Source organism: Crinia signifera, chromosome 2, assembly GCF_055691185.1.
Source record: "Crinia signifera chromosome 2, ASM5569118v1, whole genome shotgun sequence".
In the NCBI taxonomy this organism is placed as follows: domain Eukaryota; kingdom Metazoa; phylum Chordata; class Amphibia; order Anura; family Myobatrachidae; genus Crinia; species Crinia signifera.
The window spans coordinates 192,609,118-192,753,296 of NC_139218.1; the positions used below are offsets into that span (position 1 = coordinate 192,609,118).

Consider the following 144,179-nt stretch of genomic DNA (forward strand, 5'->3'; position numbering starts at 1 on the left):
GAATCTACTCTGCCTGTATGATATAAACAGGCTGATCGAGGTTGGAGCTCATGTCACAGACCCTCCCTGAAAACACCCGGGCACGCCTGTATTTTCCCTCACACACCCAGAAAACGGCCGAGTTAAACCCACAAACGCCGGCATCCTGTCAATCAACTTGCATATTGCTAGGGTTCAAAAAATATGAGGGACTTTATCGCTATTTAACCTCGCGCGTGCGTACTGCGATCCAGGTGCTTGCGCAGCTATTGGATAATCGTCTACTGTGGGAATTTGAAAAATCGCACAGTGTATGGGGGCTTTAAATAAATCACGCAAATCGCAGGTCTGTGGTGAGGGGACGGGGGCCAATATGACAAGAATACATGACAAGTGTGTCACTTAGGCTCCAACCCCTCACCGTTGACCCGCGAATCACGGCAAACAGCCGCGAGGGGGCGGGGCTACGGAAGCCAGCACTGCAGACTGACAAGATGTCAGTGTAAAAAGAAAACAATTGTTTGCCTAGGCAGTGCGGGGGAGATGAGTGGTCGGGCAGCAGAGACTGCGAGGAAGCTGAGCGGCCAGACAACAGAGCTGGGGGGCTGAGCGACCGGGCAGCAGAGGCAGCGGGGATGCTGAGCGGCCAGGCAGCAGAGCTGGGGGGCTGAGCGGCTGGGTTTGAGGCCCCTGAGATCATCGAGGCCCAGGACAACTGTCCCCCTTGACCCCCTCCTGTTGCCGGCCCTAATGGCAATAACCCGGTTCAAGACTCTGTTGTAAAAGGGGTATTATATATACTGTATTGTGTAGTGTGCCTGTTACTTGTCAGATTAGTCATTTTGTAAATTATCTGAATCATCTGGGCTGTTATCTGCACTTGTGATTGATGACTTGCAAAGTATCTATATCTGTTTACTCTGCATCAACGTTGTCTGTCTGCATCAACCAGCTCATCTTGTACGTTACGATTGGTTATTTAACTGCTTATGCTTACATTCTAGACTTAAACCCTTCAGTGATGTTTTTTTTTTTAAAGGTAACGCTCCCCACTGGGCTAGTTTTTTAGGGGGAGCGCTCCCTAAAAAAAACCACCACACTGTGTCCCGGGGCCGGGCAGTGCCGCTGAGGACTATGGCAGCCGCTGCCCAGCCCTTCCCTGTGGCAACCCGGCCTGCTGGTAACCCAGCATGACATCGCATGTCACACATTGTCACACAGCCGGTGGGAGGGGGGAAGGGGACGTGCCACAGAGAAGCCAGAGCCGGGCAACGCTGAAGCTGAGTTTAGCGATCAGCTCAGTAGCACTGCCCGGCACTAAGCAGTGGCAATCCTGAGAATTTTCCGGCCTTGCCAGTCTGGGCACTGAAGCATAGCCCGGAAAACTATCGGAATTACCATATTTAGTAGGTGAATATTCAGTTTACCCATATTCCCTCCTTTCGTAATATGTACCATTTTTGTGCAGGCTATTGCCTCAGTGTTCCAATTATTGTGTTTAACTAAAACTCTAGAGATTAATACATAACCCTGTTTTGTTTGCCTTTCCTTTAAATTACCATCAGATCATCAGCTAGACAAGCAGTTACAGTACTATCCTTGTGGTTTTTGTTGTTTTACATAGAGCAAAAGCATCATCCATCTTCTAATGAAATCTTCAGATTTTAATTCTCTGACAGATTACCTGAGCCTCTAGAGTGTTCTCGGTACAATATACAATTTTCTTCTTTCATGGCATGTGCTTCTGTTTGTAACATATGCTACATATTCTCTCTAGTGTCACCTTTTCTGTGAAGCTAGTATAGCTATGGTGATCCTACTGTATATGTACATTGCCAAGAGCAAAAATGAGATCAAAATCTTTAACAATTCAGCAAATGGGGGGTATTCAATCCCGGATGATCTTACCTTCAGGCGAAATATCGGACAATTCTGTCAAGATTAGGTAAAATTGACATTCAAACTATTCAATGTTGAGTCCGTTATTTCGACTGTCTGAATAAATACCAACATTCGGAAACTCCTTGGATTGGTGAAAACCCCCAACTATAGTTGAAAGTGGATGCAGATTCATCAATCCAGCAATCGTTTCTGACAATGCAGACTTGACTTTAAACAAAATCAAATTTGCATGAGGGGCATGCCCGAAAAAAAAGTCTGAGTTTGAATACTGATGGCTAATATTTCCTCTTGTTGGAAATATCGTTCAACATTGAATACCTCCCTATGAATTTTTCCTTCAGAGTTTCTCCATTATTGGGGCTCTGAAAGTAAATGTGGTACTACTTTGTCCAAGTTCATATAAACTCTGCTTCCATCCTGGAGTCTGCATGTTCATTGGTCCACATATGATCCATTCCAGTCAGGATTTAATAGAAGGCATAGCACTCAAACTGCCCTGGTGTGTGTGATTAATAATCTTCAGATACATTAGCAAAAGACATAGGTATCTGTTCAGTCTTAATTCTTCTATATCTCTGCAGCATTTTATGCCATGGGCCAGGCTCCCACTTGAGTGCCTGACTGATTTACATCAGTTCTCAGTGGCAGGTCACAGAGATTTTCTCCTGGTAAATACTCAACATCACAAGTGCTACTGCCATGTGGTGTTCCACAGGGTTCTTTACTATCTCCCATGCTTTTTCATGCTACCATTGGATGAAATAATCAGACATATTGGCCTGGTCTAAGACTACTATGCAGATTATAAACAACTGTATCTGTCCTTTGCTCTGGGTACTGAAAACCCAATAACCACCCTACATAGATGAGCAAAAAAAAACAAGAAAAGTGATTGACAGTACAAATAAAAATGAGGACAAGTACATGGTAAATAAAACAGTTGCAGTAGCGGACACTGAAGCTATTTTAACAATTGCAAAGATATACAGTATTCTTAGGGAAGCACATGAGGAGAGAGGGCCCTGCTTGGGAAATATTACAATCTAAAGGGGAGGGGCAGACAGACAGGAGTGAAACAGAAGGGGCCAAAGTGAGCATAAACAGAAGGTTAGTATGGGAGATATCTGAGTTTAATGAAGAAGCGGGTCTTGAGAGCCCGTTTAAAGTTTTATAGGGAGGTGGATTGTCTGATAGGAAGGGGTAGAAAATTCCAGAGTAAAGGAGCGTAACAGCAAAAATCTTGGAGGCAGGAATGGAAGGAAGTAAACCGTTGGCAGGAACGGCAGTGTGGATTTGAGGAGCAGAGAGGGCGGGTGGGAGTGTAAAGAGAAATCAGATATGTAGGTGAGAGGAATTAGTGATGGCTTTGTAAGTGAGTGTGAGGAGTTTGAATTGTATTTTGAAGGGAAAGGGGAGCCAGCGAGAGAGGGGAGGTGGACATAGTACGTTTGGAGAGAAAGATGAGCTGGGTAGCAGCATTGAGGGTAGATTGGAGTGGAGAGAGGTGATTGTCAGGCAGGCCAGAAAGGAGATGATTACAGTAGTCCAGACTGGAGATGACTGGTGAGTGGATGAGGGTCTTTGTATCATCCTGGTCTGATCAAGGGTCTGATTCTGGAAATATTTTTGAGGTGGAAATGACAGGACTATCAGAGGTTTTGAATGTTTGGTTTTAAGTTCAGGGGGCACCTAAGAGGGAATAAATTATCCCAATCTTGTTTACATGAGAGCACGGAAAATACTTTGTCACTTAAATTCTGTAGACCTACAGTATATCCCTTATATTGGTTTAGGATTCAATATCAATATACACATTATAAATACATATAAAACACTAGTTTTTCTCAGGGTGTAGAACGTGCCACAGCTATAAAAATTCCAAACATTCCAGAAGAGCGGATTCCAGATGGACTTCCTCGGGGGGTGTCTATCAAAAGTAAAAATCATATACAAATTATATAAAATACATAAAAGCCAATATGAGCATGAACATACTGTACATAAAAATATAGTAATACAATATAAAATATAGAATAAAAGCGAGGATGAGGACTGAAGTTATTCCTAATTTTGTATAAAAAAAAAAAACAGGGAATATTTAACTAGCATTGTGTATTTTTAAGTGAAGCCAAAACATTGGAGTTACAATAAATCTAGTAGTCAATAATCCCAAATAAATAATCAATGGGTACATATTTTGTGTAGAGTGCACAGGAACAGTTTCTTACAGCTACAGGTTTTCTATAAATACTTTTTTTCAAATACATATTGGTCATAATGCTGATCAAATATAGGAGTACATTTTAACTTACAGTACTTAAAAGGTGTTTCCCGTGTCTGAGTTCACTAACTGGATAATGAGAGAGCAGTTTGCAATTACCAAGGATACACAAAAAGGGCTGGCATATGAAAAGGTACGTATAAGTTTGCATATGGATAAATATACATATTTTTTACGTTTTTGGAAGCATCGGGTCTAAGGATTGCCAAGGTTTATAAGATGATAATGATATAAATAAGGACTCTTGTTTATTTCAACTGTGTCTACATGATCACTGGCAACATGGTTGACTTTATGATCATGTTGACATGTCAAACCTATCATACAACACCCTGCAAACAAGTGTTACTACAGTCTTTTTTACATAATTGTTTCCCATATATTCACTATTCACACAGGCTTATATAATGTGTCTCTATGCCAATGCTTAGCGCCAACATACAGTAGGAGCAAATCAGCAAGAGGTCCCGTGTCAGGTCTTAATCACACTTGCTATCAATTTCAGATCTCCACCATAGATCATTATACATTTTCCTTTGAGCCATGAAACATTACTTTGAAATTATGAAGGCAAAATAGTATCACATTTTAACTAGTTTCATCACATTGGTACTCGTTTGCCTATAAGGTTTTTAAGGCCCAATACGAGCCCGAAACGTGGCGAGTGCAGCGAGCCCCGCGTGGGGAGGCAGAATACATGTAAAGTAATCCGGGTCCCCTCGCCACACTATCTAAAATCAACTCCACGCCATCGTGGATAGTGGGGGTATGAAAAGGTCAGAGGACGCGTACCGCTGCGCTCGTCACGCTTCAAGTTAGCGTTGATAGTGGGTGTGGCGTTGACAATGGGGGTGCATTTAACATTGTAAGCACCCATTAGGGTGCTTGTACAATTAAAAATCGCATTGCATCACATCGCATTGCATGCATCGTATGCGGCTATATTGCATGCGATGCGATTGCATAAGATGCACTTCGATCAAAATCGGGGGCGCTGTGCTAGGAAACAAGTACCCAAACATTTTTTAGATGATATAAAATTTGCTTTATGTAGTGTAATACAGTATACAGTACTCGGTTGTAGCAAGAATAAATAAAAGAAGCCAGTGACACTGTTATGGACTAAACAGCAGAGGGCGCTCTGTATATAGCAAGAAGACCTGTGCCAAGTTGTGTTTTCTGTGCATGTAAAATGCTTCAGTTCATTACAAGGCTTCAGTTTATTGTGCAGAACCTTTATGCTACTATACTACAAAATGTAACAACTGTGATACTGTAAATGATATGATGTGTTAACTGGTAATTAACCTATGTGGTGCACAATACTGTATATACACATTTTGCAATTTTAATTATCATCTAGTAGTATTGTTATAGATACTGTAGCTAGGGAATGGAGAGATCTAGAAGCAATGATGGCTGTTGTACTGTAGATATAACATTGGTATATATGAGCAAGAAAGATTGAAATGTATAAAAATAAAAATATACTGTAGAAATAAGATGATATTGGATAGATATAGAAACATAGAATTTGACGGCAGTTAAGAACCACTTGGCCCATCTAGTCTGCCCCTTTTTTTAAACATATTACCTCAAACCATATTTGATCCTTATTTTTTTGTAAGGATATCAATATGCTTATCCCAAGCATGTTTAAATTGTACTACTGTATTTGCGTCTACCACCTCTGATGGTGGGCTATTCCACTTATCTACTACTCTTTCTGTGAAGTAATTCTTCCTCACATTTCCCCTGAATCTTCCTCCCTCTAGTTTCAGTGCATGTCCTCGTGTTCTGCTGCTCCTCTTCCTGTGAAGAATGTCTCCCACCTGTACCTTGTTAAAGCCCTTTCCCTTCTCTGCTCTAAAGTATACATATTAAGATCTTTTAGTCTTTCCTGGTACGTTTTGTGATGTAGGCCATGCACCATTTTAGTTGCTCTTCTTTGTACAGTCTCTAATGTATTTATATCCTTCTGGAGATATGGCCTCCAGAACTGAACACAATACTCTAGGTGAGGTCGTCCCAATGACCTATACAGTGGCATTATTACTTCTTTCTTTCTACTGCTGATACCTCTCCCTATGCAACCAAGCATCTGACTTGCCTTCTTCATTGCTTTGTTACCTTGCCTACCTGCTTTTAAGTCCCCTGAAATAGTGACACCTAGATCCCTCTCTTCCTCAGTAGTTTCCATTATAGTGCCATTTATACTATATTTAGTCTTTGGATTTCTGAGACCCAAGTGCATGATTTTGCATTTTTTGGCATTAAACTGTAGTTGCCATTCTCTTGACACGGCTGTCCTCCATGGGAAGGGATCCTCCAGCAGATCAATGTACAATTTTATAATAAGTAACCCCTACATAGGTCAGAAACACCAGGGATTGAGTGGAGGAATATGGGAGCAGTCCTCCACTGAACTCCCAGGAATGCAGCGATGCAGCAATGCAAGATGATGTTATGCAAATAAGTAATTCCTCACACCCACAGCTGTAACTACAGAAACACAGCAGGATGCAAACACAGTATGTCCTGGCTAATGGCATAAATGTAACAATGCATGAAGATGTTAATAATACACAATATAACCCGTGTGGAGCTGGATGGCAAAACCCTTATTAAGAGGGAACATATAGCTCCACACAGACAAACTCTAACAGGGATCAGCAGAAATACTGTAGATGGAAAAACCAGCACTTAGCTTAATCCTCTGCAGAATGGAAAGCACCAGGAACATCGGACCAAGGCAGGGTCAGGAGGGCTGAGGAATATGGCTGATGAACAGAGAACAGATTCAGACAGACTGCACCAAGACAGAATCACCAGCACTGTGGTGAAAGGCAGCATGGGAGATAAAGGAAACACTCCCAATCAGAATAGCTAAGGCTGACAAGCTCCCTTAATGACTTACTACAGGTGAACAGCCTCACACACAAGGCCCATAGCTAATGGTTCAATTACACAACAGCTGCACTGCACCTGGAGGACACAGGAGTCAGGATGCAGCTCCACAGTGCAAAAACCCTACACCAGAAAACATTGTATGCAAACAGACTGTCATGAACCTGACTTAGTTCAGTCAGTTTCTGAGGTTTCTATGCCTGTTTGCTCCTAGCTGCTGCTGTTGCAGCTGCCCTGCATTCCCAGTGATTAAATCTCCAGTGAACTTCCCTGAGTTCTGCAGCCTGATCCCTGACCCACACACACCTGTGCAGTAATCAGGTGTGTCTGTCTTTCCCCAGTGTTGATTAGTGCTGCGGCTGGCAGCCAATCACAGAAAGGCAAGGGGGATATAACTCTGGCCCTGGGCCTTCATTCCTTGCCTTGAACAATTGCTTACCTGTTCCCAGAATCTCCTGTGTCAGAGAAGTTTCCAAGGCTCCGAGATCTCCAGCGTACCCCTGCGATACTACCTGGTTCTTTCCATCTCCAGAAGACTCCTGCGATTCCATCCCTGCAGTTGAGTAGCCGGTGTTCCGCTACAAACATCATTTGGCTTTTCAGCCCATCAGTGACTTTCCCACCTGGTCCTGAAAACTGCCGACAGACTCTGTCGACTCCGGGGTTGACTACTCCCTGCTGCTCTCATAGTGACTACATCATCTGTCCTATACTCCCAGCAAGTACCCCGGGGCCTTCCCTCATCTGTCGACACCACGGTCGACATCTCACGTCGACATCCCCAGCAATTCCCAGATTGCACTTCCCTCATTGAGCTCTCCAAGTTCAAGTGTCATCACCCCAGCCTGCATCCAGAGGGCCAGGGCAGGGGGCCGCGACCTGCCTGTCAGACGCAGCTAATTCCAAAGCTCCTTGCGGGGCTCCCTGGTGAATACCGCTGGCAGGTTAGACTCCGCGCCCCTGTTCCTGGTCTCCGCCAACACTCTGGTTCACAGTGCCCTGATCCTCCTGTGTATTTCTCATATCAAACCTCCTGCGTTCAACTATCCAGCGCCCTCCACTGGTCCACCACGGTCACAGCCGGGAACACAAAATATCCCTGCGCTGACACAGACAGAATTACGTTACAGGAATGAGCCACTGCTGGCTCATAACATAGATGATATTTACACTTTACAGCATTTTTCCACACCAGCCTTAAGCTTTTTCACAGTATAAATATATATATATTTAATTGTTTATTTTTATTAACAATATACAAAGTGAATGAACAACAGAGAAGTCTAAAGGTGTGCACACATGTTCGACATGCCGTGCGATGCGAGTCCCGATGCGATCTGATCTGATCTGACACCCATCAGGCTATCTGATTCCCTTACCTCCTTCAAGCGCTCCCTCAAAACCCACTTTTTTCGACTAGCCTATCCCTCCTCCTAACTTCTTTTGATCCTCCTATCCTGCCTCCGTTCCCCTCCGTTCCTACTTATCCTATTGTATTTCGTTCGTCCACCCACCTATTTTTAGTATGTTAACTCTTATGAGTAGGGTCCTCCTTCCTCACGTACTCACCCTACCTCTTTACCTCACCTGTGCTCCTGTCCTGTTCTTCCCTTCCTCTACTTCATCTTCAGTCTCCTCGACAATTTCCACACCTACTTCTAAACTGATGCTGATTTTAGTTCTAGTTCCAGCTATACCCCTATTTATACTTTATTTTTCAACACACCCTGTACGTTACCTTGTAATTTGTTTTTTTTGCTATGTACGGCGCTGCGGACAATTTGCGGCACCTTATAAATAAACGTACTACTACTACTACATTTATTCTACAGAAGACAGGCACCAACCCCAAACATACAACCAATGTCATTAAGAACCATCTTCAGTATGACGAAGAACAAGAAGAAGAAGAAGAAGAAGTCTTCTAAGTGATTATATGGCCCCACAGAGCCCCACCATTGAGTCTGTCTGGGATTACATGAAGAGACAGGAGGATTTGAGCAAGCCTACATACTGTACATAGAAGATCTGTAGTTAGTTCTTCAAGGTGTTTGGAACAATCTCCCAACCGAGTTATTTCAAAAACTGTGTACAGCTATACCTAGAAGAACTGATGTTGTTTTGAAGGCAAAAGGTGGTCACCAAATATTGGGGGTTATTCAGATCTGATCGCTGGGTTATTTCACAGGCCGCCCTACTATCAAATGATTGCCATTGATAAAATCCAGCATCTTTTCTGATTGCAAGCTGTTCACAAGTTGACTGACAGGAAGTCGTCCTTTGTAGATGGACACCTGCTGTTTTCTTGGAGGGTCAGGAAAAACTCAGAGTGCCCAGGTGTTTTCAGAAAGGGTGTGTGACATCAGCTCCAGCCTCGAACAGTCTTCTTACAGTATATCTCACTGACTGAGTAGGTCCTGGTTTACACATAGACTGCACACACTGGGAAAGATCATTCGATGGTAAGTTGCCAATGAATTTGCAGCCATTCACCAATCTATGATACTTATCAGGGTGGGATTTCACTCTGGCAGGGTTGCAGCTACTGTATCTGCTCGCATGGCTCTGCAAATTCAAGTCTGAATAACCCCCATTTATTTGATTTAGATTTCTCTTTGATTTGATTTAGATTTCTCTTCTGTTCATTTACTTTGCATTTTGTTCATTTATAAAAAATTACACTTTTTTATTTTTGAAAGCATTCTTACTTTGCAGCATTTTATCTATACCTGTCTAAAACCTTTGCACAGTATTGTATATACATACAATACTGTGCAAAGGTTTTAGACAGGTATGTAGATAGATAGATAGATAGATAGATAGATAGATAGATAGATAGATAGATAGATAGATAGGTTTGATACGAAATACCGGCGGTCGGAATCCCGGCGTTCAAAATCCCGACGCCGGAATCCAGACCGGCGAAATCCTGACAATGGTGGGACGTGGATGCCCCCCCCCTCCCTTGCGGGCTCGCTGCGCTCGCCACGCAGCGGGCCCAGTGCCTCGCTGCGCTCGGCGGTCGGTATTCCGGCATCGGGATTTTGAACGCCAGGATTCCGACCGCCGGGATTATCACTGCATCCCAGATAGCTAGATAGACACCAATGAACTAGACACCAATGATGTGTCCAATGAAAAAGCATAAAAAAAGTAAACTAAGTTATACTTCCTCAAAGGGCCAGCATGACATACATATAACTATTGAAATATATTCTTACAGTAACGGTAAATATCTGGGCATTAGTATCTGCTCATTAGTAAGGAGTATTTCCTGCAATGTAATGATATACAGGGACTTTAAAATTATAGTGTCTATGTTGCAGACAATTGAAACTATCTATACTGATACCGAATAAGGTTTATTTTCTTTCCAACAAGTCTTGTGGTAATTTTCCAAACCAGTTAATTAGACCCTGGCAGGCTGACATGCCACTAATTGCATAAGCTGTTAATTAGCTCTCAGCCTTGTTTCCCAGTAAACGTTACTGTGTTTCCTGTAAGAGAAGTAAGGGATGATGTACATTTCTTGCATTATTCTCTTTTGCGCTATTTTATTGCATACTTTATTGCATAAAAGCCTTGACAAAAAATAACTATACTACCTAATATATAAAATTACTCTGTTCTCCACCAAATATACAGACGTCTTAACACCTTACCTTCTCCTAATACACAGAAGTTGCAACACATGCCTCCATATAGACATCTCATCGCATTCTCTCCACTCCTCCTAATACACAAGCTTCACAGAACTGTCTAGTCACAGAGGTGGGCAGAGCACAATGATGCAAACCCATGGCATTGCAGCAGATCCACACCCATCTTGAAGGCAGGTATATCATTTTCTGTGAGCATCTGTTAGTACAGGAGGTCCCATCCTTAACCAGGAGTCTCCCTCACACCCAGGGAGGCAGATGTATCAAAGGTTAGGGAGTACCAACTAATCAGTTCCTGTCACCAGGGCAGGCAACAGAAATTTTGGGGCCCCATACATTGATATTTCTGAGGGCCCCCTAAAACACGATCACCCCCTTTGCTGGGGCATAAACTGGAAGCGCATGCCCATTACTGGAGTGGTGCGCTCACATAGATGTACTCCCTCACCCCACGGTCTGCGCTTTAGCACACTGACACACTCCCTCACCCTGCACTCTATCAATTGATATGCTCCCTCACAACGCGGTCTGCATACTGACTCACTCCCTCGCCCATGGCCTGTGTTCTATTACACTGACGCACTCTCTCACCCCGTGCTCTACGCTTTAGCAAACTGGCGCACTTCCTCACCCTGCCTCCTGCTCTCTATCACTCTGACACTCCCCTTATCCTGCAGCCTGCGCTCTATCACACTAACCCACTCCCTCACTCTGCGTCCTGTGTTCTATCACTCTGAAATGCTCCCTCACCCTGCAGCCTGCCCTCTATCACACTGACACGCTCCCTTACCCTGCAGCCTGCGCTCTATCACACTGATGCACTCCTTCACCCTGCAGCCTGTGCTCTATCACACTGATGCACTCTCTCACCTCGCGCTCTGCTTTTTAGCAAACTGGCGCACTCCCTCACCCAGCATCCTGCGTTCTATTACTCTGACACGCCCCCTTACCCCGCAGCATGCACGCTATAACACTGACGCACTCCCTCACCCCGCATCCTGCACTCTATCACTCTGACACGCTCCCTTACCCTGCAGCCTGCGCTCATCACACTGACACACTCCTTCAACCCGCAGCCTGTGCTCTATCACACTAATGCGCTCCCTCCACGCAGCTCTTGCTCTCATACTTACGCAATCCCACCTGCCCCAGGCTGTGCTCTATTACACAACATGCTCCATACCCCCCCCCCCTGACCCCCCTGTAGCCTGACTCTCCTCACTAGTGCCAATCCTGGTATGCTGTAACCTAACCCTTACCTCCCCCCACCCCCTAACCATAACCCACCCCACATGTATGCACACACATCACTTACTCTTACCTCAAAAACACCAGCAGGGTGCAGTCTTGCTGCTGGGCATCCCTGCCTGAAACTTCCTGGAACTGCAGCAGCCTCTCTTCCTGCTCAGGCAGCAGCATCGATCTGTGTGAGTGGCGTGCCATGTAGCCCCGCCCCCATTGAGCCCCGTGTAGCTCTGCCCACATTGAGCCCTGTGTAGCTTCTCCCACATACCTCCGGGTTGGGGGGGGGGGGGAGCCACACACAGCAGTGTGGCTATCTGAGCAGCTGATTGAGCTTTGCCCCCCCCCTGTCGCCGGGCCTGCCTCTCACTTTTCAAACACAGCCTGTAAAAGGAAAGCTAGGAGCTGATGGTTGGTACCGCATACAATCCACAATCCCTCCCGTCCTCTTCGCTCCATCGCTGACCGCCAACTGACCTCTCACCTAATCACCTACTCCCACCTTCTCTCGCGCTGCCCCCCTGCACTGGAACAACCTCCCGCCACCCATCAGGCTTTCTGATTCCCTTACCTCCTTCAAGCGCTCCCTTAAAACCCACTTTTTTCGACTAGCCTATCCCTCCTCCTAACCTCTTTTGATCCTCCTATCCTGCCTCCGTTCCCCTCCGTTCCTACTTGTTTTTCGTTCGTCCACCCACCTATTTTTAGTATGTTAACTCTTATGAGTAGGGTCCTCCTGCCTCACGTACTCACCCTACCTCTTTACCTCACATGTCCTCCTGTCCTGTTCTTCCCTTCCTCTACTTCATCTTCAGTCTCCTCGACAAGTTTGTCACCTACTTCTGAACTGATGCTGATTTTATTTCTACCAGCTATACCTCTATTTATACTGTATTTTTCAACACACCCTGTACGTTACCTTGTAATTTGTTTTTTGTTTGCTATGTACGGCGCTGCGGACATTTTGCGGCGCCTTATAAATAAACGTACTACTACTACTACTTAATCTCTTAATCCAACTTCTGGTAGCTCGGAAGAGGGACAGTTGTGCGGCCAAAAAAGGGGTGTGGTCTATGAAAAGGGGCGTGACTTCGCGGGGATGCCTCAGGCCATGCCCCCGGGTTCGCCCTCTGCATTGCTGTTGTCCCCTCACTCAGAAGGGAATAGCTGTGTGTGAGGGACGTGGGACTGTCCCGAAAAACAGCTGGGAGGTATGCCTTAAGTAGCTAGGCTTAAGTCTAAGAATCTCGTCATATAGCTCGTGTTTTTTGCTAATATACAGATATCCTCACAAATACCATGTACCCTCTCCTTATATAAAGAAAAAACATAATCACCACCCGAATAAGCCAATTTGGTATTTATTTCCTAGCACGGCGCCCGTCTCATTGATTGTATGCCTTAAGTGTAAGGTACTTAAGGCATACAATTAACGCGATGGACCCGATTTTCTGTCAATCACCTGCTAATTTGCCGGTGAAAGAGAAAATCGCATTGACGCGATTTTCCCATAGAGAACAATGTTAAATTATTTTTCAAGTCAAAATCGGGTTGATAGGGGCAATGGGAAATGGGCCAATATGGCCAATTTCTCATTGAGTATGGTTATAAAGTATGGTTAATGCCCCCCGAAACGAAGCGTGGCGAGCGTAGCGAGCCCCGTGTGGGTAAGCGTATACCTGTGAAGTTATGCACATCCCCTCGCCACGCTTCGGGTTTGGTGGCTCGCTGCGCTCGCCACACTTTATAAAATCAACTCCACGCCGACGTGGATAGTGGGGGTATGAAAAGGTCGGAGGACACGTACCGCCGCCCCTCGCGGGCTCGCTGCGTTCGCCACTCTTTGGGTTGGCGTCAATAGTGGGGTGGCGTTAACATTGGGGGGGCATTTAAAACATAAGGGGAGTTTTCTATTAAAATGGGGGTTTTGGGGGGTTTTTACATTGAAATCAATGTAAAATCGGGTCTCAGGGACCATTTTACATTGATTCCAATGTAAAAATCGGGTCGATTTTTCCGACCCGATCAATACAATCAAAATCGCGGGCGCCGTGCTAGGAAATAAGTACCGCTAATTTCACTTTCACATATTACATTCTTGGATGCCCTGTAGCAGCCACAATCTTATTGTAGTAAATAACCAGATAGCAATGTGACAGTGAGGAATAGTGCCTGACCAAACGGGATTGATGACAGATTGGGGCTCAATCTCTTAAGGCCCCCATACACTAGGGCGACTTGTCCTAAGGATTAGTCAGCCCGATTCCCCCTGAGCTTCCCCGGCAGCTCCCCGGGGGAGCTTGATAAGATTTGGCACTTGATGTGCCATTTTTTACATGTGATAAATGGGAGCGGTCCGAGGGGAGGGGGGGGAGCAGCAGGAGCAGACTGGGAGTGGGGACTGGTCCGGGGAGTAGCAGGAGAAGGCTGGGAGTGGGGACCAGTCCGGGGCAGCGGCACGAGATGTAGCGGCAGGCAGGAAGCAGAGCAGAGCAGAGACAGGGGCGCGGCGGGAGAATAGAAAGAAATCGTATTCTAAAGACTGGGCAGCCGCTGATTGGTTGAGAGATTAGCCAATCAGCCGCCGCCCAGTCTTTTGAATAGGATGGTTTCTATTCTCCCGCTCGCTGTGGGGACCGCAGAGCAGCGGAAGAATAGAAACCATCCTATTCAAAAGACTGGGCGGCCGCTGATTGACTGAGTTGCCAACCAATCAGCGGCCACCCAGTCTTTTGAATAGGATTTATTTCTATTGTCCCGCTGCGCCCCCGGTCTCTGCTCTGCATCTGAATCTGCGGACCCCGCTCCCTGCCTGCCGCTACATCTTGTGCTCCTGCTACTCCCCGGACCGGTCCCCACTCCCAGCCTACTCCTGCCGCTCCCCCAGATGGCTGCACATGATTTATCTAATGTGCAGACCGTCCGACATCCGGATCTGATCCGATGCGCACGGGACAGTGCATCGGATCAGATCAGATGTCATACCCTACGCAATTTGGCCAATTTCACCCGATTTCTCGGCCCAATCCTCCAGAATCGGTTGAAATAGGGGTCAAATCGTGTAGTGTATGGGGGCCTTTAGATTGGAGATCAGGTCAGGCCATCTTTAATGACATCCTGACACATGTATATAAAATTACTAACGGCACCTTGTAGACAAAGCAAATTGTGCATGTATACCATTTTAAGTTGGACATATCTTGCTCATTTTCTCCATAGTTGAAATGAGTGCTTTTGATTGTCAACTGGGTAGATGTACAGAAGAATACCATCTTGTGGGAATGTAGCCAGAATACAGTCAGTGTAAGTGCCAATATTGATGATGATATTGCACTAGTGGTGAACAAAACAACACAGGGTGGCATGATGCCAAGGCATGAAGGTACAGTATGTGTATAGTAGCATTAGCATTCTTTCAGCAAAATATTCACATACTTTATGTGGCTGTATATGGAGCTGCAACAGGCCCATCGTGTTATCCTCATTTCTGGGCAAGGTCATCAATTATCGGGTTTAAGAACTTAATCATTATAATTTGTCACCAGAATTGTTTGTTGAACACCAGCAGGGACAGTGGCTCTGCAAAGAGGCTCACCCCTGTTACGTGTTTTGAAGTGAGCTCAGTGGTCACTTCATTACTGTGCTGTGACGCCCAAATGCGCTATTGCGCAGGGGAAGTGACCAATGCAAAGGAGTGTTCAATAGCCACCATCTTCTGATACATTTTGAAATATGCAGCCCGGAGGCTACAGCAGCTTACATCATCTGCAGATTTCACTAGCTGCCAAGGGCCACACTCCAGATTGAGTTAGGTAATCTGACAGCTTTGCATTATACTGAAGTTGCTGTTAGAAATGTATATCTGCTGCACTCCCTCCATTATACTGTATATAAGGGGCGGGATATTTAATAAATGAAGATATTACTCTAAAACTGGTGATTTGGAGAGACACCCACAAAAATGACAACTAGGCCCCTATCTTACTTAAGTGCTGCTTGCTATTACACTTACTGAGCATACCCTAGAGCAATCTTCCAATACCAGTATAATACATCAATGCCCATCATGCTGGTTCTGTACCAATAGCGTGCCGTATGAGCCATCCGATTTCCACCATACGTAATATTCCTGCTTATGACCACCACGTACAGTATAGCCATGCAAAACACAGAGTCATGTGCATTGCAGTGCCTTGGCAGAATAAGCCATAACTACATAATAGCCTAGGTCAGTGGTTCCCAAACTTTTTTGCATCACGGCACACTAGATTATAAGAATATTTGTCAAGGCACCCCTAGGTTCAATGTTTGCTACCGAGAATTTCGGAAAACAATATTAAATGAAATAAGTTGTGCTTATATGTCATCCTTAGTTCTAGTTATGTGGTGAGGGAGAGAATTCACTTCTGTTTATCTACATATTTTAAAACTGGAAGCCGCAAGCACTGATTTTGCCTATTACATTGACCATAAGTAATTTGAATTGGTTCTGGACCACCAAACCGGGGCACCCCTGCAAGTGCTCCGAGGCACCCCAGGGAGCCTAGGTGCACAGTTTAGGAACCACTGACCTATGCAATTAAATGCCATGCTATGTTATGTATACCAAATTATGCTCAGGTTCACAATAAACAATCCACTATATACCACACACACACAATGATGGAATATGTACACAGGTTTTGACCCAAAAAGATTTGAAAAAAGTATGTCGACTTGATTGTTGACCTTTTGACCATGTTGCCCTTTTGAACCCGTCCTATTGCAGTCGACCTACTGACTGACTATCTAGATCTATCAATCCACAACCATACCCACCATATAAATCTCAGTGTCACAATATCTGTCATGTATCTACCAGCTGCAGCCTTATGTATATAATATCCAGTCAATGCACATATTTCAGTCACATACTCACCCTATATAACCCAGTACCCACTACATGCAATTACTAAAAGATTTTTCTGTAGAAATTTCCACAACCTGCACGTATTGATTGCTATGGTCTTATGTAGAATTCTAGTAATACATCTATGTCATAATCAGTAAATAAATAGAGTTACCACAATACCACCATCCTAACAGGCCTGATTCACAGATCCAGTATATGCAAATGCATCACAGAAGCGATTTCACATGCTTTACAATTGTGGAAATAAGCTAATGACTCAAATGCTTTCTTCCACCAGAATCTAATTTCTTCCACTTATGCACAAAAATGGAAACATCAGAGGCACATTGGTTGACCATGGAACTTCCGGGTAAGTCTATGATGTATCAGACAGATGTATCCTAAGACGCCGAGGGCTCTCCAGCTGCGGGCAAACTCCCTATTCAATGCTGTCTTTAGCGACATCATTGATGCAAGATCAGGGCAGAGCAGGCCCGACTTTAGAAGCTGTCGGAACCGTTCTACCGATAATGGCCGTGCATTGTCGCGATCCTAGCGGCAGATCGCCAACCCATGGCCGTTTTCACGGCCACACCCCTTTGCGGTGCCGATCAGCAGGCGGGACATTGAATCCCGCCTGTCGTTCTGCGGTCGATCAGACCGCAAACGAGCCAGGATCAAGGCTGTCGGCGGGGATCGACAGCCGTGATCCCAGATTGCATACCCCCCTTTGCCTGGCTTTGGCATGGCCAGAAAACTGTCTCAGTTATTTTAGCCACCTCCAAATACCTTCCCCACAATACCTTCTGTCAGATTAATGTGTGTGTGTGTGTGTGCGCAAAGCAATCACTGTGCATGTGGGAAGTAATCGCTCCACTCCATACAGCATCTACATTGCATGCAACACTGAATGAGGCTCAATTGTTCAATGTGTATACAGGATTTATTACATACATGCGGTGGTGCAAGTAAGTGCTCCACTTATGGTATCGCTGACTCACAGCTTTTTGTTTGCAGCTTACAAGGGACAGGTTTGCAAGGAAAAATTTGTGAGTTGGGCATTAAAAGAGTGCCACGAGGGGTGCGAGTTTGGGTGCCATTGCTGCGGCAGTGGCTCCCTTCGCAGAGAATAGGATTGACTCCCTAGATTGTTGTTGCTGTACAAAAAAAGACAAATCATTTCCTATATGGCTAGATAACAAAAAAATATATAGGGGAGAATTCAATTAGCTGTTATCATTTTTCAGCCGATACAAACATCCTGATTTTTAACCAATGGTCATTATTATGCTATCCAATTACAGGCTGTTTTTATCTGCCCAAAAAGGACTTGCTTTCATACAATAACACATGGGATCCGGGATAAATTTCATGATCCCATGTGTTATATCGGCTCTGAGGGCTGCTTTTTGGCAATTATGCTTCGGGTGCCTGAGGTATATCCCCGAAAAGTGCCGCATATCTGGGCTAAGTGTATAGCCCCCAGCAAACCTATTAGCGGTTATAAATTACAGCTGATATTAGGATACCCCACATAGGTCGGTTTCGATTTATCTGTGATCAATGATTGCAAGTAATTGTCTCGTCCCAGGGGGTTTTCATTTAGCTCTGATAAGCGGCCCTCAGGTGAGGTAAAATCCTCACAGAAAACGGGGCGCAGTGGCCCAACCTACACAGGTTTCACTGAAAACATTGAGAACCATTTATTTTTATCAAGGCGGTAATTGGATTCTACCCATAGTCTGTGTATACTTATACTTAACTATTTGTATAAAATTATGTTGAAAAAAATGACAAGAAAATGAAAAATGTCAAATGTTTTAAGTTTTATTATCCTTAATGGGTACAGCACAGAAAGAATTATAAAATTAGGAAGGTACATTACTGCAACATTGCGTAAGGATCATTGGCAAAGATACAGTTATATTTTAAATGAATCATTTTTGTTTGCTTGTTGCTTATGTTGCTCTATTGTTTGGCTTTAGGGCTCATTCACAACAAGTCACATTTTTAGGCTTTCCACATGTTAAGATATGCATTAAAAGAGGTCAAATAAGAGTCGGTAGTGCCATTCCCTCCATTGTGTTTTGGGATTTGACCGCTGTTTAAAATTTTGCACCATGGCACAACCTATTTCTCAAGTGTTAATGTGTACTACCAGTACAGAGTATTGTATTGGTAAAAGTGCAATAAATGAAAAGCACGTGGAAACGTGGAAAACTCATTAAAAACAGATTAGTGTTCACACATTTCTACCCATTTTCCCAATGTATGTGTGTGAACAAGCCCATGAAGTCTGTGCTATGAGATCCAGAACACATTCAGAATTGACTTTAAGAAGCAATTTTTTATGCTAAAATCCTAGTGAATTACATACTGTACATACAAAAATGCTCTATTACAGTACAACCCGATTACCCAAACCCTTCTACAGTATAAATTATTTCACTACTTAGAACAGATGTTTTGTTTTTTTACGAAATTTGCCCACTTTATAGGTAGGCTGGCAACAAAATGTACAAAAAAAAAAAGTCTGGATTGGCCATTCAGGATGTTCCATTCTGTAAAGTTTGGACAAGGGGTGTTTTCCCATTGGCGGATACATTTGCTGCAAATGCACAAAACTCCCCTTGGAAAATTACATTCAATCTCCACAGGGAAATCAATGAGCATGTACAGTATAATGACACAGAAATGACATTCAGCTTGGTTTAGAGAATATCTATATTTAAGTCATATCCCATAATTAGATTTTCAGCTTTGTGTCCTCACTAAAAATGTTAAATAATTTTATTAGGAATAAATTCATAGTTATTTCCTTCACTCCAAATAATTTTCAAACACTTACACCCTGTGTCATTGGCCTACTGCATGCATTGCCAAACGATGGCCCTCTAGCTGTTGTACAACTGCAAGTCCCATCATGCCTTGACACCGTTTTGCTATTAGGAAATGTTAAAATGATGGCAAGGCATGCTGGGATATGTAGTTTCACAATAGCTGGAGGGCCACAGTTTGGCCACACCTGGCCTACTGTATTTGTAAACCCCTCCCCATGGTCACACATTGCAGACACAGTGGTAGTAAAGATTCGGGATATACAGTGAGCCAGTTTAGAGCTTAGGTTTTGTAATACACAAGTGATTGTCTCAATTTCATTTTCTGCACAGATAAAGTTTAAAATATCAGGAAGCACAGGAAACACCTGAGATTTGTCTACTGTATACTGAAGTTTTGCTCTTTTTAGAACATGTTTAATATAACAGAATACAGTAGACAACTGTCTGCTTGTCTACACATTGAATCCAGAGAGATAGATTTGAGTCTTCACATCCGCCGCACCCTGTTCTACAAATCTAATATTCTTTATGTCAAACTATTTTTAAAACTTTTTTTTTGACAGATACTTTGTCAAAAATCTAATTACATTAGGAGGGCTGATATAACCAAAATATGGGCTCATTGTTTGACATGCTTCCATCTCTGCTATTAATAGAAAATTGCGTAAGTGAATAAATCATGGTCTCAGTTACCTCTCTTCTTAATAGATTATCTAGACAACGCTAGGAAAACATTCAATTTCTGAATGTTCTGTGAAACCAAAGAAATGCACACCTATATGTAGTTACCCAGAATCCTTGGCTACGGCAATATCAATGCAAGACATGGGAAGAGGGTTAAAATGGTTTTAGAATCATTAAGACTATATGCATGCATTTTGTGTTGTCAAATTAACTGTATTTTTGTGTGTGTTTTGATTACAGTGTAGTTTTTGGATACTGTGTGCGGAGAAACGCGTTCCAAAGGAGACTTAAGAAAGCCACCCCGCTGCCGACTCACATGTAACTGTAGCTGACTCTGTTCCATTCATCAGCGGCAGACACATATCGCCCTTACGGACCAAGCGACAGAGTGCCGCGCAAAACCAATCAGCCTGGTAACCTGCATTCAAAGGAGGCGACTGCTGTGAGGATATTCCCTAACACTGACTGAGGGAATCAGTTGAGACAACTGAGCAGCAACAAGGGGTGAGCCAGCGCTGCGGCGCAGATTCAAACAAACATTGACTGTATCCATTGTCTATTGTGCCGTGCAAACAGTTTACGGTGGAGGCAGGACGGACACTGTCAAACAGTCCCCCGACAGAAGTCCTTGCCTTCAACGTGCACGGGCACCCACAAATTAGCGCTACACGCTACAGAAGTCTATGTATGTTACAGCTCTGAACTGTCAGCCTGGACGCTTACAGCTATAAACCAGGAGTCACACTGGGACCCAATTCTTTGTTCTTTGAGAACTAATTCCCGACCTCTGGCCGTTATTATATCCCAGAGTTAGGTATAAATGGTGCACCATTTGATGTGTTTTTAAATGCATTGTATGTGTTTTTTTGTTATTAATTATTTGTTTTATTATTGTGCTGCTTTTAAATAAAATTTTCTATTTCTTGTTCACCCTTAAGCGCCCCGCATATTTCTTTGCTTTTTTGTCTTTTAAGAGGGTGGCAATCCTCTTTTGTGGTGGCTGCAGGGGAACAAGATACAGCACCTGGCCCATAGCGCCAAAGACCTAATTTCTTTCGTTTCTAGTTTTTGGATACGCTTTATTGCACCTATGTAAATAAACCTAAGGGCATATTCTTAAAATGGGTGGAACAACAATAATCACCTATAATAAGTTTGAGCCTCGTTGGGATGAGGCTTTTTCATTGAAGCTCTTGGAAAGTATAGGTGAACCAAGGCTCCTTTTTATGGCACCACATTTAACCAAAACACCACCTTTATCATCTCTTTCTATTACAGTACCGTCTCAATGACAAAGATGTATCATTATTATCAGTATTTCTGTCTTTACCACATAAGACAATGTTAGCTGGAGAATGTTTTGCTTAAATGTTAAAAAAAAGCTGTCTTTTCTCTACTAATAAGATCCCCTAACATTTTATTATTGTACACAAATTCATATTTACACTTTGATTGTGGAGCCTGTGGGCGGACTGGAAAACAAGCAATATATGTGTAATAAAAAGATAAATATATGGTTTTTATACAACATTCTAAATTCCCTTTAGCATGTACATATTGTTCCTACTTTGGAAATATTATTTAAAAAAAAAACAGGCTGCATCCTGTGGTTGCAGCAAATGTTTCAAAATGCCAATACTGCAATATAGGATAGCCTAAAGGGTATCACTTGTGCTTATGTGGGTCCAAAACCTTCTTTGTGATGGCCACAATTAGGTATAAAAGTCAGTCGTGGTAGAAGACCCTCAAGGAAGCATCTGGCAGTTGTGGCCTCAGAGAGCACAAATGAAAGAGGAATGGATGGAGTAGAAATCCCACAACAGGAACAATCTTGTTTCCAAAGATTGATGAGGTGTCCTGAACTGACCACACAATATGTGACCACAGGTTGTTGTGATTTTAAAACAAAATAAGAGCCCACATCCAAGATTGCCGAACATGGGAGCCACAAATGTAAGATCCGTCCACAGGCTTATGGATCATCCGGACTGGTAAAGGGAAAGAGGGGGGCACCCTCCTCCTACTATGCGTAAAACTCCTCATTATTGTCCGGTTTCTGATATGAGACACTGGCTGGTTTGGGCTCCTCCAGAGCATAGCTTCCTTCGTCTTTCTTTTTCATGCGATAAATCAGCAGCATCACTAGGAACGCAGCAAACAGGGCACCAACTACCCCTCCAACTATCACAGCTATAGAGAAAACAGAAAAAGTCATTGTAGTTTATTGAATATATTTAGTGACCTTCAATTATCTTGCTTACTTTGCACATATGTTTATTTCTTGCAACTTGCCCATAGCAACCAATCAGATTATACTTCTTATTTATTTAGCATCCTCTACAAGATAATAGATAGTGTTTTATTGATTGCTATGGGCAACATCCAATTTTCAATAGAACTCCCATCTTAGTACTGTAAATGTATTCCAAGGTATTTATTTAGTGTATGCTTATCCGTGTAACTACGACTGTGAGAAAGCAAGGTCATTCATGTTGCATCACCAAAGGGAAAACAGAGTGGGACACAGATCAGAGGAGCTGGATGTTCAGCAATGGAACTGATGGACCACCATCTCTAATACTTCTTCAGGTGGAATACACAGGTGAAGTGGGGGCACGGCTCCTCTCAGTACTGTAGCTTTGATATTGGACTTTACTATGTACAATGGAGAATGGATGATGTACACACTTAACATATAGTAACTGACTTAATGAATGAAGCAGAAAACCTACATTTCAATACTTTTTGGTGTTTGAAGCACTGATCAAAGGGACATACTTTCCTTCAGATAAATGTCACTTTGGTCAGCCGATAGGGACCTTTTTTCAGCAAATGTTTGCCACATCAAATAAATGTGACTCTATAACACAAACTTCAAAAGACAAAAAAAAAATGTTTTTATTTTTCATATAGAATTTTAAGGAGAATATACAATTCACACAGTGAATTGACAACCCTCATCTATTTAATATTATAGTGCATCCCCGCACATAGGACCTTATTCTGGTTGACTCGCAAGGCTGCGCGAGTCCACAAATTTATTATTTGCAGATTCATATATTTACAGCCGGGGAATGCTTTCTCCAATGCTCGCAGATCAGAGACACCTCTATGGTGTCTCTGATCTCTGAGCACCCTGTGCAGGAAGCAGGCATCTGGTGATGTCAGCTGCCCATACCCACGTCACCGGGCAATTCCATGGGAGCGCCCATGAAACTCTGGGTGTTCCCATGGGCTGTACCCCCCGCCGCCGCCCCCCCCCCCATGTCCCCCGGCCACACTGCTAGGTGCAACCGGGATGGTGAACATGTATTTAGCCATACCCGCTCGCACCCTGCGTCTGCAGAAATGCGCCTGCGCAAAACATCGGTCAGAATAACCCCCATAATGTAGATTGTCCCTTATGATTCTGGAGCTGTGAGGAAAAATCTGTGTTAAATGAAAAGCAGTGAAAGCCATAGATTCTAGCATTTAATGTGGCCTCATGGGTTACAACGCAGTGAAAACACAGACATTTCCACACACAATAAACCACACAGCTAATTGGGTATCTGTGAATAAAAACATCTAATAAAGTAATGCTACAAATTTTCTGGACAAATGTGACCTTAAGGGCATTTATTTTGTCTTTTAAGTCATAAAAGTAGATAAGAAACTAACAAAACTAACATATTAAATATTTGTTTCATTTCTTTATTGATCAAATCCATCCAACATTAAAAAATTTTATAGGAAAAAGTATGTAAACCTCCTAAAAAATACAACGTACAGTAAGGGGATTATTAGAATCAGTGTCTTATTAAAATTTAGGTAGCAGAAATATAAAGGGCGCTACTTTACGCTGACTGTGAATTAACAGGGATCAGATACAGAGATATACACACTGAGCGATTTTCGCCCATCCAAGCGATTTTCGCAGGGGTGGACAGTTTTCGGTAGCAGGACGCTATAGCAAGCTGTCCATTTGGCTGGTTATATCAGCAGATAAACGGCGTCAGCAAGTGATGATGCAGGAGCGTGCATCAGTGCTTACTGCCGGGCCAAAACACCAAAGGTGAGCTGCTTTCAGGTCAAAATCACCCAATGTGTATGGGCCTGAAGCATTCATAAATCTACCAGCAGGCAAACTAAACAAGAGGAAAGGGTTTTTGGGAAAACCAATGCGCTACACTTCACCACTTAATATCACTGGGAAAATAAATCACTGGCACGTAGATTGTTTAAAGAGAATATACTCGCTTTATTAAATAAGGATCTACAATGAACCAATCGAATAATAAAACAATAATAAAAAATAGTAATACTAAAACTATATATTACAGGGTATTTTCATGGCAGTAAAAAATACTATTGTGAAGTCCTAATACCGGTATACTGACAGACTAGGACAGACACACAAGAAACATAAAAGGCACTTGTACTAGTGCAAAGTTCCGTGAGCAGTGAATCTTAAAATCACTGTCTGTTCAGATGGATGAGGCTCTATAAATAAGTACTTGTTTCCTAGCACGGCCACAATCGTGGGGATCGTGTACCTTTAAGTTAAGGTACACGATCCCCACGATGGACCCGATTTCCTTTGAAATCAGGTCCATTTTGCCGGCAAAGGTACAAAATCGGGGGCATCACGTCGGTCGGGACCATTAACATTGGTCCCGACGCGACCGACGCGATGCCCCCGATTTTGCCATAGGCTTCAATGTTAAAATATTTTTTAACATTGAAATCGTGAGCATCGCGTCGGCCTTGTGCCATTATAATGGCACAAGGTGAGATGGACTTGATTAAGTCCATCTCACATTGAAAAAAATGTGAAAAATATGAAATGGGCCAATATGATCCATTTCACATTATATATGGCCCCGTCGTCACCCCACGATAGACGCCAACCCGAAGCGTGGCGAGCGCAGCGAGCCCGCGAGGGGCGGCGGTGCGCTTCCTCCGACCTTTTCATTCCCCTACTATCCACGTCGGCGTGGAGTTGAGAATATATAGTGTGGCGAGCGCAGCGAGCCCCGCGAGGGGATGCGTATACCTGTGAAGTTATACGCGTCCCCTCGCGGGGCTCGCTGAGCTCGCCACGCTTCGGGCTCGCCACACTATATATTCTCAACTCCACGCTGACGTGGATAGTAGGGGAATGAAAAGGTCGGAGGACGCGCACCGCCGCCCCTCGCGGGCTCGCTGCGCTCGCCACGCTTCGGGTTGGCGTCTATTGTGGGTTGGGGTTTACGTAGTAAAATTTTGGGGTCTAGGGAATATTTTACATTGAATCCAATGTAAAATCGGGTCCCAGGGACCCGATTTACATTTGATTCAATCAAAAAATCGGGTCGGTCGCGTCGATCGCATCGCATGCGACCAAATCGCATGCGATGCGATCGACGCGATTTTTCCGACACGACCACCCCGATGTAAATCGGGGTGGCCGTGCTAGGAAACAAGTACCAGGCAGTCTTTAGTGTAGTATTCCAGAGTCAAAAAACGGGGAGGGGGAAATGGGGGACAGTCAAGATTTGAATCCTACCCGTGGGGGGGTGTGTGCCTCCGGCACCGGTAGTCACTTGCTGCTTCAGGGGGAGCGATCGTTGTCTGCCGGCAGAGTTTTCCTCTTTCCAGCGGTCACAGTGTTTGTATACTGCCGCGTCTTTAAACAATCTACGTGCCAGTGATTTATTTTCCCAGTGATATTAAGTGGTGAAGTGTAGCGCATTGGTTTTCCCAAAAACCCTTTCCTCTAGACATTCTACATTGGGTATCTTGTAGTGTACCCTGGGTTTACCCTGCAGCAACCTTCCACACCACTAACTCAGCGCAGTTGCTACCCACACCCTTTAAGCTCTTGCTCTAACTACAACAGCAACAGCAGCAGAGTTATTATCTCTGGATACCCTCCCATCACCATTATATTAATATCTATAAATATTTACTTATTTATTGATTGAGTTGTGTCTATAGAATCCGTACCGTTTACTGTATTCGTTTCTATTACTATTATTATACACAAATTGTCCCCACAAACATGGCCTTCATGGAACGTTACAAGCAATTGGAAACCTTCACGGGCCCGGCGAAATACAAACGCCAGGAAGAACCAAAAGTAACTGAAGATAACTTCTGTACGCTCTATCTAAAACTAGAGAAGCTTAAAATAACTGAAATTAAACAATGGTGGGAAAGCACCACTTTAAGCAGATACCTTGAACAAGGGATGATCCCGAGAGGATTAAGACTTTTAAAAAAAACAACTTTCCTCTCCTCCAACGATAGCTTTCAAACAAGATGGAATAAAACTCTTGATGAATGTTTAAATAACCTTATGCATTTGATCATAGCAGATAGAGAACAATCCATCAACAACATCACCAAAGAAATAGAAGAAATCAATAAAAAAATAGAGCCACTCAAACAACATGAAGACTTTAAGAGACTGGACCTCTTAACCAAGAATAAACTAAGAAAAATAGAGGAAGAAACAATAGAACAAAAAAGGAGAAAATTCAATCGAGACTTGGAAGATTACCAAACAGATTACAGGAATTGGAAACAGGACAACTATACAAGGGATAATCAAAACCGAGGACCCAATAGAAATTGGAACAACTATGGCCAACACCCAGAGAAAAGGAACCAAGAAAGGTACAACCACACCAACCGAACCTGCCAATCAAACCCAGAGTCCAGAATTGGAACACATAAGACCCACTGTGAGTACCACAGAGATGGGAACAACCATTATGAAGATAACAGAAGTAAACCATATGACAACTCAACCCACTACAGTAGTCAGAAGAGAGAACATACCTATCTAGACAACAGAACACTAATAAGAAGTTTCAACCAAGGAAGAAGAGACCAAGAAGAAGAAGGCAATGTGTCAGCCAGAACACTGATGAAACGAATCAACGAAAAAGAAAGGCTAATAGAAACAAGTTCTGAGGACGAAGAAGACATGATAGACGATGTGGAACAACATTTGGATGATTTTTTGGGTCTGGTATACAACAGAACCACTGAAATCAGATCCAACCGCCAAATATAAGAAGGAATTGAACACCCTTCTAGCAAAAGGCCTTGAAGAGGGGATTCTTAATAAACACGAATATGGATACCTTCACAAGAATGATCCAATTATCCCGGTGTTCTACCACCTGCCGAAATTACTTAAGGATCAACAGAAACCTTCGGGCAGGCCGATAGTAGCAGGAGTACAGTCACTCACCTCAAATCTATCAAAATATGTGGACAAGTTCCTCCAACCAGTAGTCATGAAGCAAAGAGGACATATTAAAGACACCACGCATATACTAATGCTCCTCAAAGAACTTCACTGGGAGGAAGACTTCATACTAGCAACATGTGATGTGAAATCACTCTATACAAGCATTAACCACACACAGGGATGCAAGAATGTAAAGAAAAAAATCATGGAAGACTCAGAGTTAAAAGACACCCAAGTTAACTTCCTCATAGAAGCAACGACGTTCATCTTAACGCATAATTACTTTTGGTTCGGGGGCAAATTCTACCTACAGCGCCAGGGGACGGCTATGGGGACAAATTTTGCCCCATCCTTCGCGAACCTCTTCCTGGCGCAGTGGGAACAAGAAACAATCTGGTCTAATAACCCATTTATGGATCATCTCAAGATGTGGGCACGTTATATTGATGATGTGATTATCGTGTGGAAGGGAAAGGAAGAAGACCTCACCAAATTCATCAAACACATCAACACGAATTCCCTGAATCTAGAATTTACAAGTGACATCAGTAAGGTAGCGATCAATTTTCTGGATATAAACATCTTTATAGAGAACAAGAAAATGGAAACAAAAACTTTTATAAAAAAAAAACAGACTGCAACAGTTACTTGGACGCTAAAAGCAACCACCACAAATCATGGATATAAAAACATCCCTGGCGGGCAGATCAAAAGAGTAAGGCGAAATTGCTCCAGAATTTCCGAATATAACGTACAATCGAAGGACATAATGGATAAGTTTGCGGAAAAAAACTTTGATCGGACCATTCTAGAGACAGAGAGACAAAAAGTAAAACATATAGACAGACAAACCTACTGCAGTATAAGGAGAAAGAAGAAAAAAAGGACGGAGCGCAAAATGACATCTTGTTCCTAACAGATTACTCCACACAGAACCTCCAGCTGGAAAGAAGTCTACAAAGACATTGGCACATCCTACGCACAGACGAAGAAATGAAGAAACTCCTACCCATTCGACCGAGGGTAGTATACAGAAGAGCGGCAACAATCAAAACGACATTGGTAAAAAGCCACATGCAAACAAAGGGTGAAGCAAGCAACATCAAAACCACAGGCTTCTCAAGATGCGGAATGTGCACAGCCTGTAGAAAGACCAGATATGATAACGTCAAGATACATAATAAAGTGGAATCTTTCTCGAACAATTCAACATACAAAATAAAATAAAGAATAACCTGCAATACCAGTGGGGTCATCTACTTGTTACAATGCCCTTGTGGGTACCAATATATCGGAAAGACAAAGAGAAAATTACATGTGAGAATACAGGAACACCTCTGCAACATCCAAAATGGAAGAGATAACCATAGTATCCCTATCCATTTTAAGGAATACCATCACAGCAACCCCAAAGACCTCACGTTTATAGGCCTGAAAAAAAATCCAAACCCCGTGGAGAGGAGGGGACTTCGACACAATACTTGAAAAGGAAGAAACAAAAACCATCTACGAGTTGGGGACTCTTGCCCCTAAAGGATTGAATATAGACTTTGAAATCGCACCTTTCCTTAAGGAATAAAGAAACAAACTACACCACCCTCGAGTCAACACTCCAATCTCCTCCCCCACCCCCGTTTTCACCACCTATAGTATATAGATGCAACTCAATGCCCATCCCACCGTCAACCCTTTCAAATCATATATCCTCCGTAATAATCTAGTGATTTAATACTGAATATTACATTCTCTATCTATATGTCTTTTGGAAAATAAATAAATGGTCTTTATTATCTTTCATTTTTATTTCTATTTTTATTTGTATTTTATATTTTTATTTTATATTTATTTATATTTATTTATTTTTATTTTTATATTCATTCTCACGTTATCCCTACTCCCCAATATTTTTATTTAGTTATTGCTCTATTATTATTTATAATTATTATTATTATTACTATCTATTATTTTGTACTTGTTTATTATTTTTATTTTTTTTTAATTTTCTTTATTATTTTGTCTATTTCTATGATTACTCACTCTACTTCTGGGTCTTCACATATGATCTATATTCAATATATTATACCTACTACCACACATTATATACTAAATATACATATATAGGCACACTTTCCACACCTGTTCCCATAGATCCAAACTGTATATACAGGAGACAGCAAATCTGCCGAGCCCCATTAAGTATCCCATAAGCAAAGTACAGCCCACGTATGTATTAGCATCCAAAATCTGCACTGGTTCTATGTTGAATGTTTTGTATGTTTATTCTAAAACTGAGGATCACCGTATTAGTACGTGTAATATTATAAACTTAAGCAACCCGCTGAGTATAGTACAAATTCCCGTTTGAGGATAAGGGCAGAAGAATGCGAATGAAGCCCAAATCACTAAGGGCAGAAATAGCAGCACTACGAGGACAGGCAGCAACTGCAGCCCACAGAGAGGGCAGAAGTGACGTCCCACGTCAGAGCGCAATAAAAAAGGGAACCCAGGGAGAGCCTGATTACTCTGATTCATCCCGAGGAAGCCTGTTACGCAGGCGAAACGCGTCGATCCCAGAGCCAATCGATCCCTCCAGACGCGGCAGTATACAAACACTGTGACCGCGGCAAGAGGAAAAGTCTGCCGGCAGACAACGATCGCTCCCCCTGAAGCAGCAACTGACTACCGGTGCCGGAGGCACACCCCCCCCACGGGTAGGATACAAATCTTGACTGTCCCCCATTCCCCCCCCCCCCCCCCCCCCGTTTTTTGACTCTGGAATACCACACTAAAGACTGCCTTATTATAGAGCCTCATCCATCTGAACAGACAGTGATTTTAAGATTCACTGCTCACGGAACGTTGCACTTGTACAAGTGCCTTTTATGTTTCTTGTGTGTCTGTCAGTATACCGGTATTAGGACTTCACAATAGTATTTTTTACTGCCATGAAAATACCCTGTAATATATAGTTTTAGTATTACTATTTTTTATTATTGTTTTATTATTCGATTGGTTCATTGTAGATCCTTATTTAATAAAGCGAGTACATTCTCTTTAAACAATCTACGTGCCAGTGATTTATTTTCCCAGTGATATTAAGTGGTGAAGTATAGCGCATTGGTTTTCCCAAAACCCTTTCCTCTAGACATTCTACATTGGGTATCTTGTAGTGTACCCTGGGTTTACCCTGCAGCAACCTTCCACACCACTAACTCAGCGCAGTTGCTACCCACACCCTATAAACTAAACAAGAATAGTGTGCACAGGGGAACAGCACTATGTGGCTGACGATGTGCCCTCCAGCGTGTCTTCAATGACATCCTCTATAGACCATGTACGCAGGACCGACGGGAGACATCGCTATTGATGACCATGCTGCATTCGGTCCCCCGATAGGTCTCATCATGTACTAAGTACTCAGCTTAACACTGCATTTCAGCTTAAGAACCATGGGCTTTATTCTGGTTCACTCTCAGAGGCAAATTCCTTCTCAAATGGACAAAACCATGTTCACTTGCAGATGGGGCAGATATAACATGTGCCGAGGGAATTAGATTTGGGTGGCGTTTTTCTTTAAAGTGAGATCTATATTGCAGTGTAGAAATTAAGCAGTCAGTATTTTTCCTGCACAGAAACAAAAAAAACTCACCCAAATCATACTCTCTCTGCACATGTTACATCTGCCCCCCCCCCTGCACTGCACATTAATTTGTACATTTCAGAAGGAATTTGCCTCTGAAAGTGACCCATAATAAGGCCCCACATCTCAACATGAAGCACTCTGGTGGTTTGGGCTGTTTTGTTTTGCCAAGTGACCGAAATAGCTTGCTTTCATGTATTGAATTAGGAATTATGGGTTGTCCAATAAAATCTATTCATAAATTGAACCTCAATAAAAGGTGCCATGGGTCTTGGGTACTTGTGTAGTTTCACGGCGCCAGCGTGCTACTTCCGGGTTCTACGCTCGTCACAAACTATGTTAAAAAAAGTAACTTAACTCCATGCCAACATGGATAGTTCATACCCCCACTATCCATGTTGGCATGGAGTTGATTTTAAATAGCCCGCAAGGGGACTCAGACGCACGGTGCCATACTGGCGCCGTGAAACTACACAAGTACCGGGTCTTGTAGCAAGACAATGACACTAAACACGTCAGTCTACAAAAATGTTGCTGAACCAGAATACATTTCTCTTTTAGATTTTTCCATCAACATTAATGAGTTGAAGCACTTCTGTAAAGAGGGATGGAAAAAAATTCTTCCAACCCGATGTGTGGATCTAAGCAAATACAGTATAAATGTTTTATTAAAGTCATTGGTGCTCAAGCGGTTTGCAGCAGCACAGAATCCTAGAGGTAAACATTCTTTTTAATGGCAATTTACTGTTGGATCAATAAATAAATTACATATCATGTCCTCTTGTGTATTATTTGATATATTGGGTCCTCATAATGAAATTTTATCACGAGGATCTGAATACGAAAAGGTCACACTTGTGCTAAAATTCGGACAATTGTAGAGAGTTCACAAAATTGTTAGCACCACAGTTAGGACCTTATTCATGTCTGTTTGTTAATTCATATGCGTTTGCACGGGTGGCGATGTTTAGCATCTGTGGATGCGCAGACGCAATTCTGCTCATGTGCAGACGCTTGAGCGTGCGCCCACGGTGAAGAAACTGTTTGCTGGATGCACGCACCCAACCTTGCGCGGGGGGGGGGTAGTGGGGGCGCTCAGGGGTACTGGCCCCTGGGAACGCCCAAGATGTGGGAGGTTCCCACTGGCATGCAACTAAATGTATATGTGAATCATCCATTTGCGAATAGTGGGCCGGTGTACCGTCATTCAGAGGGCAGGTTCTGGTTGACTTGCAAGGATGCGGATTCGCAGTTGAACGAATCAACCAGAATAACCCCCTAATTGTGCATGTACTGTCCAATAATCTGCTTTCCATAATTCATGGTTAGCATGATGTTATAATTACATAGTTAGTAAATTGAAAAAAAGACACAGATGCATCACTTCAATGTGTCTAATTATGTTAATCCAGACAAACAAGACATCCAGTGTGAAAGAAACAAATTCCTTCTTGACCTTGAAAATGACAACTGATTACATTTCTTATATTAATTACCCCCTTAAACTATTCTGCAGAGTATCACAAATGACTGGAAATTGTGATTTTCAGCTATCTGTGCATGCACACTGATCTGCAGTATGTGAAAATGTAAGAGTGGGGGCAATGATGCAATATTATCAGGACAACAAACTGCAATGGATTGTTGCCGCGGACAGCGGAGGAGTGTCCAGACAATTTGGAAGGAAGGGGCGCGGTGGCTGCTCGATGACACACAGCTGCTGAAGATGGTGGCCTTCAACCTGGCTTTGCACCAATGCAATCGCAAAATATTTATGACTGCATTATGGGGCGGGACCCGGGATGTGGGATGGCCTTGCCCTGTGCTGCCCTGCCTCCAGCATGCTGCCACCGGGGGATGTAGTTCTGCGTGTCTTCACAAAAGTACAACCCTTACTGACTAAGGGCCATACATACATATACCATTTATTGGAAGAAAGGCATCCAGTCTATTTGCAATGATGAAATGTATTTCTTCCACTAGCAATTGAAGACCTGTTGTCTGTGTGGTCATTGGTAAAAAGAAGTCTTTATATATTACATGTAATAATTAGGTTGTCTCTAGGGCACCACTTTGTATGTACGGGGGCCAAATCATTCCATAGTCTTCAATCATGGAATGATTTGGAAGGTGCATACAAAACTAAGACACTCACCGGTGTCTTAGCTTTGCATGCTCCTTGTATGGAAAGAGGGTGGGGCACTGACATCCGGTGACATCAGCTGCCCGCCCCCGGCACCCGCATCATTTGCATGGGAACACCAAGCGTTTTCATGGGAATTTCCATGGGTGTAGCCCATCACCACCTCCCCACGCCCCCGCTCGCACTGGTACGTATGAACGGGATAGCGAACTAGAAGTTTGCCATGCCCGCATGCACCCAGCATCTGCACATGTGCAGAAATGCGCAGACGGAAAACATCGCTCCCCTGTGCAGACGCGCGGGAGAGCGATTGAATCAGACGGCCCCCAGTCACTAGACTGCAAATAATTGTATTGATAGAGCCTGCGCTATTAGTCAGGTGCCTATATGGTTCTGAATTAAAAAGACACAAATGTATAGCATATACCATATAATATGGTATTTATTAAAAATAAAATTACACTATAATAAAGAGGGGGGAAGGGGGCACCTGAAATAAATGCTCGCATATAAGAACAATTCAAAACAATTCATTTCTTGGACACAACTTGTGCTACTGTTAACTCGTTTAAGTTTTTTTATTTTTACATGTGGAATGATGTTTTTGCTGCATAAGGATATTTTTGTGGGGTACTTGTGTACTATCACCGCGCCCATAGCATCGCAGACCATATCGCATACGATGGTATGCGATGCGATATCGCGCAATGTTCCACAATGTCATACAATTTTTAAATTGTATGGCATTGTAAATGGCATACAATGCCATACAATGCGATGGGATGCGATTATAACTTGTATAAGCACCCTATTGGGTGCTTACAATGTTAAAAGCACCCCCACGCCACCCCCCCAAGTATAAACGTGAACCCGAAGCGTGGCGAGCGCAGCGAGCCCACGAGGGGCGGTGGTACGCGTCCTACAACCTTTTCATACCCCCACTATCCACGTCGGCATGGAGTTGATTTTACATAGTCTGGCGAGCGCAGCGAGCCATGCGAGGGGATGTGCAGAACTTCACAGGTATACGTGTCTCCTCGCGGGGCTCGCTCCGCTCGCCACACTTCGGGCTCGGTGGCTCGCTGCGCTCGCCACACTATATAGAATCAACTCCACGCCGACGTGAATAGTGGGGGTATGAAAAGGTCGTAGGACGAGTACCGCCGCCCCTCGCGGGCTCGCTGCGCTCGCCACACTTCGGGTTCACGTTTATACTTGGGGGGTGGCGTGGGGGTGCATTTAACATTGTAAGCACCCATTAGGGTGCTTATACGATTTAACATCGTATATGGGGCAAAATCACATCACATGCCATCGGGTGTATGGCATGCAATGCGATGCGATCAAAAATCGGGCGACTAATTATCGTGGGCGCCTTGCTAGTACACAAGTTCCTTTTGTGGTTCCATTGATGCCTATTAGTGAATGATCTTTGATGCACATAACATGAATGGTTTACAAGTGGTACATACTGTAGGTTCCTATGAGGTGTGCCTGTATAAAACAAAGTGATCTGTATTGCTGGTAACTAGAACATTACACAACTCTCCATATGGGCAGAAATATGCAATTTGTATGTGCACTTGTTCTAGTCATTTACTTTTATTATTGTACATTTCTCAACAAAATATAAACAACAATATATAAGTCTATTATTTCATCTACATTTTACAAGCTACCATGTTGTTTGCCAAAATATTAAATTATGGTCCTGTAAAAGCCACTCACCAATTAATACTTCTCTTCGCTCCAGAATGTTCTTTTGAGGCATTTGTGCCAGTGTGTTCCCAGAATCTATGGTGTTGTCAATGAGACCAGTGTCTGCTTTCCTTCCTCGTCCATGAACAGTGGGTGATGGAACAGGAGGTAATACTTCATTGCCCAGGTCAAATAATGTGGGGACTATTGTCTGGGTTCCAACATCCTCTTCTTGAATCTCAAAGTCTCCACTTGGGCCTCCACTAACTGGAACCTCAATATCACTGTCACGAGAAGTGGCTATAGTCACCTCCCAGATGTCCGTCTGTCATTGAAACACAATGAGTCACAGTGAGAAGCCGCAAAGATAATCCAGATAAATAAAATAATAAATACAATAATAAGAAAAATATAAAAGGGGGAGATATAGAAATAAAGTATGAAAAAGTTTGCAATTCCAAAACAAAATTTAGCACAAACTCTCATTAAAGGGCCTATTCATTATTTAACTACCAAGACCCAGTGGAATTTAAAGATCTGACTCAACGCAAATTGCAAAATTACCAAAGCAATTCAATATTATTCTAGTCTAGGGACAAATGCTCCGAACAGCAGCATCACTGCTGCCAGAGTCGAATGTAACCAAACAGATCACAAAGGGATTGTTCTCCCCTGCATTGCAGCAATGCTGAATGAGCCGTTTACTAAAATCATGCAGGAATGACTGTTTATTATGGACCTACTGTATATGGGGCCAATTCAGCAGCAGTCACAGCTTTGCTAAAACAGCAAAACTGTGACTGCTTGCTATCACATGCATAAATAGGCCAGCCCTGTGCAACTATTGCAATATGACTGCAACTCATTGTAGGAATCGCTGTGATCGCAGTGAGTAGGGTTGACTCCTGCTTATGCAGACTGGTTGCAAAGCATTCTTCGTTTTGCAGCAGCTGTGTGTGACGCTGCGTCCCCCACCCTCCCCTTGATACCCGCCACTGTCAAACAAACTGCAGTTGCATCCTTCCAGGATGTGATTGCACTTTGAAAGTAATACAGTATGTGGTCGGACCGACATATTGGGCTCATCATTTTGTGTATACCACTTATTCTGAGGAAGCCGCTGAGAGTTACTGCAGGCGGGGAGACGCGTTAACCATTGATTAGGAACATCTTTCCTGGAATACCTCTTTTTTTACACAAAAAAAAGCTGCTGTGGAAAAACTCCAGAGATAGCTGCATATAAGGGGATCAGCATCAGCAGCTGGGAGACGCGGAACAGCAAACAGATTTACCCAAACAGAGGTACAAAAAGAACACACATAAAATCTATGTGATCTCCCAGGCAATGGCATGTTAAATTACCTTATATGGTCTCTTCATTGGAGGACTGTTTCATTAACCCCTAATCATTACAAATGGAGGATTGTTCGAATTGTTCTTACCAACTATTAACGGATATTACTGAGTATTTCCAAGGACAAGACTTATATTATTTTTTTTATTTTATGAATCATCTAAACAGTGTGAGTTCAAATAGATATTATATTATTTTATGTGTGTTCTAATTTTTAATATGACCATTACTTCTATCACTGGCCAGAGATCTATATTTAAATGAATAATAGGTACTTGTTTAGTTTCACGGCAGCAGCGGCCGTGTGTCTGAGTCCCCTTGCGGGGCTCGCTTCGCTCGCCCACGCTGCGGGCTTGGTGGCTTGCTGCGCTCGCCATGCTATCTAAAATCAACTCTATGCCAACGTGGATAGTAGGGGTATGAACTATCTACGTTGGCATAGAGTTAATTTTGTTTATTTTAGATAGTCTGGTGAGCGCAGTACCCAGAAGTTCACGGTGGCCATGCTGCCGCCGTAAAACTAAACAAGTACCGAATAATAAATTAAAGTGTTAATTTTATTTCTTGGTTGACCTGGCACAGTTTTTCTATGTGTCTTGTCTATTTAGTGCAGTGGTTCTCAACCTCGGTCCTCAGGACCCCCCCCCCCCCCCCAACAGTGCACGTTTTCCAGGTCACCTGGCAGGTGCACAGGTGCACTTATTATTCACTGACGCATTTTAAAAGATCACAGGCAGAGCTAATTATTTCACCTGTGATTCTGTGTGGAGACCTGGAAAACATGCACTGTTGGGGGGTCCCGAGGACCGAGGTTGAGAACCACTGATCTAGTGTATATCCACTATGTCGCTAATGATGCACGCTCCGGTGAGTCACCAGCGACATCCGCCATCAGCCCGACAGGGGTTGTCATTAACGATTCGGCAGCTTGGCCCCTGCCATCGTTGCATGCATCGCCAAATGTGTATGACTTGCTGATATGGGTATAGTGTGTACCCAGTTTAAATGATCATGATAACCCAGCAACACAAGATCCAATATATGTAAGGTATCTGGGCTTTTTAATAGTAATAGTTCCCATCTCAAGTTGCTGTACAATCTCTAACAGGTCCTCAGCTCCTCACCTGTGGTTGTTGAGTAGGAGTCACTTCAGCCAGGAGATCTATTTTACTTTCATCTGCAGCAGTTGTTTGCACTATACTCTCATCCTCCGAAGGCCACTGTCTGCCGCTACCCTGGCCAGTAGCAGTTACAACCCCCTCAGTAGTATCCTCAAATGTCTCTTCCTCTGCAGTTGTAGGCATGAGTGTTGTTAATGTGGAAACAATAATCACAGGCTGTAACCTGCGTACTTCTGTTGTCCTAGCTGTTGCTGTGATTACGTCAGCTGTGGTTGCTGCTTCTTTGGTAGGACTTGTAGGTGTGGGTGCGGCAGTTATCGATGGTATTTCTGGAGTCTCAGGTGGAACCCATGGATGGTGCCGGTGTACAAGTGTGGCTTCCGTTGTTGGGGGAAGCCAAGTGGTCTGCAGGGGGGGAAGTAAATGTGCTGTAGGAGCAGGTTTTAATGCTATGGCTGTGGGAGGTGAAATAGGTGTTTCTGTTGTAAATCTAACCCCAAAATCCAGCCTGGAATCCATATCGAAATCTAAGAGCAGATGAAAACAATGCGTGTTATTGGGATAGCTTGTATGTAACATTTTAGAAGTAGAAATGATGAAATTGGTCTTATTGATAACAAAAATTACAGGAAGCAGCTGGATAATCTAAATAAATACACAGGGAAAAGCCAGGAAAGAACAGTAGATTTTTGGCTACAGAGTTAGGAGTTAATCCAGATAGAAGATGCAATTTCCATGTTATACTAGGGAAAAAATGTAGAGTCTGAAACAGATCTAGTTACACTCTAGGCACTCCTCCCATATGGAAATAAAGCTGACCTGGATCTGCATTAGGGATGACCAATCTATTGTAATGTAATCACATGATTATCCTCTCCTGGTTTTTATATACTAAAATGACTATTGTACTTGCATTAAATAGAATGTAGACAAAGTGAAGTACAGTATGCATTAAGTAGTGTTTGGTTGAATTTGAAAAAAAAAAATGTGATAACAAATGTCCATCAAGGTAGGATAACTCTCATCCTATCCCATTGTTCCACACTCCGTATACCCCATCCATGTCACCAGTCTGTCCATCACCTTTAGAATGTAAGCTCACACGAGCAGGGCCCTCTTCCCTCATGTGCCCTGCCCTGTTTTCTGCCATCCAGATTTTAATTTCAGAATCATTTGCTGATGTACTGTTGCTATGTTTATATACCCTGTACTTGTCCTATATTGTCTAAACTGTAACTTGTTTTGCCTATTTGTTTATGTACTGGGCACTGCGGATTACTTGTGGCACCATATAATTAAAGGATAATAATAATAAAAATATAATGATCAGACTGCAATATTTACCACCAGATCCTGATCCAGAATACACATCATCGATATCTTCCTCGTCAATGAAGTCATCATCTCCAGAGCCTTCTAGATCAAATGGTTTCTCATCTTCAAATTCCTTGCGCCATCGCTGGGCCTATGTAGGAAAGAGAAACAGGATAACAGTTTAGAAAAAAACAGTGATATTTGGGCAGCTTTGCCTTTAACAGTATGAAGTTTGCATCTAAAACAAAAGTTGTTAATCTACAGATGGTGACAGCAGAAGAAAAGCAAAGAAAATAAATGCATTGGCAAGATTTTTATAATAAATTGCAATGACAAGCGGTTTCCAGAAAACAATCAGCCTTATCAGCTCATTTTAATAAATAGCCCTCTCCGTCTCTTTTATGTTTTCTATTACAATAGACCTCACTCTTTCATAGTCTCAGCTCTCTTTCTGAGCACTTACCATTCTTTTACGTTTTTCAGTTCTCTTCCTTTGCTGTTTGTCTTCCCTCTGCCCTTTTTTTATGCTGATCACTTCAAACGTGTATCAAAAGCTTATGTGTCTCTGATGCCCTTTTCAAATGTTTTTCATGTATTATCTGGAACGCCAATCCTACTCAAAGCATCTAGTCCACTAAAATGAATTTGTACTTTAATAGTTTAAAACAATTCAATAGAGTCCCACTGAATTCATGCAATACACACATTTGTAGAGTTCACATATAAATGGTTACACGCAGATATCACAGAAATGCAAAGGCTGACCAAGAGTCTCATATGTGTAAGCACTTGTATGTCCTATTTAATAGAGTTGTAGTTCTATAGCTGTGAGCTCTGTAGCTATGCCACCAGCCTCTGCACTGTGTACCACCACTGAGTTGCACTGTATAGCAGTCAGTCAGTAAGTAAATACGTTTTATTTATATACTGTAGCGCACTTTCTCCAACAGGACTCAAGGCGCTTTACAGACATCAAAACAATGCACATAATAAATAGGATTTGTGTAGTATAGAATTAGATAGGTCACACACATAAAAAAAAGCAGAGTAGACACAATGTAGTGTTGGTGTAGGCATTTTGGTTAATAACTCCCATGAGTTGTGTTGTCCACCCTAATAAACTATTGTGGTAAAACTAACTGGCCCTGATTCTGCTCTGTAGCCATCTGTCGTTGCCACAGTCATGTCTATGACTTCATGCTAATGCCACTACAAAGCTGTGTATCTGAATGTACTTTGAATGTCTTTAGATGATCAAACAGGATAGAGAGCAGGACCGGGACTGGCCATCAGCAGGGGCGGATTGGGCCACCGGGATACCAGGAAAAATCCCGGTGGGCCGGACCCATTCCACCCTCTGTCGGGCCGGCGAGAAGTGATTACGGCCGCCTGCAGCCTGGCTAGAATACACTGCTGAGGAGGGTGCTGAGAGGTCGTAGCGTCTTGCAGCAGGACATGACGCTGTGTGGTAGCCGAGCCGCAGTGTGTGCTGACAGTGACAGGGAGTCACATCGGGAGAAGCAGCAGCACAGCAGCCAGGGCCCTGCTTCACATACTGAAGCTAGCCCCGCCCACCTCAACAACATCGTGCATCAGGCCTGCACCTCCTGCTCCTCTCTTCTCTCTGCGATCATGAGCTGCTGGAAGCATGCTTCTTCTCCAGCATGCTGTCAAATCCCTGCTCCTCTCAGGAAGAGCAACACAGTCAAGTGAGTTGTGTGTATAATGGGCTGTGGGGGCTGATGTACCTTGTACTGGGGAAGTGGGGCTGAGTTTATAATGGGGAGTGGGTGTATAATGGGGAGTGGGGGCTGTGTGCATAATGGGGATTGGGGTGTGTTGTGTATATATAATATTATAATGGGGGGTGGGGGCTGTGTGTATAATGGGAAGTGGGGGTGTGTTGTGTATATAATAGGGAGTGGGGGCTGTGTATATAATGAAGAATGGGGGCTGTGTTCATAATGGGGAGTGGGGGTTTGTTGTATTTATAATGGGTAGAGGGGTGTGTTGTGTTTATAATGGGGAGTTGGGGTGTGTTGTGTGTATAATGGGGAGTGGGGGCTGTGTGCATAATGGGAAGTGGGGGTGTGTTGTGTATATAATGGGGAGTGGGGGCTGTGTGTATAATGGGTAGTGGGGGTGTGTTGTGTTTATAATGGGGAGTGTTATGTATGTAATAGGGAGTGGGGGCCAGGGGTGGGCTGGGCCAGGGGGCAGGGTGCCATTTGCCCCCCCGGGCCGCTCTACAGGTACTTTTGCGGGCCGCAGTGGCTTTAGGGGGGCACCCGGGCACGTAATACTTGGTGCAAGATGAAAGACCCGGCGGGAGATAAAAGACCCGTTGGTGCTGCTGCCTGAAGAAGCCGGCGCAGCCGCTGCTCAGTCCCCGGCATTGCCGCTGTCCTGCAGACCCTAGCGCAGCCTCTACGCTGGAGACCCCGGGATCGCCGCTACCCTGCAGACGCCGGTGCTGCCTCTACTCTGCAGCCGCCAGCGAAACCTCTACCCTGCAGATGCCGTCGCAGCCTCTACCCTGCAGACCCCGGGACCGACGCTGCCCTTCAGACTCCGGAGCAGCCTCTACCCTGGAGACCCCGGGACCGCCGCTGCCCTGCAGACCCTGGCGCAGCGTCTACTCTGGAGACCCTGGGACTGCCGCTGCCCTGGAGCCTGCCTCTGCCGAGTGACTGGTGAGTCAGATGAACACAGGACACTTTTACTGGGGGAAAAGTCATCCCTTTTAAATGCCTGTTCTCTATCCCTCTCCCCTGAATAGCCTCCCCTCCCTCTCTCTCAACCTGCCTCTTACTCCCCCTGTCTCACCCCTCTCCCCTTTTCACTCCACCCCAATTCTCACCCCCACTCTCATTTCTTTCATATTTTTCTTCCCCCTGTCTCTATTCCTTTTATATTTTCTCTTGCCCCGTCTTTTATTCATCCCCCCCACACTCTCTCTCTATGTCTCTCCCTCACACCCTCTTTTACTCCCTGTCTCTCCACTACACCCTCTCTCTCTGTCCCTGCCTCACCCTCTCTCGCTCCTTGTCTCTTCCTCGCACCCTCTCTCGCTCCTTGTCTCTTTCTTGCACCCTCTCTTGCTCCTTGTCTCTTCCTCACACCCTCTCTCGCTCCTTGTTTCTTTCTTGCACCCTCTCTCGCTCCCTGTCTCTTTCTTGCACCCTCTCTCGCTCCTTGTCTCTTTCTTGCACCCTCTCTCGCTCCCTGTCTTTCTCGCATCCTATGAATACCTCTCCTGGGGGTGGGGAGAGATAGAGGGATGCCTGTTGCAGCCCCTGTCTCTCTCTATCTCTCTCCCTCCGCTCTCCTTCTCTGTCTCTCTCCTCCTCCACACTCCCTCCACTGTAGTCTCTTCCTATCTCCACTTCTTCTCCTTCTCTCCATTCACCTTTCTCACTACACGCTCCTTCTCTCTCTCTCTCTATCTATCTATCTATCTATCTATCTGTGTCTGTCTCTCTCTCTCTGTCCCCACTCCCTCGTCATCTGAATCTTGTCGCTAGTATGCAAGGGGATTTGTTCCCAAACATCCCCTCGCATGTGCCCGAACCGAGGAGAAATCATTTGATGGTCGCTGAGCATCAAATGAGTTCTGCAGCCTTTGGTCTGAAAAGTCAGTCAATACTTACTTATCATATGGCTGCAGATTGGCGAATTCGGGGCGAGCACTGATGCCATGTGACGTCATACCCAGGGGAATGACCTGCATTTTTATGGGGATGCCCAAAAAACACTGGGAGTTCCCCAGCTCTCACCCCCTTCAATCCCACTATGGAGAGAACAGCCTGGCGAGTGTTATACTTGCCAAAGCCATTAGCTCCCAGAGTCTGCACATGCGTATGTTCGTGCCTGCACATATGCAGACCCTGACCATCGGGGAAAGGGACCAATTTTGGATCCAAAAGAACAGGTCTGAATCAACCGCTCTTTCCACAGCCCCATCTGTTCTCTCTCTCTCCTTTTGTTCTGGATCTGCCCCTGGCGGGCTGTCCTGTTTTTTTTCCCCTCCACTTCCTGTAGCGCGGCGCCAGCTTTCAAAACATGGCCGTGGCTACAGGAACATGGCTGCCAGCCTCCTTATGGGCCAGTGCTCTGGATTTGCCCCCAGGGTAAAAGTTGCCAGCCAGCCCCTGGTGGGGGCTGTGTGCATAATGGGGAGTGGGGGTGTGTTGTGTATATAAAATGGGGAGTGGGGGCTGTGTGTATAATGGGTAGTGGGGGGTGTTGTGTTTATAATGGGTAGTGGGGTGTGTTGTTTGTATAATGGGATGGTTGCTATGTATAATTTACTACTGTGATGGGTGTACTGGCTTTAATATGGGTGAGATGTGTGTTATGTGTAGGGGCACAGTGCTGTAACTATGAAGGGTACAGGGGAAGATGTTTTGGAGTCCCAATGGCCAGCAGGCACTCCCCTGCATCCTTTTGAAGTTTCAAATTAAAAATAAAAATGTAAATGTAGTGACACAGGCAGTGACGCTGCACTCCTGTTATCCCCCTGTACAAGGTGATGCTGCACTCCTGTTATCCCCCTGTACAAGGTGATGCTGCACTCCTGTTATCCCCCTGTACAAGGTGATGCTGCAGTCCTGTTATCCCCCTGTACAAGGTGATGCTGCAGTCCTGTTATCCCCCTGTACAAGGTGATGCTGCACTCCTGTTATCCCCCTGTACAAGGTGATGCTGCACTCCTGTTATCCCCCTGTACAAGGTGATGCTGCACTCCTGTTATCCCCCTGTACAAGGTGATGCTGCACTCCTGTTATCCCCCTGTACAAGGTGATGCTGCACTCCTGTTATCCCCCTGTACAAAGTGATGCTGCAGTCCTGTTATCCCCCTGTACAAGGTGATGCTGCAGTCCTGTTATCCCCCTGTACAAGGTGATGCTGCAGTCCTGTTATCCCCCTGTACAAGGTGATGCTGCACTCCTGTTATCCCCCTGTACAAGGTGATGCTGCACTCCTGTTATCCCCCTGTATAAGGTGATGCTGCAGTCCTGTTATCCCCCTGTACAAAGTGTTGCTGCAGTCCTGTTATCCCCCTGTACAAGGTGATGCTGCAGTCCTGTTATCCCCCTGTACAAGGTGATGCTGCAGTCCTTTTATCCCCCTGTACAAGGTGATGCTGCAGTCCTGTTATCCCCCTGTACAAGGTGATGCTGCAGTCCTTTTATCCCCCTGTACAAGGTGATGCTGCAGTCCTGTTATCCCCCTGTACAAGGTGATGCTGCAGTCCTGTTATCCCCCTGTACAAGGTGATGCTGCAGTCCTTTTATCCCCCTGTACAAGGTGATGCTGCACTCCTGTTATCCCCCTGTACAAGGTGATGCTGCAGTCCTGTTATCCCCCTGTACAAGGTGATGCTGCAGTCCTTTTATCACCCTGTACAAGGTGATGCTGCAGTCCTGTTATCCCTCTGTACAAGGTGATGCTGCAGTCCTGTTATCCCCCTGTACAAGGTGATGCTGCAGCCCCATTCCACTGCTGTAACATGCTCATGCTGCCATCGCCAGTTGTCCTATTCTTCCCACATAGGCATTGGCAAGTGGAAGACCCTGAGCTGCCAGCGCTGATGAGCAGAAGACCCAGCGACCAGTGGTTCAGGTACACAGCGCTGCCTATACAGAAGGGGAAGGGTACAGTGCAACCTGTCTCAAGCCTTTCATACACTCTCACTCCCCCTCCCTGGTTATTAGTGTGTGCAGGGTGAGCCTGGTCCCTCCAATACAGCAGCTGCCGCCGTTCCTCCCTGGCCCACTCTAAATCTGTCTTTACCCCCTGAGAGCAACTCATTTTGGGGTAGATTTATTATAGCGGCGCTAAAGGCTACTAAGATCTTGGCCGCCGAAGCGGGGGAGCGCTAACTCCCCCCTCCCGCGATGCCTCCTCCAGCTGACACTGGCGCGCTGTCTGCTTCTCCCCGGCCGGCTGAAGCGGGCATGCGCGGGATCTCGCTACTCACGCGAGATCCCCAGCGCAGCTCAGAGCCAGCAGCAGGGACAGCGCTGTCCCTGCTGTAGGCATAGGACATCGCCGCTGCAGCAGTCGAAGTCGATAGCTGCAGGCGGCGGAATGGTCAGCAATGCTGACTGTTCATAAATTAGGCAGGCGCGCACTACGAAATATCGTAGCTGCGCTATGCCTCCTGCCTCACACCGCCGCGCGATAGACACCCGCTCGGCGGGTGCCATAGATCAGGGGATAGCGCATATTCCCCTGATCGCCTAATAATAAATAATAAATCTACCCCTCTGTCTCTCTACCTCCCTCTTTGTTTCTATCTCATACTCTCCCCCTCTCACACCCACTCTCTCCCTCTCTTACACACCCACTTTCACACACACTCCCCTCTCTCACCTCCTCCCTCACTCTTTCACACACTCTCTCCATAACAATCCCCCCTCTCACTCTCTCTCTTCCCCCCTCACACACACTCTCTTCGCCCCTTACACTCTCTCTCTCTTTCTCTCTTTCCCACTCTCACTCTCTCTCTTCCCCCCTCACACACACTCTCTTCCCCCCTCACACTCTCTCTTTCTCTCTTTCCCACTCTCTCACTCTCTTTCCCACTCTCACTCTCTCTCTCCCCCTTCACACTCTTTCTCTCTCTCTCTTTCCCACTCTCACACTCTATCTTTCTTCCACTCTCTCTCCCCTCTCTTTCTCCCTTTCTCCCTCACACTCTCCCTCTGTCCCTCCACAAATGCTCTACCCTTCTCTTACTCTCTCTGTCTCTCAAACTTTCCCTCACACACATTTCCTCTTTCTCTCCCACCTTTGTGTCTCTCACACACTTCTCAGTTTCTGACACATGCATTCTCTCTTTTCTTCTCTCTGTCTCTCTCTCTCTCTCACACACACACACACACACACACACGTTCTTTCAAAGGTTTAGTGCAGTGCTACATGCAGCAACATACACATCTGATTTATGCCCAGAGTGTTCCAGAGTTTTCTCCAGCCACTGGAGAACACCCCCCATAGTAGCGATAAGTACGCCCATAGGTGGATTAAGACACACCCCCCTAGGCGGAGCATGACACACCTCTAAGTGGCTCATTCTACTAGTTTTCAAAAGTAGGCAAGGATGCCCCACACAAGTGGTGAGTTAACTGTTTGAAGCCCATGGCTTCTGTAGCAATTGCTCATGTATACCTTCAGTGTATGCTTTATTTTATAAAGTATGCAAATGTATATACAGTAGCTATCTGCCGTGCATTTTCTCTATTTAATTATCCATCCTGATTCTAAATATTCCCATTTTTTAGAGTTGCTGTACTCTTGTTTTAGTTTAAAACAATCCACTGCACCAGCAAAAATATAGTGTAAAGCCCCAAACACACTTGCCGATCCCTGCCGACACCATTATTGGGAGCGACAACATGCAGGAAGAGGGAAGGGATTGTTAACAATGCATAGGAGCACGCATTGTTAATGATAATCAGTGTCTACACTAGGCGATATAGTAAAACATATCACTCAGAAGGGCCCTTTTTTAGTGATATCTTTTACTATTTAGCCAAGTGTGTATGGGGCTTAACCTATTCCCATATTTATATTGTTGATGTAAATTTATTTGCAAAAAAAAAAAGGAAATGAGTATTATGCATGGGGTTATGCACCATGGGACAAATGTTTTAAGTCCCGTACATACAACACTATTTTTGTGTGTGAAATTGTTTAAAATACTGTGTAGTTTATGCCCATAATCGTTTATTATTCATTCTCCAGTTAACAATTCTGCTTACTCTACAAACCCCGCCCCCATTGACAGACTCCACCCCCATTAGGGCTGCTTCCTGAAATTTCCCGGGCTGGTTTTCCATCCCAATCCGCCCCTGGCCATCAGTCATTTCTGGCAAATGGCAAAAGGGCCGATGGCCTTTCGCGCTGATCCAGCCACACAGAGAGCAGGGATGGCCGCACAGCCTTCTGATTCTCAATTTGCCCTGCTCCCACTCCCGCCCAATGTACCTGTCTGAAAGAAAAACTGGGCGTGCCGCAAGGACTTTGTGAGTCCTAGGGCAAATACAGATCGTCTCTTAAATCAAAAGCACATCCTTACTTTGCATCTGATCCTATATAAGCACTTTTTGATGTTTACTCCAACATCGATACCAGTGACTGCAGTATCCGTGCAAAGTATACCTTGACTTTGCATTTTATGACAGAAAATAGCATTAGAGTGCAAATATTTGCTCACATGGCAAGACCTACCTAACCAAAATAGCTAATATAATGGTGGTGGTAGTTAAAATTAATTTAAGTAAATGTGTGTTTTTTAGATGACCTGCAACGCTTCGAATTTCGTGGCCGATGAGGGCCAAAATATGTAGGAATACAATGATCGCCCAATGAGTGCCATGTTTCAGATAAGGGAATTTATGTTCCTTTATGACTAGGATCTGTTCCTTAAAACTCTTTTTCTGAATTTCCTAATTGATTTTCCAGTATAGGTCAATCACAAGCCAATAGCAACTAAAAGAGCACTCAAATGTACATGTATAAGAGCGTGCATGCTAAGATCCTACTCCTCTGCTCCACTAGTAAATCTGTAGGGCGGGTTGATATTGCATACCTCCCAAGGAGGGACACAATTCTTTGTTTCTGGACTTCCCTCTTAAATTATGATTGCCATCGCCTGCTTTAAACAGGTTAGGTGATAAAAAAGGTGTTTCAACACAGGTGATGGCAATCATAAATTAAAAGGGAAGACCAGGAATAGAGCATTCTGTCCCTTCTGGAGGGAGTTATGTTGGGAGGTATAGTACATGTTTTGTGTGGGGTCTGGTATACTGCAGATGCAGTGGCTACAAATTTACCACCTAACCACTGGGTTCAAACTGGAATTCCCTGATGAAAATACTCCCCAGAAATAACTTTTCAAAGAAGGACAGAGTATATATCATTATTACCACTTGGCCCAGACAGCATAATTATGGTATAAATACTATTTGGTAATACATAATTAAATAATTATTATCACTGGAATGCACAACAGAGCCCCTTCACTATAGGTCCAATCAGGGGCCACTGGCACTAAATATTTTGATGACACAGAGGATGAACCTAGGTTATTCATTTAATGGCTGGCTGTTTCATGTTTAAAAACAGTTGTAAGTGTAATTATCATTGAGAGCCAACATATAGGAAATAACCGAAAGGGTAAATACGAAAACTAGCTCAGGTATAGCAGGTTTTGTAGAAAGGTCACAAGGCTCCATAGTATTTCCTGCTGTTTGTGTAATGAGTTCCAGACTCTTTCATGCTTTCCTGAGAACACACAAAAAAATCACACTGCCACCCTTTCCAATTGCAAACAGATGGGAAGCAGAAATCCAGATTCTGATTTTATATCCCCCTTCATTTCTCATATATTTCAGCAACTCCCTCGGGCTCAAACTACATTCGGGCATTCTGGAGGAGAAAGGGTTATCGGATTAATTCTCACATGGATAGATTGAAACCTAATCCCATCTAAAGCAGAGTATCCTATAGAAACAGAATAAAACTTAATGTAATGCTTCAGTACATCCAGCAGGGTGTCTGGAAACTACAAATATCACAGTCATTTAAAGGTGTAAGGACACAGGAATTGCTGCTAAAACATGGTTATTTAGAATTTCATTGGCTCGTGTAGTCTGCCATAAGAAAACACTAGGGTTATTTTTTTTGTCAGGAGTTAATTAACCTACCAGTATATTTTGTGATTGTAGAAGGAAACCCAAGTACCTGGGTGAAACCTATGCAAGCATGATAAAAATGTACAAACACCACATACTGTAATAAGGGCCTGTGTTTGTTGGGAGGCTTGCAACAGCTGGTGGGTTAGGTGGTCAAGCCTCCACACATCGCAAGAAAGGTAAAGTGAAACATTTTCCACTTATCTTTCCCACGACTCTAGGGAGTGGGTCAGGAGCGCAGAACGTGTGCTCCCTTGAGCACCGGATCCCGCCCCCTAGCTCGGTTTTTTCCTCAGCGCTGACAGGATGGAGGACTCTGTGTCTGTCTATACGACAGACACACTAAACCAGTCCCCATCCAACAGCAAATGCTCCTCAGAAGATTTAATTATAAAAAGAAAAAAGAGCTTAGTCCCTGTCTGCTCTGAGGAGTCAGAAAGGGAGCCACCTTGTGGCTAGCAGCATTATCCCTGTCTTTCCTCAGAACAAGGTGAGGAAACAAACCACAAAGAAGAAACATTGTATCTCAGAGAACATGTCTCTTTCCCGGGTATTGCCAGTAGTCGGAATACCCAAATGGTGCGTGACATACCACCATCTCCTGCCCACGGCCGGCACAAATACACTGCCTTTGAACAGCAGCATTTGCTGACCTGCTCCCATAAAGGGTCAAGCATGCAGCACTTGTTGCCTTATTCTCACAATTACAGTGAGCAAGTAACCCCTCCTGTAGACTGTGAGTCAGCGGAGGTCACTAGAACATCCGCCTCCTCTAAAAGAGGTGAGTACAGCGACATCAGATGGCCAGGGTACAATTGGCTGGCAGAATGTTGCCAAATACTGTAAATTATATACCTGTCATTGGGCACTTAAGGAACGCTCAGAGGTTTACAATTTTGCCCAATTAGCATACCAGCCCTATTTGCCCTGGAAATTGACCCGGCACTTAGCTCACTAATTGTGGAAAGAATCCAAAGTGACGCTACTATTAAGATTCTAAGGAAGATACAGCTGAAACTGTCAGAGGCAGCTGGCCCCCTCCTTTTTGTCCTAGATAAAGCTGAAAAAGAGGGGGGTGTGGCGGGTCCTTAGATTTCTTAATAGCATCTAAGAACGCTCTCCAAAAGGCTATTAGCAGAGCCACCTTGATGATTGGCCAAACTTTTGCTTCATATCAAATAATCGCAGAGTAGCTGGCTCGCAAAAACAGTTTTTTTTTTTTTAGATTTAATCATTTTTATTGTTTTTTTCAATAGACATACTCAAAAAACAAACAACCCCCTTCCCATTATTACAGTATATACATTGGACATAGTCAGCATGTAGCAAACCGATAAATGTGGGACCATATGTAAAGTATATATGCCACTAACAGGTTGTGCTAGCGCGACTATCCAAAGGTGCCATTCGGATTTGTCAGACTAGTCATATACAATAACTTATAAGGAGATACCGGTTGTACAGTAGGGCATACAGGACCAAGTTACAGGAGATTTAACAAAATTTCTACATTCTGGAAGCGAATCAAGTAATACAGTAGTATTATAACGTCCTCTTAACATAAGGAAAATATACATTAAAACAAAAAATATAACCCCCCACCCTGTATAGTGTACTATCTACACTATTTACCTAAACCCAATCTTCCCATTAAACTTAAAGAGGCAGTAAGTTAGTGGTCTTAGCCAAAACCAATCCAGAACGGTCTACCCACAGGATATAAACTACTCTGTGTTGGCTAACCTTACCAAAAAATCTAACCTACCCCCTCTATCCCTCCCACTCCCCATCCCCCACCCAAATATAGGATAACAGCTATGTGGACAACACGGGGCACTAAACAGAATAATAACGGGTACTTGTTTCCTAGCACGGCCACAATCGCGGGCATCGTGTACCTTTAAGTTAAGGTACACGATGCCCGCGATGGACCCGATTTCCTTTGAAATCAGGTCCATTTTGCCGGCAAAGGGAAAATCGCGGGCATCGCGTCGGTCGCGACCATTAACATTGGCCCCGACGCGACCGACACGATGCCCGCGATTTTGCCATAGGCTTCAATGTTAAAATATTTTTTAACATTGAAATCGGGAGCATCGTGTCGGTCTTGTGCCATTATAATGGCACAAGATGAGATGGACTTGATTAAGTCCATCTCACATAGTAAAAAATGTGAAATGGGCCAATATGACCCATTTCACATTATATATGTCCCCGTCGTCACCCCACAATTGACGTGAACCCGAAGCGTGGCGAGCGCAGCGAGCCCGCGAGGGGCGGCGGTGCGCGTCCTCCGACCTTTTCATTCCCCTACTATCCACGTCGGCGTGGAGTTGAGAATATAAAGTGTGGCGAGCGCAGCGAGCCACCGAGCTCAAAGCGTGGCGAGCGGACGCGTATACCTGTGAAGTTATACGCGTCCCCTCACCACGCTTCGGGCTCACTTTATATTCTCCACGCCGACGTGGATAGTAGGGGAATGAAAAGGTCGGAGGACGCGCACCGCCGCCCCTCGCGGGCTCGCTGCGCTCGCCACGCTTCGGGTTGGCGTCAATCGTGGGGTGGGTTTCACGGTGTAAAATTGGGGGTGTAGGGAATATTTGACATTGAATCCAATGTAAAATCGGGTCCCAGGGACCCTAATCCCATTTGATTCAATTAAAAAATCGGGTCGGTCGCATCGCATGCGACCAAATCGCATGCGATGCGACCGACGCAAATTTTCCGACACGACCACCCCGATGGAAATCAGGGTGGCCGTGCTAGGAAACAAATACCTAATAACGCAATGTAACGAGCAGTGTGTTACAAATCTTGTTTCCTAAAGATGAGAAAATATTAGTAGAGGGGGATGTAACATCAGACATAAATATAACACAACAAACAGTTTTTCGGGGAAGTAGTTTAGGCAAACCAGTTTCAGCTGTACCCAATTTAAGTGTAGTAGTGACACCAACAAGTTATATCGATACAATAGCTGCTAGAATCATAGAAAAATAGGTTCCCCCACACAGGAGCATAAAAAGGAATTCCAGCCAAATCCTCCTTTCTGGAGGAACTATAAAAATAACAGTCCCTCCATCATATACCCAAAGGTATCCATATAGGAGCCGGAAGCACCAAGGCAAAAGTTCCAGTCAGTCCCCATCCCTCCAGGGACTTAGAAACATATGAGAGCAGTGAATACTTGCAGTGAATACTTAAGCAATTCCGTGGTTTCAGTGCCAATACTTGAGCCACAGACCGGACCTTTAGAGAGCCCACAGGAGCAGGATTTGGAACAGTGGCAGAGGTAGAAATAGTACCATTCACATGACATGATGGATACTCATATTTCAATGAAGTAGCCAGCACTTGAATCCCAGACCGCACAGGTTTTGAAGAAACAGTGTTTGCTTTTTAAAGTGCATCCAGGATCCTCTGTGTGGATGCATTGATAGCTTTAAATATGAGGTTAAGAGAGTCAGGCATCTTCAATATAGATCAGTTGCCCACATAAGACAGATAGGAAGGGTGAGATAATGATGGCTAGCACACCACACCCAGCCAGGATATATATAATGAAGCACTCCCAGAGAAGTAAGGATCTGTCGGTTCTAGGATATAGTGCTCAGTGCCCCCACACTTCACACCATCAAGCGGTCAGAGTCTGAGGCAGGAAGCGACAGGAGATCAGTCGGAGGGGCACAGCATGAGGTAGGGTCCTCCAGAATGGCACCCGATCACGAGCGCATGTGAGCCAGATCCACAGCAGGGACCAGACTGGAGATCACCCCAGATGCCCACCAGAGACCACCATCAGCTCACCGCGAACGGCGCAGAAGGAGGGCAGAACACCCGGAGAAGCACTCCACACAGCCAGGTCCTCCAAGATGGCACTGAGTCCCGCCCAACTGAGTAGCGCCCAACAGGCCAGGGGTCCCACCATGGCTATGCTGGGAACGCAACAAGGGTCTAGGGCAGCTTGTTATAATCTGCTCTGGGGGAGGGTAAGTGCAGTCGGGTTAGGAATGCCTGTGTCCCACTAGACAGGATTTTTATCAGGATTTTGGATGGAGCTCTTTCCCCCTGCAGCCGCTCCCACACATGTCCAAGCCACGCCCCCCCCCCATATAAACAGGTTTAAATAGTCTCGCTCCTAAGCCCTTAGAGGTACCTAACCTAGTAGATGCAGACCTATTCAGCATGAATTCATCAAAGAGGTTAAGATACGCTATAAGGCCTGTAGGTCTTCTCAGATCTCAAGGGTCCTCAATCTCCAGAAGACCTCTTCCCAAGAGGGTCGAGCTGCAACAGCCAGTGGTTCGATCCGAGACCACAGTGGCGCCACCAGAGGATCAAGAGGAGGCTTCTACAGGACAAAACCCACAAGAGGCGGAATGTCCTTTAACAGGAACCCCTCAAAGAGAAACACAGATTATGGTAAGTCCCTTACACATAACCCCTCACCTTGGCCTCTCTCAAGCTATAGCAGTTTGGAGACAAATCACCACAGTCAGGTGGTGGATTTTAAAGATTATAGAGAAAGGGTTATCCCTACATCTTATTCACTTTCCACATCAAACATTTCCTTGTACAAAAAATTGTAGCCCTCTGCTAGACAAAGTTTTGTACCTAGCACTATCACAGGGCAAAATAGAATTAGCAGACAAAACCAAGAAAGGTTGGACCAGTCATCTATTCCCAATATGGAAAACAGAGGGCTTTTACAGACCTATTTTGAATGTCAAAGCCCTAAACCTGTTCATAAAAATGCTCATTGAGGATAGAGGTCCCATTCCTACTTACCAAAAATGATTACTGTATCAAGATAGACCTCAAAGAGGCTTTTCATTCAATACGGGCCTACAAAATTCACAGAAGATTCCTAATATTCTTCTGGAAATACACACTTTACAAATGGATGGTGATGGTCTTCGGACTTTCGAATGCACCGTACACATTTACTCACCTGATGAAAGTGGTAGTAACTCAACTTTGTCAGAAAGGAATCCGTTGCCTCATATATCTAGATGATCTACTAGTAGTTCACCCAGACAAAGAGACTTTCCTCTCACAATGGAATCTAATTACAACTCTTCTCCTCGACCTAGGTTTCACCATAAACTACCCCAAAACTATCCTAGTCCGGTTCCAATCAATAATATTTTTAGGACTCCTAATAGACTCCGTCTCCTTCTCAATTGCAGTCCCACCAGAGAAATGGACAGAAGTACAAACATTAATTTCTCGTACTCTCCATCGCCAGCTATCGATGAGAGTCTTAGCCAAACCTATAGGGAAAATGAAAGCTCTGGGTCCAGGATTTCTGCAAGTCTTCTATGCAGAAATTCCCAGCTCCTCCTAGGAAATCTACTCAAAAAGGGTCTTCCTTGGACAGAAAAAATCCAGCTAACTTCTTCAGTTTGAACATAAATAGAGAACTGGACATTACTTCCTTTGCCTCCACAAAGACCTCTATTAGACCCAACATCGAACATAATAATCTCCTCAGATGCTTCCCTGACAGGTTGGGGAGTATGCACACAAAACAAAGCAATAAGGGGTACATGGTCCACCCAGGAATCCAGGTACCACATAAACCTATTGGAACTGAGGGCGGTTAAACTAGCATTACACTCCCTCATTCCTTACTACACTCAGGGAATATCAATACAGGTCTGTTTAGGCAACACACCAAATCTATCCATCTCTGTCTAGAAGCAGTAGAGATTTGGAATTGGGCTGTCCTCGCAGCTCTTTATATTCCAACCAAGTTAAATGAACCAAAGTTTGCAGGTCACAGATTCCTGTGAACTACTGTTGATGGATATAAAACCATACTTGCCTACCTGACCCTCTATGTAAGGGAGAAAAGGCTCTGTTCCTGGACCTCCCTGGCAATTTATGATTGCCGTCACCTGTAGTGAGCTAGTTAATTGATAAGAAAGGTGTTTCACCACAGGTGATGGCAATCATACTGTACATTACCAGAAATAGAGCAGTTTCTCCCTCATGGAAAGGGTCAGGTAGGCAAGTATGTTTGGAACCCAGGACCTCTGTGTTGTGAGGTAGTAATAATAACCATACCTCCAAAAATGACCCTCTCCAGGAGGGACACAATGCTCTGCTCCTGCACTTTCTACTTAATGTTTGATTGCCATCACCTGTGGTGAAACACCTTTCTTATCAATTAACCTGTTTAGAACAGGTGATGTCAATCATACATTAAGAGGGAAGTCCAGAAACAGAGCATGGTGTCCCTCCTGGAATAGGTCATGTTGGGAGGTATGAATAACTATTACACCAACTATATTGCCCTTACACCATCCATTTGTGCGCACCTCTGCAGATATTGCTGTACACCAAACTAGAATTTATTGGTATGTAGGGCCCATTTTATCACTTTCACTGTCATTTAAAGAGAGTAAAACATCATGCATAGTACTGCAAGTCATTAGGGCACGACCAGGCCATGTCAGGGAGCTAGCATATTACATCCAGTCTTCTCTCCCTCTATGAGTGGTACACATTGTCAGACTCCTCCTCTCAAGCAACCTGCCATCCCCTCCAGAGGAGGACTGCGTTCACACTAAAGTCACAATGAGGTGCACTCATGTACTGTAGTTGCCAGCATAAAATACCCAGAGTCCCTATTCCGCACATCACTCCCCTATTCCCCACATCACTGTGACTAAGAGGTGAGCTGTTAGAAAAACCATTGCAAATAAGGCAATAAATATCAAATTAGATAAATCAAACAACATTTAGTAATACAACAGAAGAGCTATAGGCTGCCAGATAGCAAAGCACTTGTAAATCTACGGGACATTGCTGGCAGCTTTCCTTTTCACCTTCCAAATCGCTGGGTATTACATTTGTCAATTTGGAGGGCAAAATCACCATAAGTCTGCTACGACTGTGCGGGCCATTACATCATGCCCTACATATTATTTTTATGAGTCATAATCTAGAAGGCACCACAGTGCTGAACAGCACCAGACAGTGCACAACTGAAGCAATATAAAACAGGGCATACTTGGAAGACAACATACTATAAGTACACTTGTTAAACCAAGGGTAGGGAGGACACTGCTCATGAGCTTACATTCTAGAGCAGGCATTCCCAACCACGGTCCTCAAGGCACACCAACAGTGCAGGTTTTGTAGATATCCAGGCCTGAGCACAGGTGACTTAATTAGTACCTGAGTGATTGTGATTAAACCATCTGTGCTGAAGCCTGGATATCACTAAAACCTGCACTGTTGGTGTGCCTTGAGCACCGTGATTGGGAATGCCTGGTCTAGAGGGAAAAGGGCACATCTGATACAAGCTACTCAAAACCCAGAGGAATGCATGGAATCAACGTATTATTTTATTTTAATACTAACATAATGTACGGGTGCTTCTAACTAAGCTACTCATTCGTTTTGCCTATGCACTCTTTAACCTTTTTGGTGTGTCAACCTTTGGCCTGTCGACTAATAGTCGATGACTTAATGACTGTCGACCTTTTTACTGTTGAACTAGACCTCAGTAGTATTCTGAGAACATTAAACAGGAATCACCATCATGAATCTTGGGACCACTCAGACATGAGTCCACTCTTGTGGGTAGTATACTGTACACTACAAATTCTAAAAGAAAATGCACAAACTTGGTCCTTATCTATTTACTCATATACAAAACAGGGACCATTCTAATGACAGCTGTAGCCAATGTGAGGATGGCTTACCAGGGAGTAGTGAACTACTTGGAGAGCTAAACTGCTTTATGGCTCTGCTTTAGGAGCTTTACAGGGTCCAGCTATTGTCACCCCTGCTCGCTCCCCTGTTTTAACCCCCTGCTCATGTCTATGTCATAATCTATGCACTGCTCCCATCTCCACCAGTTTCCCCACCTTAGCCCCATTTGTACTACCATCTTTCTCCTTCCCCTGTCTAGATGAGCCTATGTGCGATTTCCCTGTCAGTGCTATTGTCTCTGCTAATCCAATGCAATGCAAGGCTCTTTTCCCTTCCCCTGTCTGTGCTAGTCTTTCTCATTCTCTGTATGGCGTAGCTTTCTGCCCATCCGTTGTCTGTACTGGTCTCTCTGTATGATCCAGCCTCTTTTTCTGTACTCTGTGTGAAAAATTCCCTGCCCTTACCTTGTCTGATTTACCCTCCCTGCTCATTGACTCATTGCACCAGCCTCTCTGCTCCTGCCCTCTATGTGCCAGCCTCTTTTTATTTCCTATCTGCACCAGCATCTGGAGAAATTTATTAAGATGTGTATTTTACTTCACATGTGATGTTGCTATGGGCAACCAATCAGAATCTACTATATATCAGAATCTAATTATTTATTTAGCACCCTCTAGAAGATAGTAGACCAGATCTGATTGGTTGAACATAGCAACATCACATGTGAAGTAGAATTCACATCTTAGTAAATGTCCCCCTCTGTCTTGCCCTGTATGCATCAGCCTCTCTTCCCTATTATCTCCACCAGCCTATCTGCCCTTCTATATGTACACACTCCCTGCTCTTCGATTATCAACATTAGCCTCTGTCTTCTCTGTGCATCTCTCTTTCATGCAAACCTCTGCATTCCCATCCGTCTTTCTCTGCCCCACTTCCTACCTTCCTCCACCCTCTTCACAAACCTTTATCCTTCTGTTCTGCTTAATTTGATGGAGTCCTGATGGCAGCAGAGCAGAAGCAACAAGAACAAATGCAGACACAGCTGTGACACCTATGTTTGCTGTATACTCTCAGCTCCGTACACACTGAGCAATATATTGCTCAGTTTCCTGTTTTCATCCGCTGATAAAAGGAGACACTGCCGGTGGAAGCCGCACAGGGAAAGAGCTGATTGCCTGGGGAAGCCGCTGTTCCCAGGAGCATGTTGCCCCATACACACGGTTGCCCCGTACACACGGTGATATGGTCGCTCAGTGACCATCTCCCTGCGATAATGGCTGAAATCGCACCATGTGTACGGGGCTTATGAGAGTAACAGATCAGCACAAACTTCTAACTTTTTCAATTTATGCTGAGCAACTGTAGCAACTAAATAAATAGTTTATTAGTTTGATCCATAATATCTCTTATTCATCAAGCTCAAAACTCCATTAGCTCTAATGAGGTTTTGAGACATTGTCGGTCAGGGATTTGCATGCAGAGTCACATTTATCAAAGGATGAAAAGCTCTAATAATACCAATGAATGGCATATTTATGAGTAGACGGCTTTAGTTGCAGCGCATACACTGTCTTTATATATTGCATTACTGCATTAGCCATATCCTCCTTGGACTGATACTCTAGTGGCTGCCATACCAGCAGTGATGGCTGACCAAGCTTCCTCTATGGAAATTCTTGCAGCTCACCTCTTGGTAAATTCTCTTTGTGAGATAAGCCCTTTCTCTGGTGTAGATACAGAAACAGAGCTCTCTTTAAGGGAAAGATGATCTGGTTTAATGCATACTGAGAAATACTTGAAAGCAGTGATGGAAACAGAGGTGGGGCTGCATTCCAAACTTCAAATAGGGGAGCCACACCAACTGCCACACTAAACACTGCTGAAACATAGCCGGTAGGGACTCACTGGCAATGGATGTGCCTTCTCTATTTGAATTTTGGACTGAACTGCAATTCCCGGTCCAGCCAGGGTCACTGAACAAGGGTTTCAAGCAGTGTCACAGCAGCTTAAACCCCACTTACGCTGCAGGCTGGACCCATGATATTGCCGGGGCTTCTCCCTTGCAGAAGCTTGTACAGAATTTCAAAGCATTAGTGAGCTGTTTCTCCATAGGGTTTGAACGGATGACCTGGGTTTCCCATTCACACTGCTCTTTCTCCCTGAAATGATTAACCCTTTTATATAATGAAGCAAGTTAACCCGTCAATAACCTGTTTTTTTTTTTTTTTGCGGCAGTGTGAAAGGGGTATTAGTCTGCCCTTTAACCACCTTCCTGCCACTTTAAAATCTGTAGCAATCACCGCTGTTCTGATTTGCATACAGCCTGTTTAGGCAGATCCAGATGAAACTCTGTGGAGGCCACTACCACCACCAATTATCTCCTTATATGTTGTCCATTTTACAGTCTACGGTCTGGAAGTTGCAATGTAAATCTGATGTCTATAAGTTATGTAGTTTAAGATTTAAATGGATACCTTTAAATTTCTACATTATTTTCTTCATAGTCTTTAATGTAAAAAATGTTCTTTGAGTTGAACTTAATTTTTCCTATATTTTGGAAACTATTTAACAAAGCTTGATTGTAATTTTCTTTTAAGATGAAATCAATATTATTTTGATCCGTTCTCGTTGGGCCCATAGGCCACTACCTGCTCTGCCTATTTGGTAATCTGCCACTGTGAACAGGTCAGACATCCAAACATTGTGGTGCCAAGGTCACTGAGGTGGCAGGCCAGATCCCTCACATCATCCCTAAGTTTGAACAGTTACGAAGTACAATATGCTTGTGTACAAAATCAACTATATGAAGAAAATATACTGTGGCAGGTTACACAATTTATGTTATTTGGGTACAAAAACTTGAACACAGTCCACAGTTCTTTTTCTTGCCCACAAATATGAGAAAAAGTGTGTCTTTAAAGGCCCATACACATGTTGGTTGGAATGAAAATCTGGAAATATCCAGGAACGAATTACAATCGACCATTTGTGCCCAAAAGCTGGAAAATAGACAAAAGCAGTCATCTGCATACCAATTTTTCTGACAATTTTTGTTTGTTATCCATGTTTAGGAGCAAATGGTCAATTGTCCTTTGCTCCCAAAGATTTTCATTACAACCAGCCAGATTGGAAAGTAAATCTTATAGTGTGTATGGGCCTTTATATAAATCAACTTCAAGTATCAATTTGACAGTTGCAGATCAATATTATTAGTATTGCCTAATATACCTTAAGGCTCATACACATTTCAGCTGAAAATCACCTAGTGTGTATGCTCCAGAGATTGCCGACTAGCGATGACGCGCTCCAGCATCATCGCTAGTAAAGTGGTTCATCTTCTGGTTTCACCAGCAGATCTGGCGATGATGGATGGTTTTTCATCCATCATTGCCGTGTGTACGCCCCCTCCCACCCCGCATGTCATATACTCACCCTGTTGTGGTCTGACTCCACGCCGCGCCACCCCACTCATCAGCATCGGCTGGCTGCTGCTGCAGAGCCCTGCTCCCCCCAACGGCTAATCTTTCCTACTCAACACAGAGTGCTGCTGGCCCAGTTCAAAATGGAGCACACAGCTGGCTACCAATGTTAAGTCAGTAATATATACATTGCTGGCACAGGTCAGCAATATATATATTACTGGCACCACTGGGCACCAATGATTATTAATTAGCCAGTAATATATACATTGTTGGAACAGGTCAGCAATGTATATATTACTGGCACCACTGGGCACCAATGATTATTAATTAGCCAGTAATATATACATTGCTGGCAACAGACCAGCAATGTATATATTATTGGCATCACTGCCCACCAGGGGTTAAAGGGAGCCGGAATAGGGTGGAACTGCGTTCCATCTGCTCACTTTGCCCCGCTGTCTGTCCCTGCCTACACCGCTAAAGGAGACAGCCGGGCAGAGCGGCGGGAAAACCGGCTATCTCAGAGCAGGTCCATCCGTCCGTGGCGTGACTATTTCAAATGATGTGCCGGCTCGCGACGCATATGCCAATCGGAGCTTGGGTCCCGGCAGCCAATCAAGAGCCACTGATGCCTGATTGGCTGCCGGGCCGCGAGTTCCGATTGGCTCGCAAGTCGTGAGCTGGCGCATCATTTGAAATAGCCACACCATGGATGGATAGACCTGCTCTGAGACAGCCAGGTTTCCCAACTCTCTGTCGGGCTGTCTCCTTTACCGCACAGTGCAGAGCACACAGTAACTTCCCCCTGGCAATGTGCATGTTACCCATGGCACGAAGCGTGTTACCCCTGGCACGGAGCCTGTACGGTGTGTGGCATATTGTGTAATGGGCATTACGGTGTGTGGTATAATGTGTAATGGGCATTACGGAGAGCATAGTCCCTTGTGCCACAAAGCCATGCCTTCAATTTTTTGCAGGCCAGCAATGTATATGTTACCACCACCACTGCCCCCCCAATGTATATTTTGTTATGGCATAACATATACATTGCTGGCGTAAGTAAATGGATTTCTCCTCACCTGCATGGCTGCAAATGAAATGTTTTCTGTGCACATGGGTGGCGCGTGGTGGAGTTTACCTTTGCTGGGCTCCGAATATATGCAGCCCAGCAATCAGTTCTGAATCAGGCACCAAGAACAGGAATAAAATGGCCCTGCTCCCACCTTTGGAATTCAAACCCAGACCATTATGTAAATAGCCTTATAATGAAAGATTTTTAGCAAAGTCTTTCTCCTCCTGAAAATCTCTTGGTTTTTGAGGAAAATATACAGTGTGGCGAGCGCAGGGAGCCCGAAGCGTGGCGAGTGGACGCGGATGATTTCACATATATTCTGCGTCCCCTCGCGGGGCACGCTGCGTTCGCCACGCTTCGGGCACTATATAAAATCAACTCCACGCCGACGTGGATAGTGGGGGTTTGAAAAGGTCGGAGGATAGTTGGCGTTGATAGTGGGGTGGCATTAACAATGGGGGGCATTTAACATACTCATTACCCATCAGGGTGGCTATCGAAATTAAAAATCGGGTCTGGGGGGCATTTAACATGGGAATAAGCCCAAATCGGGCATGATCGCGACGCATCGCATGCCATTATAATGGCATGCGATGCGATATTAAAATTGTATACTCAGCCCGGGGAAAGGCTCAAATCGGGTCCCATCGCATACCTTATTTAGTGGTATGCGATTCGATGGGCGCCGTGATAATACACAAGTACCCTTTTTCCTGTTGCTCATGTACTGAGAAGTACAGTTCAACAGCAATATCACTAACTGAAATGAGTGTGGCCTCCTGAATCAGACCTTCAATACAGCACAAACTGTCATTTGTGGTGGACGTACTTGGCTGGCTGGACTGCTGCTCTTGAACATGTGTCCTGCTGTTGTCATACACAGTGCACCAAACCTAAACCTGCTTTCGAGACATGAAGTTATCACCATTAAGGGGGAAATTTACTAAGAATACAAATACAAATAATTGTATTCGTATTCTTGATATGAATGAATACGACTGCATACCTCGTATGCAAAGTCGTGTTCCGGAGGGGGATTACAAAGCAGTCATATACGACTGCTTTGTTACCCTACGATGTCATATTAATTCGTATTAGCTGGCAGTATATACGGCCGCTAATACGAATTCTTACACGCAGTCTGCACGGATCAGTCAGATCCGTGCAGGCTGCAGAGTGTAAAAAAAAATAGAAATAAAAATAAATAAATAAAAAAAATGGCGTGGGGTCTCCCCCACAGCCATAACCAGCACCAGGCTGAAAGACCCTGGGCCGGTAAATAAAAATCAGGGCCCCCCCTCCAGGACTTACCTGACCAGGCTGAAGCCTGGTGCTGTCCCCGGTGGCCGTGTGCGGTGGCCACCGGGCTGATTCAGTGTAAAAAAATAGAATAAAAACTATTGTCTTATACTGTGGAACTAGGAGTCCCAGCAAGCCTCCCCCGCATGCTGGACTTGGAGAACCACAAGTACCAGCATGCGGGGCATTAAAGGGCCCGCTGGGTCTTGTAGTTCCACAGTACAAGAAATAGTTAAATAAACACACTGAAAAGTCAGAAAAATAAAAGTTTAATACATACATTACACAAACACACTGATACTTACCTATCTTGAGCCCGTCGGTAGGTCCCTGGGTCCGGTGGCTTGGTTCCGGGGCCTTGGTTCCGGGGCTGGTCCGGGGCTCCAGGGCTGAAGAGTCCGGGGTCCAGGATCCGTTGTAATCCAAAGGGGTACCTGTGGAAGGAAATCCTACTCACCTGGCGACCATCCCGGCATCTTCTCTTCAAGTCGCGCTGCTCCCGGCTGCGGGTACCCGCTCTGCTCCGGCTTACTGGTCGGTAGGGTTAATGCTTTGGCCGCGGGACCTTATATAATAAGTGTCCCCCGGCTGTGGCATTACCCTGCTGGCTGGATGTGCCTGGGGCTGGTTCTTAAAATACGGGGGACCCCTAGTCATTTTGTCCCCCGTATTTTGGGAACCAGCCCTGGAGCCTGGGGCTGGTTGTTAAAAGTCGGGGAACCCCTATTTGTCGGGTTCCCTGATTTTTAATTACCGGCCCCGGCTCTTTCAGCCTGGTGCTGGTTACAGCTGTGGGGGAGACCCCATGCTGATTTTTTTTCATTTATTTATTTATTTTTTACACTAAAGCCTGCACGGATCTGACTGATCCGTGCAGGCTTCTGCCAAATACGACAGGAAAATAAAGTGTATTTTCCTGCCGTATATTCGTGGCAGTTTTACACAGCCGTATTATCAATACGGCTGCTTAGTAAATCAGGAGTCACCATTCTTTTGAATGGTGATTCCTGTCGTATTCTATCGATGGTGTAGACATTCGTATTTGTATGTCCCATCAATATGAATACCAATATTTGTATTTTTGGCATAGTAAATGCCAAAAATACGAATACACCGAAAAAAATCGTATTTTCGTAGGAAAATATGATTTTTTTCTACTAAATCATCTTAGTAAATTTCCCCCTAAACCTTGACAGGTTGGCAATAAAATTCAGCAACTGATGTGACCTTTTGACACAGGAATCTGATCACACCACACTCCTCAATATCTGACCATGTTTCCACCAGCCCCTCAATCTTATAAGTAATGTAGGGATAGCATAAATGATAGGAGCAGTCTAATGGCCATAAGGGGAAGCAGTGGTCTGCCTGCTCTTATCTTATCATACTTATTAAAGCACCCTCATAAATTTTGAGAAAATAATTAATGTAAATTCATAAGAAATTCTGTTAGCAGTAATATAGAAAATGTCCAGTCTCTAGTTTATATGGGCTCCTGTCATGTGTGAATCAACTACTGCTTCAAATTGCAAAATTCTCTGCTCCATTGATTTCTTGATTAGGGGAAATATAGGGACTTGTGTATTATCTGGGCGCCCGATTTTTTCATCGCACGTTAAAAAATCGTGTTGCAATGCATCGCATACAATCATATCGCATGTGATGCGATGCGATTGGACCCGATTTTTAATCGCACAGGCACCCAGATGCCTGATTCCTATGTTAAATGCACCCCCAGACCCGATTTTTGATTGTACACCATGTGAAATGGCCCCCCATTGTTAACGCCACCCCACTATCAACGCCAACCCGAAGCATGGCGAGCGCAGCGAGCACGCGAGGGGCGGCGGTACGCGTCCTCCGACCTTTTCATACCCCCACTATCCACGTCGGCGTGGAGTTGATTTTATACAGTGTGGCGAGCGCAGCGAGCCACCGAGCCCGAAGCGTGGCGCGCACAGCGAGCCCCGCAAGAAGTAATACACGTCAGCTCGCCACGCTTCGGGCTTGGTGGCTTGCTGCGCTCGCCACACTATATAAATTCAACACCACGCTGACGTGGATAGTGGGGGTATGAAAAGGTCGGAGGACGTGTACCGCCGCCCCTCGAGGGCTCGCTGCGCTGGCCACGCTTCGGGTTGCGTTGATGCTGGGGTGGCGTTAACAATGGGGGGGGGGGCATTTCACATAGTAATCACCCATCAGGGTGGGTGTACAATTAAAAATCGGGTATGGGGGTGCATTTAACATTGTAATCAGGCATCAGGGTGCCTGTACAATGTAATATCGGGTATAATCGCATTGCATCGCATCGCATGTCACTAGTTAAGGCATGCAATGCGACGCGATATTAAAATTGTACACTCCTGGGAAAGGCTCAAAATCGGGTCCAATCACATTGCATGCCTTAACTAGAGGCATGCGATGCGATATATCGGGCGCCCAGATAATACACAAGTACCGAAATATATAAAGGGAATGTAAAGGAAAACTAAAGTATTTACAAATTTCATGATATTATATTGTATTCATTTTATTAGCTGCATAGGTTTATGTATTTTCCAAGATTATTAATTAATTATGTGTACAGTAGGTTAACAATTCATAATATAGTTAAATGACTGATTAAACAAAAACACCACAAAGAATGTCAGGGGATTAATTGCAAAGCCTGTACAAATCATAACATAAACTAATATAAGATCTCTGCATATCTTTACATAAATAGATGTATGAAGAAGCAAAGTAAGCAGGTTTTATGGTGACAGGTGATTTCTACAAAGAGCCTATCAAAAAATCTTATTTGCAGAATTGGAGTTCTGCACTGGAAGCAGTGAGGTACAATTCACTGCGGGTGGAACAGATAGGAATAAGAGTATGCAGGAGCGGGTGCGGATATCCATGATGTTCTGCACGGGGGTCATTTCCTCAGTGATATATAATCTGCTGATGTTGCAAAAACAGAAAGAGCTGAAACCAGCACATAATGAAACTGCAGAGGACACGTTGTAGGGTTGAGGTGTATTGTATGAAGTGTATATACGGGAAATACTGCAATTTAATTGAAAAACAAAGACATTATTGCATTTCGGAAAATACTCAGATATGTTTTTACTGTATAGTGTCAATTAATATACAGGTAAATGTGCTTCTGCATTTTTCATCTGTGTACACTGGAAGTCATTTCAGGCAGCTGACATGTGGGAGGAATTCCATGATATCTATTAATATTATTTATACATGCAAATACAGGATTCTGTTTATTTTTACTAATTGATGGTAATTTAAACGCAACAGACAAGCATACAAGAGAACCCTTAAATCTCCCCTATGGGATTCTTTTTTCTTTCCTGTATCTTCTCCCTCCTCTCAGGTGCCATATCTATCTCTAGATTACAAGTTGAGCATCTTTTTCTAGGCCTGGGTCCCTGGTGCCGTTTCTATGGTGACCACAGCCATGGCAACTGCCTCCTGTATCCAATGTGTGTGTGTGCAGGCGGGGGTTGCTCTTAACTGTTTGTTTCCCACTATACCTGCCCTTTTCTTAAACTGATAAGAGAATAGGTGGTGTGATGGAAAGAGCAGTGGCAGTCTGTGACGTTGCTGTCAGCACAGTAAAGAGTTACTGCTCTGTCTATCTAACAACAGACTACTGTTTAATACTGGAAGTAGGGGGGGTTACTGTATGCATGTAACAAAATGCTGCCTGAAAGCGGAAAGGAGACATTTTATAGGATGGTGCTTTCAGGCCGATTAACAAGCTTTCTAGAAAGGAAGGTATTATTGGGTGTTCTGCATGATAAAACAAATTAAGTCATTTGAATTAGCCAGGAAGGGAGTTTAATTACACTAATAGAATTTGCGTGTGTGGAAAATTTGCAAATTAATTTGTGTTATTACAATTCAGAGCTACAGGTTCTCTAAACAGGGAGATTTCCCATGTTTCCCATTGGGTCGACACCACTAGGTCGACAGGCAGCAAGGTCGACATGGGTCTAGGTCGACATGGGTCAAGGTTGACATGACAATAGGTCAACATGGGCAAGGTCGACATGGGGTTTTTCACTGTTTTTTGGCCTGAAAATGTCAACACAGTTGACATGGATACCGTTTGAAGTGCACCGCATCCCCTCGCATCGCTCGCTATGCTTTGGGCACTGTGCCTTGCTACTCTCGGCACACTATTTTACTCTCCCACCACGCCTAGTGCAGGGCTGGGCAACACCGGCCCTCCAGATGTTAATGAACTACACATCCCAGCATGCCTTGCATCAGTTTCAGCATGGCCACATAGCAAAACTAATGCAAAGCACCCTGGGATGTGTAGTTCATAAACATCTGGAGGGCCGGTGTTGCCCAGCCCTGCCCTAGTGGATGGTAGGGCATGAAATACTGCCTGTCAGCTCAAAAAAAAAACAGTGAAAAACCCCATGTCAACCTTTTCACTGTCGACCTAGACCCATGTCGACCAAAACCCATGTCAACCTTGCTGCCTGTCGACCTAGTGGTGTTGACCCAATGCTTGTCGACCTGGCAATGGAAAACGGTTTCATTTGGGGAACCTAAAAATTATCTTATATACCTACATACATGTAATATGCTTATGCCTCCAGTTTTGGGGTATAGAAATGATGACACATCGGCCCTTATTCAGATCTGATCGCAGTACAAATGTGTTTGGAAAATGGGCAAAACCATGTGCACTGCAGGTGGGGCAGATGTAACATGTATAGAGAAAGTTATATTTGGGTGGGGTATGTTGAAACTGAAATCTAAGTTTCAGTATAAAAATAATGCAGCCAGTATTTACCATGCACAGAAACAAAATAACTCACAGAAATCTAACTGTCTCTGCATGTGTTACATCTGCCCCACCTGCAGTGCAGCATGGTTTTGCCCATTTTTCAAACAAATTTGTACTGCGATCAGATCTGAATAAAGGCCATAGTCTAAAATAATAATACGACCTGCAAGAGAAGCGTTTGCAAGCAACACACACTACAGCTGCTTAGTAAATAGCCCCATGAGACATAAGCACAACTTGCAACAACTGGTAACAACTGGTACCGCTTTATGGAAATAAAAATAATGCAACAATAATAGGTGGAAACATAGCTGTAATGCTGGCTAAATCTGGTGAAAGAGTACAAAGAGCTTTACAAAAAATATAGCAATCCGGAGTTTTATTATTCTTAATACAATGAGACTACTGTGCATTTCTCCCTGGATTGTTTCTGTACATCTCAATAGCACTTTTAACACAAAAACATCTTGTACTACTACATCTGATCATCGTCTGCATATAGAGCATCCTGCACTAATCCCAGCTAAATCTCTGTGCACAGACAAACACCCTGCTGTGTTGAGTGGACAAAAGCAAACCAGCTAGTCTCTGACACTATGTTATACATGGCAGCCATAGTAAAGGGCTCGGTGGATTACTTCTCGTTTGCATTGCAACTTGATAGATGAGCCAAATGTGTGTAAATGTTATATGACTTACAATGCCTTAAGGACAGAGGAGAGACATACCAGTTACAAAATGTTTATCGCTTGCAGGTAGATGGCCCAATTATAAGAGCTTAGTGACATGAAGTATTTATGAATACATTATAAAAAAGAAACAAACAGAAAGGAAGCAAATAATAAATAAATTGTGTTTCTTGTTCAATGCTCATATTGAGTTACCGCATACCCAAATCACTTGCACAAATTGCATTATCTAAAAAAGACTCAGATGCGATCATATTAAACGTGAGAGTTATGTTAAGATTGTGGCAGAGAAATATGCGACTGGTTTATGTCATGTTATTGCTCCCATTTTATGTACATAAACACACACAAGCACAGTGTATGATTTTGAAATCGTAAATCAATATCAGCACAGGATTCACAAAGCCAATCACCTGCCCTTGACAGCAGAAAACAATACAGATTTCACAGGGGTAGAGATGTCTTATTTCCTAGATATGCATATTTTCACAATTGTGCAAATGCTCACTGTCTTTGCCCTACATTAGAATGTTCCCCTAATGCCTGTTTAACACAAGCCTCACTTTGCTTAAGCGGATTTTCTGATAACTGCGGTGGGCTAGTCCACCCTGGAATTGTCAGGAAACTCCCAAAAATTGTGTGGCGCTCATGGCATTTCAAGAAAAATGGGCAAGTCTCCCAGTGCCATTCTCCACCATCCACCCACTTACTGACCGAAGTGGGCGGACCTGGCACAATTTCAGCTACATTGTGTCAATATAGCCATCCAGCCAGTTTACAATGCTGGTGATCTCGGTATTGTATAGTGGGGTGCATGGCCACAATGCCATGATCGCACAGCATTGCCACGTCACACAGCCTCCTTTGCATTCTTACAACCTTAAACCACCCTTTGTGCCAAGCCATGCACCCTCTTTATATAAAAAAGTAACACTAAACAATATTAAATGTAAAATAACATAATATTTAATAATAATATTAAACAACAAGGCACACTGAAAAAAATATTAAAAAAGATTAATGTAATGCACAAAGCACCTCTGACACTTTTCTATTAAAATTGTAGAACTGCAAGGATCCGTTCCTTTATTACCGCCAAGGAAAATCACTCCCAATTATATGGTAGATTATATTTACCGCAGTTGTTGTCCATTAGGGAATTAATCCAGTTTGGATTGTATAGCAGCAGTATCCTCCATAATGGTAATGAGGGGGTTGAGAAATATCCTCTGCAAAAGCTGTGGTAGAAGTTAAGAACCTAAATGGCGGTTGGTCTGGATCCAAATATAAATGAAGGAAAGCAGGTAAGTGTCCAAGTACTATGTCCTCCAATGGCAGGTAAGTGTCCAGATACTCTGTCCTCTGACGTGTTTTGCTGTTTTGGCCGCCACCCTCTTGCACGCACGACCCCCCCGCATGGCTGCGAATGGATGATTTGTATAATCATCCATTTGCAGGTGGGGAGAAACCATCCAATGATTCACCTATACGGTGACTCTAAACTGCAAGCGCCCTGCGCGAGGTCAGGACGGGTAGCACGTTGGTCGCACGGAGGACCGAATAGATCTGAATAAGGTCCAATATGTGACTGTAAGCATATGTCACAAACAGGGGCGGATTTAGGGATGAGGGCGCCCCTAGGCACAAGAATAATGTTTACTAAGTAGGACAGTTTATAGGGGCAGTATCTGCATGTCCTATTCATTTACACTCTATTTAAGATGGAATATAGTACAATACAGTGGATATTTTGCAGTTATTGGTACATTTTGGGCTGACAGTACTACCACAGGCATCCAAGTGCCGCCCCCAAACATGTGCGGCCCCTAGGCACGTGCCTCACGTGCCTAATGGGAAATTCGGCTCTGGTCACAAACAAGAATATGTCTGCCTTGAACATAAGAGGCAAACATATACATCTCAGTGGATCTATGCACCATTGCGAAAAAGCATTCAGATGTTGTGGAAATGCCCATTATAGAAATGCCTATACTTGTAAAAACTGTTGTAGCAAGTAATAGCAATAAGTGACTGCTTGCCAAGTCATATATATTATGCATTAGGAAGTGAGCAGATACATTACAGCCTGTATTATCTAGCTTACAAGCAGGTATTACTATTTTGCACAAGAAGGTGTAACAAATATTTAGCAAATCCTGTTAATGTGTATTTGGTGATTGCAATGCTTAGGACACATGCACTGGTGCATCCTGGTTTTACTGGGACAGTGCTATAGAAGCTGTGATCAGCGCCGGAGGAAGTCGGCTCACCCCACTGTCAGTGCGGGGTGAGCTGGCTCTGGAGAAGGGAGGACAGCGCTGGACCCTGGGTTGGTAAGTATATTGGTGTAAAATTGAGGTGTGTGTGTGTGTGTGTAATAAAGTTCTACTTTTCTGTGTGTGTGTGTATTATTTTAACATTCTTTTTACAGGTGGACTACAAGTCCCAGCGGGCCCATTAATGTCCCGCATGCTGGGACTTGTGGTTCGCCAAGTCCCAGTATGTGGGGAGGCCTGCTGGTACTTGTAGTTCTGGCAGCATTAAACATTCTAGCTCCTGATGAAGGCATGTGAACACGCCGAAATGCGTTGAGCCACTGAATCCTGCCCCAGCACTTTATTGGAGAGCAATCCATCTCACACCCATCTCCATCCACAAGACCTTGGAATTCCACAGGACATTATACCCAGACCAGTTTCTTTGCAATACCATCCTGGATCCCCAAAAACATTACATCTGGTATCTGCCATACCTTAAGGAATGCATTTTTTACCATCATGTCACTTGTGTGACACTTGGGAATCCTCCACTGGGAAATCTCTGGGACTTTGAAAATCCATTCCTAATAAGGTCATCCACAATACAATACATGGTAATTATATACCTCGGTGTTGATATGGACCCAAAATACTCACCTTTGCCCCAATATTGATTGCTAGCTGGAAATTATCCTCTTTAAACACACAGTTATATTAATATTTTCTTTGTCAGAATTCTCATACACAAATGTATTGAATATGAATTGTATTATACCTTTTTTAGTGTTGTAATAAATTTATTAAGAAAAAACCCTAGCGCTGTATCATATTCACAATTTTTCTTGCACCTGTATAAAGCAATGTTATGTATGATTGTTTTAACCCTATCAGGCCGGCGTCCACAGCCCACGAACGCCGGTGACAGCCCTGGGGTTCAGCCCTGGACAGGTGAAGCCTGGGGGACACACACCCCTTTATTGGTGGGGGGATAACCACTCCCCCAGGTACCCTGTCCAAGGCTGACCAGCCACGGTGCTCATGGTATGGCCAGGAGACCTTATGTAAAAAGTGTTCGGCTGTTGGGGCCCGGTGCTTGTTTCAAAATACGAGGGACCCCCAGATTTTTTGTCCCCCGTATTTTTGGAGCCAGGACCGGGCCAAGAGTCCGGAGCTGGTTTCAGAAAAATGGGGGACCCCTACGCTTTTTTTGTCCCCCGCATTATTGGAACCAGGTCCAGCTCAATGAGCCCGGGGCTGGTTATGCTCAGGAGGGGGAGACCGCACACCATTTTTTTTCTTTTTTTTTAACACAAATCCGCAGATTTCCTCAAATTCACACATTTTCATGACTAAAACCGCACATTTTCATGACTAAAAATCACACATTGTCATGACTAAAAATCGCCCATTGTCTCACTTTATCGCACTTTTTTGCCCGGAACACACAGCTCATTAAATATGCGATTTTGCAGCAAAAAATGTGATTTCAAAAAGAGCGATAATGGGTGATTTTGAAAAGTGACTAAAAGTCTCATCCCATTAAATGTCACCCAGAGTCTATTACATTTGGCTGCTGATCTTACTCCTCAAATTCTAAAGATGTAATAACTCGGATTCAGTACTGAATCCCGGCGGTCGGGATCCCGGCGTTCAGAATCCCGACGCCGGAATCCCGACAGCCGAAATGCCGACAAGGGGGGGACGTGGATCGCCCCCCCTTGCGGGCTCGGTGCGCTCGCCACGCAGCGGGCCCGGTGCCTCGCTACGCTCGGCACACTAATTTATTCTCCCTCCGAGGTTGTTGTGGACACCCACGGAGGGAGAATGTGTCGGGATTTCGGCGGTCGGGATTCCGGCGTCGGGATTCTGAACGCCGGGATCCCGACCGCCGGGATTTTAACTGCATCCCAATAACTCTACTCGCATCAACTCTCATCCCCTCCCCCCACACACACACCAACAGACTATCTTAAAACATCAATATGCCAACCCAGCACATACCACTGTACAATATTCCCTGCACATCAATATGCCTTCCTGCATACCAACATGGTCCTTTAGCACAGGAGATTAGTCCCCATATTTTACTTTTACTATCCTTATTTCAAGCTGTCTGTAATACTGGAAAAGCAGCAGCCACCATGCAGTGTGCACCCCATGTGACTGCAGAAGTCTTATATCATAGCAGGGAGTAATTTGATCTAGAATGCCAGTCTGTTGAAAATAGAATGTTCCCCAGACAATGGGCCTAATTCTAGTTCACTTGAGGGAGATTCCTTCTTAGATGGACAAAACCATGTGCACTGCAGGGGGCAGATGTAACAGGTGTAGATAGAATTAGATTTGGGTGAGTTAATTTGTTTCGGTGCAGGGTAAATACTGACTGCTTTATTTTTTTCACTGCAACACAGAGCTCACTTTGAAGAAAAACCCCACCCAAATCTAACTCTCTCTGCACAAGTTACATCTGCCCCACCTGCAGTGCACATGGTTTTGTCCATCTAAGAAGGATTTTGTCAGAAAGAGTGAACTAGTATAACCCCCATGGTTTTGTCCATCTAAGAAGGAATTTGCCTCTAAGAATGAACTAGAATAAGGCCCAATAGCTCCTACCAGCTTGGAGCTTTGCCTGCTATGATCCAGTCTCTAAGTGAAAACAATCTGGTCTTGAGGCACCTAGCTACGTTAGGTTTAGTATAATATTTAAACAGTCAAAATATCAATGTTGGTTATGTCAATATTGAACATGTCAAAATGTTAAAAATGTCAATATTCAGCATGTCGGCACTGCTGTAATTTCAACATGGTGAAAATGATGCCACTAAAGTGTAGATTTACTACATTTTCTAAAGTGGACAAGTGGTGATATAGTATATAGCAACCAATCAAATTCTGTCTATAATTTCTAGCATGAAATAAAGAAATGAGCTAGAATCTGATTGGTTGCTATGGGCAACACATACACTTTTTAAAATGAAAGTGCATTTTGGAGGCTTTTCAGACTTTGCTACTGTGATACTACATTTATGGAGGTATATACACACCGAAAAGCTTTTTAATGGTGAAATGCACATTAAGTACATTGCAGTTATGTATGCATTTACATGCTTTTGCAGAAGCATTCAATCGGCATATGTGACAAAGTTCTACTGTTCAAGGCAAACATATGCAGAATCATATGTAAAGGCTTATAAACTGCATCTCATTACATAAACATTGTGCTCCCTCTGAGTTGAATTTGCATTTTCATTTGTACCAAATACACTGTATGGAACAAGAAGTCTTAAAATATGCAGTGCCACTCAAGTTATATACATTTTTAAATTTGTATCTCATCTGCTACAATGATTTTAGTTGTACAGGTCGAGTATCCCGTATCCGAATATCCGTTATCCGAATTATTCCGAAATACGGACATTCCAGAAAGTGAAAATTTTTTTTTTTTTTGCTAAAAACTCACTGGGGACATTTGTAACAGCATCACTGGGGACATGATATGTAACTGGCACTATATATGTGCAAGACAATGATTGCTTGGCATTTAAATTCAGTGCTGAGATAGTACACACATTTTGTTTCACGTTTTGAAACCTTGTTTTTTGAACAATTAAAATATATTTGTGTGTATTTTATGTGGTAATAAAATATATTTGTGTGTATATTATGTGTTTATACAGCATAAATGCAAGATACTTCAAAATACATCATTGAAATATTAAAATATTCCGAAATACGGAATAATCCGTTATCCAAAATTCTCCTGGTCCCGAGCATTTTGGATAAGGGATACTCAACCTGTATAACATTTACAGGTACTTAACTTGCCGTAGAATATAATCCTAAAGGCAATGGGTCTGATTCTGAGTTTGGCGCAAAGTAAAAACATTAACAACTTTGCATCTGGACAAACCATGAGGGTGATTCAGACCTGCTCGTTGCGGGACAAATTCACTCCCCCGTCCTCTATTAGGGGTTTGCGCATGTGCGAATATGTATGAATATATATTTCGTCGAGTTACGCACTTCACTCCAGGATGGGAGGGAAGCAAATATAAATGTCTTTTACATGCAGAGTAGATACTGGCTGCTTCTGCATGTAGCCCACACATGCTGCACAGCTTTATTTTTACACTGCAATTTAGATTTGAATTTAGACACGTCCATCTCATATCGAATTCTGCATTTTATGAATCGGCCACAGTATAAGGCAATTTTTGTACTTCTGCGCATGAGCAAATTTCAAACTCAACGGTCATATCTTGGAAGGATGCGATTGCATTTGAGTGACAGGCTTGTTCAGTGTGTGGAAAACAAACTGCTGTTCAGCACAATTCATACCTTAACACTATTTCAGTATACTGTAGCAAACTGTATTTATTATCCAGTACTGTGTATTCAGCCTTGTGGATACCTGATCGATCTGGCACCTGCCTGGATATTGGGGATTAATCAGACCTGATTGCTTCTCTGCTAATTTGCAGAGCCCTGTGATCAGATAGCCAACACCTCACAAGACTGAAATCCAGCCCTGTGCAAGGCTGCGAAGATATCAAAGATCGTCAATTTTCTCACCATCGAGTGATCTTTCCACTGTGTGCGGCCTGTGCATAACTCAGGACCTACAGTACTCAGACAATGTGATAGGAAAAGGCTGATCAAGGTCGAACCTGATGGCACACCCTCTCCCTGAAAACTCCTGGGCACGTCTAATTTTTCCCTGACACTCCCATAAAATGGCTGGTTAGCGCCCCCAAACGTCAGCTCCCTGTCAATCAACTTGCGGATGGCTTGCGATTGAAAGAGAGGCTGGATTTTATAACTGGATAGCCTCGCACATGTGCGTTACAATCTGTACACATGGGCAGTCCATCGTTAATCAGACAGCCTGCACATTTGCAGCCCATCAATCAGGTCTGAATAACCCCCATAGTTTTGCATCAGCACCAATGGTGAGTTCAAATAACCATGAATTAGCTTTTTGGAATTCAATTAGGAAATTATGCAAATGTAACAGCTTTAAAAAAAAAAAAAAAAAAGACACCTTTAGTTTGCACGTTTAGAGCTGGTTATTATTAATCCTTATTTTAATATAAAGATGTCAAGATACAATGCAGTACCACTGGTATATCCCTCCATATCAGAATACAATGCAGTACCTCTGGTGCACCCCTCCATGTCAGAATACAATGCAGTACCACTGGTGCACCCCTCCATGTCAGAACACAATGCAGTACCTCTGGTGCACCCCTCCATGTCAGAATACAATGCAGTACCTCTGGTGCACCCCTCCATGTCAGAATACAATGCAGTACCTCTGGTATACCCCCTATAGAATAATAATATATATAAAGGTGCTCTAATTGTGAACTATTGGCCTAATTTAGCATTGAATGGAATTTGACAAAAATCATTATTAGGTAGTAATGTTACCATTAGAAAGCTCAAGAATATAACATCATCAAGTGTAGTACAGGTAGCAGGGGTGGTAAACCCAAGTAAATATCCACTCTGCCTCATCCTGTCATGCTTTCTCTGTCTGCGGTCCTCTTCTCCTGGTGTTCTTTCCCATCTCTGCAGTGGTAGCCTGCAGAACGCGTCCAGACTCTCATTGCATTCCCTGTTCTACACCAAGCAAATGTAGTGACATTATTTTTATAGCTCTCATTCTATAGAATAGGTTGTACAAACCTAATCTATATTGGAAGCTGTTGTGTTTTGTTTCCTGATGTGTTTTGAATCTTGTCTGTGGAACCCTTATACCAACCATCTCTGTGGACCAGAGCCTGCCACGCTCTACTATCTCTAACTCAGAATGACCATTTACATTTTATATATAACATATTCCCCTCCAAGGAGACATTATAACAAATCAGATTTACATGACTAAACAAATACTACAGCCTGGCTAATAACAGAGGTGTCTCACACTCATTCGACTGAATCTACAATTCTCTAGGAATATCTGGAAAATTAAAAACATACAGTAGTGGCTTTTTAAATAAAAATATTAAAATATATATTTTTATTTGTTCTTATGTTTTAACTATGCCACTATCCATATGGTGTTGGATATTTCAGCAGATTGCCGACTAGTAGTACACTGACTAAACAGCAGTGACCTTCTTGTACAAACAGTTGCCAAAACAACAAGATTTAACACCAATCCTTCTGCAGGGTCCATAGCAACAGCCCTTACTCTAGACAGAAGGAGCCAATGAAAATAGTGTACTCTTCCCATATTCATTTTAAAACACATCTATCAGAGTGACAAAGCAGAAGTGATTTCCAACTATACTGGAAGCTGAGGGTGAGAGGTGCAGAGGTTAAATTATCTGGCTCCAATCCTAAATTCTGTCCCACGTACACATATAAACCAGTTTGTGAATTAACCACAAGGACAAGGGCTGTTTTCCAGAGGAGACAGGACACAGCAAGAATATGGAAGTCTCACAGCAGGGAAAATGGGGGTGGTAGCACTTACACAGACAGAAATATGCACAGCAGAAAAATAAGCACTTGACTTTCATCGCCAGTATATTGCCATTTTTATCATTTTGTTCCCCAGTGTGACTGACCCATTAACCCAATAAACACATGGCTGCCTTGCGGTTCCCCTGACTCCATTCGCAATAATACACATTGTGTTTGTTCCTCTCCAGTGGAAGTGAGGAAGTTAAAACTAGCATGCAAGCATTTCTGTAGACTCAGAGGAAGAGGACACAGGCCAGCTCTGTCGTCTCAAGTGACTTTGTCACTCTAGTAACAATGGAATGATACAAAGACTGCATTGAAGTTCTGTGTTTGAAGATGAAGAGAGAATGAGGGGGAGAATAGACTTGAGAAATGTTGCGCTCCAGAATCACAATGATAGGCAACTTACATGTACTACAGAATCCCTCTATCATGCTACAGTAACTGGTCATACAGTGACACATACAGAACAATGTTCTATACAAATGGTTTCTCTAGCCAGAAGCTGCTACAAACATCAAGCATATTCACATAAGTTATAGGTATTTGTACACTCATGTACCTAGAAATAAAATTACAGAATGCCTAAAGGATTATAAAACACCAAATGCTGTCAAGACGCACTGACTGTGTGTATCTTAAGACTTTCATTCCAGCAAACAGGTGTCCTTGCTTTCAACTAATTGCGGTAAAATTAGACAGGAACAAATCTTGCTCCCCAGAGACTGGATATGAGGTTTTTGGAGCTACAGGGAAACTCCAAATTTGCAGCAGCACTGACATTTTGAGAAGAAAAAAGGAAGTTATAAAAATAATAATGATGTTATTTATATAGCACTTTTCTCATAACAGGACTCAAAGTGCTTGCGATAGCCTTTTACAGCACAAAATACAAAACAAGGTACATTGCTGAAATGCTTGGGTGCACAGGAAAGTCTTGAGTCTATTTTTGAATGTTTCCAGAGTGGAAGCTTCTCAAACATTGCGGGGAAGTCAGTTCCATAGAGTTGGAGCCACAGTGCTGAAAGCTTGAGCCCCAGATGAATTCAGGGAAATTCCGGGTACTGTTAGTAATCGAGTGGGACACTAAGGCCGGTTTTACACACTCCGGCTCCTGCCGGACGGTGAAATCCCGCACGGCCAGGGAGCCGTGCCGCACACATTAGTTGTGAATGGACACTATTGTGTCCATTCACACGGGACGGCCACGGCCCGGCCGCAGCCGGATCCCGCCACTGGAAGGGACGGCTGCCGGGCTGTGGCCATCCCCTCCATGATAAACTACTGTGTGCGGCACGGCTCCCTGACCATGCGGGATTTTACCATCCGGCAGGAACCGGAGTGTGTGAAACCGGCCTAAGGGATCAGAAGGTACCTTGGTCATGTAGAGCTTTAAAACTGTACTTGTTTAATAGCCTGGTAGCTGTATTTTGTACAATCTGCAAGCAGTGCAATTCCTTTTCTGGGAGACCAAGGTAAAGGGCATTGCAGTAGTCAAGGTGTGATGATACAAATGCATGAATTACTTTAGGAAGCTCTTCTGAGGGAATTAAGTGCTTGATTCTGGCTATTATCCTTAGATGATAGAATGAGTATTTAATTGTGGCTGATACCTGATGTTTAAGTGTCAAGCTACTATCCAGGACAACACCAAGATTCTGCACATGGTCTGTGTTTTGAAATTCTGCACCCCCAAGTGTAGGTCATGTTGGTTGGCTCTTCTGCAGTCTCATTCTGTGACCTATCATAAGTACTTCTGTTTTATCAGGGTTCAGTCTCAGACAACTGGCACTCATCCACACCTGGGGCTCAGCTAGGCAGCCATTTAACGTTGATATTATTGAGTTCTTAGTACCTGAAGCAAAGGACAGGTATAGTTGTTTATCATCTGCATAGCAGTGGAAGACCAGGCCATGACGTCTAAATATTTCACCCAGTGGTAGCATGTAAACTGCAAAAAGCATGGGAGATAATATGGAACCCTGCGGGACACCACATGGAAGTGGCACTGGTGATGATGAATACACTCCAGATGAAACTCTCTGTGACCTACCAGTGAGAAATGATTTGAACCAGCTAAGAACTGTGCCATCCAAACCACAGAAATTTCTCAGGTGCTGAATTAGAATATTATGGTCCACGGTATCAAGAGTTGCCGAGAGATCCAGAAAGATTAATAGTGAGCAGTCACCTCTGTCTCTTGCCATCAGAGGATCATTACGCACACATACCAGGGCTGTTTCAGTGCTATGTCTTCTCCTGAGTCCTGACTGGAATGGATCATAAATATTATGGGCTGACAGGCGTGTTTCTAGTTGAGTTGCTACCACTTTCTCAATAACCTTTCCAATACCAGTCTGTAGTTGTTTATGCAGTTGGGGTCTACATTTTTTTTTAAGACGTTGTCTAACAATTGCTTCCTTTAGTGGCTCAGGAAAAATGCCAGTTTGCAGAGTGCTTTGAACTATTTTTGATAAATATATGAATGATTTTAAATGAGCACTGAAAGCAAAAACCCAACATATCATTTTTATAAAGTCACGAACAAAGCCATGTAGTATAAAAACAATTGGTAACATCTTTTGTCGCTCATTCAGCTCTGGCCGAGGGTACTATTATGTCTAAATGCTGAGAGCAAAATAATCTTAATCGCAGAGAAGCAGCCGCCTTATGTAGCATACGTTAAAATTGCTAGACACACAAGCATTATATCAGAGAGTCAGGGGTCTACTTATCACGGGTAGAAAGCTCTAAAATCCAGCGGATCCAGCGGATTTAGGACTTCTGCCTATTTGTTAATGTCCCCCTGCTGGTGAAGATTATCGCCTACTATAGCCTTTATTGTTGCATTCCTAGGCAAAGCTTGGGGAGACCTAACTACAGAATAATACCGCTGTCTTCTTCTGATAACTAATGCTGCACTGTGATGGCATTAGCCACAGCTGCCAATTGGGGAAATGTACTTTATTAATCAAATAATTCCTTTTTTCTCTTTATATTACATAAAATTATTTATTTCTATATTAACTACCTTTTGTTATACTTTTTGAAGACTCTGCAACTGGAATCTTGAGCTTCCAGCTTCATTGGACATGTGGGTGTTGACAAGCTAGCTCACGCATGTACCCCATGATAGTAAGACAACTTATACCACTGCCAGCCACTATGCCCACAAGCTGTGCATTATTCACCTGTGCTGGTGATTTGTTTTATTAATAATCATTTTGTTATCTCCATGATAGCAAATTGGTGTATGAAGGGTAATGCTGGCCATACATCAGAAAGATTGATCTTAAGATCGATTGCGCTCATGATTGTGTCCAATTTACCTTCAACTCCCCAGCAGTCCTTGGTGGTTTTTGGACACACAATGTGCACACAATCTGCATACAATCCATCTTACAATCAATTGAGATTGTATAATTGGGTACAATATCTTTCTGATGTATGCCACCTTTATTCTAATGAATGTGCCCTTTGATCTAAATGTAATTTCATATAATGGGGCACCTGAAATCACAGTCTCTCCAAACGACCTTTGTTTCTTTTTTTTTTAAATACTATTATGTAATAATTTATGTTTAGCATGTGCCCTTTTTAAGGTTAATTAAGATATTCACCATAACCCTTAACTGTAAAATAATTATACTGTAAACCATCACTGTTCATTTAAATCCTGTATAAATATCACTCTTAATCAATATTAGTATTCAAATAAGAGTAAAAACTATTCCCTTGTTCATTTATCCCTATTGTGTTCACCAATAATCCCTTCAGAATGTAAATTCATGAAAGCAGGATCCTCTCCCCCTCTGTCTTCCCTACATAATTATGGTAATGCCCAATGTAATCATGTATTTATGAGGAATCGTTAACTTATTTCTATTAATCTGTACTCATGTAATACATTGACACTAGCATTTTCCTAGTATTTATTTTAGAACCCTTATTGTGTCTTTCAAATAAAAAACAATCATAATAATGTTTTGTTTTTTTTCATTTATTTTAAGTTATATTAAATGAATTATTCGGAATATGAGTACTAATACTTGAGAACCTAGAATTTAGATGGTAGAAGTGGCAAGTCATTGAGTTGCCCAAGTGATACTTGCCTACTCCCATTTTTTTGTGCAGCCCCACACCCACAGAAGAGTGACCACATCTCCTGCATCCTACTAGCTCCCTAGTGAAGTGGGCAGGGTAAGGGAATCCTGGTGCTGAACAGAGGGGGTTAGGCTAAAACATACAAATTTGCATAATTAAGCCCTGTCACTTCAGCGGACTCACGAATCACACAGATTTGGGGGTAGGGCATAGTGATGTCACAACCCAGCACTTTGAAGTGTCAAGCAGCTTCTCAAAAGTGTGAAAATTAGGTATAGGTAAGTATAACCCAGACCAAGTAATTTTTAATGGAGTCCGGATTTTTCGAATTATTTTGATCGAGGTCCACAGAATTAAATATCTATAATGTAATTAATAACAAGTTTTTATTTTGGTGCTGAAACTTATACTACATTCCTTGTATGCAGTTGTATACCATGTGGTCCTGTTCTCCCACCCTAGGCCAGTTAAATTGAAGTCAGTCCTCCACAACTGTACAACTGATTTCCTGCTGCTGGCCTGTCCTGATAGTGATGTAGTGTTCCCTGATGATCAATGCTTCACTGCATTCTGCAATGGTGGGCTCTGGGAGGGAAAATGGGATCAATGGTAACTGTAGGATTCATGGCCACTGGGGGTTTACTGCTCCAAGGGTATTTATAGTCACAGAGGGTTCCTCTAAAACAGAGAGTTTGTAATTAAGGGATGTTAGAGCTTATATTGGGATCTATAATGGAAACAAGGGGTGTAGAGGCAATGACACAGGAGAACTGGCAAAAGCAGAAGAGCTGATAGCCTTATGGGCCAGTCCAGCTGCAAGCGGTGCTGGCTGAGCATCTATGCCTCTCAACACTATGTTCAGCTGCCTGGCATACAGAGGGACAGGCAAGTGCCGTAAGGCAAAGCCCCCCTTAACTCATAGCATGCCCCCTTTAGTCTTGGCCACACCCTCATGTGCCTGTGAGCACAGTGGAGTACCAGGGCTAACTTGTCCCTTGGAGGATCTAGTATCTCTCTGACAACAGTATATTTATTGCTACGGCATGGTGTGTGGGATGGGGGGGGGGGGCTGGAGGCGTTAATATATAGATACTGTGGGAGGATGCTTGACACCAAATAGAGATATTTTTTAACAATAAAATATTTAAATACCTTTAAAAAAATATTCTTAACAAACATAAAATCAATACAATTTGATGTTTCTTTTGAAGGAAATCAGCTAAAAGGTTACCTAGGCTGGGTAGTGGTACACACATGAATGATCTTGGCATGATATGTGATTCCCTGCCAAATGGAAAAATATATCAACTAGATCTGGGGTAGCCAACTCCAGTCCTCGAGAGCTACTGTACCAACAGTTAACATTTTCCAGATCTCCTTACAGAGGCCCTTATTCTGGTTGGTGCGGATATTTCCACGTGCGTTCGTTCCGCCGATGTTTTGTGTCTGCGCATGTGCAGAGGCATATCTGCGCATTTGCGAAAGGGACATACGTCCAAATTCCGCATGAATTGTTTACACTACGAACAGGGGGAGGAGAGGGGCGTGAAGGGCTGTTTGGCCTCATTAACATATGCATACACCCCGCAATTCATGGGCGTTCCCATGAAAACGCTGGGCGTACGTATGGTAATGCGCCCGTGATGCACGAGTAGGGGGCGGACATATGACATTGCCGGATGTCAGCTGCCCGCCCAGATCCCTGCTTTTGCACGGAGAAATGCCCGAGTGGTCTGAGCTCGCGGGAGCTGCCTGACCGCTCGGTCCTGCATTCGATGGTATGCGACCATCGAATGATGGGGGAGGTTCCCAGAGATGGAGGAGGTGTATTCATGAGAAATCCACTCATGCTTCGTGCGGTCAGCGGCTTACCGCATTCGGACGGAGTGAGCGATCTGTACGGAAGGCGGGGTTTAGGACGCACGGTCCTGGCCGCATATTCGGCTCCGGCTGCACAGACCAGAATAAGGCCCAGAATCACAAGTGACGTAATTAGCTCCACCTGTGGATCTTTTAAAATGAGTAATGAGTGCACCTGTGCAGCAGCTAGGTTGTCTGGAAAATGTGAAGTGTTGGTAGCTCTCGAGGACTGGAGTTGGCTATCCCTGAACTAGATCATAAAGTATGCAGCATAACACTGTACATTGCGCTGCCGTCTGCTGCACTACATGAAAGCACAGCGAGATGCAGGGTCCCATCGCACGTCAGATCACCCAAGAATACATCACTCTGATGTCTACCTGGCCTTATAACACTAGTTCTCAAATGATCTGCAAGCCTGCAACTAAAATTTAACATTAGGGTCTGATCTGTTCTAGAATAAAACAAGCTATACTATGAAAACTGGTGCTATAGACTCTACAGTAATAGTGCTAACTGCATAATGGGCCTTATTCTAGTTCACTCTTTCTGACAAAATCCTTCTTAGATGGACAAAACCATGTGCACTGCAGGTGGGGCAGATGTAACTTGTGTAGAGAGAATTAGATTTGGGTGGGGTTTTACTTCAAAGTGAGATCTATATTGCAGTATAAAAATAAAGCAGCCAGTATTTACCCTGCACAGAAACAAAATAACTCACCCAAATCTAATTCTCTCTGCACATTTTACATCTGCCCCACCTGCAGTGCACATGGTTTTGTCCATCTAAGAAGGATTTTGTCAGAAAGAGTGAACTAGAATAAGGCCCAATGTTATTAAATAATGTGTGTTAAAGAAATATGTGTTATTGCTCTAAAGTTAGGCTTCCGTTTCTGTGTTCTTAGGCATTCATTCACTCCTGTTCCTTACAAAATAACATCAATTGTCTTATTCATAAGTACCTTTAATGATCTGCCATTCAGTTCTGTTAATAAAAGTACCATGCTGTCATCACACTCTGTTCTTTCAATGACCCAGTTGCAGAAAAAAAAAGCATACACTGATTGCTATTTTCTGTTTACAATGATGCAACTGTTAGCAACCCAAATGCAAAAACAGAGTAGAGTTCAAATCTTAATATTATTAATAAAATGAAAAAAACTTCACCTACTGTATTCAAGGTCTATTAAGTATATTATGCTTAAGGCATGGAGCATCTGTAGCAGGTGCCGGAGCTGCCTGACTTATAACATTACATCACTAGACGTCAAGATGCTACACATGGGAAATATATTTTTATTTAAATTACCCATAAATAAAACTGTGATGTGTAAGAAAGCAGCTGTCAGTCCATGTACTCAGATATATAACTCTTAATGGGACCATTTATCAAGTAAGATATGTGCCAAAACTGTAAATAATAAGTATATGGCTGTAACTACGAGGACGCGGCAGCAAATATATCATCGCGCAGATGGGGCTGCTAGAGTGTGGACTTTATCTTCACATTCTGGAGCTTGACCAGGTAGCCTACAGGCTGCTATCCACAGTTGTTACTGGGAGACCAATAAGTATTAGAGACCAATTCAGTCTTATGGGCCCTACACACATAGCGATGTGTGTAGGGCGACCTAGCTATGCTAGGTCAGGCTGTGCTGCGCCGCTATCGCCTAGCACACAGAGCTGACAGCCCACACACAGAGCGAGCTGTCAGCTCTGTGTGCTAAGCGAGCAGACAGCGCCAGTGTTCTCCGGTGGGAGAACACTGCCGATGCCGAGATTGATGGACACTGTCCATCAATCTCGGCCAGCGATAAAGACGCGCGGGGACGCGCACTGCTGCCGATATAGCCCCCACACATACACCGATGTGAGGGCATTTGCTAAGCGACTTTGCCAAACTAAGCAAAATCGCTTAGAAAATGCCTTAATATCGGCATGTGTGTAGGCCGTATAACACACCAAAGAGATTTATTATTACCAGTTATTTATGTAGCGCACAAATATTCTGCAGTGCTGTGCAGAGAGTATTTGGCTATTCACTTCAGTCCCTGCCCAAGTGGAGCTTACAATCTATATTCCCTACCACATATACACGCACACACATTCAATCTAGGGTTTATTTTGTTGGGTGCCAAATGACCTACCAGTATATTTTTGGAATGTTGGAGGAAACCAGAAAACCCAGGTGAAAACTACGCAAACATGGGGAGAATATGCAAACTCTGCACTGTTGGGGCCATGAAGAGAATCAAACCCATGAATGGTTCAGCGGCAGCCAGGAGCCCCCAGTAACTAGCGGCAGTAAGCATATCATGGGTAAAAAATAAACAGTGTCCCCAACATATCAAGTGTGTGCCCAGCTTATGCATTATTAGTCTAAAAGTATATAGAATTTTTGAAGGAAGACATAATTTGAGCTGACTTTGCATCTCTGCAATTCTCAAACAGCAAGAGAGAGCAGAGCGTAGCACAAAAGTACAGTTTACTCAATTGAGCGGCTTTCAGCTCGTAAGCCACCCAGTATGTACGGGGCAGCGGTGAGCGCTGATTCGCTCTCCTGCATTATTGCTGGCAAAGCCGCTCACCTGCTGGTATTACCAGCAGATGAGCATCAGGGTGGATGTCTTTCCATAGCGTCCTGCTATAGAAGGTCGTCCACCCCTGGGAAAATCGCTAAAACTGGCGAAAATCGCTCAAAGTGTATGGACCTTTACTGTTATATCTGCAGGTTTATATGCATTTGCACTAAAAAATACAATTAAGTAAAAAGTCTATTAGGAATGGGAAGCAACATATGTTTATGTCCACATAAAGTTTTGTAACTGTGCCAGTCAGAATATAAAGCAGATGTACACATAAATCTGATGTTCTCATATCGTAATGCAGATTAAACAAAAGAACAGAGTGAGAACTTGTGAAAGCCATAGTGAGACATAAGCACAGAGACTTCAAAAGCAAGAAAGAAAAGCAGAAATGTGTAAAGAAAAAACATGTGTATATATAAATAAATATATATATATATATATATATATATACACACACACACACACACACACACACACACAAATATTTAACATTAATGAAGACAACGTGATTGAATTTATAAGGTGAAAAGTGTAACGTGGGGAAGTCTGATCAATCCTTAAAAGATATTAGGAAAAAACTGAGGGAATGAAATGAGATCCCTTTTCATATCGCCCACCATATTGCTCACACTTCCCCACTATTCAGAGGTCCAGAATCACTTCCAGATGAGTCTGGGGAGGCCAGGATTGGATACAGAGCAGCACTCCCCCTAACCACACACAGATTACAACAGGAAAAGACTGTTTTAATAGAAGTTATAGGAAGACAGCGCAGGCGCAGAAGTGAGAGAAAATGATTACTGTGTGTATGTGGAAAATAGGGAAAGAAATACCACTTGGGAGAAGAAAAAAGAACGGAACAGATAGTAAGAAACTGTGAGTAAGGCAGATATGAGAGTGCAACTACATTGCAATGAATACTGGGCAATAGAGGGTAAGAGAAATACAAATAAAATACTGCATTAAATTGTATAACGGCGATTAAAGATATAAAGGGTGGGAAAGGGATGAAAATGTTAAGAAGAAGCTGACGATTTTTGTAATATTTTACTTGTTGTTTTGAAGGAATACATGTGAGTGACCGGCAGACAGGATGCCGGTGTTGGAATACTGACACCGGCATCCCAATAGAAGGATTCCCTAAAGGGTCTGGTAAGTATACTTACCATCCGCCTAAAGGAGCCCATACACGGTCCGTTGTGTAGGGCTCCGTTCTGTACTATGCGATGCTGCACATACTTTTTGTACTAGGTACACATCAGAACGGATCGCAGTGCATGCACACTGCATGCACTAGGGATGCGATCCGATCCGATGTGTACTTTAAAAGTACAGAACGGACCGAAAAAACGGACCATGTATGGGGGGCATAACTCTCCCTTCCTGCAGCCTAGCCCTAAACATCACTCGCCCCCAGCCTAAGCCTTCCAGCTAGTACCTAACCCTCAAAACCTAACCCCACTTCTGGCAAAGGGAGATGGATGACAATCAAAGATTGACACTAAGAAAGCGCAACTGCACTCCAATTGTAATAATTCCAAAATATTTATTTCATACTATAATTCATTTATTAAAAAACTATATCTAGTACATTTCATATGTGACCACAGTTCATAAAAAGCATGTAACACACAGACAAGACATACAACATATAAAGTCCTATTGGGCACTTCAATGAGGCAGGTTTCTAATGTCTCTAATGAGGCTTATATGGCTTATCACTTTTAGAGTCTTTTGTGAGTGAGGCAATATTTATAGTTACCAGTCCCAGTTTAAGGCTTTATATTAGGTGTCTCCTATGGATGGTTGTATCACTGCAATTCCTTTGTCTGAGCTCGCTCTCTACCTCTGCTGAGGGTGAGCACTCCAGGTGCTGAGTGTCCAACAAAATTTGTTAGAGTTAGAGACTGCTTTCTTGGATAGCCACTGCTGACCAGATCGATTTGGGGCTCCACATACGCATTTCTCCGCCTTTGAGCTGTGTCAGCGGCTAACCCCACTTCTAAGTGCCTCCATTAAAACCTAGAACTAACCACCCCCCCCCCCCACCTCTCTTCCCCCGACCTAATGCTAAATTGCCCAGCATACTTATTCTCGGGATGCCTTCAGTCACATTCCAGCATTGGCATTCTCACTGATGTAAGGTTCCTGGTGCCAGCCTTGTGTCCACAACTCAGGATGCTGGCATCGGGATTCTAACTGCCGGCATCATGTCCGCTGGGATCTTCACCACATCCCATTTTGACAGTTCCTTCTGTCTTTCAACAGCTTTATAATGGTGATTAATGTTGGGAAATAAGTGTCCCAAATGGTACTCTAAATACCTTCTCTTCTAAAGCTGGGTAAACACCTAAAGATGTATCTGTCCAATCTGCCTGGTGGGTAAAAAAAATCTGGCTATGTATAGGAGAAAATGACAATGGACCATTTACTCCCAAATGCTGGAAAACAGACACTGGACATGAAGACAAATTGGTTACATTAATTTGATATAACAGATTTGTCCAAATAATGTTTTTTTTTGTCCATTTTCTAGCATTTGGGCGCAAATGATTGTTTGTCATTTGCTTTCATTCATTACCAGATTTTTGTTCCCACCAGACAGATTAGACAGATACATCTTTTTGTGTGTATCCAGATTAACACATTTATGAAGCATTTCCCAATAAAATTATTAAAACATAGTAATTATTTGAAATAACAGAAAGGGAAACCTTTTGTATATGAATTGTATATGTCAGCTAAGAAATGCATTGCTGCAATTGCTGCTTAAACCTTAATAAAAAGAGATCATGTTTGACATGCCAGAAATACTACAATAGCGTGCGCAAGTTTTTGCTGCCTTCCTGATTTCTTCTATTTTTGCACATTTGCCAAACTTAATTGTTTCAGATCTACAAACCAAATGGATCATAAGACAAAGCAGTGGTGTAACTATAGCGCCACAGACCCCGCGGTAGCAGGAAGGCGCTGAGAAAGTGCATTCCTGGGGGTCTGCGGGGCTATTGTTACGCCGCTGCTGCCTGCTGTGTCTCTGGCCAGGACCCGCAGATTTACCTGTCTGTGGTCCCGGCTCTCCTCCTGGCTCCTGCTGCTATTAAAAACTGACCCTCACAAAAAATGGCTGCCCCTAATAGCAGACTGTTTTTAAGGATGCTAGAGGAGGCTGCCTCCTCTAGAATCCTTAAAAACAGTCTGCTATTAGGGGCAGCCATTTTGTGAGGGTCAGTTTTTAATAGCAGAAGGAGCCAGGAGTAGAGGAGTTTGAGGAGCGCCGGGGGACGCTGCATACTACGAAGGGGGATGCTACGGAGAGGAAAGACAGGGTTTTGGGGGGGAGAGGGTGCTGCCAAAAAATTGGCCGGGGGGGGGGGGGGTGTGTCGCACAATAAGTAGTTGCGCCACTAAGACAAAGACAACCCTAATATAGTTTTAAATGATCATTTCATTTACTGAAGGATCTGATACTAAATGACCCTGTGTGAAACAGTAATTGCCCAAAGTTATTCTTTCAACCAATGAACCAAAATTAATTGATAATTGAGTTTAATTAGACAAGACACAAGGCATGATGTTCCAATCCTGCTGAATCTAAATATCACTTAAACAGAACAGTTGTAGCGATGTAAAGATGGATAAAACTTCAACAAGTAACACAGTATGTAGAGATGGATAAAGAAATTCCAAAAGAGATGAAAAGGTTTTTGATATTTATCAGTGTTACAACGCCACTGGTTAGACCCTGGGAAAAAATCACACTGAGAGCTACTGTACTATCCCCAAAGGGTGGTCAGCCTACCAAGCTTCCTCCAAAATCACATCAACGACTCATCCAGGATGTGGCAAAAGAATCCAGATGGACAAATAATGTCTAATGACTACAGGCCTCTGTCATCTCAGTTACTGTCAGCGTTCACAAATCTACCAAATGAAAGAGCAAAATGGTATCCATAGAAAACCGATGCTTACCAAAAGGAACATATAGACTTGTCTCACATTTGCTAAACACACGCTGACAGCCCCCAAGGCTTTAGAGCTTATACTCGGGGGTCTAATAAGTCAAAACATGTATATTTTTGAAAAACATGTGTCCTGTTACTATCTAACATAAAGCTACCACAGCATTCCCCAATAAGAACATTATACCAACAGTTAAACATATTGCACTTGCTTTAGAAAAAACCCTTGAGGGAGATTATGAAGGTGACACCTAGAAAGTGATAACAGACACTAATGTAAGATTATCTGATGTTCATGTACGGTTGTTTGTTTCATGTTCCTTCTCAATAAAAATTGATTGCAAAAAAAAAAATGCCTGTAGCCATAGGGATCATTGTGCCTTATACCCAATGCATGGACATGGCAATGATGATTCCATTTAAAGTAAATAACTTTTCCCCCCAAAATGTGGGTTAGGTGTAATCAGGAGGATTGCTAGACTCTTCAGGGAGTCTCCTGCAGAATACAGGAGAGTAGGCAACTATGTCTAGATTAGGGGTTCTCAAACTATTTTGCTCTGGGACTCAGCAAGTTAACGCAGAATGGCCACCACATGTGTGGGCAGCAGACCGTGTATGCACAGTACCATTGCATAGACATGAAACAAGTGAAATAACCACTAATGTGCGGGGGAGAAAGTAGGTAATGGGGGATGGAAGCGGTTGGCGGGGGGATCTAAGAGGGAGGCAGTAGACACATACCAGAAAGTCTGTGCTCAGTGTTCCCCACCTTTCACCTCATGTTCCCATGCTGCTGCTCTCCGGGACCTGCTGCTCGCAGATGACCCTCTTCCCGCCCATGCTGCATATACTTACAAGAGGTTCTTAACAGATTCAGGGGTAGATTTATTAACAGGGGCATTTTGTACCTTAAGTATAAGGAACTGCTTCACCACATTTTTGTGGTGGAGGGTTCTTTTATCGGCTGAATGTATTATTCCTGCTGCATTCGATATGCTTCGGTCTTGTTTTCCACGTCCCTAGACACGCTTCGGGCTCGGTGGCTCGCTGCACTCGCCACACTTTATGAAATCAACTCCATGCCGACGTGGATGGTGGGGGCATGAACAGGTCAGGTGGAAACGTACTGCTCACCATGCTTCGGGCTGATGTGGATAGTGGGGATGTGCTAAATCGCATCGCATGCAAATCGCATTCAAATCATATGCAAATCACATGCAATTTGCATACGATGCAATCCGGGGGCAGTGACGCTGTGAAACTACACAAGTACCTTAAATAATACCTGAGCCAATGTGACACATGCCCTGTATTGCCGTTGCCGCAGGTCCTGCATCACGTGTGTCATAGATCAGGGGAAACGCTATCCCCTGCCATAACGCACAGGGATAGCGCATATTCCCCTGATCGACAGTTCATACATTTACCCCTCAGTCCTGCTTATTGAGGGTTGGCTCCTCTGAGTCTGACTGCTGGCTGCCTGTTTTATCTGTAAGTTTCCTACAGCTCAGAAGCCCCGGGACCTGGGAGTGCCCTTGCCGCCAGCCGCATGCCCCCTGTGGATATCTGCATGTAGTTGAGGGATCCAGGAGTGCAGCCTGCTTGTAGCAGTGGTGGCAGCAGCCGCTACTGTTTCAGGAGGAGGACAGGAAAGGCAGAGTACTGGGCTGGGGGTGGAGCTACCTGCTGACTCCTCGGAACTCCAAAATGGTGATCCAAGAGGTCTGAAATAATAGACAATTCGACTGATTTTTCAGACTCCCCAGATCACTTTGGGGTTGGGACCCACATTTTGATGGTCTAGAATCTAGATCAATGCCACCAAAGTTATTTGTACAGTATCTTTCAATTAGTCCTTAACCGGCTGTGTCTTTTTCAGGTTTATACAAAATGTAATACATAAACTCAGTATTGGATTATGAATGCTATCATCTCTAAAACAGCATGTGCCAGGCAGCACAATACACCTAGACTTCCACTCTGATTCATTCCTGAGAGAAAGCTGCACAGTATGATCAGAACAGAATGCAGGTAGCACAGAAATCAATCAGCCTCACGCAGATATACAGCTATATTCACACAGATGAAAGTTGTAAGCAACATATTAGGAAAGTACACAAAACAGTAAAAGGGTCAGATCATTTGTGCTTTTATTGTACACATGATCATGTCTACTAATGTGTACGACAATAATATACACATGATGCATACCACAATGTAAAACAGGAAGAGGTTCTTTGTCTAGAATACCCTCACTCATATTTAAACATGATCTGATTCCTCCGTGTGAGAGATAAATCCTCTAAATCTTCTTATAAAGAGAATCTCCTCCCTCTAGTCTCACCCTGATCAAATAGCGAGTAGAGGGGGGAGAAATCATGCACTGGGATATCTGATTCATTAAGAAGACCATAGTCAGATCTTAATATACTGTACACTATCAAGAGGGAAAATGATACAAGAGTAGGCTGCTGCTGCCGCATTACATGCTTTATTCTCGAGAGCACGTAAGATTATCTGCATAATATCACTTCCTCTATTTATAATCCTTAGGAAACAATGACTGAACACAAAACCTCTAGTCTTTCAACTATTAAAATACGATAATCCAAATTATTACATTAGTAAAGCATTTATCAGAATATAAAGATTAACTATAATAATTCCAGTAATATTCATGTTGATTAATTACAGATTGAGAGATGCATGCTGTCAATGGTTACATTGTAGCAAGTATTTTGTTTACAGTAATAGAGAATAATACATGGGATTTATGCATACTTGCCGCCATTTCATTTCTCCTCTCCGGGAGAATTCCGAGGAGGAGAATTTCAGCTGGGGGGGGGGGTTGCATCATAAATCCCCACCCCCATTGCAGGAAATACCACTATTCGTGGGTGTACATGGAGGGGTGGGGCTTAATAACATCATTTGCATACTTTTAGACCCGCAGACCTGAGAATGTGAGGGCCACGGGGGGCCGGGAGGGGGACATGATTTTCAGGACCCTCCCGGCCACTCCAGGTGGTAAGTATGGATTTATGCACAGTAACTGTAAAAGTCACAGTATAGTGATAATGTGTAATGTGTAAAGGGGACTACGCACGTAGCAATCCCTGTGCATTTTTTAAATGGTCTCACTAGATCTCTTAGAAAATGCCCCTACATCGCTACGTGGAGGGGCATAGCAATAGCGATGCGAGGCCCCATGTGTCGATATCGCCCCGGTGATTAATATCTGATAAATCAAGTTAATCGCCAGGGTCTGGGCCAGTATTCTCAGCGGAGAACAGTGGCCCTGACAGATCGCTCTGCTGAGTGCTGAGCGATCTTGCCGAGCGCACTGAGCAATCTAGCATCTCTCAGAACGCTCAGCAGGGTCACTACATGAGTAGGGCCCATACTGTAATTCCATGGTGAAGATAGCAAGCTCAGGATACTTTGGATTTTCCCTTGTGTATGTCTAATGTAAATATTTTAATACTGAGATATACACATACTGTAAATATTTCAGGAATTTCTACAGCTTCTATAAAGGAGTTACTAAAAATAAAAACAGAGGTTAGTATGCCTACAATGTCATTGTTTTTGTCTGAGTTACATAACAATTTAATTTTATCAACTCAAAAACTCTGCAGTTTAATGTAATAGCCCGATAAGCATCATCAGGTTAAATGACTATATTAGCAGGTTTTTGGGACAAAATTTTTTCGGGGCTAATAGGATACCGCGCATAGACCGCTAAAGGGAGCTGGCAAAGAGGTAGAATTAACCTCTAGTCTTTACAGGACCAAGTTAGCTTACAGGCAGATGCCTGCAGTTGGAATAGTGATGCCAGAATGCCCACATTAGTCAAAAGGCCAGCATCAAACAATGGCTGTGGGGGGAGGGAGGGGGGTTGTTTAAGTTTAGGTACTGGAGTGAGGGTTAGGCAGCAGAGAGGAGGTGAGGGTTAGGGGGCAGTACGGATGGTGTAATGGTTAGCATTACTGCCTCACAGCGCTGAGGTCATGGGTTGAGGTCATTGGTTCAATTCCCACCCTGGCTCTAACTGTGCGGAGTTTGTATATTATCCCTGTACTTGCGTGGGTTTCCTCCGGGTACTCCGGTTTCCTCCCACAATCCAAAAATATACTTGGAGGTTAATTGGCTCCCAACAAAATTAACCCTAGAATGTCTGTGTGCGTGTATATGTGGTAGGGAATATAGATTGTAAGCTCCACTGGGCCAGTGACTGATGTGAATGTTCAACTATACTCTGTAAAGCGCTGCGGAATATGTGTGCGCTATATAAGAAACTGGTAATAAATAAATAAAATAAATTAGGCACTAAAGGGGGAGGATAAGGGGTTATTATGGGTGGACAATAATTAGGTTGACACTCAACAGGTCGACCACTATTGGTCAGCAGGCCATGGGTTGACACCTCAAAAAGGTCAACATGGCTTAGGATGACGGGGACAAAATGTCGACACAAGCAAAATGTCGATAAAGAAAATACTTGAATATAGAATGAGAATATAATAATATGCCCAAAGCATGGCGAGCGAAGCTCATCAACATCAGAAACACCTGAAAAATGGATGTCGACCTTTTCTTTGTAGACCAATTGCCTGTGTCGACCTTAAGTCACTGTTGACCTAAGTCATGTTGACCTTTTTAAGGTGTCAACCTATAGCCTGTCAGCCAATGGTGGTTGACCTATTGAGTGTTGACTTTAATTGGGTCAACCCTATGGCCAATACCCAGTTAGAGTTAGGCACTTAGGGCTTTGTTCATTCTTAGAGGCAGGTAGGACGGGCTAGGCTGCAGGTAGGACGGGCTAGGCTGCAGGTAGGATGGGCTAGGCTGCAGGTAGGATGGGTTAGGCTGCAGGTAGGACGGGCTAGACTGCAGGTAGGATGGGCTAGGTGGGTTAGGCTGCAGGTAGGATGGGCAAGGCTGCAGGTAGGATGGGTTAGGCTGCAGGTAGGACGGGCTAGACTGCAGGTAGGATGGGCTAGGTGGGTTAGGCTGCAGGTAGGATGGGCAAGGCTGCAGGTAGGACGGGCTAGGCTGCAGGTAGGACGGGCTAGACTGCAGGTAGGATGGGCTAGGTGGGTTAGGCTGCAGGTAGGATGGGCAAGGCTGCAGGTAGGACGGGTTAGGCTGCAGGTAGGATGGGTTAGGTTGCAGGTAGGACGGGATAGGCTGCAGGTAGGACGGGTTAGGCTGCAGGTAGGACAGGCTAGGCTGCAGTTAGGACGAGTTAGGCTGCAGGAAGGATGGGATAGGCTGCAGGTAGGAAGGGCTAGGCTGCAGGTAGGACGGGTTAGGCTGCAGGTAGGACGGGTTAGGCTGCAGGTAGGACGGGTTAGGCTGCAGGTAGGAAGGTCTAGGCTGAAGGTAGGACGGGCTAGGCTGCAGGTAGGACGGGTTAGGCTGCAGGTAGGACGGGTTAGGCTGCAGGTAGGACGGGTTAGGCTGCAGGTAGGACGGGTTAGACTGCAGGTAGGACAGGCTAGTATGGAGGTATGACGGGCTAGGCTGAAGGAAGGACGGGCCAGGCTGCAGGTAGGATGGGTTAGGCTGCAGGTAGGATGGGCTAGGCGGGTTAGGCTGCAGGTAGGACAGGTTAGGCTGCAGGTAGGATGGGCTAGGCTGCAGGTAGGACGGGCTAGGCTGCAGGTAGGACGGGCTAGGCTGCAGGTAGGACGGGCTAGGCTGCAGGTAGGATGGGCTAGGCTGCAGGTAGGATGGGTTAGGCTGCAGGAAGGACAGGCTAGGCTGCAGGTAGGACGGGTTAGGCTGCAGGTAGGACGGGTTAGGCAGCAGGTAGGACGGGTTAGGCAGCAGGTAGGACGGGTTAGGCTGCAGGTAGGACGGGTTAGGCTGCAGGTAGGAATAGTTAGGGTTAGGTGGTATTTTTAGCATTATTATCCTGACCATATGGATGCCACTCTCACTCTTCTGACCGCAGGCATCCCAAGCACCAGGATCCCAATACCATCTCATCTAGATAAAAGGAACTGATACAGAATTGGAAATGCTCAAAATAAGAATGCACAGAAAAATAGAATATTATTTCTCTCCAATAGGTAGTACTGTACTTATCTTGAAATATGTCCACGTGATTTATTACTAGTCATCATCATTAGTGTGCACCTGCACCAGTTCTATATAAGGAAGGGCAAAGAGAAGAGGGTGGGGCAGGAACAGATTACAATGTCCCCTCTCTAGCACTGGAGCTTGTCTGATGTACTGGTGGTCCTGATATTAGGTGAGAAGATAAGCCTCTCCTCTCCTATCACCAGCAGATGAGCAGCTTTACCGGCAATGATGCGGGAGCGTGCAGCAGCGCTCACCGCCGGGGCATACACAATGGGCGGCTTTGAGCTGAAAGCCACTCAAACATGCTGTTTTGAGCATCTTTCAGCTCAAAGTCGCCCAGTGTGTATAGGCCTTTACTCTGTACTATTTACATACAATTCATGCTATCTACATTAGATTTACACTATATAGTCTTTGCTGCCCTGTCTATCTGGGTTTCGATTTGTGTTATCAGGGGAGCGCATCGGGATGGCAAGGTAAAAAACCTGTGCGATCTGCATACGATTTTGACTATATAGTCAAAATCGAATGTTAAATCTCACCGTGTGTACACAGCATATGTTTTAGTTTTCTGACTGTAGCACATCAGATTAAAGCCCCGTACACATGGTGAGATATTGGCTAATGGCCAATTTTAACTACGCAATTTTGACTAGAAGCCCAAGAGATTTTGGCTAGATGCACTCGAGATTGTGACTAACCGATTTTGTCTTAGTAATGATAGTCTATGATCTAGACCAGTGATAGCCAACTTTAGTCCTCGAGAGCTACAAACAGTAGTGGCCAATCAGGAGCCACTGGGCCGCAAGCCTGCCAATAGCGCTATTCGGGAGGTGGAGCCGCACGGTGTAAACAAACACATCGTGCGGTCCTCCTCAGTCTGTCTGGGTTCGTGTACTGTCGGTTTCTTATTTTGCCAAGACCCCGGGGATGCCTACATGGAAAGAAGAGGACGTGATCTTCGCCGGAGGACACTTGTAAGTATAATTTCCTTCCACAAATACCCCTATGGATTTCGTCGGACACCGGAGCCCCAGGACACCGGACCTGGGGACCTACCTACGTTTTTTAAAATTATTTATTTTTCTATTTTTTTACACACTGAAGCCGGCATGATCTGAGTGATCCATGCAGGCTGAAGCCAAATACGCCAGGAAAATGAAGTGTATTTTCCAGGAGTATTTGGCTGGCAATTAGTAAATTAGGAATCACCATTCTTTTGAATGGTGAATGGTGATTCCTATTTGTATTCTGTATATGGAGGGTTATTCTGATTCATTCGGAAAGGCACAATCATTCTCTAATGGACAAAACCATGTGCACTGCAGGTGGAGCTGATGTAACATGTGCGGAGAGAGTTAGATTTGGGTGGGTGTGTATTTCAAACTGATATCTATATTGCAGTGTCAAAATAAAGCAACCAGTATTTACCCTGCACAGAAACAATAAAACACCCAAATCTAACTCTCTCTGCACATGTTACATCAGCCCCACCTGCAGTGCACATGGTTTTGTCCATTAGAGAGTGATTGTGCCTTTCCGAGTGAATCAGAATAACCCCCATGGTGTCCATCAATACAAATACGAATAATCGTATTTTTGGCATAGTAAATACCAAAAATACGAATACGCCAAAAAAAAAAATCATATTTTACTATGAAAATACGATTTTTTTTTTTAACGAATTTCTCTTAGTAAATTTCCCCCTAACTGTTGGTAGCTCTCGAGGACTGGAGTTAACTACCCCAGATCTAGACTCTTACACATTCTGACTAAATATGCTGACATACTACCAAGCAACAATCCTTGTGGAATTCAATATTCAAAACTACTCCAATCTGAAGTTCTGTGGTAAGTAATTTCACACTTAATTCCCCCACATTTATGTGATTTATGTCAATTTCACATGATTTTGACGTATTTTACAAAGGAATCGGCTTCACAGCTTACTGTGTGCCACAGAGCCAAATATCCACCACCCCCCGGCACCGTTTCCCCTCGCAACCATGCAAGTGTATGTGTACCGAAGATATAACCCCTCAAATATGTCCACTGCAGGAGAAATCATTTGATGGTCACCGATTTTTTTCTGGGCTCGCAAATAAAAGTCAGCGATGACTTTTATTTGTGTGTGCCGGGACAAAGACAGGGCGGGCGGCTGAGCCACCCGGCATACATCCACCCACACGCATTCCCATGGGAACGCCCAGTGTTTTCATGGGGAGACCCATAATAAATGCAGGATGTTCCCATGGGAGACACCTGACCCCGCCACCATCCACCCACGGCCCACCTCGCTCCCTGCGAATGGCTCAGCTACTATGCAAGTCGCTGAAGCCATTCACAAATGGGACCTACACATGCACATAATAGACCATGCGTAATCCCCAAAACATTGAAATTCGCCCCATTCTGAGGGGACTAGAATCACCCTCTAAAGTACATGTGTTTGACACTGCATCCAATAGAAGTCAGAGGCCGGACCAGCCTGCATATCCGACCTCTGACCCCCTGCCGGCAGTGAGGAATGAGGTTGCATGTGATACAGCACATGCAAAAGGGCCGCATGCAATGTATCGCATCGATCCTGCTGCCCAAGAAGGACCCAGGAGGCTCAAGGGCTTGTCATGTTCCCTGCACAGCTGCGAATGGATGTTTTGAATGAACATCCATTCACAGCCTTGGGTGCCGGGACCAAATCATTCGATGGTCACTGACCATCAAATGATTTGGAGCGTACAAGCAAAACTAAGGCACTCTATGGGAACAGGGCCGGCAGCTGACATCGAGTTATGTCAACTGTCCACTCCTGGCAGCCACGTCACTGCCTAATTTCCATGGGAACGCCCAGCGTTTTCATGAGAACACCCATGAAACACTGGGTGTTACCATGGGCAAAACCCCAGGCCCGATGCCCCCCGACAGCACTGTTGTTTGCGAATAATCTATTCGCCGTGGACGCTCGCACACAGAGGTTGCACATGCCCATAAATTACTTTGCCCATGTGCAGTCTCGAAATATCACTCCCCTGTGAGTACACGCAGGAGAGTGTGGAAATTAGAATAACCCCCTTTGTGTGGAAAGCTCCGAAGCCCACATACTCACTAGAGTTGTTACGCCAGTTTCTAACACATGGGAATGTGAGTGGGAGCTACTGTATGGGAAAAACACATAGCATATGTTCTAAAACCTATATACGGCCTAAAACTATTCTTATGCCAGTTGTCAAGTCAATTGATTCACAGATTTGCTCAAGATTGAGCAACAAACATATGCTACAGTTTTAGATATCAGTAGGGACAGGGAATGCATGAATTAAAATAAATGCAATGCTTTATTTCTGCACACTACATTCAGATGAAAGATAATCATTTGTAATTATCTACAATCCATCATTGTTTTAGAAAATTGCATTTTAAACATCAGTGTGCTAAAAGCATCTATAAATAATACACTACTAAAAATAAAGACACCAACCAAAATGAATACACACAGCAGTTGTCAGTGAAAATCACTGAAGTGGAACAAGACAGTTATCTGGAGGCAGGTCCTTACCTGACTGCATATGATTTTGCTCTCAGTTTGTGATCGCTGCCTTTCATTTAACATTGAGAAGTGATTTATGGAATGCTAATACTGCATTAGTAGTTTCCCCTGACATTTGCTCTGATACTACAAAAGGTAGCTGGGGATACAGAGGCATTTACCTGTCACACAGAATTCTTCAGTCTTTCACACAACGTTTTGCAGAGCAGAGATGACAGTATTGATACTAGGACAGATTTGTGCGTTGCAAATGGCGAGTGTAGGTGTGAGTGTGTCACTTCTTGCCAGTCAACTGAACACATTGGGACAGGTAGCAGAGCAACAGGTGGAGCTGTAAAGCAGCTCCTTCCATGCTTATCGCAAGAGGACATGAAATAATTTATAGTTAAACAAAAGATGTTGCAAATGTATGTATTACAGCTCCAATGAATGTGGAGCTGTAATACAGAGTGGGTCAGGGGCTGGATGGCAAATTTCAGCCTGGGGGGGGGCGCACACACGCAGGTGGCCCCGGAAAGATAGAGACTGAAGAGAAAAAGGGGACAGTGGGAGAAACTGTTCCCCACAGACAGTGCTCCCCGCAGCTATGGGTCACACCTTGAAGAGTTAGGCCTGCAGATGATTCCCAGGGTTGTGCATGTGCGCAGTAGCCCCAGCAGCACTTGGAGCAAATCACAAAGACAAACATCCTGCCGACAGAATTGCATATTGCAATGTGATACTGGGTGCTAATATCACCCCCAGATCTCATTGCTTATGCAATTCTTGGTAAATGAGCCCCCTGGTGAGATAAACTGTACAGGACAGGGAGATAGCGAGAGAGAGCGCAGGGGAGAGGGAGATAGCAAGATAACGCAGGGGAGAGGGAGATATCAAGATAATGCAGGGGATAGGGAGATAGCAAAAGAATGCAGGGGAGAGGGAGATGGCGAGAGACAGAGAGCGCAGGGGAGAGGGAGATAGCAAGAGAAGGCAAGGGAGAGGGAGATAGCAAGAGAATGCAGGGGAGAGGGAGATGGCAAGAGAACGCAGGGAAGAGGGAGATAGCAAGAGAAGGCAGGGAAGAGGGAGATAGCAAGAGAGCGCATGGGAGAAGGAGATAGTAAGAGAACGCAGGGGAGAGGGAGACAGCAAGAGAATGCAGGGGAGAAAGAGATAGCAAGAGAACGCAGGGGAGAGGAGAGTGTATTCACTGAGTGGCTTTCCCCGCAGCGATGATTGGCATCATCGCTGTCCATACACGCTGGGCATAGTCGCCGTGGATGTCTAGAGGGCTATCAGTTGAAGGGAGCCCATTAGATAAGTTAAAACAGTGGAATGTTTAGGGGCCCACAAGGGGTTTGGACATAATATGGAGGAAGGTATGTTCTATCACCTGCGGCACTACTATGAGACATGAATTGGTGCTGGGGCACTAATGTGGGCACACTGGGCATTACTGTGGGTCATAAAATAAATTATTTGGGTTATTTGTTTTATTTCAATTAAAGGATTTTATAATATGGGGTAATGCATATAATGAGACTTAAGGATGCATAATACATAAAAATGATAGGCAGCAGCTAGCACCAAAGTTCAGGTTACTGATGTGTTCTCACTTTACTATACCTCTGGCTGGTCATACAGTGCAGTATGCAGCTGAGATGGATCCTTTTGAACTAACTGTATAGAACTTTAAGTTAATACAGTAGAAAACATTTAAACTGATCCTTTAATATGTGGTACACTACACTTAAAGACACGCCTCCTTTCCATTGGCCAGTATATTTCTATGTCCAAGGTAGCCGTTGATGCGCTAAGCTATATGTGTGTGTGTGTGTGTGTGTGTGTGTGTGTGTGTAAAGATGTTGGGATCGCGGGGACACTCTTGTATCTAGTGTTGGGATTCCAGCATCAGTATTCCTACTGTAGGCATTCCTATCACCAGTATGCTAACTGGATCCCATTACACTTTTATGTTTAACTAATAAGCCCGCTCCACCCGAAGCTAATGCTTCGAAAGCTAGAATGCTACCTTGTACAAACATGCACATACACTTGCCTCCATGTTTGTATGTGTGAGAAAGAGATGTCGTTTCACTCTCTGCCAGCAGATGGCAGTGTTCCTAGACACACAGACACTAGACATATACATATAGATGATAAGAATACACCCGAGTCCTAAAACGAAACTAAATGTCCCACAACCTCTCCTTCCCTTCTTGGAGCACAACATGGTTTTGTCATGATCTAAAACTTATATGGAGTAAATAAGGCCTGGATTTCTAGTTTAATTGCATAAATGTCCCTAAAAATCTTGATTTTATTATATATATAAAAGTACTGAGTATATGCATTCTGAAGTTCAGAAATGACATGATGAACTAAGAGTGGGCAGACAAGCCAGGGGAATGCTGATTGGGTAGCTGTCCTTTGGCAAGCTATAAAAATACACAACAACCCTTCTGTTTGAATGTGCAGAGGCTGCAGTTCTGCATGAAGCTTACAGGACTTGGAATAAAATACACATTTACGAATCTTCATACATATGTATCATTACATTAATGAACTACTCCGAACATTTTTGGATATGTACACAGAATGGTAGGTGTAAACTACTTCCCCAAACCGTAACTACCTCTCATTCACTTTGCATAAAAATCCTTACTGCGTCCGCAGTCACTAATAAATCACTATGCAGACACAGTGTGGCATAAAACTGCTCTAGTGCCTTTGTCACTGACATAGTGTCCAGCTCTGAATCAGGCCATTGTCTGCATTACACAATATATACTGTGATGAAATATTAAATGTTCTTACTACAATTTCTGCAAGTTTTCATAATGTTGTTTGTAGGACTATGGGCCTGATTCTGAGGTTAGAAAAAAAGAAAAGAAAACCTGCAGTTTGGGAGGGACTTGTCAAAACTCATATCTTAATTGCAGTGTATACATAAAGGCCCTTATTCTGGTTCACTCGTAATCTAATTCTCTCTGCACAAGTTACATCTGCCCCACCTGCAGTGCATATGGTTTTGTCCATTTGAGAAGGAATTTGTCTTTATGAGTGAACCAGAATAACCCCCAAAGTGTCCTGCATGTCTGGGCTACATGTAATAGCAGCCTGTATTTTCCCTGCATGCTAATTAATAATGTCTGTGCACCCTCTGGATTGTAACCTGGGTTGTCCAGGTAAACAGAAGCTTGTTTTTTTTTTCTTTACTACCAAGGCAATAAGACCAACATCTTAGTTGTTGCCTCATTTTTGTGGCTAATTTAATAACTTTATTGAATACTCTTCCACTTCTCCATGACTTATACTATATGGCTTCCATTGTTTAATGTGTAGGAGTCACTTTTACTAGTCATTAGTATTCTGGAACTATGTTAGAGATAGATCAAACTTATCACAGAGTGGACAAGTTGCTCATGGCAACCAAACAATTTATATCTATCATTTTAAAGAATGTACTTTTAAATAAGTTAGAAGCTGATTGGTTGGTTGCTATAGGCAACTTCCCCACTCTTTTTAAAGTAAGATATACTGTATGTCTTAGTGTATTTGTTTAAGAATAGGTTATGCGATACATGGCGTATTTCAAGAGAGATGTTCTATGTTACAACAAAAGAATCAACCACGTATTTGTTGGCTATAAAATGTATTTGTTGCCTTTATTGTATGTCATATTTGTAATATCAACTTTCTATATTTACATGCTAAAGTTGTACAATACAGTTCTACAATAAAATATATATTAAAAAAAATATTATGTTCATTTATTAAACCTCTATTCAAGAAAAAAAAAAAAAAAAGATATACTGTATGTATGAGATGCACTTGTCCAGGACTGATCAGCAATGTTAAAGGAGAGCATCAAACTCAGGACTTCCTAAAAGCACAATTTATTTCTAAGGGGCCCATATATCTGCAGGCTCAATCCCTTACCTACTGGCACTGCCGCTCCATCGACCAGATGCGCCAAACCGTGATCAAGGATATTTAGCATGTTAAAAATTCGGGGGCTTGTTGGAAGAACAGTACTGGTTGCCATCCCCAAATAATGTCAATCATGCTGTGAGCATGACTCGTTCTGCACATGCCCAGAATGGGTATGCACATGTGTAGTGCTCCTATCATCGGATTTGAACCACAGCACTTAGCATAATCTGCATGTGAAAAACAATCACTTTTTTGTGTTTGGGTGTCTAAACTAAATGGACATTGAGACTGGCCTGTGCAGTAAGGAGACACTCTGATCCCATGTCATGTTACTGGAAGTCAGCATTCCACACTGGCATTATATTATATGCTAAACAATTTCAAGTTTCCATACCCAAGTGAAGGATACTGTATGTAACTTAAAGTAGTAGCTCACTGTGTACATATCAGGGTATTATAATGAAAATTAGTTTAATAAATATACTCCATAGAGAGAAAAAAATATTCAACTATGTTAATCCTGAATCTCCCTGAAATCTTCAATATCTGCAAATGGTTGATGTAGGAAAGATTCAAATGACAGCTTGTTCAGCCAGGTTGTAGATATCTTTGTAGAGATATAGGGGGTCATTCTAATTGAGTCACCACATTGCAAATTCGCAACGGGGACTGATGTGGTAGATCTGCGCATGCGCATATGCAAATATGTGCATGTGGACGTCTTCATTGCAGGCACCCTCCGAGACTTGCATAGTCTCCGTAACGCTCACAGCAGGGGGGTGGGCGTGAAGAAGGCATGCTGGGGTTGTTCACATGTGAACGCCCTGCGTTTCCTTGACGTACCTACAAAAACACTGGGTGCGCCCAGGAAAACAATGGGCGTCCCCAGGGGAATGGGGGCAGCTACCTGGCTTCCATTGGCAGGCAGCTGACATCACCGGATGCAGGGCACCCACAATCTAAGTCACCAGAGACTGAAATTCCCTGCTTTGCGAGTCAACCAGAATTAGGGCCATACTCCACTACTGACAGCTCAAACTCCTTATTTATATTACTATTATACGTGCCTAATTTCAGTGACATCAGCTTTTCCTCCCATATCCTTTATCTGTGACTACGTTTTTTTCAATAGGAACCTCTTTATTTATTTATTTTTTATTTCGCATATTACTTTATCCTCCAAAATATACCTAAAACTGAAAAATATATTTCAGCAAATAAGTTACAGTCATGTGGGGAGTTTGGGGACTATTTTGGGTATTTTATCCTTCCTTTTTTAATGCCGTTCCCTATTCGCTAAACAATAGAAACTGATGATGCCAAAAAACACACAAAAATGGCAATTCCTATAGACTAAAAATAAGTGAAGCTGAAGTTTTTAATTCTTGTAAAGTGATGCTAGTAAATAGATTTGCAGAATACAAAAAAAGTGGTTAAGTTCCTCTGTTGCTACTAATACCAATTTCAGACATGCAACATTTTGAGTGCCGGGTCATTCTGCCGGGTGCCTTTCACACTGAGCAGCAAATTACTGGGTTAAAAATGTCAATCTGTTAACTTGCTGAATTACATGGGTATTTCTTCCGTGTGAAAGGGTCAACTAGGGTCGCAAATCCCAGGTCGCCGACCCTAGTAAAGAGCAGGGTCAGCGACCTGGGTTGACCCCTTCACACTGAACAAATTACCAGGTAGAACTGCTTCACCTTGTAATTTGATGTTCAGTGTGAAAGGGGTATAACGTGTTTCGCTGAAGTTCCCCAGCAGCATTTTTCTAAGGTGACTAGCTGTGTAACCATTTCCACATTCACTTGTTTAAAGTTTAATATCAGAATAACAGAATTTGGGGACAGAATTGGAGTTTTAATAAACTGCTTACTAATGCAATAATAAGATTTTTACATAAAAAAGGACATAAAAAGACAATTTAATTTTGTTTCATTTACTATTCGTAGCACTTCCAATTTCCGGATTGTATCCTTGGTTGCATGACTTCCGGTCAGTGACCCACATGAGCATCCGGAATGCTTGGTTATATTATTTATTTAAAAGTAAATGTTGGGATATATATTATATATTAATAAATATAGTTATTTATACTCGGCGCCCGGCTGATATATGCTCCATGCAACAGCACTTCCGGCCTTTGGAACACACCTTAGTCACATGATCTCCCATCCGCCGCGAACAGTACATGTCGGAAGGGCGATGTGCCACAAAGCCAAAGCGCCCGGTGGTACCACCAGCCTCCAATGTCTACTGCTGTCACCTGACATGCGGAAATAGCGGGAATGTGAGATTTGGAAAGCATGTGGTTCACAATTAAAGAGATATTATTAAGTAATTTTGAGCTTCAATACATAATTCCAAATTGAGTACATTTTCCCCTCTGAGCCTATGATGTTTAGTTTTATAAGATGCAACATGCCTATATTCTGTGTGCGACCACAGCTGTATCTGCCTATGAAGTTGATCGTTACAAAAGAAAACACTGTAGAGTAGCATTTCATATGCAGATGGAATGGAAAAACAAACAAACCGCTCAGCCATGGTGTGAGTGGAAGGGCTATTTAACGGTTTGCGTGCTTCTTTGTCAAGCGCTTAACAAAGAAGCACGCAAGCTTCAAAACGCGTTGGTTTGCAAGTGGGAGAGCTGAACCACTGAAGACGCTATACACGCTGACCGGAAGCCAGAAGCCAGAACTTCCGGTACACAGCGTTCTGTCGGAGAGGACCGTCAACATCTAACACGCAAAAGGAAGGTAAAGTTAGGGAAAGTTAGAAGGAAATACCTCCTAGCGTACCAATAACGGACCACCCGCAGACCAAAAGCAACGGCACCGCAGCACCCACCACTTACCCCACAAAAAGGGCTGTAAACATAAAATTTCCTCGCAAATATAATGAAATGTTTTTATGCATAAATCCACATGTTTTTATGTGTTTTTTTATATACAAGAACAGCATGCACATAATAATTTTAGATACATAAACACATAATCAAGCGCTCTATTTGCTTTTCCCTCAGAACTTGCAGGAGTACTGAAAGTCAATCAATGGCGCATAACTCTCCAGTTTAAGCAGGGTACACACCAGAGCAACCGTCAATCGTTCTGACTTTAATGATGATGTCCCTTGAGTGTACACACACTGTGATCTTGATATTAACATATAGCCCACTGTTTGGTCGAATGCAAAAATCTTCATATTATTCCGCATATATATATATATATATATATATATATATATATATATATATATATATATACAGATAAAGAAATAGGCACTCAGGGACTCTTAGTCAGGTGAAAGGTGGACTGGTTTAATCAGTCAAATCGTCAACGTTTCGGGTCTCCCCCTTCGTCAGGACAGATACAGTAAGTGCCGGTCCTCACTTCTATATATATATATATATATATATATATATATATATATATATATATATATATATATATATATATATAGATATGGAAAAATGGGCACTCACCAAGGTCTTAAATCAGCAGAGATAATTTATTCATGTCAAGCAAGTACATCCGACGTGACGTGACGTTTCGATCAAAAGATCGTCATCAGGAAAATAACAGCATACATAACAAGTATCATATCCAACCTGTAGGCAACCTGGTATCCATCCATGAAGGAGATACCATGGATGGATACCAGGTTGCCTACAGGTTGGATATGATACTTGTTATGTATGCTGTTATTTTCCTGATGACGATCTTTTGATCGAAACGTCACGTCACGTCGGATGTACTTGCTTGACATGAATAAATTATCTCTGCTGATTTAAGACCTTGGTGAGTGCCCATTTTTCCATATCTATATATCCCTATGATGTTCATTCATCTGTTGGAGCACCCCCTATGTTAACAATCAACCTCGAGTGCGGACTCTCCTACATATATATATATATATATATATATATATATTCACATATTATTCTGGCACTCCATATAGTTTAAATGTCTAGTACAGCAGTGTGGGGGCAGTTTGGGGGCAGTGTGGGGGCAGCAGCACTCACAGGACTTGTTGCAAAAAAAAAAATAGTGAGCCAGTTCTCGTTTAAAGTTTTGGTCAAAGACATTTATGAAGAACATATTCCCCTGCCCCCACACTGTTTCTCACAGTTAAAAATGTATTATCACAATTAAAATTAGCACACTATATACAGTATGCATTAGCATACAGTCAGCCTACTGACATCAATAATGAAGATGATGATCTGCCAAATAAGAGTTACAGATTGACAGCAATGGAATCATCAACAATATGGAACCCAACGCATCCAGATCTTCATCTGGAGTAGATATATATATATATATATATATATATATATATATATATATATATATATATATATATATTACATTGATCAATAGCCGTAACTATCAGAATTTGTAGAGAAAATCTTCATTTAGAGATGATATTATGAAGATTTGTTTGATGGTTATTGCTGTATAATTTAATAAACCGTAAAAGAGTACTCTCTTCTAAGGTTGTATATAGAGCAAATCCTTTTAATTGGTCAACAGTTGACCGTACTGTGGTCTACAATAAAAGTGTGCTCTCACTAAGGCTCCTGCTATGGGATTAAAATATAAATAATATTTATTTTACTGCATCTTCCTTACCTATCTGAAGGTATTATAAGGTAAAACAGTTCTTTAACATAGGTTCACATGTCCATTAATAGAACTGCTGCTTACAGTATGTTTGATTTCTGACACACAATGATGAAATTACAGCTTAATATACCATATCATCTACACGGTTAGCTTTTGTTAGCTAGGCCTGCAGTTCCTGCTATACTGTTATTATGCTTAGCGTTGAGTCATCCTAATTACCAATCTTTATGATGTTTTCCATTATGCATTGTTGCAGAACACATAAATATAATATGATAAAAGTCTACTACTGCCGTATTATTGAGCCATCATGCTATTGATCCACGCTATTTATGCATTGACATTTGCACAAGAATGAGTCTGTTCTATATGGTTTAATAGCATAAAAGTCAATGACTTATAGCTTTTAGATATGTTGCATTTGTTGCTATGATATTATGTCTGTCTTTTTAGTCAAGTTCTGAAATTGACATAGTTTAGCGGTTTTCACAATACATACATTGTATCTAATGATAATATACATTTCACAAATAGCATGCCAATTAACAGTCTGTATTTTTTTTAAGAAAAAAAAAAGCTTTCAAATATTTTTCCTTGTGCCCAAAATTTTGCAGGGTGGCAGCCATTTTGCATCACTATGATTTCTGCTTCTCTTTCTTCCAAATGGAAGCAAGCACAACAGTAAGAACTAATTCAGCTGTATTTCTATTTTATGGCATTTATTTTTGATGGTATCAGATAGTTTTTTTAACTGTGCATTAGTAATAATATATTTTTCAAGTATTGATACTAAAGGCCCCTGGTTGGACCTGGTTGACTCGAGATTTATCCTATGTGCAGGAGGATCAATCTCTTACAATCTCTTGGTTATACCCAATGGCACAGGATTGTGGATTGTGTCCTACACATCAGGCACATAAGATTTTGTCAGACAGGCACATCAGATTTTGGCAGATAAATTGACTCAATCCACCTGAATTGGGTCAAATCTCACAAGTGTAAGGGGCCCTGATGCCTGCATTATGTTTTTGTTTGTTTGTTTGCAAATAGTTGCTGTGATATTTATTTTTTTCTCACTCAGCACAATATACAGGATTAATGTGATGCCTATGCAATAAATTCCAAATGCAATTTGACTTGCTTGAATTTATCCCTAAACATATAAGTATGTTTTCCGATGTATTGTCTGCATCTTGTAGGCACTACCTCTATTTATTGTATGCACTTTTTCCCATATCATTATAGCATTAACCAAATCATTACAGACACCAAATACTCGAATTAAACAAATGTGTTTAAATAAAATTATACTATCACAACTTTTTCCCCTGAAGGCCCCCATACACTGGTCAAATTCCCCTTGAGCTGCCCCGGCAGGCTCACTTATGATTTGGCACTTGATGTGCCATTTTTCCATGTGATATTAAAATAAAAACTTTTGAAAGTGTTTTTTTTTTTTTTTTAATTCTGCTGCCGCGTACCACTGCCCACTCACCACCCTCCGCTTACCCCTGCCCACTCCTCAGAAACAGTTTTTACACTCTGCTGCAGCTGCCCGTCTGCTGTACACTGTCCGCCCTGCTGCCACATAGGTGTGTGCCAGCTGTGTTTCACCACCGGCATATACATACGGAATCGGACCCAATACATTGCGGGTGTGAAAAAACACCCATTATGTGCCACTGATGGGTCTGATTTCATAGGTTTTAGTACGTTCAATCTCTAAGGTCCGATCCGATGTGCACAGATCGTAAGGATGTCAAACACATGTCTCGGTCCGATCCATCGTGAAAGGGTAAAGGGTAAAGGGTAAAGTCGGTCCAAATATTGTACTAGTGTATGGGCACCTTAAGTCCCAGCTCACTAGAAGCAGCACGCTATGGAGCGCACCCCAGTACAGAATCGATAAGACACTATGATCATGTTATACTGTCTCTCCTGGCAGTGGTTCCACAAGGTAGGAATGTCAGCAGAGCTTCAGTAATTGATAGTGATCAGCAATCAGCAAATCACTGTCCTTGCAAAGAAACTCCTTAGTGGCACCACTGGCAGAATCTGGGAGATTTAAAATGGGTGTGGGTTGTTAGGTCTACAACAACTAGGTCGACAAGCATTGGGTCGACACCACTAGGTCAACAGGCAGCATGGGTCTAGGTCGACATGGGTCTAGGTTGACAGTCAAAATGTCGACATGGGGTTTTTCACTGTTTTTTTTTTTTTACCTGAATGTCAACACAGTCGACATGGACACAGTTTGAAGTGCACCGCATCCCCTCGCATCGCTCGCAATGCTTCGGGCACGGTGCCTCGCTATGCTTGGCACACTATTTTATTCCCCCATCACTCCCTAGTGGATGGTAGGGCATGAAATATCACCTGTCGGCACATGTCGGCTCAGAAAACAGTGAAAAACCCCTTGTTGACCTTTTGACTGTCAACCTTGCCCATGTCGATCTAATGCTTGTGTCGACCTAATGACCTGTCAACCTAGACCCATGACGACCTAGACACATGTCAACCCTGACTCATGTCGACCTAGACCCATGTCGACCTTGTTGCCTGTCGACCTAGTGGTGTCGACCCAATGCTTGTCGACCTAGTTGCTGTAGACCTAATGAACGTGTCCCTTTAAAATACTCTGGGCAGGAGATTCATAATGTAAACGGGAACCTACTGCATGATGAGGGATGGTAGGTAACTATGACTATTGGCAGGTAGGAGCTGATTGGCTGGCTATTTATCACTCTCCATTTTATCACTTTTGAAGCTTAGTGCATCTGGCCCTGTGTTTGAAAAATTACAGTTAGGGGCTAATTGCTTGGTATTTTATCGCTCACAATCTATCTCTGAGCTTTGATAAGTCACCCCCCATAACTCAGTATATTTATCCATAACCACTGCTATTATTCATGTAATATTACATTTGAATTCTGACTTTCAGACTGTATATTATCGTGTATTTTTGCAAGTTATGATGAAGAATTTTGTGAATAATATGCATGTGAAAATAGGTAGGGTTTTTTTATTATTGAGAACAAAAAATGAGTGGAATCAAAAAACATATTTTAGGAAGTGGGGAGAGAAAAGTCCTGTATTGTTATTTTCCTGTCTGATAGCTAATGTCTGGCTATGCTTACATAGAGCTATCAACCCTTCTCCACTAGTGGAAAAGAAAATTTATGAGTATCAAATAACACAGCTGAGAGCGGAAAGAAGATGTTGTCTAATGGAGTGATCTATGCTGGGAATTACCAACAGACAGGGAAAAATGTCAGAAATAATTGTACAGGTGGGGAAATTCAATACTCAATGACAGTAAAATGAGTAGATTGATTAGCAAATGTCAAGAGACCGAGGACCCAAATTAGGTGTGAAATTTTCTATTCATGGAAGAAGATAAAAAATCAAACTCACAAAAAATAAAACATTTCTGTATTAGTATGCAATAAATGTAGATGTTTTAATGATTACATAAATTACACCATATATTACTTTGCAAAAGTTAAAATGCTCCTCATACCCACATGATGAATGTAGAGGCAGGGGCTAGTCCAAAGTCAATCATATTAACCAGGTTTGGGCTGGCCTGGCAGGGGACCGGGAGATTCCCTGTTGGGTCCCAGTGATTTTAAATTCAGCCCACTTTTAAAGGGGGGTGGGGCCTGCTGCCTGACATGTCAACAGTAGTCATTAGTCAGTGGCATTCCGCCATAGGCCTGTGCATGGGAGGGTGCCCAGTCACCACCTAATGACCTGCACCCCGTTTGCGCTTGCCGCGCAGCATTATGGGTACGGCGTGCGTCACATGGCGTCACGCATCCCCGCGGACCCACTCACACGGCAGTGCATAGTGCACTGTCTCAGATCCACAACAGGGAGGAGGGACCGTCGGCGCCGCACCGTCCAGCCTCAGCACAGCAGCCAAAAGTCAGTCAGCGCCACACCATACGGCAAACACTGAAAGCCAGGTTTCAGCGCTGCTACCAGAGTACTGAGCAGCAACAGGTCAGACAGTGAATGTGCTGTTTTGTATGTGGGAGGACCTTTGTCCTGTACTATTATCTGTGTGGGGAGGACCCATGTGCTGTACTATTATGAGTTGGGGGACCTATGTGCTGTACTATTATCTGAGTGGGGGGACCTATGTAATGTATTATATGGGGGGGGGGCTATGTGCTGTACTATTATCTGGGTGGGGAGGAACTATGTGCTGTATTTTATGTGGGGGTACATATGTGCCGTATTATCTAGGTGGGAAGGACCTATGTACTGTTTTATATGTGGGGGGGCCTATGTGCTGTGCTATTATATGGGTGGGGAGGACCAATGTGCTGTATTATATGGGGGGGGGCTATGTGCTGTACTATTATCTGGGTGGGGAGGACCTATGCGCTGTATTATATGGGGGAGACCTATGTGCTGTACTATTATCTGGGTGGGGAGGACCTATGTGCTGTATTATATGTGGGGGGCTATGTGCTGTACTATTATCTGTGTGGGGAGGACTCATGTGCTGTATTATATGTGGGGGGGCTATGTCCTGTACTATTATCTGTGTGGGGAGGACCCATGTGCTGTATTATATGTGGGGGGACCTATGTGCTGTACTATTATCTGTGTGTGAAGGACCTATGTGCTGTATTATGTGTGGGGGGCTATGTCCTGTGCTATTATCTGTGTGGGGAGGACCCATGTACTGTATTATATGTGGGGGGACCTATGTGCTGTACTATTATCTGTGTGTGGAGGACCTATGTGCTGTATTATGTGGGGGGGGGGGGCTATTTGCTGTATTACTATCTGTGGGACCTATGTGCATTACTGTCAGGATCAGATGTCACACACCTGCGATTTTGGGCAGATTTCGCCCGGTTATCGGCCCAAAGTGCAGAAATTGGCCCAAAATCGCATAGTGTGTAGCCACTCCTCTCTGGTCTGGTGACCACGCCCCTTGGTGGGCCCCTGTGAGTGCATTTCCCTGGTGGGACCTTCATGCCCCAGTCCGACACTGATATTAACATAGATCCTTCCAGGTCTTGAGTGAAACAAACTTTCACTGCTACACTTGATTCTTGATTTCAGTCATCTCTAACTATACAGCACACGAATATAGAGTTTACCATGGATGACATATTACACAATATGCAGTCACTATGAAAATGTTCAAAATATCAACAGTCCTGAAAGCAAACAGCAGCACCCTCCTGTGTAAAAGTTTTACATAAGGTTCAGTCGCACTTCTTGATGGAGACAGACTACTTCCCCACTTACCTCTCTACACAACTCCTTCTCAGCCCGGTGGAACCCATGGAAGACCTTCGTTATGGTTGGGGAAGGTGCTAACCTGCTCAAGTTAAGCCCAAATGACTCAATTTAGGATTGCTTCTTAACCTCAATAAATATTCAATATGTATCCCTTATGAGAGATTGCATTGCCCCAAGCCTTTTGTCTGTTAGCTAATTATGTCCTCTTAAGAATATGCCTCCATTTTGATAAGTGACCCCCCCCCCCCCCCACCATTGTTTTGTTATACGAATTGTAAAAATTCTTCAATAAAAAACTATTGATGTTAAAAAAAATGTCAACAGTCATAGGGGTAAATTTACTAAGATAGGAGTTCTATTTCAAATAGGATGTTGCTATGGGAAATCAATCAGAATCAACTAATTTATTTAGTACCTAGAAGATAATAGATAGAATCTGATTGGTTTTGCCCATAGCAACATCCCATCTGAAATAAAACTGCCATCTTAGTACATTTTCCCCATAAAGTCAATAACAGAATGTCACAGGTATTGTGTTGAGGTAATTTAAATGATCATTAAGAAATAATTGATCATCAATACCTTCAAAATGTCAACATGGGTAGAATAGCAACACGAAATGTCAACCTCAGCATTATGGTTAGCCTTAGGTTTATGACTTAGGGTTAGTCTTATGCCCAATACACACGCGCAGAAGGGCCTTTCTGAGTGGTATAGTTTCAATAAATGTCTAGTGTGTGTATACTCAATATCATTAACGATGCACGCTCCTTAGCATCCTTAATGGTGCCCCCCACTTTGTTATTTGCCCAGCAGCACCGCTGATATATATAACTATATTGGCGATGACACTAATCACCTGGTGTGTACTTGGCTTTAGGGAAACAGTGTCAACATTCTTACCATGTTGACATTTCATCAGTGTCAACAAGCTGAATGTCAACATAATTGTCATTTCAACATACTCAATTTATTACAATGCCAACATTTTTGTGTTGATATTATCAATGTCGAATTAATATTTCAACCCCATTTATAATGGGTACAGTGTGTGCGAGAGTCCAAGAGGCCCCACACCGCACCCATTATTTTTATACTTACTTCTGCGGAGTCCCATGCTGACGGCATCAGCGATGCGGAAATCGCTAGAAAAACACATGCTACACATGCATATTATAGTCTGGGCCCCCCACACGGGCCTGCTCCTTTCTTAAAACGTCTGTGCCCCTATTATATAGGTCTATGGTATTTTATGGCCGTGGAATATGATAGCTCGAAGACTAACTTGACTAAACACTTAACTAATGAAATTAGGATAAGATCAAGCACTTCAATCAAACACCCAGATAGCTTTCCAAAGTTATCGACTGCTGTCAGACGACAGGGCAATAAAAACCATACATGTCATCTTGCTATCATTTACCAAAATGCCCAATATGTGATCAATTTCAAATGACATGTGTTTTGGGACCATAGCCTCCACCAACTGCCAGATATCCCATCACGTGGCAAGCATGACATCATGATTTAATCATACAACATATATAATCAGGGAAATGTAATAGTGTCCTAGATTGGCAAAGGTGCAGCATGCTGGCTGATCTTAGATGTTTTTGTTTTTTTTGTAAAGCAGCAATCATCTAATGGGTGCTGGACGGGTTCCCGACAGTCGGGATCCCGACAGTCGTTTACCCGACGTTGGGATCCCGACTGTCAAAACGCCCGACGGCCACCCGCTATTTTCCCTTGTGGGGGTCCACGACCCCCATAGAGGGAGAATAGAATAGGTGGCTCATGTAGCGAGCCACCGTGCCCGCAGCGTGGCGAGCACAGCGAGCCCGCAAAGGGCTTTTTTGTGCTTGCCATGCTGTCTGACTCCGGGCAGTCGGGATCCTGACGTCGGGATAATGACTGTCGGGATCCCAGCTGTTGGAGTCCCGTACCACACCCCATCTAATTACAAGGCATGGTTTTGTAAATGATTGCCGCTTTAAAAACTGTCCGAGATCAGCCAGCAATCTAGGACACTATTACATTTCTCCACATATGTTATTATGCAAACATTTTGGTTTTAAAGAATGCCAAATAATAGAGAGCAAAAAAGAGTAAGTAAAGCCGGGTACACACTGAGCGATATGCTGTCAAACCTAGAGATATCACTAGCGGCACCATGCATGCTAAACAGTGTTCGTCCTTCATTAATATCGTTGCAGTATGTACACACAATAAAGGCTGACAGGGATTTGTTCCGATGTCAGAACGAATCCCTGTAGCTCCAGTGTGTACCCAGCCTTATGTGGGGTACACACCAGGACAATTTGGCACAAAACGAGCCAATTTAGATACAATCTCGACCAATTGTATGTAAATCGTCCGTGTTTTGGGCCATTTCGCTGCCCTTTTGATGCGATCCCGATCGGATGCGTGGCCCCGCGGGTCAGTCGGTCTTTTCTGAGATCCTACCTGCTCCAGGTAGGATCTCAGAAATGACCATTGTAGTGGGTGGGGTCGGACTGCGATCACATTAGGGGCATTTTGGCGGCGGATCGGCGCGCCGTCAGCTCATGAGCGGGTTGTACGTTCCTGTGATACGAGCACCATCGTCCTGGTGTGTACCGGGCATTGCTGTGCACCCAGGTAACACCATGTTGCACTGCAGGGAGGGGGTGGATGGGATAGGTAACATGTGCAGAGAGAAACTTAAGCTGTGTACACACTAGTAGATATATCTACAGACGGATCATGCAGCGTGTTCTCCATACACACTGTCTGATTCGTCAGGACTGACATCCCAAATGGGCGGGCGCACATCCACTGAGCTGTCAATCACCAGCGGCTCCCGGCACAGCTGTACGGCCAGTCGGCGGATTGCCTTTACACACAGCACAATGCGCCAATATAGAACAACACAGATATATCGCTATTACACACTGGCCAATGGTGCATTGATATATTGGCTGTTCAATCGAACTGTTGATATATCAGCAAGTGTGTACGCACCTTTAGATTTTGGATGGGCGTGTCCAAACCTACATTGCTATGTACAAATAAAGCTGTCCAGCATGTTTGGGCTACATGCACAGGTATTAGCATTTACCCTGCATGCAAAAATAATAAATGTATTTGCACTCCTTGCAGTGGAACATGTTTTGAGATTCAGAATGCGGCCCATAGTCCATTCGTTTGCATACAATTGTATTATGGACTAATGTATGACTTCATTTATTGTTTATATTGATAGACCCTAGTGCACGTCTCAAAGTTTTTATTACCATGTTCTTTCCGCCTTCTGTAAATTATAACTATATTGTTAGCAATAGAATTATGTGACCATATAAAGGCATATGGCTTGCAACCAAGTGTTTCCATACAGGGCACAGAGCTATGAGGTGGTCTTTTGATTTTATGATATTCTTCATGGCATACGAGCCGCAACATTCTTTCATAGGAATTCGGAAATGGCAATTCATTTTAGCTGATGACATCACTACTCTCCTATCATAGCTACTGTATGTAACACACTGTAACGCTACAAAACCATTTAAGAGCAATCTCCTGTTTGCCTCTAGTGAGGCAAACATGGCAGCTGTCAATAAATGTTGCAAATACAATCTCCCAGCATCATATTATATACATACATTGAACTACTGAGTCTACATTCTTTTGTCCATGTGATGAAAGTATAACAGATATGTACTGTACTTTCTGAAAATTAGTTAGTTTGGGTATTTCTTCCAAAATGAAGGTACAATGTAGATGAGATAAAATGTTAATGTCACAAATGTGTGTGATTATTAAGCACATGTGAGAACACACATACAATCAGTGGTAAGTACATGTACAAATTCAGTTGTAAGTACACACACAAAATCAGTGTTGCATTATAAGCTTAAGAATAGAATGTAGAAATGAATTTTAGTTTGCTGGTACTGTAGATTGAAAACGGTCTAGTGTACATATATAACATATACATATTAAATACTCTCCTTAGATAAATAATTGACATTCCCAAAATGCCCTCTAAATGAATATCATTCAATCCAATATAGCTGCAATTTTGCAGCCCAGACTCAAATAGAAGATTATACCAATTCAATCAAAATTGCTATCTTTATAAATGTGCTGCGCTGCATAATAAAATGATACTGTGTAAAGTGATACAATGTGTAGATTCACCACATATATTGATACACATTTAAATGGGAAAAAAACTGTAATGGAAAATATGAACCCATCTTTACAGCGCAAAACATTATATTGCTAAAATATGTTAAATAATAAATCAAGGTAATGACATGATTATTGTGACTCAAATATGAGACGAGATAAGGGGTGAATAATATATATATATATATATATATATATATATATATATATATATATATATGATAATATATATATATATGATAAACCATAATAGAATAAATGTATAAATGTATAAAATGTCAAAATGAAGAATAATTCTCATAAAGCCATTCTCTATGACAGAGCAGCTGGAAAGGCCCCAGATCCCCTCCAGCAATGAGAAGGTTAATAAGAGGGGGTGTTAGGGTGAACCCTAGAGCGTGTACATGACTTGATAGATGGGGATTTATATGATCTTACTCACCAGAGCAGCCTGGGTGATGAGCAGCAGCAGCCCTGCACCATGGATAATTCCAAAGGCAAAATGCATCCTCCTGCTGGCTGGCGATCTCCCTGCAAATAACCCGATTGTATATCCCTCCTGTCTCTTTCTTTTTACCTCTAAATCTCTATTATTCCTCCATGGGCCAAACTAGCTCCTTTTCTATATCAAATCCTCTCTCCCTCCGTATCACCTTCTTATTTTATTCTCCACCCTTATCCTCCCTTTCCTCCACCTCTCAGGGAGAAGCGTATCCTCTTCTCCCTCTCTTTCCTCCCTCCTTTCTTTCTAGTCTTCTTCCTCGCCTCTCCCCAGCCTCTCCCTCTCTCTCGCTCCTGCCTTTTCACCTTCAGTATTAGGTTAGCCTTCTCCTCCTGCCCGCTGCCGCTGTGCTCCCTCTCCTCTGACACCCCTCGTTCTTCTTCTCTTTCCCCTTCAGCAGGAAATGTCTCCCCTCCCTCTCTCTCCCCAGCGATCAATGTAAAGAAAGTACATTATTGAGGGTGACGAGACAGCGTGACAGACCGCGATGCCATCTTGTGGCGGATCGGTGGAAACACAAGACCAGGGTATTATCCCAGGCACACCATCAGTCATCATGATACAATACCTGTCCCTCACTAAGTTGACCTCATCCCCAGGAGATACAGGATAGTAGTCCTCAAGGAAAACAAGCTGCTTAATATGGCATTTCATGTTCAATGGGCCAGTTTGTGGACACATGTATGCAACAACAGAAGGCATGTTTGCTATATTGTTAGTAAGCAATTGCTTATTTATAAACAGTACAGAGTAATTACTGTATGATCAGCTCTATATTGCACTCTGATTAATTTTATGCATGAATGTATATACACACACTTAGGGCCCCATTTAACTACGGTAATTATTACCAGTGGCATATTTTATTTAGAATCACAGTAATTGTAATTAGTATGTTATTAGAATTAACATTACATTATCCTCATTGTTGGCATTCTCCTGTCTGTTGCTGACAGTATACAGCTGCCAGTGAAGAGCTGTGCTTACCAGTACTGACCACTGTACTGCGCATGTGGCCAGCTTCTATAGGCTGCTTTGGCAACAGCCCATAGAAGGGAGACACCTGTATAATATGGATGACAGGCACCAGGACGGGCGCGTGCGCAGTACCGATGTAGCAATCCCCGGGTTCTATGGGCTGCCCTTGTCCCGGAGGGAGGGAACACCTGCCAATGGGATTGCCTTGGTGACTGGCAGGTCAAACTTCCAATAGGAAGTCACTGCCAGTCACAGTGAAGCCCATGCAGTCTCACAGACTGCATCAGGCTTTCACTACAGTGGCAAATTTTACCTGGGGAGGGCTGCAGCCCTCTGGAACTTTAGTCCGAACCAGCCCCATAGACTTATATATAGGCTTATGTTCAAGCTGCCTGTTTGAACAGAGACTTTACCAGCAAACAACCCTAGCACTATATGCTAGGCTGTGAGGCCTTCTGGCTGTGTAGTCTTCTAGATGTGAAGTATTCTAGTGTAAAGTATGCAGACTATAGTAATATAACATCAGAGATATACAGGAGATGCTTCAGCTGATGTGACCCCTTCTTCTCTCTCTCTCTCTTCCCAGGTATGGGCTTTAATCTGCTGAACAATTGTATCTCTCTCCACTTTATGCTCCCTATGACTACTAAATTCTGTTAGGTATGGGCTTTAATCTGCTGCACAATTGTATCTCTCTCCACTTTATGCTCCCCATGACTACTAAATTCTGTTAGGTGTGGGCTTTAATCTGCTGCACAATTGTATCTCTCTCCTGGTGGTAGCACCCACGCCCACCTGTCCTATATACCGTATTGGTTTTAATTAGGTTCCTGACATTTCTTAGACTGCATGCAGAGCAAGGTGAGACCTGCACTAATGTATAATGGATTATGAGATGGGGGGGTGCATTTCTGGGTTGTGGGCCCCCCTGGACTGGTGTGGCTGTTTGGCCTCAGGAGCAACACAAATTAACACTTATTTTCATATTCACTTTCATCCCTATTGTGTGTTTTATTTCAATGTAATTTATTTCTCACCTTCACCTCTCACTACTTTATCTCTCATTTTTTTACCTCTCACTTACTTACCCCTGCTATCTTTAGCAGCCTCTCTCACTAAGTGCAGTAGCGCACGCAGGGGGGGTTTCTGAGTACCCAGAAACCCCCTCAGGAGTCTAAGGGCCCTCACCTGAAAGCTGAGGATCCCCTCTTTCCAGGCGTACAAGAATTGTAAAAATCGGCCCTTGGGAACTGGAGATATCTGACTTCAAAGCAGTGGTCCCCATCCAAGCCTGTTAATTGTTATTCCCAGTCAGATATTTCAGGTTCTGTCTGACTTTAGAGTTTTGCTGAAGGTATATTCCAAAAGCTGGGACTCTTCCCCTTTGATAGACACTAGTAGCTTGTCTCTACTGTTCCCAGAACCAGAGATATCAGCCTTCCAGCAGCTGGTTACTGCTCCAGCTCCACACACCTGGTATGTAGTTTTATATTCTCGTTGGCAGATTGCTCTGCCTCCTGAACTCTGATCCCCTAGTCCCCAATACCATTTGGTAGGTGGGATTCTCTAGTTTTTAATTCATCCATTAAAATCTAATAAATCTATTTCCGGGAACTGGAGATATCTGCAGTCAAGCAAGCTGTCCTCCCACCAGAAAATTATGAATAGTAAGCCCACTCCACTATACACCCTTCCTCTGCGTATTAAACATCCTCTACCACCCTGGAAGTTATGTATCAGGGCCCCTTCATTCAGCCCAATACCCCCTTCTCCCACTCCATCTCCCACCATCTGTACAGTAATGGGGTAATAAGTGGAAATTATTGATCCAGGCCCTACATGCTGAGCGGTTGATATAATACCCCATACCACCCGCAGGACATCAAAGCATCCCCCACCCCTACCGCTGGGAGATCGGTAGGGGCCCCAATACATCGCTATGCCCAGGGGTCTACACTGCTGTTGACGCCCCTGTATGTATGTATGTATGTATATATATATATATATATATATATACATATATATATATATTTTTTTTTTAATTATTATTATTATTATTTATATACATTTGGTCTATCTATAATACTTTAACAGACCCGGCATATACTGGGTCACCTAAGTGTCCATCTCCGTGCTTTGCTCCGCCCCTCTGGAAACCCCCTTCTGAAAATCCTGCGTTTGCCACTGCACTAACCTATCCTCACTTTGTTTCACTATATATTTCTTTCAGTCTTGTGTTGCCCTGGGGTCACTCGGCTGCACCGTTTTGGGTGCCCTGTGCCCTAGATTTGTACCCCCCAAAATGTTAGGGACTTGCCCGACTAATGAGGTCACCTGGACGCGGTGGGCAAGCCGTTACTTATGGCCATAAATAAGCGAAGAACCTCGCTAAAAATGCAAAATTTTATTTCAAATTTTTTTAAATTGGGAGTTTAATTTGTGCACCTGCACCTTTGACTTTGTATGCAGTTCTACTGAAAGGTCTCCGCAGGGTCGCACCTCTCAATTGGTGTGCACCTCAGGACCCCACCCCTGTGTATCTCTCTCCACTTTATGCTCCCCATGACTACTAAATTATATTAGGTATTGACAATTTCACAAACCTTTCTTTTTATTATCCCCTTTGGAATATATAGTAAACAAGAAATGTCTGTGTATTAGTGGGGGCAGTGGTCTGACTTTGATCACACCTTTGATAAATCACAAATCACACACTGCTTCTGTCTCACTTATACATTACCTATACTTCCTGTAGGCTCTCCATGCTTCCAGTATATCACCTTCTCACTACTCATTCTAGGCCACTCCAACCTCATTCTATATCACTACTCTGAACAACTTTACACAGAAATATGGCTCCTCGATCCAGTCCCATACCAGTCCTTGCTGTCAGGTTTCACCCCCTCTCAACTTCCACACCTCTCACACGCACCCACAACCTAATTACTATCTCACCTGTCCCCTCTCTTCCTTTCTCCTGTGCTCTCTGGAATGCTAGATCAGACTGCAACAAGCTCCCAACTATCCACAACCTCTTTATCTCCCACTTTTTTAACCTTCTCGCCATCACTGAAACCTGGCTCTCCTCCTCTGACACTACCTCCCCTGCTGCCCTCTCTTATGGACTCCTCTCCTTCACACACTCGGTCAGACCTGATGGCCGCCAGAGTGGAGGAGTGGGCATCCTCCTCTCCCCCAACTGCACCTTCCGCGCCATCCCACCTGAGCCCTCCCTCACATTCTCCACCTTTGAGGTACACACTATCCGCCTCTTCTACCCTATTCACCTCCTTGTGGTTGTAATCTACCGCCCCCCTGGCCCCTGCTTCCCTTTCCTTGATAACTTTGCTGCGTGGCTTCCACACTTTCTTGCCTCTGACCTCCCCTCTATCATCCTCGGTGATTCCTATTGACATCAATAATGCTGCCTCCTCTAATCTGCTTGACCTTACCGCCTCCTTTGGATTTCAATGGACCTCCACCCCCACTCATAATCTTGGACACTCCCTTGACCTAGTCTTCACCCACCATTGTAATCTCTCTGATTTCTCTAATTCTTCCTTCCCACTCTCTGACCACAATCTGCTCTCTTTCACCCTCTCATCCTCCCCTCTCCCCTCATTGCCCAGACCCACAGTCACCAGACGTAACCTCGGGTCTCTTGACCCTACTGTCCTGTCTTCCCTGGAGACTTTCCTCTCTCCTCTTTCAACCATGACTTGCCCCAACCAGGTTGCCTCTTTCTATTACTCTTCTCTCACCTCTGCTCTAGACTCTGTAGCCCCCCTCCACACTGTCCCCCTCTGACGCTCTAGACCTCAACCCTGGCACAACAAAATAACACGATTCTTGCAAAAATGTGCACGCTCTGCTGAACGCCTCTGGAGGAAATCTCACTCTCTGGCAGACTTCCTCCATTTCAAGTTTATTCTCTCCTCCTACAGCGCTGCTCTCTCCTCTGCCAAACAATCTTTCTTCAAATCTCTCATCTCTTCCCATTCCTCCAATCCCTGACGTCTCTTTGAAACTTTCAACACTCTACTTCGCCCTGCACCACCCCTCCTCCCTTCATCCCTCACTGCCACTGACTTTGCCTCCTTCTTCCTCTCTAAAATTGAGATAATCCGACATGATATCTCCTCCCATACCCCCTCTGCTGCCCACCCACCCCAATCATCCTCCCCTCCCAACTACCCCAGTCTGTCATACTTCTGCCCTACTACAGCTGAGGAAGTCCGCTCCCTCATCTCATCCTCTCCCCCCTCTACCTGTCCCTTGGACCCTCTCCCCTCCCGTCTCCTCAGTTCCCTCTCCCCCACTGGCTGCTCCCACCTTGCTCACCTCTTTAACCTATCTCTGTCTACTGGCATCTTTCCCTCACCCTTCAAACATGCTCTGGTCTCACCTATTCTTAAAAAAACAAACCTGGACCCTTTATCTCCCACAAGCTACCGCCCTATCTCTCTTCTCCCATTTGCCTCTAAAATACTAGAACGGCTGGTTTACAGGCGTCTCACCAGCTACTTGTCTGACCACTCCATCCTTGATCCCCTTCAATCTTGCTTTCGCCCACTTCATTCCACTGAGACTGCCCTAGTGAAAGTCACCAATGACCTGCTGTCAGCCAAATCCAAGGGTCACTTCTCCCTGCTTATCCTTTTGGACCTATCTGCTGCCTTTGACACTGTGGATCAACCTCTCCTCCTTCACACACTCCAAAACATTGGCCTCTCTGGCACAGTCTTCAACTGGTTTTCCTCTTACCTCTCCAACCGTTCCTTCTCAGTCTCTGCCTCTGGCTCTACCTCACCACCTTCTATCCTTCCTGTCGGGGTCCCTCAGGGTTCCGTCCTTGGCCCCCTTCTGTTCTCTCTGTAAACCTCCTCTCTGGGTGCACTCATTAACTCCTTTGGCCTCCAATATCACCTCTATGCAGATGACACCCAAATCTACCTCTCCTCTCCTGATCTGTCCCCCACTGTTTTCTCTCAGGTTTCCAACTGCCTCTCTGCCATCTCCACCTGGATGTCTGAGCGATTTCTGAAGCTGAATATGGACAAAACCGAACTCATTATCTTTCCCCCACCCAGAGCTATGCCCCCTACTAATATCTCTATCACTGTTAACAACACCATCATCTCCCCCGTTCCCCAACTCCGCTGCCTGGGTGTCACCATTGACTCCTCCCTCTCCTTTGCACCCCACATCCAAGCCCTGGCCCATTCTTGCCGGTTCCAGTTACGCAACATTGCTCGCATCAGGCCCTTTCTCTCACAGAGTCCAACTAAGCTGATCATCCACTCATTGGTCATCTCACGGCTCGACTACTGCAATGTTCTCCTCACCGGCCTCGCTCAATCCCAACTGGCTCCTCTCCAATCTGTCCTCAATGCTGCAGCCAGGCTTATCTTCCTCTCCCGCCGCTCTAATTCTGCCACTCCCCTTCAACAAAATCTGCACTGGCTTCCATTCCCCTACAGAATCCTCTTCAAACACCTCACACTCACATACAGGGCCATCTCTAATTCCATTGCTCCATATATCTCTAACCTCATCTCCATTCATACACCCTCCCGCCCTCTACGGTCGGCTGACGACTGTCATCTCTCCTCCACCCTGATCACTGCTTCCCATGCTAGAGTACAGGACTTTGCCCGTGCTGCACCCCTTCAGTGGAACGCACTCCCTCGCTCCATTAGACTCTCCCTGACCTTGCAAAGCTTCAAACGGGCACTAAAAACTCACCTATTCATCAAAGCATACCCTTCCACTGCATAAACCAGATGGTTCTCTGACCCCTTGCCTGTTTACATCCTGCTACCTAACCACCACCCACTTGCTTGCACCTCTTGTAATCTGTCTGTCTCCCCTTCCTACTAGATTGTAAGCTCCTCCGAGTAGGGCCCTCTTCCCTCCTGTTGTCAAAGCCCTCTTCTCTTCACATGTCACTCACAGCTCTCCTATACTCCAACACTCAGTGACCATCTTCGTCCGCATACTCATCTCCATCATTGGCATCTAGCCTCTAGTTGTATGTTGATTAAGTCCTCACTACTTATATCCAAGCTGTAATGTGTATTGAACTGTGGCGCTCTTTATTTGTACTGTATTCTTGCTATTTATTCAATGTTATGCCAAGCTTTGTCTCCCTGTATTGTTCCTTTGTACGGCGCTGCGAAACACTTGTGGCGACTTATAAATAAAATTATAATAATAATAATAACCCCCCCCACCACCTGCCCATTGCTTGGTATCGTAAGGATTCAGGCATCGTCCTTTACTTGCACAGCCGCCAATGGACTATCGGTAATTATCGACATCTATATGTGCTGACCACGTGGAAACCTAAATTGGACATTATCGCAATCTACAATCAAACAGAGGTGGTAACTAACTTCTCCAACCTACCAGCTCTACTGTTTATTAGGGGCATACCAAGGAACGGACTATTCAGGTGCCAAAAGCTTTTGAGGGTATCCAGTGGAATTTAGAGTTTTGTGTACTATATTTGGTACTTTTGTACTATCACGGTGCCCACCGCATCGCAGACCATATAGCATGCGCTTGCGCATATCGCATTAAAATTGTATGGCATTGTATATGGCATTCAATGCCATACAATGCGATGGGATGCGATTATAACATGTATAAGCACCCTAATGGGTGCTTACAATGTTAAATGCACCCCCACGCCACCCCCCAAGTATAAACGTGAACGTGGCGAGCCCAAAGCGTGCCGAGCGCAGCGAGCCCCCGAGCCCAAAGCGTGGCGAGCGCAGCGCATAACTTCACAGGTATACACGTCCCCTCGCGGGGCTCGCTGCCCTCGCTGCACTCGCCACACTGCGGGCTCGGTGGCTCGCTGCGCTCGCCACACTTTATAAAATCAACTCCACACCGACGTAGATAGTGGGGGGTATGAAAAGGTCGTAGGACGCGTAATTATCATGGGTGCCGTGCTAGTACACAAGTACCCTATTTTGTGTACTATCAATAGGGCCCATTTGTCATTCAATGTTTGCGGTTAGCTGCAAATATTAAGTATCACCCCAATGTATGTAGGAGGGACTGCAGCAGTAATCTCTGATACCTGCTGCGATCCCTCCTGTACCGCCACCAGCCGCCTCCCCCATAAGTTTCTATGGGGGATTCGAAGCTGCCCAATGTATCAACATTGGGCAGCAGCATATCACATCCCCGGTTTACCGCCATTCGGAGATGGTGGTAGCCCACTGTAGCTGCGGGGGGCAGTGCGGTCAGGGTCGGCGGGAAGTCAGCGCTAACCGTGCATGCGCAGATGCCCGGGCGCCTGGCTCAGCTCATTGCAGGGATACCTGTCCCTGCGTGTCAGGGATGATACATCCCACTGTTAGGATCGCATTTTACAATGTGATCCTGGGTGGTAATCAGGGCTTAAAGTGGTCCTGGAGAGGTGGTGGAACTGAGATCGAGGCAGTGGCAGGGTTTTCAGCACCCCCCTACAAACTGCAAATTTGTGCTTTACCTGCCATGCTTTATAAAGGGACAGTAGTCTCACAATAGTGCCCCAATTCAAATTTACATTATGACACACAGCAGTGTCCCTTATTCAAGTTACGCTACACAGTAGTACTCTTTATACATGTATGTCACACATACATGTATAAGGAGAACATTTTGTCTTCACTTCAGTGTCAGTGACAGCATGACATCACATACACCTTGACAGAAAAGGAAGTAGCTGGGACAGGTTTTCTGTTGGAATTACTATGCAGGACTGTGGCGGAGGGGGAACTGAGTTCCCCCTACCATTAGAGGTGGTGGAACTCAGTTTCACCCAGTTCCCCCCCACTTTAACCCCTTTTACAGCCCAGATTGCATTTTAAATGCGATCCATAATAAATGGGCCCCATTGTGAATTGTTTTATCATGTATTTATCAACACTAAGCCTTTTATATTTTTTATAAATATTCTCAAATTGTTAAGAAAATGGGTACTTGTTTCCTAGCACGGCGCCCACGATTTTGATCTTATTACATCGTTTTGATCGCATCGAATCGCATGTGATGCAATCAAAACGATGATTTAATTGTACATGCACCCTGATGGGTGATTAGTATGTTATATGCACCCACATTGTTAACGCAACCGCCACTAGTAACGCCAACCCGAAGCGTGGTGAGCGTAGCGAGCCCGCGAGGGTCGGCGGTACGTGTCCTCTGACCTTTTCATAGCTCCACTATCCACGTCGGCGTGGAGTTATATAGTAGGCGAGGGGACGCGGATAACTTCACATGTATTCCGCGTCCCCTCGCAGGGCTCACTGCGCTCGCCACTCTTCAGGCTCGGTGGCGAGCGAGCCACACTATATTAAAATAAAATCCACGCCGACGTTAATAGTGGCGGTGGACTAACGATATATATATATATATATATATATATATATATATATATAGTTTGCTTGTCTGTCCGGCACTCACTCAGAATCAGGAATCACTAAAACTGTTTTACCAAGTACGTGGAGTACCGCTGTCTGTATTCACACCACAGTGAAGGGGGCTGCAGGCTTAAAAGCATAGATCAATACATGAACTAAGGCCCTTATTCAGATCTGATCCCAGTACAAATTTGTTCTCAAAATGGGCAAAACCATGTGCACTGCAGGTGTGGGGCAGATACGCAGAGAGAGTTACATTTGGGTGGGGTGTGTTGACTGAAATCTAAATTGCAGTGTAAAAATTATGCAGCCAGTATTTACCCTGCACAAAAACAAAATAACTCTCTCTATACATGTTACATCTGCCCCACCTGCAGTGCACATGGTTTTGGCCAGCAGTTTGTGAATGATTTGCAAATATCTTTTTGGTGTGTTAGGGTTCAGGCATTGATCTGTGAGGTTAATCTAGATACATCGATTACATTTTCATGCTGTGGTCTGGGGTGAGGATTTGTTCATTAACTTGATAAAGAACATCTCTGATTCTCCTGTTAAATATAGTTATACCACTAGTCCAACCAAAATAGTGTTCTAAGACAATAGAATCCGTATTGTAGATAATTTCTTAAGCTGTGTACACACGGGGGAGATATATTGCTCAGTTTCTCCTTTTCATCAGCGACCAGAGATGGTCGCTGATGAAAAGAAACCTCTACTGGGGGGGAGCCGCAGAGGTAATCAGCTGGTCGCAAGAGCTTGCGATTATAATGGGTCTGAAAACGGGAGCACGCACATGGCGATTTATCACCGGGGCACACTCCCATCACAGCGATATCAGTCCATATCGCTGCCGTGTGTACACGGCTTTTGTGACCGATTTATATCACAAGACAGTGGATCACAACACTTTTCGATACTTGTTTCCTAGCAGGGCGCCCGTCGGGTCCCATCGCGTACCTTAACTTAAGGTATGTGATGGGATCCGACTGACCCGATTTCGGGCTTTTTAACAGCTTTCCCGACAATGTAAAAATATCGGGTCCATCGCATTCCATTATAATGGCATGCGATGCTACCGATGCGACAACCCAATTTTACATTGTATGTAATGTTAAATGGCCGTTTAAAATCGGGTCCATCGCATGCCATTATAATGGCATGGGATGCGACCAATGCGATGGACCTGATTTTAAATAGGAACCAATGTTAAATGGCCCCCCATACCCGATTTTTGATTGTATAGCCACCCAGATGGGTAATTTGTATGTCAAATGCCCGCCCATTGTTAACGCCACCCTACGATGAACGCCAACCCGAAGCGTGGCCAGCGCAGCGAGCCCGCGAGGGGTGGCGGTACGCGTCCTCCGACCTTTTCATACCCCCACTATCCACGTCGGCGTGGAGTTGATTTTACATAGTGTGGTGAGTGCAGCGAGCCACCGAGCCCGAAGCGTGGCGATCGATGCGAGCCCCGCGAGGGGACGCATAACACGTCTGAAGTAATGCGCGTCCCCTCGCGGGACTCGCTGCGCTCTCCATGCTTCGGACTCGGTGGCTCGCTGAGCTCGCCACACTATATAAAATCGACTCCACGCTGACGTGGACAGTGGTGGTATGAAAAGGTTGGAGGACGCGTACCAGCGCCCCTCGCGGGCTCGCTGCGCTCACCACGCTTCGGGTTCACGTTGATCGTGGCGTTAACAATGGAGGGTCATACAATGAAAAATGGGGTCTGGGGGGCATTTAACATTGGGACCAATGTAAAATCGGGTCTCAGGGACCATTTAACATTGGTTCCAATGTAAAAAATCGGGTCGATCGCATTGCATGTGATTTGGTTGCATGCGATGCGATTGACTCGATTTTTGCGACCCGATTGCATACAATTAAAATCGGTGGTGCCGTACTAGGAAACAAGTACCCACTTTTCTACTGGCTTCTAGCCACTTAAAAAAGGCCTGCCCATCTCTCAAATGATATGGATTGCCCGTATCACAAGCATACCTGAAAACCTCCCTGCCCAACTTGATGTATTGATAGCTAAGTTTGTCCAAAGGGGTTATGAGTCATAACTTATGACCCGAGAACATTGGAAGTACAAAAGCGGCAAGTAATGGAAATGCCCATGTACTTTGTTAAATCCTTCCAAAAAAAGCAAGGCTAATGTTATTCCTTGGGTATCTGACTTTAATGTGGCTAGTCCAATTCTTAATAGAACTACTAAAGCCCTCTGTCCCATTGTTAGATGAGACCCTGAGTTGCCCATATTTATAGATCAAAGACCTAAGGCTGCCCTTATGCGTGGAAGAAACCTCAATGATAGCTCGGAACATACCGATTTCACTGTATGAGGAATTCCCGGTGTGAGCAATGTCTACTATAAGGCTCCTGGGTGTTATAAGTGCAGTGGCTGTACCACCTGTTCCTTTATGATGGCATGTAAGTCCTTTAAGCATCCCCATGTTGATAAAACCTATGATATTTGGTACGTCCTAACATGTACTTTGATACATGTGGTATACATTATTGCACGCCCTTGTGGTCATTACTACATTGAGCAGATCTTGCGTAAATTCTCTAAAAGAATGGCAGCACACAGGTTGTCTATCCATCTACTAGCAGACAGACAGACCAACATGCAGGGCCGGCCTTAGGCATAGGCAAACTAGGCAATTGCCTAGGGTGTTTGGAATGCCTAGGGGCATCAGCAGCTACTGCTGATTAAAATGATATGCAGCATGCCTATATTCTGTGTGTGAGTGAGGCTGTATCTGCATATGAAATAGTGTATTCATGGAAATCACTGTAACATAGCATTCTGTATGCAGGTACAGCTCCTTGTGTGTGCTGGTCATAACAATGCAAATAAGACAAATTTTCAGCAAAAAAAGGCACCCAACGTTAGCAGAACTGGCCAGGAGCTGCATGGCTTATTGAGACAAGATTTATGAGGAAACATCTGTATCCAAGCAGAGGCAGAGGTCACAGTGTTAGTGCTTTCTGCGGGTGGGTTGGTTGTGCAATAGTGTTCGGCATATGTGTAAGGGGCATTATGTGTGTCATGTATAAATGCATTAATAATGTGTGACGTATTACAGGCATTATGTGTGTCATGTGTATAAGGGCATTAATAATGTGCAACATATGTGTAATGGGCATTATGTGTGTCATGTGTATAAGGGCATTAATAATGTGCAACATATGTGTAAGGGGCATTATGTGTGTCATTATGTGTATGAAGGGCATTAATAAAGATTGGCATAATGTGTAAGGGGCATTATGGTTATAAGGACATTAATAATGTGTGTCATGTGTAAGGGGCATTACTGTTTGATATTATCAGTGGTGCAGAGAGAAAGGGGTAGGGGGTACAAATTACCCAGGCTAGAGTCTGATGGGAGGGCCAACCCCCTCCCCTTAAGTGACAGCAGCAGCTGCAGCTCTTCTCCTCTGCCCAGCACACACTGCTTTGTGCTGGGTTGCAGTGTGGCCATGGAGGTGGTTAAAATACAATATTTTCTCAGGATTTTTTTCTAAGGGTATAATGTGAATAATGTGAGGAGTAATGTATATAAGGTAAAGTGGTACTACTGTGTGATGTAACGTGAATAAGGGACACCATCGCATGATATAATGTGAATAAAGTTGCACTACTGTGTGGCATAATGTGAATTGGGGGTAAAATTGTGTGGCTATGCCCCTTCCCAGCAAGAACACACCCCTGTTTGGGCTGTGCACCAAATGTGTGCACTGTTTCTATTTAAAATATTGCTGGTAGGAGCACCAAAATGATGACTGCTATGATGAGGGTTGATGGTGCTGGGAAAGGGGAGCAGGGTCAGAGGCGAAACTAGTGGCGGTGCTAGGGGGCACCAGCCAAAATCTTGCCTAGGGCGTAATTTAGGCTAGGGCCGGCTCTGCCAACATGTGGCTGGCTAAACATTTCAAAGCTCATAATAATGAGGAAAATTTAAAATATTTCATCATTGATCATGTATCACTGTCACTAAGGGGTGGAGACAGAAACAGGGAGCTCTTGATTAAAGAATCTTAATGGATTTTGAGGTTGAGAACCATTTCACCTGGGGGGCTACATCGAAAAATTAACTGGAAATCTTTGTAATGTAAATATTCGATTTTTCCTAGTGCTATTTATCATTTGTTATTTACATATGTGTTATAAGGCAGCATGGATGGTGTAATGGTTAGCATGTCTGCTTCGCAGCACTGAGGTCATGGGTTAAATTTCATGGCTCTTACTGTATGGAGGTTGTATAGTCACCTTGTGCATGCGTGGGTTTCCTCCGGGTACTCCGGTTTCCTCCCACAGTCCAAAAATATACTCATGGGTTAATTGGCTCCCAACAAAATTAACCCTAGAACGAATGTGTGTGCATGTATATGTGGTAGGGAATGAGATTTGCATACAATTTGCATGTGATTCGATATGCAATGCGATTTATTGCCTGTTCATACCCCCCACTATCCACTACGGCATGGAGTTGATTATATATAGTGTGGCGAGCCCGAAGCGTGGCGAGTGTAGCAAGCCCCGCGAGGGGACACAGATTAGTTGACATGTATTCCACGACCCCTCGCCACGCTTCGGGCTCAGTGAATACATGACAAGTAATCTGTGTCCCCTCGCGGAGCTCGCTACACACACTGTCTCCCTCATATATACATACATACATACATACATATACTGTATATATACACTGTCTCCCTCCTACATATATGCAGTCTCCCTCATACATACATACATACATACATACATACACACAATGTATCCCCCCTCATACATACATACATACATACATACATACATACATACATACAAACATACATCCATACTGTACACTTTCTCTTTCGTCCATTCTGGTGACACAGCTTGACCTTGGAATGTAGGAGGGTCCAGAGGAGCCAGGCACCTCTGGGAGCCTGCCTCTTTGAGAGGCAGGCTCCTCCCTTCTGCATCCTAGCATTCCCCAGTTTGTTTTAGGTGGGCGCTATGCTGACAGGCTGCAGCCATTCTTTTAGAGTAGCTAGGGTTTTTTTTTTTTTTATTAATATTTTACCTTGTTAGTGGCAGGTGCAGTGTGAGACTTCAAGAGGAAGTTTCTTCACACTGATAGCGCAGCAGAGGCTGGCAGAAGTGCGTCCTGTCAGGTCTCTGTGTGCAGAGAGATGCTGTCTGGTCTCTCTGCACAGCACTTTGACCCCCCATGGAGGGGTCTCCTGGACCCTGGGGAGCGTCCGGATCCGGCTCTCCATTTAGGGGGGAATCTTGGGAGACGGACCCCCCGTGATGGCGCCGCCATTTTGATGGGTTTACAGGCAGAAATCCATTATGGAATTGATGCGTGTCACAGGAGCCCAGCGTTGCTGGGCACTTCCAAGTGATCCCTTTCTGAGGCGAGTCACTGGAAGGGAGAGAAAAGGGGGAAGATGGTGTAAATTGCGCTGCTGACTATGTTCTAATTAGAAATTACTCCAAATATGGAACGGGTGTGCAAAGAAATTAACTCGGGACACACTGCTTGAACAGTACAATTTTTATACTTTAAAATATGTCATAAAAACATGATAATACACAGAAAAAAAATCACAAATATGAAAATAAACAAAAATTATGAAAAATAAAAAAATATATAATAATATAGAAATATATATCTTAGAATAACAGGTTCTAAAATAGAACTTTTGCTGGACGTATACTTGATGGTATACAACAAGAAGGTTTTTTTAGTCAATGTTAATATTTTAGGCAGCTGCTAATAATTTGTTAGTAGGTTAAGGATCCATAGGCCAATAATGTTAGATATGTAAGCAAAATGTAAAGCTGAACTGGCAGTCAATTCGCATGTACACTAACACGCATCCAGGATTAATTTCAGCCAAGCAGCAAAATTAAACATATGGAATAATTGCGATGTTTGTAGAGCGGGGCTCTAAGCTTATCTCACCCCTTTCAATTGGCAGTCTGTGGCTCAGCTCAGTCTGCTGGTTGCTCCGGTCAGAGGGGGCGGCTGGTGTTTATCCTGTGTAGGGCACCTTGTGCAGCGGCCGCCAGCACTTCCTCCACATGCAGCAGGAGCATCCTGATGGGGCAGACGGCAGTGGTAGTAGCGGGGTGTGAGCCCTGATGAGACGCCAAAGGCTGGGATTGCAGCAAGCTCGTGGACAGCAGCGGACAGCCCAAACGTCCCGTAGTGATGGCGTCAACGCGTTTCGTCTCCTAGGTTACGTGGAGACTTTCTCAAGACGGATTCTGACTGTTGGTCAGAATTCTATTTATAGGTTGAGGTTGGTCTTATTAAACCACTTAATCCATTAGCCTGGTTAATTAGACAATATATACATAGAATAACACTTCATCTCTAATAGCGCAGTACTATAACTTTTATATCAAGCAAGCAGTGTGTCCAATATAAATAGGAGTAGTCCTTATTTCACAAATAACTTCAGAATATAGTCCTAATGGATAGTAATCAAGGATTAATTAATTAGGGTATACCTGTCCTTTTGAGGCTACGGGTGACATTCTATGCTCTGCGATTTCCGTTTTTTGGCGTTATTTAGACCACAAAATGGCGATATCGCATTTTTCATTAAAATCGCCAATTTAATGTGATGCGTTAAGGGACAGAAATCGCATATTATGTGCGTTAAGGTATGCGGACTTTTATCGCATCCAGATGTTTTCCAATACAAAAGTATACAAATCGCTTATTTAATGCTATGCGCATTCGCAATTCGCACTTTTTAGGTGTCTAATTATCGCACTTATTTCAGACCTGGTTCTGTTTGGCGATTTTGCACAGAACTCATTTTGGTCAAGTGCACACATGGTTAATTTCAACACAGGTGCCCTCATTATCACTCACAAACACCCCTACATAAACCCCAACATCAGTAAGGACACCTGTGAGGGTTTAAATCATGTAGATTTTGATGTCTATTTTCAAGTTGCTTATCTGTAATGTGTCCCATTTGGAGGAGCTACGCAGGAGGGAGGAAGCTGCGCAACAGATCCTGGTAGCCCCCCCACTACTGGTTACCCCACGTATGTATGTTGCTCGCCTGTACCTGGACTACCTGTCGGATAAACAGGTTGTGGGGATGGTTACGCTGAACCCCATTACCCTGTTGGAGTTATATGAGCAGGTGAGAGATGATTTTTACCATTTTGTGGGAGACAACTATGCAGTGTCTGGCCAGCACAAATTAATGTGTGCCCTCTACTATTTGTCCACAGCCTCCACTCAGTCTGTGACCTCATGGTCCTTGGTGGTATCACAGGCCACTTTGTCTCAGCATTTTACTCAACTGTTACTTGCTATAAAGAAGTTGTTGCGGACATACATCAGCAGCCGTTACTTTTCTGCTAAGCACATGTGCCCTGTACTCCAAAATGTACCAGTGTTGTAAGTGTACTCATAAACATATTATTGACCAATACCATCTGTAACCACCCACATTTAACCTAACACACAGTCCCCAACGGATGCACATGGTGGTGCTGACCTATCCCTTGCTGCTATGTAGCTTCTAAGTACTCTTGATACATGTATGAATGAAGTTTGCAGTCAAACATGGCTCACTGGTGTTGTGGAACTACATGTGCCAGCATGCCCAGACACACTACAACCATTACAGTCCAAACCATGAGTGTCAGAGCCTGCTGGAATATGTAGATCCGCAACCTTTGCCAGCCAATGAGTTATACCACACTACTTTAGTGCAATCCCATAGTCATATACCATTACAATATGTTATAATTCACACATTAATTTATATTGAGAAAAAGACACAAACACAATGGTATGCGGTTAGCAATTTTTACTTCTGTTTTTTTTTGTGAAGCATTCTGCATTTTGACATGTGGTAAATAACAACTGTGGGGCCATGTAAAATGATGTTTGGCATTTCACTAACTAAACAAACAGATATAGCAGCTACCTTTTCCCAGCATCAGGCAGCCCTACACCACTTCTAGACCCTGCACTAAGCCCACCACGGGTCCTCACACTCCGACGGGGTGGGGAAGTGGGGGAGCCACTTATTGGGGTGCTGGATACACTGCTGAGGGTTGATGCAGTGCCACCTCCCACATTGGCTTCCTGCTGCTGTATTTGGGCCTGCATAGCTAGTAAGGCATTGGTCTGCGCTGTGCATGTTTGGGTTAGTGCTGTGAGACTTTGCGCCAGGCTTCCAATATGCCTATTCTGCTCCCTTATTGCAGCAGTTAGTTCTGCAAAACGGGTGTCAATGCTGTTGGCAATGCGCACATGAGTGCCTACACCTACCCGTACACTACGTGCAATTTTGCGTAACTGAAGGAAGGTGTCACGCATGTACCCCTGTATATTACCTATTTGGAGCCTTTGGGAGGCCATGAATTCTAACTGTTTGTCCTTGAAATTAACCAAAGAGTTAGCTACTTGGGAAGCAGTAGCTGCTGTATGGGGTGGGTGGGTGGTTGGGGGTGGGTTGGGAGACACCCCACTTGGGGGAAGATCACTCTGTGACGAGGTCTGCATTTCTTCCTCTGCCGCAAAGGTGTCGACCGGATCAAGAATGATGTCCATTTCGTCTAGCACCAGTATTGAAGAATCTGTTGTGTTGCTCCCTAGTTGTATAGCACCTGTGGATACAGATGACGAGGTAAGTATTGATGCATATATAGGCCACACTGTCGTCTACACTGTTTTACATAGGGCAATAGATGGCTGACGCACATACCTGGGGGTGTTATGAACTTACACATGTACCCCGATACAGCATGCAACATTGACATTAATAATATATGACATGCCTAGCTCAGATTACATTCATTTCTGTTGCAATGTAGCAGCAGGAGCTGAATGTAGTGTGAGATATTGTTGATGTGACATGGGTGTGTGTACTGTATGTGTAATGGGGTGTTGTTTGTTCATTTACCTGCTTCCGCAGATTCAGCAGCAACGGGCCTTCTTTTCTTGGATGCGTGAGCACTTCGGGACGGACAATCTGTATAAGGAAAGATGGACAGGCATTATTGACCTTGCTATGGCTAAGCATTTTCAGAAAACATGCATTGAATTAACAATAATGGACAATACCCAATGGATAAGGACTGCATTATTTCTTGACCACCTTTTTTTTGGTTTATAGGCAAATATTTTATTTAAAGCTTAGTAGTAAACTAGTGTACACATGACAACTATTGGTTAATCGGTGGTATGTAGGCATGGCAGCTAAACCACCAGTTCACCTCAGGGTTTTTGTACACATACATGTTAGTCTGCTAGAAAGAATGGTACACTGTTAATCAATATGAGTAGTTGTGGAACTACAGGGTCCAGCATTATCAGCAATTTCAAAGTAGGAGCAGCCATTTTCTTGTGCATGACCTTGCTGGGCTATGTAGTTCCACAGCAGCACTTTACAAAGCATAACAATACAAGTGCACATTACAGGTATAATACATTGCCATGTATGTTAAAGTTTGCATGGGGTCACACTTACCAGCTCTCGGTGGCGTTTGTGGCCTATCGGAATCCGCCACATGCATGCCAGGCAGGACCTCAGGGGGGATGATGCGCTTCAGCTTCACCTCATACACATTGTAGCTGACAGTGGTGGGGCTTCCTCCTCCAGTCCTGGTGGCCTCCTCCATCTCCATGGCCATTTTATGTTTCAACTGCCGTTTGATGTCGTTAAACCGCTTTTTTACATTGCGGACCAGGCGCTTGTGCTGACTCACAGCGTTCACCGCCTGGGTGATGTCCTACCATATAGCCCTTTTGCGCTGTGCAGTGGTCTTGTAGTTGTTTTTTCCTAGCAAACGCTCAAACACTGGCATGATAGCCCGGACAAGTGCTACATTTTCTTCATACGAAAATCTCACCATCCGGCCACTTTTGGTGCGACCAGCTACCACCTCCTCCTCCTCCTCCTCATTTTCACCACCAGCCATGTCGCCCTCCTCCTCCATGCCAGTGTCTTCCTCCTCCTCACCAGCATCTTCCTCCACCTCTGACATGTGGCCCTCCTGCAGCTGGTGTGGGGTTGGCTGTAGGATGGGGATGCCAGCAGATCCTCAACCTCCTCCTGCTGGGGCTGGACGGCCAGGGTCTGGGCTGAGGCTGGCCTTGCTGTGGCCATGCTGCCTCCCACACTGCTGCCTCTCACACTTGACTGGCTGCTGCCACTGCTCCCTCTGCCACTGCTCCCTCTGCCACTCATCACTCTGCCACTGCTCCCTCTGCCACTCCTCACTCTGCCACCAACACCTCTTCCTGAACTCACACTTCCACTGCTCCTCTCCATGCTCCTTACTTCCTATCAAAGAGTGAAATGGCGCCAATGCCCCTTTATATAGGGGGTGTGATGCATAATGGAGGGGACACAGGTGGGCCAATAGGTTGTGGGGTTCTTAGTGATGCGGAGACAGTTTTGTAAATCGCACTCCGGTTGGTCCAAAACTCGCACATGACCGGCGGAAGAAATCGCACTTTTTTGTTACTAAAAATCGCACTTTTTTGTTACTAAAAATCGCACCACTTCGCCGCAAATCGCCCCTCTTCGCACTTTTCAGCCTCCAATGCGCATCACATTAAATAATCGAATTTTGACTGAAAAGTGCGATTTTGAAAAAGGCGATTTGCGGCGATGTGGTGCGCGAATAAAACATGCGCATTTAGCGCAAAGCATAGAATGTCACCCTATGGTTTTTTCTACCCCTAATAATCAAAAACCTGTGACCATCGATATCAGCCAATCATTCCATATAAGGTAATTGTTTTTTATTATAAAAAATTTTCTTTTTACTTATTTTTGCGTATATAACCGCAGAGAGAGGAAAATAAAATAAAAAATAATAATAATAAGCAATAAATATTTTTTTTTACATATATATCCAAGAATATACTCAATACTTCAATAATCAAGAATATTTAAAAGCAAACATACACATATGAAAATTATAAATATAAAATATATATGATAATGAATGCATAAAGTGAACAATATATAATAAAAAGATTTATGCAAATATATTTTCCAATCTTGTGTAAAAGAGAACTCTAGAGAGTATATGTAGAAGGACCACCAGCCAATCGATTTATCATAATTTTCTCCATGCAGAACGAACATTTTCAACACTGTGCACCTATGGTATTTTTTATTATTTTTATTTTTACTATTATTAATATTCACAATAATTATAGTGATTAGAAGAGAAAGACCAACAATTAGCTTTTATGTCAGGCTAGATTTTAGAAGTGCCCAAATATATAAACATTGATGTCAAGTATGAAAAAATCCTGTTGTGAACCCTTATAGTAGCCCTCTTGGTTTATTTAGCAGATTATCTATTTATTCATTTATTCAATTAGTTTAAATAACCCTTTATGGGTCGGAAAGGATGGAATGATTACCGTCTTCCATCAAGTGTCTATTAACCTTACTTATATCCAGTAAGTATCATGACATATCATATTAGTTTCACATTCTATGTTAGTTTTCCTAGGAACACCCGAAATGGAGCAAGAGTGGTCTGCAAACCCATACTGTCACATATTGCGCAAAATGGGTAGACCTCCTTCGCTCCACAACAGGTGCGCCGGGAATCCAACACATATATGATCCCTATAATAATTGGATTGTCGTGGGGCCACAACCAGATCCCCACATACATAGGAGTAGCTGTTTGTATTCTAGATTTATTTAACGGAAACCCTTTCAATCTAGACACGCGAAGTCCAGGGCCTCATTGAGACCCTTAGGGCTCAGCGTGTCCATCTTGAATATCCACGCTGTCTCTGCAATACACAACCGTCTAAATCTATCCCCCCCCCCCCTTTTGGTATTAATGATGTGTTCAACTCCCATTAGGGTCAGACCGCTTGGGTCACTCATATGCTTTTCCAGGAAGTGGCGTGGAACACTATGATTCACTAGTTTTTTTATGATGTTATTTCGATGTTCCCTAAACCTCATTTTAATTTATCTAGTTGTACGTCCCACGTATTGAAGTCTGCAGGGACATTCCAATACGTATACACAATACGTCGTATCACAGTTCATAAACTGCTTTATGTTGAATATTTTGTCATTTGAAGAAGATGTTATCAAATTTCTTTTATTCAGCATGTGTTTACAGGTTAGACATATGTTTTTATTACATCTAAAATTACCACTTGGTTTGGACTGCAACCAAGATGTCTGTGGTTCTGTTTTTAATGGTGGTAGCTGGAAGGGAGAGGAAATGCTTGGTGGGAGCTACTGTAAGGGGGATGGTGCCAAAACGTCTTCCCTCCCCGCTGAGGCAGAGACTTGGTCTCTTCCCACACTCTGTTCTGGTGCTCTTTTACCTACACTGTGCAGAGCTGAAAGGATGATTTTACTACTGCAGGTCAGAGTTAAGGGCCCCATACATCAGCAATTAATTGTGACAATTTTCAGATATGGAGATGATTGCCACAATTAATTTTAGATGTGTGGGCTCCCCCTTTTGGCAATCCCAATCAAAATCGCCAATCGATTGCTTAATCAGGTTTTTAAACATGCTTAATAATCTGGTATTATCTGCAGATCTTTTTTAGATGTGTGGACATTCCCAATTCGTCTTCTTCATCTATTTACATTATGAACAGCTGAAATGACAATCGATTGGGGCAATTTCCAGATATGAAGATGCAATCTTTAGATGGAAAAATCTGCCGATCACTGAAATAAATCTGTAATGTGTGGGCAAAGTCAGATAGATTGTAAAATCCATTTATCTGGCCAAAATATCCCTTTATCTGAAAATCCATAAATTGTGATTGCTGATGTATGGGGCCCATTACAGTTTCTTCTGTACAGCACTTTCCCTGGAGACCGCTGAGGGTCCATTACAGCAGATAGATAAGTACATTGATACATTATTCTGTACAGATGCCTGGCATTTTGCACTTTGTGTTTATCATGACAGAAAGGTGTAACACTGCTGTGGTGGGGGAGGCAGCGTCTGCTTTGTTAATAGATTGCAAGTTTTGTGGGGTCAAATTAACTTCTGAACAGATGGACCACAGGGATTTATGCCCAGCTTGTGAATCTGTGCCCTGTGGTACGCAAGCTCAGAGGTCTGAGCAGCCTGAACCAGCGTGGCCGGCTGCCCTGGGGAGATCAGAGACTGCTCTGGGGCAGGTTTTAAATAGGCAAAGGGATGAGTTGGTCAGGTCTCCCAGACCATTTTCCCTCCCAGGGGGACCCTGCCTTACTGAAGGTCTTGCAGGACACTGCTCAGAGTGTTCATAAGATAAATTCCTTTATGGAACAAATTGTTAGGGCCCCTGAGACGGTATCTCCCAGGGACCCTTTATCCACTCCCCCCCCCCCCACCACCATTGCTTTAGACTCTGCGGAAGAAGGGGAATGTCCTGATAACTTGTTTTGGGATCAGAGAGATGAGTTGGACTCTTCTAATCCTGGTATTGAGGATTTAATACTGGCTGTTAAACAGACATTGAATCTTGCTGAGGCTGACAAAGTTCAGCAGCAGGGGTGCTTAAGCGCAGAGACTCGGTTACCTGACTATGAGAGGCATGGAAAACACCTGATAAAAAGCTTATCATGCCTAAGAAGTTTGCCAGCTTGTACCCCACGCCAGAGGAACAGGTAAAATAGTGGGAAAAAGTCTCACTAATGGATGCTCCTGTGGCTAGGTTGTCAAAAGCTACGGCCTTACCTGTGTGGGGGGGGGGGGCATTTAAGGACCCTGTTGATAAAAAGTTGGAAGGTTGCCTAAAGGCTGTGTTTGAAGGGGTGGGGTTTAGCCTCCGCCCGATTATTGCTTTGGCCTGGGTTGCCAAGGCTATGATTCGTTAGGCCCTGTGTTCTCAGCTTCAACCTGATACAGAGGCTTTTATTTTGGCAGAAAAGTTGAAATGCGTAGCTGAATATATTTGTGAGGCTGGTGAAGAGGGTGCCAGAATGGCTTCAAAAGTGTTGGCCACTTCGGTGACAGCCAGGAGAGCTCTGTGCCTCAAGGCGTGGGAGGCTGACAGTGACTCCAAGGAATCGTTGGAGGCATTTGCATTTAAGTGCAAACTGCTCTTTGGGTCCGAATTAGAATCCCTTATTAAGCAGGCCACGGGGGAAAAAGTACCTTTCTCCCCACTCCAGCTACAAAGTATACATCATCCAGGTTTGGTGTTTTTAGTTCCTCCTTTTAAGCTGGAAGAGCTTCGGAAGTGGTCTCCATTACGGATACAGACGGACAATGCCACGGCCGTGGCACATCTCAACCATCAGGGAGGCACTCGCAGCAGGATGGCAATGGAAGAGGTAGTTCAGATTTTTCAATCGGTGGATGCCATGACGGTTCTGTGGTGTTTCCAACTTGCATATGTTTTCCCGCCCTTTCCCATGATCACTCGGGTTCTCAAGAGGGCGAGGCCGCAATGGTCAGGAGTGAGCTTGATTGCTCCAGATTGGCCAAGAAGGTCTTGGTATTCGGACATTCTGACATTGTCAACAGCATCATGGACTTTTCCTCGACCCCTGGACCTGCTCAGACAAGGTTCCATTCCTACACCATGACCTAAATCATCTCAATTTGACGGCCTGGCTTTTGAGACCGCCTTGTTGAAGAAGAGGGGTTTCTGTTATTCAGACTATGCTCAATGCTCGCAAGCCTGTAATGCCAGTAAAATATCATACATTTTGGAAAACCTACAGTAGGAGCCCATCTCATCTATCTTGCTTAGGCCGTGGCTCACCATGGCTAGCCATGGCTATCCTATTGTTCTCAGCTGCAATACAATACAGAGAACAATAGAATAGGGGATTAGCAGAGTAATCCAATTACTCACTTAATCCTATTATAGAGATAGATGGCAGTGGCTCCGACTGTATATCGGTTGGTGTGAGAGACAGAGGGTTCACACCTCGAGATTTAAAGTGAGTAGGCTTCTGGACTTCCTTCAGGATGGCTTTTCCATGGGTTTGAGCCTTCAATCTTTGAAAATACAGCTGTCTGTCTTGTATATCTTTTTCCGAAAGAGAGTAGCTCTGTTGCCGGAGGTTCAGACTTTTCTCCAGTGAGTTATACATTTGATGCTTCCGTATGGGCAGCCGGTGGCACCATGGGATTTATCACTTGTGCTGTCTGTTCTTCAGAGACCTCCTTTTGAACACTTATGGTCGGCTGACCTAAAATTTCTTTCTTGGAAACTGTTTTTTCTTATGGCAGCGAGAAGAATGTTTGAATTGGGGGCCTTATCCTGTAAGGTTCCTATTTTTTGTTTCATGATGGTAGGGCCGTCTTGAGGATGGTACTAACGTTTTTACCGAAGGTTGTGTCAAAGTTTCATTTGAACCAGGAAATTGTGCTCCCGGTTTTCTGTCCTCAGAGGAGGCAAGAAATAGGGACAAACTTAAGAAATTGGATGTGCATTGCGCATTTATGTGGAAAGGGTAAAGGAGTTTGTACTTTATGATGAACATAAGAGAGGCTGGCCAGCTTCTAAGCAGACCATCGGTAGGTGGTTATGGTCCGTTATTGCCTTTGTCTACACTAAAGTTGGCAGACCGGTTCCCTCCAGGATCAATGCCTATACCACGAGGTCAGTTGCTTCCTCTTGGGCTGTGCATCATGGGGCTACAATGGAGCAGTTATGCAGGGCTGCTACCTGGTCCTCTGTACATACCTTTACCAAATTTTACAGGTTCCATGAGTTTGCGTCGGAGGATGCTTCATTTGGACGAGCAGTGATGAGAAGTGCAAACCTGAGCGTACCCTCCCAAAGGACCGGCTCTTGAACGTCCCAAGGTCAAGCTGTGTCACCAGGATGGTGGAAAGAGTAAAGGGGATTTTTGAAAGCTTACCATTCAAATCCCTTTCTCTGAGTCTATCCTGGTGACACAGCGATCCCTCCCTTACACTCAGTAAGTGTATACCATTTCATGTTAAATTATCATGTTATATGGTTATGGTTGATTGTGTATATTAATATTTTCAGGCATTGTGCTGAGTAATGTATTCTAGTTTGCTTTAGAAGTTGAACTGAGACATGCTGGGATGCAGAAGGGAGGAGTCTGCCTCTCAAAGATGTTAGCATAGGTGCCTGGCTCTTCTGGACCCTCCTATATCCCAAGGTCAAGCTGTGTCACCAGGATGGACTCAGAGAAAGGGATTTGAATGGTAAGTTCTTACAAAATCCCCTTATCTCCCTCATACATACATACACTGTCTCCCTCATAGATAGATACATACATACATACATACATGCCATGCATCCATACTGTACACTGTCTCCCTCACACATACATACATACATACATACATACATACATAAATTCACTGCCTCTCTGTACATGCTGTACATGCATGACATAACCACCCCATATAGTGCTTCAACGTCTGGGGAACACAGGGGCAGATTTCCATGGCAGACAGTACCATCCTCCCCCCCCCCCCCCACACACACACACACTCAAACAGGGTCCATGGCTGTGACCCCCCCCCCTGCCAAGAGGCTCCATGGCAGTAACCCCAATCCCCCCCCCACCCAAAGAGGCTCCATGGCAGTAAACCCACTTACCTTCCACCCCAAGAAGCTCCATGGCAATAACCCCACTCCCCCTCCCCCAAGAGGCTCCATGGCAGAGAGTACAAAGCCCCCCCTCCCCTGCCACCACCTCCCGGCACACTTACTGTTACCGCTGCTGATGTTGGGTCCTTGGTGCTGCTGGGGGTGCACTGTAGTTGCAGGCTGATCTCAGTGCTGCTTTAGGTAGGGCTCATGTCTCTTGATTGCAGGTGGGAGGAGCAGCTGTAAGCAGCAAGCGGATGTTTTTCTTGCTGCTGCTGTCGGCGGGGGATGGGGACGGGCGGGCACTGTGGCAGACGGTGCAGTGCCTTAGCAGCTAGTACTGCTAAGGCCCAGCACACTGCAGATTGTAGAGTGCTGATTCCGCCAAATGGCAGACATAACGGAGGCATATATAATAATTACTTGTTGTTAGTTACGATTTAAGTTTTATTTTATAAATAAAACAACTCCTTATTGTTCAGAGGGTTTAGTCATAATTCCAGAGATACTTTACAGTACAGTGCAGGTGCTTTATAGTCAAGAGTGCTTATAAAGATGAGAGCAAGCACTTTAGCCAATCTACAGTGTATTTTGTTACATGTACATCACTCATCCCAGCAATCCGATGCCTTCCTGATAGAACGGTATGATAGATAAGTACCTCCTTGTATATCTCAGCATTGTGGACACCACCAATCCTGTCCAAATCCCCATCTCCGCTTACTGAAATGCAGCCCCAAACTTGTAAGGACCCTGCACCATACTTCACTGCTGCCTGCAGACACACATTATTGTACTGCTCTCCAGCCTTTAAGCACACAAACGGCCTTCTGTTAAAGGCAAATATTTCAAAAGTCGACTCCTCAGTCCAGAGCACTTGCTGCCATTTGTCAGCATCCCAATTACCAAGTTTTCATGTAAAGTTGAGTCGCTTGGCCTTTTTTCCATGTGGAAGGAATGAAGACCATTTCTGGACAGACTTCTATAAACGTTATATGGGTGTACCTGGGTCCCACTGGCTTTTGACAGTTCTGAGCTAATAGCACTTCTGGAAATCTTTCAGTTTGGAAGGGACATTATAATAATGTGTCTTTCATCTGATGCACTAAGTTTCCTTGGCTGACGCATGCATCTACGGCTCCCAACTTTGATAATTTATTTGTGTTTCTTCAGAAGAGCTTGAACAGCACATCTTGAAACCCCAGTCTGCTGTGAAATATTTGCCTGGGAGAGACCTTGCTGATGCAGTGTGTCTTGTTGCTGTTCTCAGTCCTGACATGGTGTATGACCTGTGATATGAAACTGTCTTTTTACAAACTCACCTTTGTAG

General features: G+C 43.8%; 1 protein-coding gene and 1 long non-coding RNA gene across 2 annotated transcripts; both read right to left on the reverse strand.

The window, feature by feature from the left end:
- Window positions 1-18,667: 18,667 nt before the first annotated feature.
- Window positions 18,668-117,327, reverse strand: SDC3 (syndecan 3). The gene is made up of 5 exons (XM_083173471.1): window positions 116,830-117,327; window positions 38,908-39,028; window positions 37,567-38,090; window positions 35,119-35,413; window positions 18,668-22,575 (listed from the first exon to the last, which is right to left on the reverse strand). Exons 1-5 carry the CDS (start codon window positions 116,893-116,895, stop codon window positions 22,409-22,411), a joined length of 1,173 nt encoding a protein of 390 aa, XP_083029597.1. The 5' UTR covers window positions 116,896-117,327; the 3' UTR covers window positions 18,668-22,408.
- Window positions 117,328-134,666: 17,339 nt separating this feature from the next.
- On the reverse strand, window positions 134,667-135,857 carry LOC146058942 (uncharacterized). The gene is made up of 3 exons (XR_014470052.1): window positions 135,795-135,857; window positions 135,228-135,296; window positions 134,667-134,931 (listed from the first exon to the last, which is right to left on the reverse strand). It is a non-coding gene; the product is annotated as an uncharacterized LOC146058942 (long non-coding RNA).
- Between the last annotated feature and the right edge of the window lie 8,322 nt (window positions 135,858-144,179).

Bases quoted from the DNA above. Each gene is read 5' to 3' on its own strand.
- SDC3 (XM_083173471.1), bottom strand. From the start codon at position 116,895: ATGCATTTTGCCTTTGGAATTATCCATGGTGCAGGGCTGCTGCTGCTC. The intron at 39,029-116,829 runs GTGAGTAAGATC...TTTCCTACATAG, and splicing joins TCATCACCCAGGCTGCTCTG to GCCCAGCGATGGCGCAAGGA. The intron at 38,091-38,907 runs GTAAATATTGCA...ATCTGCTCTTAG, and splicing joins TTCTGGATCAGGATCTGGTG to ATTTCGATATGGATTCCAGG.